Below are 130,072 nucleotides of genomic sequence, written 5' to 3' on the forward strand. Positions count from 1 at the left end.
TTCCCACAACCCTTATAAAGGTATCACTTCATTCTTTTTTTTTTTTTTAAGTTTGTTTATGCTCTAGTAATTTCTACACTAAAAGTGTGTGACTTTTGATCTCAGGGTCATGAGTGTGAGAGGGCTCACACTCATGACCCTGAGATCAAAAGTCACACACTCTTCTGGCTGAGCCAGCCAAGTGCTCCTAAGATATTTGTTTAAATTGGGATTCAAATAAGGTCCATATACCACACTGGCTTGTTCCTTAAATGTCTTTTAAAAATATCAGTTATTTTTTTAAGCTTTTATTCATTTACTTGACAGAGAGAGAGAGAGCACAAACAGGAGGAGCGGCAGGCAGAGGGAGAGGGAGAAGCAGGCTCCCCGCTGAGCAAGGAGCCCAACTCGGGGGGCTCCATCCTAGGTCCCTGAGATCATGGCTGAAGGCAGATGCTTAACTGACTGAGCCACTCAGGCCACCCCCAAAATATCAATTCTTTACTGTAGTCATTTGATTCAATATTTTAAAAATTGTTAATTGTGGTAAAATACATATCATGTAAAATTTACCACCTTAATCATTTTTAAGTGTACACTTCAGTAGTACTAAGTATTTCACATTGTTGCACAATCATCACCACTATCCATCTCCACCTGCATCTTGCAAAACTGAAACTCCATATTCATTAAATGATGACTTCCCAACCCCCTTTCCCTGAGCCACTGGTAACCTCCATTCTATTTTCTGTTTCTATGCGTTTGACTACTCTAGGAATCTCATGGGAGTGGAATCGCGCGGTATCCATCTTTTTGTGACTGGCTTATTTCAGTTAGCATCATGTATTCAAGGTTCATTCACGTCGTAGCTTCTTTCAGGACTTCCTTCCTTTTTAAGGCTGAATAATATGCCATCATAAGTATATACCACATTTTGTGTATTCATTTAGCCTTTGATGGACACTTGGGCTGTTTCAACTTTTTGGTTATTGTGAATAATGCTGCTATAAACATGGGGGTACAGACATCTCTTTGAGACTCTGTTTTTGATTCTTTGGGGTATATACCCAGACTTGGAATTGCTGAATCATATTTTTAGTCCAATTTTTAACTTTTTGAGGAATGACCACACTGTTTTCCATGGAGGCTGCACCATTTCCCATTCCCACTAACACTACACAAGGATTCCAGTTTCTCCATATCCTCAACATACTAGTTAAAAAAAAAAATCTGTTTTGTTTGTTTCTTGGTAATAGCCATCCTAATAGGCATGAGATAGTTACCTCATTGTGGTTTTAATTTGCGTTACCCTGATGATCAAACCATTCAAGGTATTTGCCCATTTTTTTTCACTGAGTTGTTTATTTTTTATTGTTGAATGGTAGGAATTTTTTTTTTTAAGATTTTATTTATTTATCTGTTAGAGAGAGAGAGAGAGCGCGAGCACAGGCAGAGTGGCAGGCAGAGGCAGAGGGAGAAGCAGGCTCCCTGCCGAGCAAGAAACCCGATGTGGGATTCGATCCCGGGACACCGGGATCATGACCTGAACTGAAGGCAGCCACTTAACCAACTGAGCCACCCAGGTGTCCCTGAAAAGGAGGAATTCTTTACATATTCTGGATGTTAGCCCATTATCAGATATATTATCTGAAAATATTTTCCCCTACTTCACAGGGTAACTTTTCACCGCTGTGTCCTTTGATGCACAGAATTTTTTAAAAAATTTTTATTTATTTATTTGAGAGAAAGAATGATAGAGAGAGAGCATGATAGGGGGAAGGGCAGAGGGAGAAAAGCAGACCCCCTGCTGAGCAGGGACCTCCCCCCCAACCCCAATGTGGGTCTCCATCCGGGAACTCTAGGATCATGACCTGAGCTGAAGGCAGTTGCTCAACCAACTGAACCACCCAGGCGCCCTGATGCACAGAATTTTTAATACAATTTGCCTATTTTTTTCCTATTTTTGCCTGTGTTTTTGGTATCATAGCTGGATTTTTTAAGATTAAGATACATTATATTGATAGTTTCCAAGTCAAATTCTGGACTAAAAGGTTTTTTTTTTTTTAAGAATTTATTTATTTGTCAGAGAGAAAGAGTACAAGCAGGGGAAGTGGCATACAATAAGTAAGATATTACTCATTTTTTGATAGCAGTATAGTACTCCAGTAAACTATAGTTTATTTGATCAGCCCTCTCTAGGCAGACTTTTTTTTTTTTAGCTAATACAAATGAATCACCTTGTGCAAACATCTATAATATTTTGCCATGTTTGATTAATATTTTTTGTGACTTAAAGAAAAATACAAGTATGTTGTCTTTTCCCAAAGTTGTTTAACATCTATCTGTAAAGAGATGACAATATCCTAAATGACTACCATACCACTCTCACACACAACATAAGGAAGAAAACAGTGGTGGCTTTTCAAGAGAGAGCAGGACGAGAGGATCACCGCTGTGGCGATAAGGATGACAACTAAGGCAGTGGTAGTGTGTAGGGAAAAGAGGAACCTGATTCCAGAGATGTTTAGAGAAGGCGGGGTATTATTTAGCAAGACTGGGTGATATAATGAGCACTCTTACTTGGGTTTTTAAAGATTACTTCAATTTACCTATGAGGGTCAATAAAATCTCTTTGAGAATGTGTGCACTTTCATTTTATTATAGCCCCTATGTTTCTTAATTTTAGAACATGTGCCTTGAGGAAAATGAACCCTTGAGGGAGCCAAAGGACAAGTAGAATAAGGAACAATCACCCTATTTGTCGTGGAGCCTCTGGTCATGCCAGAAAATTCAGGGGCAGAGCAAATCTGCAGTGAAGTTGGTTCTGCCTAATCAGCTCCTTCCTGAGCAAAGCAGAGTCCCTAGGGATCAGTGTAGGCACCCTAGCGATCCTCATGGCCAGAGGAGTCTGTAACTTCACAGATACATTCCATGTGCTTTATACTGGTATTTCGGGAAGCCTTTCCTTAAAATCTTGACCTTAGCAATAGAATGCCACACAAAGAAGACAAAATGTAGAACAATCTTCCAAAGTGGGCCAGTGAGACCTAGAAGTTAACATCTCGGTCATTCACTCACTCATTCACTCACTACATTTTCCACTCAAAAAATCCCGGTAAGTGTTGGTTGTCAGGGACTATGTCAGGTGCTGCAAGACCAAGATAGATAAGATGTGCTCTTTGCCAAAGAAGAACTCACAGACTAACTGGGGAAAAAAGCCACGTGAGAAAATACTCAGCATATAGGGTAGAGATATGTAGAAGGTACTAAAGAGACCAGAAATTAGTGGGCAACTCACTCAGTTCGGGGGATGGGGCGGGGAGATGGGCCACTTAGGATAGTCTTTACCGAGTAGTGGACATACGTAGGAGGGGGAACTGGACTATAGTATGGTCTAGAAGCTGTATCCCATAGACAGGAAAACAGGTTTGCAGTGTGGCTGCAGCGGTATCTGATTTGTATATGATAGAAATCACTTGATTCTGGAGTGGAGAAAAATAGACATGAAAAATCACACCAGGAAGCAGCTTAAAGAGTACGGATGAGGTCCTGAACTAAGAAGAAAAGAAAGATCAGGGGGAGTTTAGGATGTAGGATTAACAGGGCTTGGTGAGAAATTAGATGTAAGTGTAAGAGGGAAGGAGGAATCAGAAATTAACACGAGCTTCTAGCTTTAACAATGGGATGCTTATCTAGGACATAGGGTGTTGGAGGGAAAAGAGGTTTTGCAGGGAGGGAGAGGACATGATGCGCTGGCTTTGGGATGCACCAAACATTTGCCTCTGGGACATGTAGGTGGAGTAGGGAATAGGAGCAGTTGGATGAAGAGGGTAGAGAGGAGAGGTTTTCTGGGCCAGGTGGTACTACCCAGGGACATGTCTACTTTGAGCAAAGCGCCAAACACTGAGCCTGCATATAGCAAAATTTGGGCAAGGAAGAGGAACTGGAGAAGAATGAGAGAGACTTAGAATCAATAGTCAGCTGAAATACAAGAGAGGAGTCAGGATTGAGAAATTTAAGGTAAGCACCGGTAAGCATTTTAACATAGAATTAGACACTTTCGAAGCCGGCTCTCTTCGGCAATTGGGGCTGCTGTATCTGAACTCCACAGACTTGGTGGCTTACACAACAGCAGACATTTATTTCTCACAGTTCTGGAGGCTGGGATGGTCAAGATCAAGATGCTAGCAGATTCAGTGTCTGGTGAGGACCCTCTCCTTGGTTTACCTGTGGCTGTCCTGTTGTATCATCACACGGAGTGGGGAGAGAGAGATCTTGTCTCTCTTTCTCTTTTTCTAAGCATTAGTTCCATAATGAGGGCCCCACCCTCATGTCCTAATCTAACCCCAATCACATCCCAAAGGTCCCACCTCCAAAAACCATCACATTGGGAATTAGGGCTTCAACATATGAAGTGTGGTGGGAGGCAAACATTCAGGCCATAGAACATTTTCTTACTACATCATACTTTCTTAAGTTTTGCCAGTAGAAGAAGGGAAACAGTGTTAAGAGAATGGTTTTCTTCCTAGGATGGTAGAGTCTTGAGTTTATTTTTAGGCTTATGAGAAGGAGCCCAATGAAGGATAAAAGTGGATCAGTGACAGAGTAAAGTCCCCAGTGAGGTAGTGGGAACTCAAATACGCCTGGGTCTGTGTCAGAATAAGCAATTCCACAGGTTAGTATTTATTTATTTAATTTGCTGTTTTCTGGGGTCTTTCTCATGACACCATTATCAACCTTTCAGATCTCAGTAACCTTACCTTATTAATGTAAACAAGTAGTCCACTTTAGATCTCTCCAAGACCATGTTTGGTCCTAAACTTCTCTTTTTATAGCTTTTTTTCTGTAAAGTGGACCATCCCAGAACTGAAACGCTCTTTCTGAGTTATTGTACGTCTCTTTCCTTGCCTCCGGGCCAAATCTGCTGCAGATGTTTCTGCCTCTAGAAGGTAGCTACCAGACACAGCATTAAGACTTAGTTCAGCTCTGTTCAACTCTATTTAACTTTAGATTATGGAATATAAATCTTTGCCAAGAGACAGCTGGCCCCGTCTATGCACAGAAACACCATCTTAATCAACTGCTGGGCCTGAAGTAGTTGAATTCTTGGCAAAGAATTGCCTTTTGAGTTGTCGAAACTCAAGCGACTGGTTTGTGGGCTCCTTTCCTCTCATTCATTCTTTGCATTTGACATCCTTGTAAGGGACTCCACCCAGCAGGTGTTCAGAAAAGCTTAAAAAGCCAGTTTTTCACATCACGAGGAGGTTGAAAAATATATTGTTTATACCCGGAGCTTTGTCTGGCCACCAGAAATGCCCTGGGCGGCAGGAAGACAGTCACAGGTCACACTTGACAGGAACTACTGATGGTGGGGGAGGGGATTTGCTTCTTCCTGTCAGTTTTAAGCGTCTGCAGCAGTAAAAATTATGTCTATGGACACTTTTACTTATTAACTCCGGCTTTTGTGTGGCTTTCCCTGGAATGGTTTTATTTTTTTCCCCCCAATAGTGGCATTTGCTAGCTTTTCACAAAATTCTCTATGAACCCTTGGAAAATCTTTCCCAAAGGGAAACAATGTCATTTATTTTACATCTTCGGGAAAATCGCCTGACAAGCGTTGGTAGTCCGGTTTCCTTGCCGCTTCCTGACGGCTCATGGGAGAAGAATGAGGCACAAACAAGTCAGCTGCAAGAGAAAGGGAGTGGGGGACAACAGCAGAAAAGACTGTTGGCCTGAACAACTCCTCAGTCCCGTTTTTATTAGATATAGACAGTAATCAACAGAAGAGTCGAAGAAGGCTAAATGATCATAGGCCTTGTAGATAAACAAGAAGGAAGGCAACATATGTCTGGTCAAGCAGTGTAAAGTTTATAGTTGAGCAAGCACGTTCAAAGGACTTATCTAATTAGCCACAGGTGCTGGGGCAGGGGGTGGCAGGGAGATAACGGGAAAATGAAGCAGGAGGCGTTCAGCCCTGATTGGGTCGGGCATCCCCAGCTGCTGGGCTTCAGGGCCGTATATATACCGTCCTCTCCTCCAGTATGTGTTTTTCTTGAGACTGTATCTAAACATGCTTGGTAACTAGTAAAATTTCCCAGGGGTTATATTTTAAGTAATACATTGTTCTGAGGGACAGTTACATTCCCGAAGGATCGTTTCTCCATGCACCAGCAGCGGTTTCAGAGCGCACGAGAAGCTGGGGCAACTTGGAAGCCACAAATCCGATTGCTGCGTGGGAGAGCTCTCCAAGAGGGCCTACGACCAAATGCGTCTCCTTCCTTGGAGACAGAGGAGACCCTGCTTGTGATCCAGGTGGAGTCTCAGGTAAGCACCTCCCATCAGGATGTTGTTCCCTTGGGGTTGGGTGGAGAATGGCTCATTGGAGCACAGAAGTGTAGGTGACCAAGGTTTTCTCCCCGGGCATGTGCATGAGCACTCCACCTGACGCCTGGGCTCTTTTCTACTTCTGGGTGTGCGTGGGAGAGCATGAGCCACGGCGTGCCGCAGAAGGTAACCTCCTCTGGCTTCCCTCCACCGCCATCTCCACGAAGACCCTGCTTCACAGGGAAGATCGAGGCCACAGACTATGAGCTCTGTCGAGGTCTTCCTCTAACATCTCCCATCCCATTCCCAGCCATGCCCCCTCTCTCCTTCTTCGCTCTTCTCTCAGGGGATGTCGTCACCTTTGTGTTATTCAGAGTCAAACTGTTCTGATCTGGATCCTGACCCCTTCCACCTCCCCAGAGCCTTGCTTCCTTGGTCATTCCCTCTCTCCCGGATCTTCAAATGCCTGCATTCTTTAAAAAAAAAAAAAAAATAAAATAAATAAAAGAGCAAACAGCCACCCAGCTTTAACCAGGTATTCTCTTTCTACTTACAATCAAGTTCCAAGAACCATCTGGAATAATCACGTGGTACCTCTCTTCCTGCTGACCCCTCAATCCACTACAGCGGGTCTGCTGCCTCCATCTTGCCCTGAGATTGCTCTGAGGCAGAGGCCCCATCCTTATCAAACCCAATGTCCTTTCTCTGGCCTTTCTTGGCTTTTCTGAGGCATCTGCTGCCTCTGGCCACTCTGCTCTCCTTGAGACTCTCCCAGCTTTCATGTCACCAGGTTCTCCCATGTCCTTCTGTGATGGAAAGGTCAGCCTCACCTGTGTTCTTCTTTCTCTGCTGCCTCTTTTTTTTTTTTTTTTTTTTAAAGATTTTATTTATTTATTTGATAGATCACAAGCAGGCAGAGAGGCAGGCAGAGAGAGAGGAGGAAGCAGGCTCCCTGCTGAGCAGAGAGCCCGATGCGGGGCTCGATCCCAGGACTCCGAGATCATGACCTGAGCCGAAGGCAGCGGCTTAACCCACTGAGCCACCCAGGTGCCCCTCTCTGCTGCCTCTTGATTGGTGGTATTTGTTGAGATTCTTTCTTCCTTGCATTTCTTGAAGTCCATGCTCTCCCCAGATGTTGCCATCCACATCCGCTGCTTTTATTATTATCCATGCACCGATGACTCCAAAGCCCATCTCCAGTCCAGTCCTCTCTTCTGAGCTTCTGAGGTTGTCTGAATGTTTCAAAGTTACCTCAGACTCAGAATAGTCACAGCTTATTAGCTTCTTTCCTAAGCCGTCTCCTCTTCTTGTGGTCCCTCATTCACCCTCTCAAAGGAGACAGAGACTCGCAGGACCCTCCCTCCACTCACCAGCCTGGTCTTAATGTGTTTCAAGCACCAGCAAATTTAGCTCCTTTGTCATTTCATATCCAACTCCTTGTCTTTGTTACCCACCTCTTGTCTCGCAGGTTGTTATGAAAATTAAGTGACACACCACATAATGGATGTGCCTGGCACCAGATAAAAATCTTAATTGAATCCAAAACCAAGAAAGCAGCATTTCCAGGTGCTTCTATTGTTTGGTATATACAGACCACAGGGAACTAGCACTTCCTCTTTTAAGCCATTAAAATCCATGTGATTCACACGCTGCTTGGAAACACCAAGTCACTAAATAGTCTGTTGGCTTGAAAGATTTAGGCCACTGGGAGGTTCCAGAAATCAGGATTGTTCTGCCTTTGGAATCCTAAGGTGACTCCTGATGGGATTTAAGTTTCCAGGAAAAATAGTCAAAGTACCAGAAACGTATGAGTTTTGTTTGTTTCTAAAGAGCTACCACTGATTCAAAATGTCTTCTCCCTATGGCGTCTACCTTTCCTGTGACTTGTGTGCTGGACAGATGTACATTATCTTGCATGGTTTCCAGGTCTCTCTTGTGACCCTTTCCTTTCTGTGAGGAGGAGTGCGATTGTAAAGCCAAATTTATTTCAATGAGCATTCAACATGTGAAAAATGTAATAAGGTTTATTCGCTTTGGTATTCTCCAGTATGTTGCAAATTATCTAGACCTTTCACCTGTTTATCACACAGTGAACTTCGTGGCATTACTGTAACAGAAACACAAACACAACACTACTTGCTCAAAGAATGCAGTAAATTTAGTAGCTCATGTAACAGGCAGAATTTTCTTCTTTCAGTCTATTCAACCTTGCCCTCTGCCCTATGTCAGCAGCAATGATTGTGGTCTGGGGAACCCCACGTCCTGACTGCCTTAGCTCTGATTGGCTAAGCGTTAACTTTCAACTGGGAAAGACCACTGTGCCCAGGGGATGGCAGTGGAGCAGGGGATAATGGTGACTTTTCCTGAAGGATGGGTTGCCTAATAAAATGGTGGGCAGCCGAAAAGGAAAGACATCATTCTATTACTGGAGATATAGGCAGCCAACAAATATCCATTACATGAAGCAGAATGAAAGCAAAGGAAGTAGAAAGGGAATAAAGGATGAAGTAAAGGAGTTGCAAGAAGAATCTTTGGGGAAAAAAGGAAAAGAAGCAGAGATGGTGGCAACAGAGATCCTAGAAGGAAAAAAATGGAAGACAAAAGAAAAGAAAAACAAAGAAAGGTTTAATTGGGAAAGACAGAGTTTGAGGGGGGACAAGAAATTATCCTAGGGCATTTATTTCTTATCTGTTTTTAGTGAAGGATTTCCAACTTTTGATGTGTTTTGTTTAGCTCCTCCTTTCATAGTGAAACACTTGAAAAAGAAAGTTTTGCTAATGATTGCTGTGGCTTTGCCTTATTCTCAGTTGTAGGGTGACTATTGCTGGTTGAATGAGAACTGGATGTCTCCTCAGATTATAGACTGTGTATTATACTGCCACATCCCCTTTCCTTCTGTCTGCTTATTTGCCCTAGCCACTGCTGGTCAACCACTGTGAACGTCCAGCTTAAGTTCTGGAAGGTTCACCAGAATGAAGAACTACAGCAACTGGGCAGATTTTTTTCTTTCTTTTAATAGTCAACTGAGCAGCATAAGCAACACAGGACACAATCCCAGGACCCTGAGATCATGATCTGAGCCCAAGGCAGATGCCCAACCGACAGCCACCCAGTGCCCCACTTGGCTCTCTTTTTAAAGAAGCAAGTGTTTGACCTACCAAGTTTCTAGGGTTGGGTCAGTACCTGTCATGGACTTCGGTATTACCAAGGAAGGAGGAATTAGCCTCCATAGCTGACGGAGGCTGTGAAACATAACAACCACTCAGAGTCTAGCGTCCCACCTGACACGCCCTTAACAATGACTAATACTATCTCTTTGAACGTTTATTGTTTTCGTTAACATTTAGCACAACTTGATTAAAATGGTCTCTTGGGTTCTAAGAGTTTTAACGTCATTCTCTCACTTCACGCATCTGGTTTTCCATATTTCTACATTGGTCCTTCATAAACAGAGAGAAAAGGGAACTTTCCACTAATTCATAATGGTCTATTCCAACTGCTAAAGAGATCCAGGCTTCTAATAACTAACGGATGAACTGAAGAGATTTGAGGAGACAATAAACGAGTGTGCGGGCTGCTGAGGGAAGGAGTTCGGATTCCTGGCAGCGCTGAGCAGTGAACAGGCCACCACAGCAGGTCTCGCCAGTGAACAGGGCAGGCAGCCACCTGGTGATGTCGTTTGAAGAGCAATAAACTCTCTCTCTGCCCCAAATTTTATTCCCTTTTGGCTTTGCTGAGATGACAAAAATCTTGCATTGATCAAGATTTGGGGTTCAGAGTGAAGACTTATGAAATAAAAATATCATATAACTCTGTAGTTATGTTGCACAACTTCCACAAGGCTTTTATCAGAAAGGCTCCGCTTCATACGAAGCGGGTGAAAATACACTTGGAATCCAGAGGATGGTGTGCAGCCTTTCTTTAGTATGAAACCTTTACACAGAAATGTTTCTATTTTCAGGGGTCACCTCTCAGCGTTTCATTGATCTCTGATGGTCTTTCTTACCTTTTCCTTTCTGTCTCTTTCCTCCCTGTTAACCCAGATACTCCCCATTAATTCTTTGTGTCCAAGGTCAAGGAGACCCAATAGATCTTTGGCTGGGAATTACAGACCTGTGCTGTACATTAGAGTAGCTGCTAGCCACACAGGACTATTGAACACTTGAAGTGTGACTAGTGTGACCAAGGAAATGAATTTTTAATTTAATTTTAGTGCATTTAAATTTTAAAATTGAAACTATTAAACAATTCTAAGCACAGTTTTATTGTTTTGGTAGCACTACATTGTAATGGGGGCTTTGAAAATTTAGCATCAGATTGAGATGTGCTAAAAGTATAAAATACTACATAGTTTAAAGACATTTAGAAAGAGGATGTGATGTAAATGGTCTCAATAATTTTTATATTGGCCAAATGTTGAAATAGTAATATTTTGGATAGTCTATTTTTAAAAATTTTGGATAATTAGTCTAAATAAAGTATATTATTAAAATTAATGCTCCCTGCTCCTTTTTGCGTTTTAAAGTTTTTATTTATTTATTTGAGGTGTGGGGGGAGAAGCAGAGGGAGAGAAAGAGAATCTTTAGAAGGCTCCGCACTGAGCACAGAGCCTGATGCAGGGCTCGATCCCGCGACCCCATGTTCATGACCTGAGCTGAAATCAAGAGTTGGACACTCAACTGACTGAGCCACCAGGTGCCCCTCCTTTTGACTTTTTGAATGGGCCTATTAGAAAATTCATATATGTAGTTCTACTTCTAATAAACAACACTTTTTAGATTCTCCCCTTCTTCAGGATAGAGCACTTACTGAATACAGTAGTCTCTGTTTACCTGCAGTTTTGCTTTCCACAGTCAACCACAATCCGAAAGCTGATTATCCTCCCTCTGACTTCTGGTCAGAAGATCCACAGTAACCGAACTCTCCATCACGATGCCTACATCAGTGACCTCACTTCATCTCATCACATAGGCATTTTTTCATCTCCCATCATCACAGAAAGGTGAATATAGTACAGTAAGATATTTTGATAAAGAAATGCCCACATTTCTATAACTTTTATTATGTTATATTGTTGTAATAGTTTTGTTTTATTGTTATTGTTGTAAATCTCTTACTGTGCCTAATTTAAAAATGAAACTTTATCACATATAGGAAAAACATAGTACATATAGGGTTTAGTACTATCTGTGGCTTTAGGCATCCACTGGGGGTCTCAGAACATACCCCTTGTGGATAATGGGGGACTACCACTCAGTTTTCTCTCTTGGTTAAGTAGGTCACTTGCCCATACCACAAGTTCAATCCAAAGATTTGTCTCCCTCTCTAAGGTGAGGGGGGAAAAAAGGATGGAGAACGAGACTTATCCTGAAGCCATCACCGGTTCTAACATTCCACATCATTGAGAATATCAGATTTAGTCATCTTTAGGTGGGCAGGCAATGAAGACAGAGGGCCAAGGCAGTTGGATGGCTGGGTTGGAACAGAAAGGAGAGCAAGGTGTGGCCAGGTAACAGAATACTCCAGAGCATTTTCAAGAGGGCTAGATGGGTACTGATTTAAGAGGGAGGCCCTTAGACATGAGTATTTGGGGTTCCTGGAGGGGTGAATGTAGGGAAAGAGGAAACAGAACAGAAGATGAAAACATCCCAAAAAGAAGCTTTGGGATGGATGGTGGCAAACATTCTTCTGGAGGCATCAGTTTATAATACATGGCATTGTGATATCCCTTCTGATGTCAGGTAATATTCATCTTCTTGATTTGACTCCTGGTCTTCTGTGGAACTGGCTTGAAGTTCCTTCCATGGTTGTCACAGCTGCCTCAGTGACCCTAGTCAGTCCTTAGAACTGACCTTGATGTCCCTTGAACAGACAGCCGCATGGGTAGAAAACAAACCATTTCCTCAGAGTCTTCAAAATCCCAAAATGCAGAATTTCAGTCGTTTTTGGTGCCATTTAAACTCATTTATATAATTTAAGATACTTGTCATATTCAATTATGCCATTTTTTATACATGAGAGAGGCCATTAGTTAGGATCAGCTAAATCCACTAGAAATAGACCTGGGACTGTGTCTTCAGGGTCCTGAGTCCTAGCTGAGGTCTACCACGATCATATCACTTACACCAGTTCTAACTGAAGGGTCCACACTACTTGTAACTTGGAATTTCAGTTCTCTGCAGAGCACAGTAGATTCTGGACCGCATAGAGGTCACCTGTGTGTGCTGATGATTTGGTAAAGATTATTGTTTATTTAATCCAGTACATTTCGAAATTTAAGTATGTTCTGGTCACAGACAAAGCTTGCTTTGTAAGGTTTTTTTTTTTTTTGGAGAATAAAAATGACAGCAAAAATTCTAACTGAATAAGCTTTGGGGTAAGAAAGTATTTTCAAAAAACATTATTTACCTCTCATTTTGGAGGTTTCCTTAGCCTGACCATTGGCAATGTTTCATGAGAATAGGAAGACATTGGTTGATACTATCTAAAAATTACATGAATTAAAACTAAATGCTATTTATGGGGCTCCTGGGTGGCTCAGTGGGTTGAGCCTCTGCCTTCAGCTCAGGTCATGATCTCAGGGTCCTGGGATTGAGTCCCGCATTGGGCTCTCTGCTCAGCAGGAGCCTGTTTCCCCGCCTCTCTCTGCCTGCCTCTCTGCCTACTTGTGATGTCTGTCTGTCAAATAAATAAGATCTTTAATAAAACAAAAACAAAAAACTAAATATTATTTAAAAATATTTCAGAATTAGCATGCAAATAAACAGCCTTGCCTTGGTAAATTACAAATTATCAAGGGAGAGTAGTTTCAGGAGGCTGAAGTGATAAACCAAGCCAATATATGAGAGAAATCATATCCATAGTTATTAAAAAATATGGGAAAGTGTTATAAATGGCCCTGTTTCTATAGAGAATGCAATATTCAGTATCTAGAAATCATCTATAGTAATCTCTATATTGTATCATTTCATCTATTTTTTCCAATGAGAATAGATAAATACACCAACTGTGTAGTTGGTATGCTTTTTTTCCTAATACCATAAGTAAAAGAAATCAGGGGACTCTGTGAGGATGGACTATATGATGTGTGAATTCATGCATCTCTCTTATAAGGAGTTATTTGTATATGAAATTTTATGGACATAAGATTGAAAATGTATACCTTATCAGCAAATTAAAAAAAAAAACAGCTTTAAACCCTAGTGCCCTGCACTTCAAAGTTCTGGCTGATATATAAGCCTTTTACAACCCATGTTATTATTAAACGACTGGGAATTTCTATGGCTCTGTATGTTTAGATAATATTAACTCCTTAGCTGGCCATCCTGAGGCATTTTCCACACAATGCTTCATTTTTTCCGTCTGTATTTTTTCTCCTCTAGCTTTTTCAGAAATGTTACTCCTATTTCTGTCACATGGTCGCCTTTCAGTCTGTCTTGCAAGAATGTAACATCAGCAGCCAAATGAACCTAAGAAAGGGGAAAAAACCCAGGCCTGTGTCATTTAGGTTTAAGAAAAAAACTCTCTAAATTTTTCTCTATTTTCAGCTTTATTCAACCAGTGAGGGGCTGACTTTCCTTATGGAATGACAGAAAAGAGCTGGCTGTGTGGATGAAGGGCCCTTTCCTGCGTGTCCTCCAGGGATGATCGGGCCGTGTGTCATCTCTGTGGAGTGAGTCTGCAAAGAGAAGGGTGGGCCAGGCCAGGCCCAATCCAGACGATTCTGGGGCCAGCCCAGAGATACGGGCCCACTCCAGCACAGCTGAATTATGGGTCCATCTTCTCAAGAAGAACACAAATTCCTAACTCAAAGATAGGCTTGACCCAATGTGCCTTGTCAAGCAGAACTTCAAGGATAAATGGATTCTTAAACAATTTCTTTGCAACTGACTTGCATTCAGTCATTCTGTCATCAGCTAAATAACAGAATCACGTGTCCTAACAACACCAAGCAATCACTTAGGGCTTTGAGAGCTCTGAAAAAGCCTCAACTAAATAATTACAAACATAAAATTAAAGATTGAAATTACAGAGATGACTATTTGATGGCCAGCCCTTCTTTCCATTGTAAAGCATTTCCCACTTCCCATACATGGAAGTAATCCCACAGGGCTTACTTCTCTATTTATTAAAATGTATTCACATAAGAGCAGCATATGGCTGACCTACTACCCTCAGCAGAGTGTCCATTCAGCTATTTTAAGTCATTGGGATAAATAAGATAACCGAGCAAAAGTATCTGGTTGGTAAAAGAAGATAATAAGTGATAAAACCTGAGTCTAGTAGGCATTTGAAATATAGAAGCTATATTCATCCTCATTCCCCCCACCCCATGAGATCTTTTTTGTCTTTGTCAAAATTTAACAGAAGGCCCAGTAAGATATACCAGGAGGCTGCACTGAAGCTATTTCGATGTGTGTTTGAGGCCACATGAGGTCTCATACCTGTTTGTCATATGGCGCTAGAATCAAGTGCTATCCATGAAACCTGGAGAATTCTTTATCCTATTTTTTGCCTTTGTTTTATGGTTCATCCCTTTGCTTATAAACTCTCAGAATATTTCCCTTCCCCTTTCTTGATTACTGGATTATAGGGCAAACCTAAACATTTGGTAAGAGAGAAGCATGGAAGATCCATGTGAATAAAACATTATTTCAATTGTTTTACTCTTTTGGATTCCCTGTTATTATATCCTTCCTCTAATTATCACCAATAACTGAAAATTACATGAATGCCTCATTATTGGGTAGGTCAACACGTGTCTAGTCTTTGGCTACTCTCTGGTCCCACCACTTTCAATAGCTAAACTTGTAGAAAAACGAGATTGTGGACTATTACCTCTTTTTGAACTGCCCTTGGCTCGACAGTCTTGACAGATTGCCTTCTTCTTCCTTCACTTTCCCAAACCAGCTTTTACTGAGGTCCTTCCTGACTTTTCCATCCCTACGTGTTTTGACTATTTGTCAGGTCTTGTTTCACTTCGCGTCTCCGCTGTCCTTGCTCTTGTAAGCTCATGTAAGCATGGAGGTGGAGTTCTCTTAGCCTGGATCAAGTCTTCACCAAGACATCCCTGACCTTGGGCTGGACTACATGGAGATTAAGCTCTGAAAGGCTCCTAGAGCTACAGGCTCTTGCTTACACTCCCTCTTGAGATCCTCTCCTCCTTTGTTTCCAACTCCGTCCCGTCCTAGTGTTTTCCCACCTCTGATTCTTCCTTCTTGGTATCCTTTGCAGCCTTTGTATTCTCTCTCCAACTTACTTAGTCCATGTTATTGCTTCCTAGATCTCCACCTGTGACTCCTTTCCCTTCTTCCTCTACACACTGTGATGCATCTTTTGACAGTTCCAATGCCTCTTTGCTCCACATCTCTCTGTGGCTTTCAGACATGTGTAACAAATGCTTATTGGATATCGTCACTTGCCTGTGTGTGAGACACCTCAACTCCAGAACTCCCAAGCTGAACTCCTCATGTCATCTCTCCTAACCCCCACTGTACCTCTCCTTGGTTTGCTGAGAACCTGGAATAATTCCTGACTCTTTTCCCCAATCTTGTCTCTTTCAGTTAACTGACAACCTAGTCTTCAGTCTGATTACTAATCTCCTTCTTAATGTTGTTCAAATTTGTCTTTTCCCCTCCACTCCTATTGTCAGGACTTCAATCTTGTTTTTCTTGAGGTTACCATCCCACCTTCCCAACTGCCCTCTTCTTCCCTCCAGATTCGTACCCTCCTGTATGCTTTCAATTTGACAACAAAGGAATCAAATTCTTAAACCACAAATTTCAAAATATCACTCCCTGTTTATCAACCTATAATGGGTCTCTGCTGTATTCATCACAGAAGTCTAAATTTCCAAGCTTGGGTCATATGAATGCCCCCTACCACTTTTCAAAAATCAGGCCTCTGTAAAGAAGTGAAACTTCCTTTTTCATGACAATATTTCCCTCAATCTACCCATACTGACTGGAGATTCTCTGCTATGTCACCCATACTGAGTCATTCAAGTGCCTTCGTCCTTGAATGAAACTTTCTTCTTGCGCTTTTGGACACGCTCCTCCTTTTACTGGGAATATTATTTTCCCCTCACCCAAAGGCCTTGCTTTCCCTAACTTCTCTTTATCCTTCATGAGCCAACCCAGAGTTTCTCTAGGAAGTCGTCCCTGCCCCACCACCCAGCCCAACCCAGCTCCTCACATAGCCATTATCCACACTTCTTTACACATCTGACTTCTCTACTGGACAGAAACTCTTGAAGGGCAGTGACTACGTCTAACTCATCCTGTATGCCCAGTGCCTTTGAACAGATGCTGATCACTGCCTTTGTTAAGCCAATGAATAATCCAGGTGTGGAAGCCAGCCTCCCAAAAGACTCCAACAATCTCGCCTCCTGTAACTCACACCCACAGGTAGCACCTCCCACACTGCACCAGGGAAGACGGCACCTGTTGTGACTGGATCTATCTGAGGGCGTATGTGGCAAGGAATTTCATGAGGCCTCTAGCCAACAGCCAGCCGGGCACTGAGGCCATGTAAGCATGGAGGTGGGTTCTCTTAGCCTGGATCAAGTCTTCACCAAGGCATCCCTGACCAAGGGCTGGACTACATGGAGATTAAGCTCTGAAAGGCTCCTAGAGCTACAGGCTCTTAGCAAAACCCTTCCCAGATTTCAGCTTCTTAGAAACTGTGTGAGATAATAAGTGTTTGTTGTTTTCAGCAGTTGTATATTTTTTGGGGGGGGGTGTCATTTGTTACACAGCACTGGCTAACAAAGAAACTTGGCCCAATGAAATACGTGCTTTACCATTTCCACGGCACCTCTGATAATCCCACAGAGTAAATGGCAGTAGCACAGAAAGGATCGCCCGGCGGGGAGCTCCTCCACAGACTCCACCAGCGGATTCTTTTAGGATCAGGGAAAATTCAGTCCTGTTTAAGTTGTTACATGTCACACTTGGTGTAATCCCCAAGTACATCTTAAAGGCAACCTAATAAAGAGGAAAAAAAAATTCTACAAAACTTGGTCTAGAACAAGTATCTATTAGCCGAGCACCCAAATATTCTGTTCCAGGCAGGACAGCACGATGGTTAAGCATGTGGAGTTTGTAGTTGCGAAGTCTGGGCTCATACTCAGCTTTGAAATGTACTGACCCTGGGACCTGTACACGTCTTAAACCCTTTCATTTTTATGGAATATCCTAAGGGACCCATTTTCTGTTGAAACAATATGCTTTATGAAGCAGAGTTAAGCATTATTTCTCAAAAAATCATTTTCAAAAATAAATATTGTTCAGGAGGGTAAGAAATTAAGATATTAGTCATCGTTAGGGTTGAGGGTAGGGGTGGACGTGAGGTCAAGGGCAGAGATACTAATCGAGAGGTTGCTACGATCTCCTGGGAAGGAAACGATGAGGACCCTTCTCATTTTGTCTTTGATTCAAACTCAAATGTTCCCTAAACTTTTCCATCTAAATTTCAAATAGCCCAGATCCTAAAATTTGACTCAAATCTCTGACACTAGTCAGTTTAAGAGGATGCAAAATGAATCTTCCAGATCTTAAGGCAAAGCAGCAGATCTTAAGGACAAAGATCTTAAGGAAAAGCCATCATGAAACTCCCCGCCTAGAGACGCGCTTTGGCTCCCAGTGAACTGGCTGAAACCTCATTCTGCTCATGTTGATTCCTCTGGCTGGAAAATTCCTGGACTATTATTGCTGTGATTGAGAATCCAAGCTACGTGAAAATAATAGAAAATGGAAGCAGTGCCCTTTGAATCTACTCCGAGTCTCTGTGTTTTGGCCCAGGTTCCACGGCACTAAATCCACCAGTAGGAGGCATTATCTGGACACAGCTGGGAAACAGTCATTCCTGGGGAATGACATTGTTTCCTTATCTGGCTGAATTCAGTCTGAGAAGGAGGAATGTTTGTTTCTAATGAAGAAAGAGCTCCACCCCTGGCCACTGCCACAGCTGCTCCCCAGATAAATAAGCAAAGCCTTTCCCTTCGGTGTGCCTTCAGCATGGATGCTTTTCAAGGGATTTTAAAATTCTTCTTCAACCAGAAAACTGTTATTGGCTACAGCTTCATGGCTCTGCTGACCCTGGGGAGTGAGCGTCTCTTTTCGCTGGTGGCTTTTAAGTGTCCCTGCAGCACTGAGAACGTGGTCTATGGGCTGGTTTTCCTGTTTGCTCCTGCTTGGGTGTTGCTGATTCTGGGATTCTTTCTGAACAGCAAGTTTTGGAGGCTCTTCACAGGCTGCTGTGTGAATCCCAGGAAAATCTTCGCCAAAGGTCACAGTTGCCGCTTTGTCTATGTCCTCGGCCAGATCGCTCTGAGTTCATTGGTGGCTCCGACGATGTGGCTTTCTGTGGCTCTGCTCAACGGGACGTTTTATGAATGTGCCATGAGCGGGACCAAAAGTTCCAGACTCCTGGGACTGATTTGCAAAGACAAACCCCAAGAGTGCTGGGATGAACTTTACAAAGTCTCTTGTGGCAAAACCAGCATGACACCCGCGGACAACGAAGAAGTGAAGCTGTCCCTTCAAGCCCAGTCTCAGGTAAGGAAGGACAGACTCTCCTTTCTCTCCCAGCAGGAGCTTGAAGGACTCTCTCTTCTCCCGGGGACTCCTTTCAGGCAGAGCTGAGTCCGAATCCTGCTAGAACATTTTGAAACGAAAGGAAAATTGGAACACAGTGCAGCATGAAGACAATCTCAGGAAAAGCTTTTTAGGGGTTGGTGGTTTGGTAAAATTGCTGATGTGATGGTCTTTCCTATTTCCAAAAAGAAAATATCTTCTGGGTTATGCATATGTAAATCCTTAAGTGCTTTTAGAACAATCTCTCTGGGTTGACTTGGTAAATAATGCATGACACTAACTCATAATTGAGTGTTAATGACAGAGCTGTAATTAGAAATCACTGCCTCCTTTCAATTATTTATTTTCAAACTGGTTTCTCAGAAAAACACGTGCAGATAGCATTCATCTATTAAAATAGAGCTGAACCAAATGTTTTTCAAAGAGGCACGTAATATAATTAGTGTAGAGATCCCCTCAAATGATTTCTGGCGACTGTTATCTCTGTGTATAAATATTGTCAAGATTGAGAAAAATTTCCTGTGTTACATGGGCGTTGGCAGTCTTTAAATAGCCGTTAGTGAAAAGGGACCGTATTCTCCAGGGAGGTTCCGTCCTCTGCTCTTTTTACCCGCTACAGCTGAAAATGTTCTTACATTATTTGAGCAGCTCAAGTAATGCTTTATTTGGGACACTGTTTTATTGAACAGAGGGAAACCGTAGCTTTACCTAACTGACACCAGGAAGTAGCTTGTCATCCTTCCAGGTACCTGTGCACAAACCCAGATGGGACGCCTTCGCTGGCCTCAGGAAAAGGAGTTCCTCCTCGTGAGTCGTGAATCGTGGGGTTACATTCCCCAAACCACAACAGCTAATCAAAGTAGATAAACAGACCCACAATTTGTCAGGAATGCCATTTGTTTCAGGAAAAAAAAGTGCACTGAAAGGAGTATAATTTTTTACTTTTTCAACAAGGACTCGCCTTTTCAACAAGCCATCTGGGCAGTCTGGTTTTAAAATCGTACTTTCCAAAGCTGGTCAGCAGAAGAGTCACACGGTACTTTTTACACGAACAGATAAGCTTAAAAATGCCCCCAGACAAAAGCTTTTGTTTAATGCGTAAAGCACATCTGAGATAAAAACATGCCAGGATCCCAAACGTCTTCCTTCTTTTGTTGAAGGAAGGTATTAATTCTGAATGTTATGATACAATGAGTGATTTATGATTTATGTCCTCAGGCACAAGACTCTGTTCAGTTAGTGCCAGGTCCAAACACTTAGCACCGTGTGAGCTTTTGTTCTCTAAACACAGGCATAAGGAAATCAGGCACATCCTGTCATCGCTTAGTCCGGACACACCACCTGTTTACTTCTCAGCAGAACGAGAAGGACCTGGGGCTGATTTCTAGGGTAGGATGTGTGTGGGATGTGGACAAGGGGAGCGGTGCTAACAGCAGGTGCTGACCGCAGTGGTTCAGCCAGGAAGGAGTGACAAACAGTCCAGATCAATAGTTGGGTGTGTGGGTGGGGGTGGAAAAAGGGCCCCATCCGTGGTTGGGGCAAAGAAACAAGAAATCCAGCCGGGCAGCTCTCTATTTTAAGCAAGTTGAGAGGATGTAAGTACTTCATAGTACCTACTATGATGAATGGGTAGTGGCCAGAGGTTGGTCTTCGAGTTGGCCAGCTTGGGGTTTGAATCCTGAGTTCACCACTTACCACTCTGCGACCCCAAGCTCATGGTTTGACCCCTCTGAGCCCCTGTTTCCTCACAGTTGGGACGAATAACACCTACCTTGGGAGGTTGCTGGAAGGTGTGGAGATGACGGACATACATGGGCATAAAGCTGCTGGCACACAGTCCGAGTTCTAAATGAATGAGCAAACTGCCAGGGTTTGAGAGAGGGGAGTCATGCAGAATGGAACATGCAGAGGGCTGGGGCAGGAGCGTCCACCACGTCTGGCCAGAGTCTCCATACTTGAACTGGCGACGAACAAGAGGGCTCAGGGCTCAGCCCTCAGGTGAGAGCACGGTGACGCTGAGATCAGACCAAGATCTGTGGTCGATCAAATAGTATAACTCGAGCAGAACTGGCTCGGATACTGTGGTGAGATGGCCTGCTGGCCCATAGGAGGCCCGGCTGTGTGGAAAGTGGAAGGTAGAAGAGAAGAGACGGGGAAGATCACAAGTGATTCAAGGTAACTATGGGACTTTCACATGATAGGAGCGGTGCCTCATTCATAAATCATGCCACAGAGAACCATGAGTTCAGAAACGCTTTTAGGTAAATGTCAGTATGTTTGAAAAATAGCAGCACGTGATACCAGCTAATGCTTCCTGAATGCATATGTGTGTCTTCATTGTCTTATTTTAATCCCCCAAACTCCCCTCTGAGGTGGGGAACTGCCATTCTACAATTGAGGAAATGAGGCACCCATAGGAAATGAGAACACCTGTAGGGAGGGGAAGGTTGAGATTTAAACCTACCTAGTGCCCGTTCCAGAGTTGGCGTTCGTGGGAGTCTGGGCCTTCACAATGGTGCCACAGTGTGAGCCAGCGTGTGGGAACTCCGGATTTAAAGCATCAGGGCTTGTTGGTAGTTCTGTTATGGTCTGAATGGGTTCACTTGCAGATTATTGCTTCTATTTTCAAATAGGCCCATTTGCTGAGAAATACCAAGAGTCACTTAATGAAAATGTCAAGAGAGACTGTGAAAGGGCTCTGTTAGTTGTCCAAATAGGAGATTAATTCCAATTTTGACAAATATAATTAAGAACAACAAGAAAGTTTAGAAGGTCAGTTGAGCTATTTAGAGTTCTGCTCTTAAAATTCAGGAAAAAAAAAAAAAGGCAGGTTGAACTAGTTTGTACTCAGAAAGGAATTTTTTTTTTTCCCAATTACCAAAATTCAGAACCAACTATCCTGAAGGTTTAGAATGACTCTAATTTTTTTTTCCCCTTGGATTTTTTGAGGCCTTTCAATTCTTCTAGCTTCAGTTTCCCCATTGTATTATGTCTCTCTCACTTTATCATGGATGGTCACTCATGGGATTTCTCTCAGAGAGGATCTGTTTTTCTCTGCAAACAACATGGAAAAATCGGTCACTAGCCATGAACATGTACTTACCAATGCTGACAGCTCTGGGCTGAGGAAACGCTCATTTCCTCCAATGATCATATTCACTCATGCATGGAATTCTTTCCTTTAACAATTAATACTCTTTCAGGGGGTGGTGTAGCTGATTCTTGGATAATTTATATTTTTGCTCTTTTCCATTTGTCTGCCTCTGGTTATTTCTTTGCATACCAGCAGTGGTGGGTGGGATGAATGATAGGGATTAGGTAAACCTGCACTTCCCTTTGATCATTAAACAAGAATGATTAAAAAATGAATATGAAGGATTTCCACTGAGATAGCGGCAATGACTGTGGTATTAACTGGGTCGTACGCTGACCAGTAACACCATCTGTGCTCCCTGAGAAGTGGCTGTGCTTTTGCACGTCCTCAATATCTTTCTTTCTTAGATTCTAGGTTGGTTCATCATTTGTTCGGCATCTTTCTTCTCTCTGCTCACCACTTGTTGTGCTCGCTGCCGATCTAAAGTTAGCTACCTTCAGCTGAGTTTTTGGAAGACGTATACACAAAAGGAGAAGGAGCAGTTGGAAAATACATTCCTGGAGTATGCCAACAAGCTGAGTGAGAGAAACGTGAAATGCTTTTTTGAAAAAAAGAGGCCAGATGTCTTACCCATGCCAACCTTTGCAGCCTGGGAGGCGGCTTCCAAGCTCCATTCTTTCCACCAAAGCCAGCAGCATTACAGCACCCTGCATAGGGTGGTGGAGGACGGCCTGGACCTCGGCCCTGAGGACGATGAGACCACAATGGTGCTTGTGGGTACTGCCCACAGCGTGTAGCGCATCCACGGCCGTGGACTTGTGGCGTTCAGCGGTACACTCATTCTGACATTTTTGCTGCATCACTAGCGACCACTGTGTCTCTGTGTTTTCTCATGGTATTTCCTTGAGGACAAGAGCCCGAAAGGAAGAGATTTGCAGTTCCCAAGGGCAGGCAGTGTCTGGATGTGCTGAAACGGATGCAGAGTGTGTGGTCAAGGATGGTGAGGAAGGTGCTCTTCCACTGATGTGGCTTGGGGTTCAGTGGCTTCAGGTTCTTCTGTTGTTGTTGTTTTTTTTTTTTAAATAAATTTTGTTTATTCATTTGATAAAGATAGAGCATGCATGCAGTGGGGGGGAGGGGCAGAGGGGGAGAGGGAGAAGTAGACTCTTCATTGAGCGGGCCCAATGATGACTCGGGGCTTGATCCCAGGATGCCAGGATCATGACCTGAGCCAAAGGCAGATGCTTCATGGACTGAGCCACCCAGGCATCCCCAGTGGCTTCAAGTTCTAAGATTTTATGGTTTGACAGTGGGACTCATGCCAGAAGTTCGGCCACTTTATGTAAATATTGGTTGTGGCATCTGGGGGCAAAAGTGTTGTAACTTGGGACTAAGTACAAGACTCTTCACAGACGGCCGTAGACAGTGGGATCTGCGGTGTAGTCAGAGGAAATCCTTGTCCTGCAAATCTATTCTACTGCCTTTCAAGGACATATGAAATTCTACCATTTGGAATTCATTTCCTTGGAATCTGAAGTCAGCAGTTCTCAAGAATAACACATTGAAAGTATATGATGCCTAAAATTCAGAGCTTTTCACATGATTCCACTGTGCACTGAAAGTATGTCCCTACAGGCAGGGCCGTATTATGGCTTTGGGGGCCCTAGGCACTTGTGCCTTCATGGACCCCTTTCTACATTAAAACACGCACACATATTTATGAATGTGTTAATATAAAGACAAGTATATTAATAGTATATACTAAAACATTTTTCAACCCAAAAGTTCATTTATTTTCTTCTGATTTTAAAAGAAATTAAAAACACTTTCATGAGCCCCTAAAAGTATCACGGGCCCTAGGCATAGTACCTACTATGACGAATGGGTAAGTCGGCCCTGACCAGATGTTTGGGGAAACTGTCAAGGTAATGCTAGTGTAGAACTATTCTGCAGTTTTATGTTTATCAGAAATAATGCAAATTTTGTGTATTCTGTTATGTAATATACCCATGTTAGTTTAAATATAGATATATACACATATGTATGGACATATACATATATGTATGGGGGGTCCAAGGTTATATGTATATATACATATATGTATAGCTTAAATCTACACATATTTACTAACATATACATTAGTTTAAATCTATACATATATATGTATTTAATATATGTATATACTATACATATGTATATGTTTATATTTAAGTTCCCCCATATCTCTTAGCAGAACTAATGTGTAAGGAAGAGACACTATATCTTACGCTATGGCTCACACCTTATATCACAGAGAGTCCTGGCCCCCTAGCTGGTGAATCCAGGGAACGAACCTTTATGACCATGGACCTCATCCCCAGTTGAAGAAAGGACTGTAAACGTATTAAGACCCAGAATACATCCTTGGGAACTTAGAGCAGGCTCAGGTGTGTGTGTGTGTGTGTGTGTGTGTTTAGGTGGGACAGTGGAAGGTGGAGGATGGAAAGTGGCAATCTATTTGCAATCTATTTGGTATATTAATTGGATTTTAAACATGGTGTGTGATTAATATTTAACAACTGGCTCTTTAAAAAATCCCAGTTTGAACTGTTTGCCAATTTCTATGGCACAGATTCAAGTTACCCCGGTGAGATCACTGAAGGCAGAGTGAGGAAGAGATGCCAACCACAGGCTCCCTTGAGCCTTTCAAAGAAGCTCATAAAGCTAGCTTTTTTTTTTTTTTTCTCATTTACATTGATTCTAACCAACCAACTTCACTGCATCTTTGGTGCATCTGGGTTTCACTTTAATAAAACCTAACCATGGTAATGCAGCTCATCGGATCCAATGGAAAGATGGAGTCTTATCCTTTGCCCCTTGAATCTGGCCTTTCTCAACCAATAGCCTCTGGCAGAGTGAAGCCAGACTGTGCAAGTGTTGCAGCTTGTGCCTTGTCTCTGGCAATGCTCGGCCTGGCAGAAGCCAGCTGCCATCCAAGAAGTCCTATTACCCTGAAAGCTCCAAGTTCTGAAGAAGGCCAAGCTAACCAGGAAAGAGAGACAGAGAGAGAGAGGAGCCTGGTCAGCCCAGCTGTCCCAGTCATTCTAGCTTAGATGCCAGATGCATCAGTGAAGAAGTCATCCCAGCTGGTCTCAGTAGACATGACATAGAGAAGAACTAGAGAACAGAACCAATAGACAGAACAAAGATCACAGGTCTTTGTTCCTAGTGGAGCCCTTCCAACCATCCAGACTTTTGAGCTGCCCCTTCGGAGGCCGCAGACATTGCAGGGCACTGCCTTTGTCTGGATGATTTGGGGACACCAGGAATCAATAGATAGCCTAAACCTAATTCCGGAAAATCAGAATTTATTAAGGGAGAGAAAGTGGAGGTGAATCAAATTTAGACATAGATTTATACAAAGATTCTCTTCATGCATAAGCTTTTCCCTAATTTGTTCATCTAGATTCCATTTAACAGTATATTCTCAATGGCACAATTTAAAAGATGCCGGATAGGTGTCTCTCCAAAACCGTTCCACCAAAGCCTGAGATTAATTTTCAATTACTTCTGGCTGAATTTGTTGTGAGAGGAACACACTTCTGTGGGTTAAATTCTGTTTAAAATAAACATACCACTGAGAGAAGTAACATATGATTTGTCGTTAATACCTAGAACAAAACAGGAGCGGAGGGGACAGGATGAGTTGGCCTCGAGTGAACTAGAAACAGATTGTTCCTCTAGTCTCGCTCCTCCAAGTGTTGTCTCAGACCATCAGCACCATGAGGGAGGTGGCCAGCCAGGCAGAATCAGACCCCATCCCAGACCTGTTGAATCAGTCTTCACTCTGACAGGATCTTAGGTGATTCCTACACAACTTAAATTTTAGAAACGCTAGAGCCGTAGTTCTCAAACTTTTAGCTCGTGTCAGAATCCTCCAGAGGACTTGTTAACATGGAGACTGCTGAGACCAGAGTGTCTGATTTGGTAGGTCTGGGGTGAGGCAAGAGAATTTGCATTTGTAACCAAGTTCTCAGCGATGCTCATGCTCTTGGCCCAGAGACCACACCTTGAGGCTGCTCGAAAGCACAAAGAGGCCATGCTTGGGAAGGCAGGCTAGACGAGATTCAGAACCTTGGGTTCCCCCCCCCCCCAGAGCTCCTGAATTAGACACCTCGGTTATGATGTTATCAACCTGTCTGGGAACACGGGATGCCCTTCCATTTCTTTTCCATTTATTCAAAGCTACCCTTTGTCCTTCAGAAATAGTTTAAAGTTTTCCTCACACAAGTTTTGTAACTTTTCTGTATTTCTAGGCATTCTTCTTTTCTGCTCTTCTCCATGGTTTCTTCTTCCCATGGTATCTTCTAAGTCGTGCTTAGTCAAGTACATGAAAAAGCTATTTCTTTATGCATATCATGATTTGATTCTTTGTAGTGCTCTTCAGAATTAGAAAATAACCATTGTGCTACCCCTACGGACATAATGGACCTACGCAAGAAATAACGAATTCTCAGCTCCTAGGGGAAAGCACAGTGGGATACGGACCACACCACTTGAAGCCACTCATGTTTCTTAGCGTCGCTAAAAATGGGACGGCCAGAGGTTCCGTGCCTCCCTATGCTGCACAGTGCAAGAGCAAGTCCCCAGGATCACCTGTCAAATGTGTCCTGAAAAATTCGGTCTGAATCAAATCGAGTATTGAGACCCAATTACTGCTTTGTAGGAGATACAGGCCAAAGGGAACAAGTTAATGAGGAAGCGACCAAGTAAATCGATGATACAGGACATTCTGTGTGACACATGACACAGTCTTCTATAGACCGATGGCATGAAAAAGGGGGAAAAAAAGAGACGGGAGAGACATAACAATAGAAGCAACACATGAGCCGTGTGTTTGAACTGTTTCACATAGCCAGCTCTAACAGGATAGCTTTGTGATATTTAGGGGAAGATGAATGAGTATTAAATAGGTGTTAGATGATTTCAGGGTATTATTTATAATAATATTATAAATTAAACACATGTATAGAAAATATATACCATATTATGTATAATAGTGGCATGGCAGTTTATATTTTTTAAAAAGTCCCTTCCAGTTACAGATGCATATTGTTTCTGTGTAAATTAACGTATTGTTTAGAATCTTCTTTAAGGATGCCTGGGTGGCTCAGTCCGTTAAACATCTGCCTTCAGCTCAGGTCATGATCTCAGGGTCCTGGGATCAGAGTCCCACATCAGGATCCTCGATAAAGTGGGAGTCTGCTTCTCCCTCTGCCCCTCCCCCTACTTGTGTGCAGTCTCTCTCTCTCTCTTTCAAATAAATAGATAAAATCTTAAAGAAAAAGAATTTTCTTTATAATATTTCAGCACAGAGGTGCCTGGGTGGCTCAGGCCATTAAGCATCTGCCTTTACCTCAGGTCCTGGGATCAAGCCCCAGGTTGGGCTCCCTGCTCAGTGAGGAGTCTGCTTCTCCCTTGGCCCCTCCCCCTCACTTGTGCGCGCACTCTCTCTCTCTTTCTCTCTGATATAAAGAAATAAAATCTTAAAAAAATAAAATATTTCAGCACAAAAAAGGGGGGTAGCTGAAAGATGACACGAAAAATGGCAAAAGATGGATACTTATTGAACCTGGGTAGGTAGTACGTGGGATTTATAAAACGTGCTCTTTACATTTGTGTATGCTTGAAAATTTTCATGAGAGTTATGCGATGAAATAAATGGTATGCTCACCTCAGTTCTTCTGCTGAAGTGTTGTCAGTCAGCTCCTGCTTGCCTGGTTGGATCCTCTAGTATCATTCTCAGCAAAGGTTCTCAGGAATACTATTCCCTGAACTCTTAGTCACATGTTGGCATGTTCTCTACTTGAAGGACAGCTTAGCTGGTTTACACTTTCTCTACTTGAGTGTATTTTACGTGTTAGTCCGTTTTCTGTTGTTACTGGATGTTGCTGAGGAAAAATCCAATGCCATCCTGATTTATTTCAAACATAATGTTTTTGCTTGTATTTTCACTTTCTTTTTTTTTTTTTTAATATTATTTATTTGAGAGAGAGAGAAAGTGCAAGAGAGCATGAGCGGGAGTGGGGGAGTTGGGGGGAGGGGCAAAGGGAGAAGGAGAAGCAGACTGACCCCTAGTGCTAGGCTCTATCCCAGGACCTTGAGATCAAGTGTGTCAAGGCAGGCACACTTAACCAACTGAGCCACCCAGGCAACCTGTAGTTTCACATCTTTAAAGTATTTAAAGTCCAATACTGTTACTAGATTGGCCTTCAGGTAGGTCTCTTGGATCACCTTTCCCTGCTCCAAGTTACATTCTTTCATTGTAGAGAAACATTTTCTCTTGTTTTAAGAAACTGGGATTTGTAAATTTCCTCTTCTTCTCCTTGTTGCATCATATGATTTTCAAGAAACTTCACGGTTTTGGATTCAGAGCTAAGCCACTGCTGTGCTCTTACTGGAATTTCATTAATTTAAAATTTTTTAAAAAACTAAATTAATCTTGTGGTCTTGATTCTTATTTCATCTATTCCTACCTTCTCCCTTCCCTCTGCCTGCCTCTAGAACCAGAAGAGTCACTACTTTTTGACATTTGTAGCCCCTGACCTATGAGGTAAATAGCAAAGAGCAGGGGACCCACATATGGACCTTGTCTATGGTAGCTGCAAGGGTGAAGACTTCCCTTTGTGTGTGGTTGTGGTCTTGATTGTTATCGTATATTTAACCCAATCCTATCATTGCCTGAAGTTCCCAAGGGAGCCTAGACTGCCTTGAGGTGCTGACGAAAGAAATGATCTGGCTCTGGTTCTAATCATTATAGCCGTGGTTTCTGACTAAACCTTAATGAAGCCCAAAATGTGTCCTGGGACACAGCGAGATTTTCAGAGAGACAAAGAACAAGCTGAGCTACGGAAGCTGGAGCCTGAGCATGGAGGGAAGCCCCAGAAAGAAGCCTTCAAGCAAGAGGAGTAGTGGGGCTTTGCACTGACACCTATTTGAGCAGGATTTTGATCAAGAGCATTGACTTAGTTTAATCCCTTTCAGAATTGGAACATGTTTATTACAAATATAAAATGTCCTATTTGAGTCTGGAAGGAAATCTATTTTTAGGCAGCTTCAATAATATTTTCTTTTTCTTTTCTTTTTTTTTTTTAAAAGATTTTATTTATTATTTATTTGACAGAGAGAGAGAGCACAGAGGCAGAAGCCACCCCCCACCCCCAATGTGGGACTTGATTCCAGGACCCTGAGGTCATGACCTGAGCAGAAGGCAGACACTTAACAGAATGAGGCCCCCCTCAAATAATATTTTCACTGTTCAGTTGGTTAAGGTTGAGTTATGCAGAAAGAACACTTAGCAGCTGTAAGAGAGATCATATTCTAAATTTTGCTCTTCCACTAAAGAGGGAAGGCAGAATTAATGTTTATTGATGACCTATTATGTGACAGATACTTTACATCTGGTTTATATTTAAAATTTCTCAAACATACTCGGGAGGAGGGATTATTGTTTCTATTTTTATGAAGAACACTGAAGTTCAAACAGGTTGAGGTTAAGCTGTAGGTAAGAGAATAGAGTCTAAATTTGGACCTGGGTTCGTCTGATCTCTTAACTTCCACCCCAGAAATGTTGTCTCATGTTGGTGTCTTCTCAAGTAATTATTCAACTTTTAACATGTTTCCTCGTTGTTAAAATCGGAGCGTTGGATGAGGACATCTCCAAGTTTCAACTCTGTTGTCCTAAATCTTATATCAGTAGCACATGAGTTCCATCATGAGCTTCTTGGGGCACTCCTGGGAATTAATGGCCAGCTTGAGGGTTCCTGGCCTCTTTCCCATTCGGCACAGCTTTTCCACCTTGGGTTTCTAAATTATTTGCAATAATTGTGCTCAAACTATGCTTCCAGTTCCCTGTATCAATAAGGTCAACTTCCCAATATTTTCTTTAATAAAAATTATACTTGATAAAGAAGGGATTTCAGCACTGGGAAGTTCACAAAAGATCTGGAGTAGTCTCTAGACTTTAATTTTTATACTGTTCGAGCCCATCTTTCTGTCTGTGCATATGACAAACCACCTTTTTACAGTTTCAGATTTCCGGACCCTACAGCCACACCCATGCTAGAGAAAAATCTTTAACAGTTTTACATTGTAATGAAAACTGAGATGAAAATGGGAGGAAATGAATTAATTATTTTGCGTAATCACATTCTCTAGATCATCTACAGGAAAAGGATTAAGTAAGGAAACTATGAACTCTGGTGATATGAGTAATTCTGCTTAAGAATGATACTTCAAAATAAATACATCTCTGGGCAGAGTACATAGCCCACGAAATAGTTACTAGTTGCACTATAACAACACTTTATTCCTATATATATTTTTAAAGATTTTATTTATTTGAGAGAGAGAGAGAAAGAGAGAGCACTAGACAGGGAGAGGGTCAGAGGGAGACGCAGACTCCATGCTGAGCAGGGAGCCCAATGTGGAACTGGATTCTGGGACTCCAGGATCATGACCTGAGCCAAAGGCAGTCGCTTAACCAACTGAGCCCTATTCCTAGATTTTAACACGAATGGATGTGTGTCAGCATTAATAATGATCGCTGTTGGTATCAACAGAACAAGCTTCTTTCTCCCAGGGTTTTTGTTTTGTTTTGTTTTGTTTTATGGCATTTGAATTGTGGGAGGAAACATGAGGGAAAGTAATTAGTTTTTAAAAAAACTTGTTTCCCTAAACACCTGGCTAACTATGAATGGGTCTCACTGACCCTGTGTAGGAAATAAGCAGTTAAAATATAGATATATATTTTAACTCCATATATATATATATATATATATATAGTCACAAACCTGTGTTTGATCATTTTCCACCTACTTTGGAGTGATGTCCTAGAACACCCAGCTTCTTTTCCTACCTCCATCCCAAGAGGTAAGCTAGTCATCCCAACCACTGGTGGGGTGGGCTTTGTTTCAGTCAAGACTGTCCATTTTTTTTTTCCAGTGACATTTTATTTTATTTGAAACACTTAAAGAGACAAAAGGAGAGGCAGCTCTGGAAGGATTGGGGCTGAGAGTCTGGAGAGGAGCAGCCTTCACGTAGTGCCCCTGCCTTTCCAGCAATCACCCTGAAACACCAACCCAGGTACGCAGTTTGCAAACTCTTGTTTTAAAGCAGAGGGGCCCACGAAGATCGCTTGGGAGCATTTTATTTATTTTATTTTATTTTTTAAAGATTTCATTTATTTATTTGACAGACAGAGATCACAAGTAGGCAGAGAGCAGGCAGAGAGAGAGCAGGGGGAAGCAGGCTCCCTGCTGAGCAGAGAGCCAGATGTGGGGCTTGATCCCAGGACCCTGGGATCATGACCTGAGCCGAAGGCAGAGGCTTTAACCCACTGAGCCACCCAGGCGCCCATGCTTGAGAGCATTTTAAAAGTTGTGATGCCTGGGTCTTATTTCCAGAGACCATCACTCAGCAGGGCAAAGGTAGGGCCTGGGCATCTGGATTTTTTTTTTTTTTTTTTAAAGCTCTAAGTGATTCTATGGAATAGTAAGAATTGAGAACCATTACCCTGGAGCATCACAGAGAGGTCAGGGCAAGTTTGAACAAAATCTGCCGACATGCATTAAGAATACTGAGCAGGGAGGCCCCAGAGCGTCTGTCTTCCTGATGTGTCTCTGAAACCTTAGGCCCAGATGTACCTCTTCAGCCTTTGGGCTTTGATTCTCCCAGAGTATTCCCTCGGCCGTATTCATCTCCTGGGAAGGAATTCCCTTGTAAATAGTTACAGCAACGAGATGCTCCCAACCTTATTACTGTTTTCAATGCACACACTTCAGTTTGTTTTTAACTCAGGCTCTCATGAATTTCAACCAAATGAGTTAAGAGATAGAAAGACAGCTGAGACTCTCCAACGGAAAGTTAGCACAGCCCAGATTGTCATGGGCTGGCATATCTGCAGCATTGAGGCATCCTTGGTAACGGCGCCAAGGAGATAAGACGCCTAGAAAAAGCCAGATGTGCCAGGACACCTGATGATACACAGAAAACTGGAAGAGGGACCTGCGTAGGAAAGGGGTGGGACGAGTTGCAGAATGTACTGACAACTGAACCTTGAGAGACACTTTTCTGAGACTAAAGGGAAAATAATATGACACAAGTGTCGTCCTAATAAAAGCTTACGGGGTAATTTTCCCCCAGGTGCCTCGCTTCGATTTGGGAGCTCTGCCGTGAGTAACTGGTGTGCGCTGCTGGGTTAGGCCTAAGCAGTCAGCAGAGTCCCCGGACCTTGTGGCTGGCTGTGTGCACACGCTTTCCCACAGAAGAAATCTTCCTACGCTCTCTTCTCTCACCCCTCCCAGAGGTACAAAGGGGAATAGATCAAGTGGGTGTGGGTGTTTATAGCGCTTGCCCACTCAGTTGGGGGGGGGGGATTAAGCCTAAAAGGTTATATTCCTTTAAACAAGTTTCTTACTTTTAATAATCCATCTGCTATATTTCTGGCCCCAAGGGGAAGATTTCTGAATATACTCGATGAGTTCCTTTTGCTGTTAATATTCATCATTTTTTAAATATGGAGAATTTTAGAACTATAAAGGTTTTTCTTTCCATTTAATTTTTTCCACTCCCTTCTTCCCTGCTCAGAAATGTTACTAAATAGGAAAATGTCCTGACATTCAGTGAGCTGTATGGCTGGGCTTCTCTGGAATGCTGTGTGGTGCTGGGCCGTGACTTGCATGGAATTCAATCCCTGTTTATCAAGGGCTCGCATTTATTTTAATATCATCTGTTGGAAAAGTGGAAAAAGTAAAGCAATTCAATAGGCCCTCGAAGCTGCTGCATTGTGTGTTAGCCTTTGAAAAACAGTAATTAGGGGCTCCTGAATGACTCAGTCGTTAAGTGTCTGCCTTTGGCTTGGATCATGGTCCCAGGGTCCTGGGATCCAGCCCTGCCTCAGGCTCCCTGCTCAGCGGGAAGTCTGCTTCTCCCTCTCCCACTCCCCCTGCTTGTGTTCCCTCTCTGGCTGTCTCTCTGTCAAATAAATAAATTAAAAAAGAAAAGAAAAGAAAAGAAAAGAAAAATAGTAACTAATAGCAAAAGAAGATATTCTGCCTGGGCTTAATGTGATTAGCTTCCATGGTTGGGGAAGGGAAGAAAGGAAGCGTAATTCTAGGATGGCTGAGGGTGAGGCCCGGACAGTGCCCTCCCCTGGGATCCAGCCCTACCTGCTCCGTGGGGCAGGGTGGAGGAGGAGGGGTAGGAGCTCTCTGGGACCTGGTCTCTCCAGTTGTACCCTGTCCCCTGTGAACATTCACGTGCCACTTCCGTCTGGACCCTTTGGATTGATGGGTCAGGCTTTCACTGGTTTTCTCCCCACCCACCCATTCAGCTCCCCACGCAGGTCACGTGATGGGGAATGTCCGGGGCCCAAACCCATCCCCGGCTCTGAGGACCCTGCTGTTCTAATACCTCCGTTTCCCACTCCAGTCTTCTGGATGCGGGTGGGAGGCACATACAATGAAGGCCACATTCTCAAACATCTATTTACAGTCTATTCTGGCAAAAGACAGTGGCAGGACACCTAAACATTTGGGGATGGCGGTGTGTAGGGTGGGTCTTTGAACCGACAGTCCCAACTGCTGGCCGATGTGGTTGAGGTGAGTGGTTAGCCATCCTGTACCCATCCCTGCTTCTCACCCGAATTACCTGCATTGCCTGAGTGGAAGTTTCCCTCCATTAGCATCTGCGTGGGGAGCACCCAGCCTCCTCTCCGCGTCCTGGAAGGCAGAAGGCTGAGCCAGGGCGTATCATCTGATGATGCTGATGGCGGGGCAGAGGCAGTGAGGGGCTCCCCGCCCTGAAGGGATCCTCACCATCGGACAGGATCATCAGCCAAGACCAGACCTCCGCCATCAGTGGGAGATTTTAACAAAGGGCAGCTGTTGCCTGGTAATAAAAAGCTTCCAGGTTTCCCTCTATTCTGTGCCACTCAGGTCACATTTCTCAGTTCATCCCTTCAAATAAATTGTGTGCAAGGAGGAGGAGGGTGTGTGCATGGATGGGTGGGGCGGGGGAGGATGGGGGTGGTGGGTTGGAATGGAGGCAACTTTAGAATGGAGATTTAAATTTTCGTCCTGGTTAAAGCAAGAATATTCAAAGGACAGAAAAGAGTCTCTCAATTTTGTGCAAAGAATTAGGATGTGGACACAATTCAAGGGTTGTGAGTTGTGCTGGGTGCATTACACTTAAGTTTACACCCAGAATTGTGAGATATGGTGTCTCTTAGGAAAAGCCTTCCTTTTAAACATGTACAACATTTAGGAAATGAGGGAAGACAAATATAATCAGAAAAAAAGAAAGGAGGGGCACTTGAGTGGCTCAGTGGGTTAAGCGTCTGACTTGATTTTCGCCTCAGGTCATGATCTCAGGGTTGGGAGATGGGGTTCTGTGCTCAGTGAGGAGTCTGCTTGGAATTCTCTCTTTCCCTCTGCAGCCCCCTCCCTCCATGCACACACACTCTCTCTCTTTCTAAAATAAATCCTTCAAAAATTTAAAAAAAAGAAAGGAGGGAAAGTAAAATAGAGAAACAAAAGGAACAAAACCTGTTTTGTTTTTTTTTTTAAGGGAAAGAAAGAAACCTAAGATAGGCTGATGTCTCTGTGTTGAATGGTTTGGTTCAAGTTCATGTCACCTGGGCAGTTCTATTCACATAAAAAATCAGGTCATCTCTGGTAACACTCTTTGAAAAATAAACCAGAAACAGAGAATGCCAAGAAAAGGGACTGAAAAAGATTTAGAAAAAGAAACAAATGCAAAAGCCCCATGGGATTAGAGGACCAGAATAAACTGTTATGATTGGTTCCTCTATAAGAAATTCAAAAGAAAACCTAATACTATGTGTTGTAGCACAGCATCGTTTTTCTCAGGACAATCTGGCTACCTCCCTTCCATCGAAGCACCCCTCTGAATTTACTGTTCTGAGAAATGTCTGCCCCACCCTTAGCTAGTGGTCTAAAACACTTATTTCCAACAAATAATGTGGTTTGGCTTGGATTGCCTCCTGTGGGGGGGAGGGCTTTTTTTTTTTTTAAAGTTTTCTTAGTTGATTATTACCTGCAAAACACATGGCAAGGATATTTCTCCTGATTTCCATATCCTACAGTTAACATGCTACCTGGAGCCTGCTACACTCTTCTACACAGGAATGCTACCCTCTGGAACAAAGGAAAACCCGCACCAGCCTCGGTAAGACAAAGAACATGAGCAGAGGTTTCATAAGGTAAGGAAGATCATAAATAGTTTCCTAGACAGGAAGGACGAGGTCTTTTCCAATTGCTTTGCCTCATTCTGGGGGGTCTCAGAATGCTTGTCATGCCCGAGTCCCCTTCTTGGGGGGCTCCCTGTGATGACCAGGCTCTGCGTCTCACTCCACTGCCATTCTGGCCACAGGTCATGGGCGAGGATGGGCATGTGAGAGCCTGGGCAGCCAGTCCACAGCTTGGCCACAGGCCGGAAGACGTGTGGCATGGGAGCGTTACCCACAGAGGGCAAGTGATTGACTGGACAGGTTAGAGGCTCTTTTTGGGACGTTGACTATGAGACGCAGAGAGTCACAGAAGACAAGACACCAGAGAGAGGAGAGTAAAGGAGAGTAAGCAGAAGTCCTGAGGCAGCAGAGTCACAGGGGCCGAGAGAAGATACAGAATAGGAGACGTCAGCAGGTGGTTGCAAGAGCAAAATAAACAGAGAATAGTTGAGTCACCAAAACGACCAGGACTGAAGCAAGGAACCACAGATGGCCACTCCTGACACGACCAGGATGACTGAGGGACTCCCTGATTCTGCTCTGCCATGAGGCCTAGCTCTTGTGTCCCAGAACATCCTTAGATCAACTAGACGACCTCACGTCACCCAGCAGCAAGTGGTGTAAAGGAGTCTAACCCAACCCAATTTGGCTCTATGCTGAATTTTAGAAAACATTTCAAATATTTTCTATAATACATGGAAATGATTTACTTAAATGATCAATTTTATCTTTAATTAGCTTCTCTTCATCATGAAATCTTACCGTACGTGGTTTTGGAAGGTGCAAAATATGTTTTTGTGCAACTAAGGAGATGATTTTTAGCTCTTGGACTAGACAAAGGTATAATCGTATTTTCTATCTGCCCTTATATAAACTGGAAGTGATCAATGCCTGTTGAGAAGTGAAATGTCGTAGCTAATGATTCGATTATCTATTTAATGCTTGCATTTTGTAGTCGCGATTGACTTCAGGGTAGCAAGGCCGAATCTTCCTCCTCTCCTAGAACTCGCTACACTCATATAAATAGTGGTGAAAAAAACCCGAGTGTTTCAATAAAATTACCAAGATGAGTTCAGTGTCCATTATTTAATAAGAATCAGCTCTTTTCCTGTCCGGGATCCCATTTCGGTTCAATCGTGTTATTGGAGATGGGCTGTTGCGAGCCAACAGACACGTTTGTAGCGCTGGATTTTCAATGTAATAAGCACCGCTTGAAATAAGAGAGTTTCTGCAGGTGGTGGGAGCCAGGACGGGAGGGGTAGGCAGGCTTTAATTTGAAGATGAATGTAGACCACTGCCCTCTGCTGGACAGAAGAGGAGGAGCAACAGCCCGTCCTTGAGGGAAAAGACCTACAAATATTTTCCAAAATTTTTGTTCTGGCTTGCCATGGCCCTGTGGGCCAAACCCCAAGAATGTTTGACATTATCCCTCCTTTTGAAAAGCTTACAGATGGGACAGGGCAATGAAATTTCTCAGAAATGAAAGATAACTTCACTCCGGGGTCAAATTAAAGAAACTCAAGAAAATTCTGTAGTATTTCCCTTCTTTGTATCATACTTTGGTTGTAGTTAGTTAGATGGAGGGTAGAAATATATTCAAAAAAAAAGAAAGAAAGAAAGAAAGAAAGAAAGCAAGCAAGCAAGCAAAGAAAAAAGCTGGTCAACTGCAAATTCTTGAAAGATCAGCAGGCCCCAAACCCAGTAAAATTCTATTCACAGACTAACACATTAAGCTAAAATGCAGACTCGCATTACTCTTTTTTTCACAATAAAAATGTTCTCAGTAAGGGTAATAATCATGGGTTCCCTCATGTTTCTGAAGTTGTTCGGTCACGTTTGCTTACTCACGGACACGTCAACTCCTGCCTCCTACAAAGAACACTAAGTTTCACCCTTCGGCACATTTCAGAAAACAGACCTGGTCCATTTCAAGCGTAGGAGCCCCTACCCCAGATGGTGAGTCTAGGCCCCGCTCTACCTTTCACGGGTCGGCCGCTGAGGAGCTAATGTACCTCGGTGCCTTCCTCTAGCTCCTTTGGACTCCAGGGAAGAGAGCACAGGTGGTGAGCCAGTCCTGTTCTGAGGTTCGCGGCCCATGACATCACTTAATGGCACTTTGGACAGTAATAAAAGAGAGGAGAGATTTAATAGTCATGGGAGACAGAAGAGATTTGGTTAGAGAGAAATCTGGGAAGAGGCAGTGGTTGGATTTAACAAATATCAGCGTGTAACAGGCACTTTTTACGTCAGAAGTTTGCAGATTGTTGGTAAGGACTCGACAGCACCCTGCTAAGAGAAGAATGCAGCCTTCTTCCTCTCACCTCGCATCCTCCAGGCAGTGTGAGCAGACCACGCTGAGAGGTGAGAGTAGTTCCTGGACCCAGCAGTATGGACAGGGTCAAACACGAGACCACTGAAGTCAAAAAAATGGCCACGGAAATGTTCGTGACAATCACACTGACACAGGCCTTCTAAGCTGGGTGTCCGATGTTCGCCCCTCGGCTCCAAACCTACTCTTCCTTGCCTTGCTAGTGAGGCCGGTCGTAGATCTTGCACACATTTCTCCTTGGGCAGTAGAGGGTTCTGTGGGGATACGGCAGGAGGACAGACTCCTCTTCCTGGCCCTGGAGTGCCTTTTCCTGGCTGACTTCCTGCTGGAAATGGTGACTGGCTGGGCCTGGGACACTCAGTGGCACTCCTCCCTTTCGAGTTCGGGCTCCCTTCCCATGGTTCCCTCATGGCCAGCCTCAGCCCACTTACACCCCTGTGGGGGGTTGCTGTTTACCATTTTGATCCATAATTCCCTATCCCCCATCTCAGCCTGACAACCCAGAGTCCCTCTCCAGCACCAGTGAGCTGCAATCCCATGTCTCTGAACCCCAACCGTGGGAAGAGGGTCCCTCTTCAAACTATGGTATTTCTTTGGGTACTTTCTCTCAGCACGAGGAAATTCTTTAGCATTTCCCCCCCTTTCTTAGTAGCTAGTCCCATATAAATAATTAATCATGCTTTCTATTAAATTTCTCAATTGAAATGATCATGTGGTTTCTTTCTCTTGATGGGACCCTCCCTGGTCTACCTTCCAAGCCATGGCACACTCCTCTGAAAACGTCTAATAAAGTCAGACTTGAATGTTCTTGCAGAAGCATAAAATCAGAGCTCTGGGTACAAATCTGTATTGGAGATTGTAATTCTGTGGCTCTGCAGCTGCCACAATTCTGAAATGACTCGGGAGTTTTATGTTTCGAAATATTCAAATTATCCACATCAATCCAGCCATGGTAGTTTAGTGTGTTCAGATTGGAAGAAGACAAAGGAAGAAATAAGGCCAGCAGGATTTGCTGGAATCCTGCTGTGTAGCCGCAACTCTAATTTTAAATGGACCAATTTATTGAAATAAAAATGGTCATCCCATTAAAAAATAACCCTTCTGCCATTCAAGTTCCTCTTTGGATAATACTCCTAAATCTTTTACCCTCGAGTTTATGCTTCTGACATTCACCATTTAGATGTCCTCCCTGCTTTAGGCATCCTTGCTTATATGGCCTCCTACGAATACTTCCTTTCAGTTATTTCATTGATTTTATATCACTCACCAAAAAAAAAAAAAAAATCATTGCTCCTATTATATAACTAAGGCAAAATTTCAGTTTATGCTGGAAAAGATTGCATTTTTGCTTTTCAGAATTTCCAGGGACAATATATCGGGGTCCAATTTTTTTTAACCTAAAGATGGAATTTCAAGTTTTACTAGTCCTTTTCTGTTTTTCACGTGTCATATATTTTTCCTCTAAAAATTTCATCTTACTGGGACAACACCCCGATGTGATGTTTATACTGAAAAATCATACATTCCTTCTAACCCTTATAGTGACATCATGATGACATTGACCTAATAGTAAAAAGCTTTCCCAGCTTTGATGAGCAGAATTTGCGCTAAGCCCAGCAGTTGTAAGTGGCACCAGTACCTGGACGGTATGGATGCTCTGCGGGAGGCTTGGGAAACTTCACACATCACACTCAGCTCTGTGTGATTATAGTTCCACGTCCGCATTCTGCCTAGGGAAAGCAAAGCCTTAAACTCACAAGACTACCGCTGAAGGAGGTGCCACCTGACAGACAGGGAAACTGAGGTTCAGACAGGCTTAAGGACTTGCTCAGGGGCACATGATGGGAATGAGGCTGAGTAGGAAGTGGACTCTTCTCTTCATCTCGACTGCACTGGACTTGGCTAGATGATCACTTATTTGATGAGGGTCAGAGCTTCTTGCGTTTTAATTACTTTTAAAAGACAGAGGTATAATATCTCTTGTCAAGCCTACCCTTTGTGGTCATCTTGATTTTAAAGGATGATGTTGATCTCTAATTAGCTTCTCTTCATAATAAAACATTTATCATGGATGTGTTTGGAAACCGTGAAATATATTTTTGTGTAAATAAGGAGGTGTGCATGTAGACCTCAGACCAGAGTGAGGCACAATTGTATTTTCAACTCGTTTTTATAATAAACTGAAAGATTTATGTTTTAGATTACATTTAAACTCTCCAGTGTTTCATTACTACAGTGACTGTACTGCAAATTCCACATTTTCAATTTTCTCAGAACAGTGATCATAACAGGAGAAAATCTTTAAAAGTACATATTTTAACATCCTTTTTAAAAAAGACTTTACTTATTTGACAGAGAGAGAGAGCACACACAAGTAGGGGGAGTGCAGGCAGAGGGAGAGGGAGAAGCAGGCTCCCCACTCAGCAGAGAGCCTGAGACATGGGGCTCAATCCCAGGACCCCGGGATCATGACCTGAGTAGAAGGCAGACGCTTAACCGACTGAATCACGCAAAGTGTAAAGTCACGCAAGTGTAAGGTGTAAAGTGTAAAGTGTAAGTAGCCCACAGGTACCTTTTAAAAAAACAATTAATTTGGGAAAAGCACGGGAGTAAGATCAGAAAAATTAAATTCTCAGCGGGCTTTTTGGACTATATGGTGACATATCCTAAGACTCAATTATGTCATCAGTAAAATGAGGCTAATGATGGCTATCGTTTTTACTTCACAAGAATCTTGAAAGGGAAAAAAAATAATAGGTGGCAATTACTTTGAGCTCTTCTAAGGAAAGTTGCTGTATTACTAACAGTTTTTTAACATCATTATAATGCTGTTGACAACCTTTATAAATTATACATCTTAAAGTTTGAAATACAAAAATAGACTTGTACGTGATTAAACCGTATTTTTTAAATGGATACATTTTAACGTTGCCAGAATATGGCTTTAGAATCAACCTGTCGTCTCTTTTTTATACGAAATGTAAGGCCTGATGACGAACTTTTTTGGAACAGGTTTGGCCTCTGTCATGGGATTTCTCTTCCCACCACTAGATGGCGCCATCTGAAGTCTAAAGCTCGTCAAAATGCTGATACGCAAGCATGAGGGCGGTGCTCTGCTTGAGGGCATGGTCTGAGGGGTCAGCCACACAAAAGTCACAAGGTTTAGGTACTATTCCTGACCTTGCTATGCTCCACCGGCAGCACGTGACTATGGCAAATTTCCTCCGACCTTGCTCCACTCCCCTCTAAAACTGACTCTAACATTTGACACCTGCCTCCGCTCAGGAGCGTTCACAAGGATGAATGAGATGCTGCTGCTGACGGCCAGACCTTCTAATGAAACCTGCCAGTTATGAAAACCAGTTACCAGTAGGCGAGTATATAACTAAGGTCTGCCCCTTCCTCTGTGTTAAAGTGCTTCTGACTTGGGTAACATCATTCCCACATGTAAAAGAACATCCTGCTGGAGAAATGAAAATGACAAAGAGGGAGGAAATGGGACCTCTGAAGGAGAGTGCAAAGGCCGGAGACAACCCCTCTGCACAAGAGAAGGGTAAGGGTGACAAAATAGTCTCTTCGTTGCAAGAAGGAATCTTGTGAAGGAGTAGAACTTTCCCGGTTTGTTGAGGACAGGAGGAATAGCTAAGAATTTCCATGACATGAGAAAAATAAAAAAGAGGTAAAAAGTTTAGAGGAGAGATATTTGGAAAGTGAATGTTCTTACTTTTATATCAAACAGACCTGTTTCTTTTAAGTTTTTTAAAAATTGGGATCAGAACACTTACCATGAGATCCACCCTCTATTTATTTAATTAATTAATTAATTAATTAATTAATTAATTTGACAGACAGAGATCCAGGTAGGCAGAGAGGCAAGCAGAGAGAGGAGGAAGCAGGCTCCCTGCTAAGCAGACAGCCCAATTCGGGGCTTGATCCCAGGACCCTGGGATCATGACCTGAGCCGAAGGTAGAGGCTTTAACCCACTGAGCCACCCAGGCGCCCCAAGATCCACCCTCTTAACACATTTATAAGTGTACAATATGTTATTGTTGATGACTGGTACAATGTTGTGCCACAGACCTCTAAAGCTCATTCATCTTGCTTGACTGAAACTTTATGCCCATTGGTTAATAACTCGCCATTTCCTCCTCCCTGAAGCCATCATTCTCCACTGTGGTTTTATAAATTTGAAAACTTTAGATACCTCATCTAGGAAGAATCCTGCAGTAATTGTCTTTCTGTGTCTGGGTTCAATCATGCTGTTTCACATTGCAGAATGTCCTTTTATTAAAAATATGCCATTGTAGGTATATACCACATTTTCCTAAATCTATTAATTGGTCAATGGCCTTTTATGTTGTTTCCACATCTTGGCTATTGTGCAAAGTGCTGCAATGAATATAGGGTGTTAACATCTCTTCAAGATCCTGATTTCAATTTTTTTGGATAAATACCCAGAAGTGGGAGTGGTAGGTCTTATGGTAATTCTATTTTTAATTTTTTAATGAACTTTCAAACTGTTTTCCATAGTGGCTGTACCATTTTGAATTCCTGCTAATAATATGCAAGGGTTCCAATATCTCCACATCTTCACCAAAACTTGTGTGTGTGTGTGTGTGTGTGTGTGCGTGCGTGCGCACATGTCCCTAAGATTATGACCTGAGCTGGAACCAGGAGTCAGATGCTTAACTAACTGAGCCACCCACACACCTGTTCTGGGAGTTTTACAGTTTGGTGACTTGTGTTTACATTTTAATCCATTTGAGTTCATTTTTGTATATGGGGTGAGAGTCTAATTCTATTCCTTTGTATGTGGACAGCCAGTTTCCCCAGAACCATTTACTGAAAAGATAGTCCTTTCCTCATTGCCATACTCAATGGTAACAAAATGGAAAACTTTTTCTCTAAGATCAAGAATAAGAAGGATGCTTCCTCTCACCGTTTCTACTCAACATAGTACTAGAAGTCCTAGCTAGAGTAGTTAGTCAAGAAAAAGGATTAAAAGGCATATACACTGGGAAGAAAAAAATAAAATTATCTCTTTTTACAGATGGAACAATCTTTTATGTGGAAAACCCCTAAATACTCTAAATACTCCACAAAAATCTCATTAGAACTAAGAATAGATTTCAGTAAAGTTGCAGGATACAAAATCCATTGTGTTTCTATACACTAACAACAAATGATCCAGAAAAGAAATTAAGAAAACAATCCTATTCACAATAACAGTGAAAAAGGTTAAAATGCAAGGAATAAACTGAAGCAAGAAGGTTAAAAACTTGTATACTAAAAATTGCAAAACACTGATGAAAGAAATTAAACAAAACACAAACGAATGGAATGACACCCTATGTTCATAGATTGACAGATTTAATATTGTTAAAATGTCCATACTACCCAAAGTGATCTATTAACTCAATGGAATTAGTACCCATCAAACCCCAATGGCATTTTTACAGAAACAGAATACAACCATCTACATTTATATATTTCAAATATTTCCCATTAAAACACCTAGTATTTTTCTAGCATTGCCCATAAACTTGGCTTAGTGAAAAACTATTTTACTTTTCAAATTACTGCTTCATTATTTCAGTTATATTCAGCAAATAGGGGAAGAGAATTTTTTTAATCAGTTTAGTTTTGTGGTAAACTCACTACACTGAGACTAGATGACCTGGATTTCAATTTCAACCACATTATTCAGGAAATAATGAGAAATGAAATGAAATAACGAGAGTAATCATAACAAGGATTGGGAAAATCTTTCATTTGGATTGTGTTTTTGAGTGCATACTTTTTTTGATATGTTAGTATTCAATTTTTATCATATTTTTTCTGGGACTCAGTTTTCTTATCTGGAAAATGGGAACAACTCCTACTCTGCTTACTTCACAGGGATACTGGAAGGGTAAAAGACAGAAGAATATGTAAAACTGCATTTGGAGTCACAAAACACTATGTAGAATGGTTATTGCTGCTCATGTGAAGAGTCAGTATGGAAATAATAATATTAAGGGTCAGTAGAGAAAAGAAGAATGAGACCAACTTAATAGGTCTGTTGTGAGAATCTGGAGACAATATACTTGAGCCTTATACATATCTGATACCCATGTATATTTTCCAAGTCTCCCCCAAATGAACAACACAAGGTTAATAATCATAGACCCGCAGATTAAAGGGATTCTGGCTAAGGATGCATTTCCTGCCTCATCTTCTACCTAGAATGTTTGAGCTGGTCTCAGATGATTCCAAGTTGTCTCTCGTATATCAGGACTGTGAAAGTTCTTAGAGCATGTACTTTTACAGGAAGCTTTATTTTTTCCTTGGGGAGACGTTGCTCTGGGAATAAAAAGGCCACAACAATATTCTCTGAGACAGCCAAAGACCACCTCCTCCATGTGCTAAAGTGATTATACAAAGAAACCGGTTTGAGCATCAGGTTATGACGTTGCCCTTATTACCCTCCCTTTCAGTTTACTGTCTCAAAACATTTTTCACAGTGTGGGACATACACTCCACACATACACTGTGTGGTCAGAAAAATCTATAGATGCTTAAGTACCTAAAAGCACTTATCTCTGTTCACAACAGCTTTATTCCTGGGCTGAAATAAAATGCTTTTCAATCAGAATCTCTTAGCACCTGCTAACGGATACAGATAGAACCTACCCAATCAGAGCAGAAAGCCATAGAACTGAGGACAAATCAAAGATTTTCAAAACATTTTGAAAGAGCTAAAAATGCATTTACCTGGGCAATTGTGTCTGTAATTTCTGATTAACTATGGCATCTTCTTACACAAGATCAAGCCAAAAAGTCTTCCACCAGCCGTGTCCCAATGAGGTATCCCCGGTGATGAAGGAAAGAGTATGGTCTAAAAATAATATTTGAGTAGGGAACTCTGTCAGTGTTTAAGAATGGAGTCCTCTGTTTAGCACTGGCGTGGATTACAAACTAAAGCAAATTTGACAAGTTCAATCAATGGCTATTTGGCAGTGAGCTCTTTATTTGTCTTACAGACACAGAAGCAGAGAGCAATTATCCAGGAAATAGTAACTAGTTTCCTATGAGCAGAGAAGCCTGAGGAGGTAAGGCTGGCCCAAATCTGGCAGTGTGTGTTAAAGCTAAGGGAGGTTGGTATTTGTAGCCTAATGTATCTTATTGGCAACTAACTTTGTCATCAGCAGCTGTTGATGGAAACTGAATGGGGCTCTAGCTACCTTGTCTGCTGTAGGTGTGGCCCTTGGGTGCTCATTCTTCCCTTAGCATAGTTATCATGGTAAGAGGAGAGACATGTCCAGGATGGGCTCCAGCAGGAAAGGAAGAAGGGAAAAGAAAACCTTTTTTTGTTGCCAGTGTAGGTTTCTGCAGTTAGAACTCTGAAGTTTAGTGAAAAGAAAAAAAAAAGCGACATTCAGAAAATTCATTTTTCATTCTAGGGGAACTGAATCTAGGGGACTTGGGAGAAAGTACTTGCATTATCTGTTGGCCCCACCCTCCCGCAAATGGGCTGAGTGGTACCTGAAGCACAAAGCTGAAGGCATTGGAGATGTCACAACACAGCAGAGTATGAGGCTGAGAGGGCTGTGCAGACACTTCCAACAACACAGAGCTAAGAACTTTCCATCTAGTGGAGCAAATACGACCTCCGTGGCGGGAATAAAAAGGAAGAAGACTGCTTTTGCTGAACAACTGGCACGACTTTGGTCTTTTGATTTCACAAGCACATGTACATAGACAAACGAAATGCTGTGAATGGAGCAACAGAAGGCCCACCGAGATAAAGACACCACCATGCGTAAAGGGAACGTCTGTCCCGTGGGGCCTAAAAGGGGGGGAGATACTTGGTGGCTGGGTGGTTGGGGGAGACGGGTTTGATGTCAGAATGCTCATTACTTCACTACATCTATGAGTTATTCTATTGCTATTTCGGAGTAGGTAGAGATATTCGGTTTGGCTTACTTGCCTTCTGAGGAAACTATTTTGTGAGTCCAGCTAGAAAGTTCACACTGGAAAAAAAACTTTTGAACAACAGAATGTATGCCTTGTGGAAATAGTTGTACCAGGATTTTAAAAATGTTGCCAGTGTTTCCTACTTTTAATGTATTTCTACAGTCGTGGACAGTGGGCAGTGATAGAAAGCCAGAATGCTGGGGGACCTGGGTGGCTCATTTGGTTAAGTGGTTTGCCATAGGCTCAGATCATGATCCTGGGGTCCTGGGATCTAGCCCCATATCAAGCTTCCTGTTCAATTGGGGAGCCTGTTTCTCCCTCTCTCTGCCCCTCCTCCCTCACTCATGTGTGCTCTCTCTCCTGCTCTGCTGTCTCTTAAATAAATGAACAAAAACTTAAAAAAAAGAAAGAGAGAGAGAAAGCCAGAATGTTATGGTCAGTGCAGCGTGTGTGTGTGCACACACACATATACACAGCACACACATATACACAGCACACACACGTACACACATATTTTGCTTTGGTTAAAGGGTCTGTTTGTGTAAAGTAGATAGTTTATACATCAGATTAAAAATGCAAGATGTTGGGGCTCCTGGGTGGCTCAGTGCGTTAAAGCTTATGCCTTCGGCTCAGGTCATGGTCCCAGGGTCCTGGGATTGAGCCCCACATTGGGCTCTCTGCTCAGCAGGGAGCCTGCTTCCTCCCCTCTCTCTTTGCCCGTTTCTCTGACTGCTTGTGATCTCTGTCTGTCGAATAAATAAATAAAATCTTTATAAATAAAAATAAATAAATAAATAAATAAAATGCAAGATGTTTTTAGTAGAAGGTATTAAAGAAATCCAAATGTAAATTATTGCTTTTCTCAAGGCAAGGTCTTTCAGTAGCCTCTCAAAATTTATTCTTTAATATTTCATTCTTATTTGTTAAAACGTGCACCCAAGTAGCTAACCAAGGTATTTTTCTTCAGTCAAATAAATAAGTTTCTTCATTTTCTACAGCTGTTCCACAAAACAATGCAAATTTAACATAAGCTACATAAAATGATGTGTATTCTGGAAATGCTGTATCACATGTTTAAGGATGATCTAAGGGTGAAACAGGTTAAGCAGCTCCCACTATTAAAAACACTTTACCTTAACAAGTACTCAATGAAAAAAAAAGTTACATGGACCAAAATAAACACAGAACAATGAAAAAGAACTTCCTAGTGGAAAAAGAAGAAGCTTAGAAAGAGAGGAAACCAGGATTCAAAAAAAAAAAAAAAAAAACCTTTCAATAAATGGTGCTGGGGAAATTTGACGGCTATATGTAGAAGAATGAAACTCGACCATTCTCTTACACCATATACAAAGATAAACTCAAAATGGATAAAAGACCTCAACTCAAGGCAGGAATCCATCAGAATCCTAGAGGAGAACATAGGCAGCAAACTCTTCGACATTGGCCACAGCAACTTCTTTCAAGATATGTCTCCAAAGGCAAAGGAAACAAAAGCGAAAATGAACTTTTGGGACTTCATCAAGATCAAAAGCTTCTGCACAGCAAAGTAAATAGTCAACAAAACAAAGAGGCAACCCAAGGAATGGGACAAGATATTTGCAAATGACAGTACAGACAAAGAGCTGATATCCAAGATCTATGAAGAACTCCTCAAACTCAACACACACAAAACCGATAATCATGTCAAAAAATGGGCAGAAGACATGAACAGACACTTCTCCAATGAAGACATACAAATGGCTAAAAGACACATGAAAAAATGTTCATCATCATTAGCCATCAGGGAGATTCAAATCAAAACCACATTGAGATACCACCTTACACCAGTTAGAATGGCCAAAACTAACAAGACAGAAAACAACAAGTGTTGGAGAGGATGTGGAGAAAGGGGAATCCTCTTACACTGCTGGTGGGAACGCAAGTTGATGCAGTCACTTTGGAAAACAGTGTGGAGATTCCTTAAGAAAGTAAAAATAGAGTTTCCCTATGACCCTGCAATTGCACTACTGGGTATTTACCCCAAAGATACAGATGTAGTGAAAAGAAGGGCCTTCTTTCATAGCAGCAATGGCCACGGTCGCCAAACTGTGGAAAGAACGAGGATGCCCTTCAACAGATGAATGGATAAAGAAGATGTGGTCCATATATACAATGGAGTATTATGCCTCCATCAGAAAGGATTAATACCCAACTTTTGTATCAACATGGATGGGACTGGAGGAGATTATGCTGAGTGAAGTAAGTCAAGCAGAGAGAGTCAATTATCATATGGTTTCACTTACTTGTGGAGCATAAGGAATAACACAGAGGACATGGGGAAATGGAAAGGAGAAGGGAGCTGGAGGAAATTGGATGGGGAGATGAACCATGAGATACTGGGGACTCGGAGGAACTAACTGAGGGTTTTGGAGGGGTGGGGGGTGAGGGGTTGGGTGAGCCTGTTGGAGGGTATTAAACATAAACAATAAACCCTGGAACACTGAAAAGAAATTTAAAAAATAAAAAATTAAAAAAACCCAACCTTTCAAGCTTTCCTTTATGTTGTCTTTTTTCTGTTTTCCAACTAAAAACACAATGAACCATTTTTAAAAGCTCTAAAATGCTCCTGTAGGCTAAATTTCCCCTTCAACCTTTCTAACTAAATTTCCTAATTAGTACAGGCTTTCTAGTCATTGCCCTGCTAGATTCCTTTTCAGGATCCATAATTAAGAGGCTCCAAAAAATGTTGACAGATATTTTATTATTGTGCAATAATCTGATGTTGTATAATTATTCTGAGAAAATTTAAGGTTGAATTTGTGCAGGAGGAATCTCCATTAATAAAGACAAGGAGAATGAACTTTATTTTAAAAGGAAGGGGTGGGTTTCTTCCATATATATATATATATATATATATTTTAAATTTCTTTTTAGCATAACAGAATTCATTGTTTTTGCACCACACCCAGTACTCCATGCAATACGTGCCCTCCTTAATACCCACCACCTGGATCCCCCAACCTCCCACCCCCCACCCCCTTTTAAATAAAGCATAGCAATGGTAAAAGCATTCAAACAATAAAAACACTACATAAGAAAAAGTAAATCTGTCTTCTACATGTCATCCCCTGTATCCAAGTTCTCTCAGGCAGCTGTCATTAGTAATTCTTTGTATATCCTTCCCAGATGGTCTGTACTTAGGTAAGCATATGTTTATTTTAGAAGGAATTATATTAGAACAAAAGACTTCTGAAAATAATCAAATTTGATGATCCATCACATTTGTTAAAGGAAAAATCTCTTTTTGCCATCCTTTTGCTTATAAGTGACCGGCAAAGAGATGAGTTCTACCTAAAAAAAAATATGCTCCATGCTTGATTTTCATAGAAAAAACTTTCCTTCCTCTTACTTTATACTTATGACAACCCAAATGACAGTTGTCAGAAATGATGTTCGTTTGAAAATGTGATTTATCGAAGTAATAGAAAAGCTCGTGAAGTGAAACGAAGTCATTAGAGGTGGACAAAATTCAGGGATGTTAACGAACAATATACATTCCATGAGAATAAAAAATTCTACTTACATTTTATCTAAGTATTTGTTCACATCTTCATCTTTTTCATAATCTTTACACAGTTGGGCAGCCAGAACTCCATAGGTGGGGACAAAGAGATCTTTGTTCTAGAGAAAAGAAGGTTAAAAGGTTGGTTTTACTTTATAGGCAAAGCTATGGACAACGTGCTACACTATTTTTTTAAACAAAAATTTCCAATTGTAATTCCAATTCCAATTGCCTTTGAGATCATCTGCTCATTTTTTTCCCACCCTTTTACTAATTATTGCAACAATTTTGACTTTTAAGAACATGTTGTAGCCATATTTGGATCCATCGCTGATGAGCAAAGAGCTGTGCAATGAAATTAGGAGTTAGGGTGTGGGTGTGAGGTGGGCTCCCTGGGCGGCTGAGTAGAGGGCGGGTGTGGCCGGCATTGGGAGGCGACCAACGGGGCTGCACGTGCAACCCGCCCTTTAGAGCGCTTTCCTGTAGGCTTCGGGGGACAGCACGCGGGACCCCAGGCCAGGCCTAGGCAGCTCCCTCAAGGCCCCCTCCGCCCGAAGCGAGTTCATCCGGGCTTTCTGGCCAATTCTCCTGAGCTTTCTGCCTAAATTGACATGATTTGGGCAGAAAGCTCAGGAGAATTGGCCAGCCTTGTGCAGCGATTCAGGCCACACTCGCGCCTGCTGTTGAGAGCACTTTCTGGCCAGATGTGTTGCAAACATCTGGGAACTCTGGCTGGGGACACCCAGTTTCATGGGTGGTGAAGTCAGAAGGAGAATGTTTGGGAATTCTGGATAGAGGCATGCTGGTGGCTTCTAGGGGCTTGGTGTCAGGAACCCTGGGGTGAATTTCGTGCCTGACTGTGTGACTCAGGTTGTCCCACAGGTTTCCCATTTCCTCCTTAGGAAATTGCTGGCAAGGAATGTTCTGCTTAAAGCAGAACCTACCTGCATTGTCGGTGGGCATGCGGGCTGTTGTAGTCACTCTGGGAGAGTATGGTGCTTCCTCCAAAAGCTAAAAACTGAACAATCCTAGCATCCAGCAATTGCACTCCTAGGTATTTGCTGAAAGGACACAAAAATGCACATTCAGTGGGGGGTACAAGCACCGTGATGTTTATAGAAGCATTATCAACAATAGCAAAATGATGGAGGGAGTCCCAATGTCCATTCACTGAAGAATGGAGAAAGAAGATGTGGGAGATTTATATCTATATCTATATTGATATCTACACCTGTGTCTACACACAATGGAATAGGTCCCAGCTTCAAAAAGAATGAAATCTTACCATCTGTCAGGATGTGGATAGATCTAGAGTGGATTCAGCCAAGCAAAATCAGTAGGATAAGACCAATAGCCTATGACTTGACTCCTTTGGAATTTCAGAAAGAAAACAGATGAACATGGTGAGGGCAGAAAGGCCAATGAGGAAACAGACTCCACCTCAGAGCAGAAACCAAGGGTTGTTAGAGGGCAGGGGTGTGGGGGGAGGGTTCAATGGGTGATGGCTGTTAGGGAGTGCACCTGTTGTGATGAGCTCTGGGTGTTCCATGCAGGTGAGGAATTGAGAAATCCTACCCCTGAAGCAAAGGACTTACCACTGCATGGAAACAATTTGCAATTGAAGTCAATGAAGGAAAGAAGAAGACCATGTTGTGCTTCGTGAAGAGTGAGGTAAAGATGGAGTGATTTTCACTCTCCTCTTCTGTAGATGATCATTTCAAACACACTGCGGTAGCGTACACTAGTTTCTGCTGCACAAGGAGCCCTCAGAAAGCTGCCATGAAAGAGTCAGATCTCAGAGCATGTACATGTCCCATTGATCTGTTCCTTCCAGTTGGCCTACCTTCGGTGCCCCACCGGGCCACCAACATGGAGCCTGAACCTCGGCCTGACCCCCTCCCTCAACTCTGGCCCTGGAAAGCTCCCCTCAGCTGTGGCCCTCTGGGGAGTCGAGTGGGTCCGTCCTGAGTTCCCAGATGGTCGCAACACGCACGTATGGAGAAAGCGCTCTAAACAGCAGGCACGAGCGCGGCCCGAATCACTGCACAATTGCGGCCAATTCTCACGAGGTTTCTACCCAAGTCGATATGATTTGGACAGAATGTTACGAGATTTGGCTGGAAACCCTCGGCCAACTCGCTTCTGGCTGCGTGGACCTTCAGGGAGGCTGCCTGGGCCTGGCTGGAGGTCCCAAGTGGTTGTGGCCCGAACCCTGTGAGAAAATGCTCTAAAAGCCAGAGCACCGGTGGCCAAACCCTCCCTGTACTCAGCCCCCGCGGGTTTCCTTCTCAGCGCTGGCAGATGGGGCCTCCCATGACCCTAGGCCCTATCCTGAACCCTAGGTTTAGTTTTCAGGCTTCCGCCCCCAGGGGTCTGTCCCCCAGCCCTCCAGAATCGGGACCCCAGAGCCACACCCCAGGAGTCCTTTTGCCACCCACATTGAAACTGTGCCTTTTGGAGCTGCGCAGAACCCTTCAGAGCCTGAGAAATCTGCATGGCCCCTGAGGACACCCCCCACCTTCTGCAGCTCCCTGGCTACAAACCCGCAGCCTGACACGCCTCCTGACCCCGCCCACAACTCAGCACCCCAGGGAACCCACCTCAGCCCTGGCAGGTCGGGCCTGCCATGCCCTTAGCTCAGCTCACCTCAGGGACCCCGTCAGCTCTAGGCAGACCTGGAACTCCCATCTGCCGTGAAGCTCTGGGGGGGCATGCTGGTTTCTCCCACTCTGAGGGCTTTGCGCATCTCAAAATGGCACGGTATCCTCCTGGTGGCAGGCAGAGTCCTAGGTTGTGGTTCAGAGGTCCCCACTCTGGAGAGCTTAGGGGACAGGCCCCTGGGGACAGAAGGCTGAATACCCAACCTAGGGCTCTGGTTAGGGCCTAGGGGCATGTGAGGCCGGATCTGCCAGCGCTGAGGGGGGTGCGCAGGGGGCTGCGTAGGCGGAGTGTTTGGCCACGTGTGGGCGTGGCTTTTAGAGCACCTCGTCGCAGGGTTCGTGCTGGGCGCCAGGCAGTGGAGGCTCCCCTGAAGTCCCAGACAGCCGGAAGTGAGTTCGCTGGGGGTTTCTGGACGATTCTCACAAGCTTTCTACCCAAATCCATGTCAATTTGGGCAGAAAACACTTTTGAATTGGAGGGGGTTGGGCGGCGATTCGGGCCACGTGCCTGCCCCGTACTGGGAGCTCTTTCTCGCTAGGTGCATGTTGGGGCCTTGCGGAACTGCGAGCCAGTCCCCTGCTGCTCCCTGAGGGCCCCCGTGGAGCCGAGCTCTCTGGGGGCAGAGTTGAGGGAGAGGGTGAGACAGCATCAGCCTCTGGGTTTCTGGCCCGTGAGGCCCTGAAGTTTGGGGTGGCCTGTGGGGGCATGCAGGCCTCTCCAGCTCTGAGGGTTTTAGGCAGCTCCCAAAGGCACTGGTTTCCTGCTGGGGGGCAGGCCAAGTTCTGGGGTGTGGCTCAGGGGTACCCAATCTGGAAGGCTCGGGATGGCCAGGCCCTTGGGGATGGAAGACTGAGAACACAACCCAGGGTTAGGGTTAGGACCTAGGGGCATGGCAGGCCCCATCAAAAGGCCCTGAGGCGGGCTCCCCTGGGGACAGATGAGGGCGGTTTGGCCGGTGTTCAGAGGCAATCCAGGCCACCTGTGCTCCCGGCCTGTAGAGGGCTTTATCGTAATCTTCAGGGTGAGACCGCCTGGGACCTCTGGCTGGGCCCAGGTGGCTCCGCGGAAGGCCTTTGCCGAGAGAAGCAGGTTTGCCGGGATTTCCTGGAGAATTCTCACCAGCTTTCTGCCGAAATTGACATCGTTTTGGGCAGAAAGCTGGTGAGAATTGGCCGGCATTATGCGGCGATTCGGCCACGCCCCCTCCCGGTATTGGGAGGCTTTTATTGCTAGGTGCCTGTAGGGGCCATGCGGGACCGTGGGATGTTCCCACGGTTCCCCTTAGGGCAACTGCAGAGGCGTGTTCCCCAGGGTTAGAGTTGACAGAGTGGCTGAGACTGTCAGGCTCTGGGTTTCTGGCCCGGGGAGCCCCGAAGTTTGGGGTGGCCTGAGGGGGTATGCAGGTTTCTCTACCTCTGAGGGTTTTGTGCATCTCCCAATGGCACGGATTCCTCCTGGCTGGCAGGCAGAGTCCTGGTGTTGGATCAGGGTTCCCTAATCCAGAGGATTAGGGGAGCCAGACTGCTGGAGATGGAAGTCTGACAACCCAAAATAGAGTTAGGGTTCATGGCTATGGGCATGGCAGGCCCAATCTGCCGGTGCTGAGGCAGGATCGCCAGGGACTGAGTGGAGGGAGTGTTCAGATGGGGTGTCAGGCTTTGGGTTTGTCACCAGGGAGACCCTCAAAGCTGGGGGTGGCCCCAGGGGTACATGCAGGTTTCTCCTTCTCTAAGGGTTCTGAGCATCTGCATGGGCCACGGTTTCCTCCTGGGGTCAGGCAGACTGCTGGGGTGTGGCTCAGGGGTTCCCAATCTGGAGGGCTTGGGGGCCAGGCCTCTTGGGTGAAAGCCTATGAAACCAACCCAGGGTTAGGGTTAAGGCCTAGGGTCATGGCAGACCCCAACTTCCAGCTATTAGGCAGGCTCCCCAGAGGGCAGAGTAGAGGACGCGCTTGGCCTGCACTCAGAGGCCATCTGCACCGCAATTGCACCCGGCGTTTAGAGGGTTTCTCACAAGATTTGGCCCGCGACCACACGGGACCCAGGGATGGGCCTACGTGGCCCCCCTGAAGGCCCCTGCCACCATAACCTAGTTTGCGTGGGTACCCAACCAATTCTCACAAGCTTTCTGTACAAAGCGGCATTCATTTGGGTAGAAAACTGGGGAGAATTGGCTGTCATTGTGAGGCGATACTGGCCACGTGCCTACCCAGTATTGGGAGCGCTTTCTCGCTAGGTGCGTCTTGGGGACATGTAGGACCCAGGTCCTGGTCCAGGTGGCTTCCCTGTCGGCCACCAGGGAGGCAGGCTCCCCAGAGGCAGAGCTGGGGGAGGGGGAGGGAAGGCTGAGTGTTGGGCTTTTGGTTTGCAGTACAGGGTTGCGCAGAAGGTGGGGGTGGCCTGAGGGAGGCATGCTGGTTTCTCCCAGTCTAAGGGTTTTGTGCAGGTCCCAATGGCACAATCTCCTCCTGGATGGCAGGCAGAGTCCTGGAATGTGGCTCAGGGGTCCCCAATGTGGAGGGATTGGGGAGCCAAGCCTCTGGGGATGGAAGACTGACAACGCAGAGTCAGGGTTCGGGTCTCAGTGCATGGCAGGCCGTATCTGCTGGGGCTGAGGTGGGATCGCTGAGGGGCTGAATGGAGAGCGTGGTTCAAATGGGGTGTCAGATCTGGGATTGTGGCCTAGGGGGCTGCCGAGTATGGGGTTGGCCTCTGGGGTACATGCAGGATTTTCCCACTCTGAGGGTTCTCTGCTGTTCCAAAGGGCATGGTTAGCTCCTATATGGCAGGCAAACTCCTGGGGTATAGCTTAGGAGTCTCCTAGCATGAGGGCTTGGGGGCCAGGTCTCTGGGGACAGAAGCCTGAGAACCAAACCTAGGCTTGGGGTGAGGGCCTGGGGGCATGGTAGGCCCATTGCCAGTGCTGAGGTGGGATCCACGGAGGACTGACTAGAAGAAAGCCTTGATCAGAATTTGGACCCTCCTGAGGGTCCCCTGTCATGGCACTTGTCACACAAGGCTGTCATTTGCTGTCTCTCGGTCTGTCCTTTCTGCTTGGAGTAGATCTCTCTCTTGGATGCCTGGCTGGATGAATGGCTTCAGGATCTTTGGTACTGGAACAGAAGGCGTCCCTCAAAACCCTGAAGGCAGGGGAAGTCTCTGTCCCTCTGTGTGTCCCCAGCCTCGGTGGAACCTAGTGTCCAGGACAAGGGACTTGGGAGTCCTCCCAGATGAAGTTTGTTCTGTGAAGGTGGCTTCCTTCTGAGGTCACTATGCAATCACAGTGTGTGGCCGTTCCTGTGGGACAGAAAGCATGCTACTCTACTGTAGTCTCCTTGCACACTGTGGCAAAGGGGAAACACACGCTCACCCTCACAACTTCACACTTACGCCTCCGTTTCTGAGCATCACTACCACGGAAATGACAGGGAGTCCCCGTTGGGCTGCGGACCTGTGGACGTGCCGTTCAAGGTGCCAGTAGAGGAGGATGGAGATGGAGTTCTGGCTAAAAGGATGGAAGTCCTTGCCTCTGGGGTTGAAGAAATTAGATCGGACCCAGAAGGCGCTATGTTCTACTCAATGAAGGGACATGATCCTAGGATCTTTGAGACCAGGGATCAGCACAGACTCTTCTGGGAAGTCTTCTGTAAAGGTTTTCTGTTAGGTGTTGCCATCCATGTGGCGTCTCCAGCAATGACTCCACTCTTGCACTGTGGCTTGAAAGCAGCCACAGACTGTCCATAACTCATGTTCCCGACATACTGGATTGAGAGAATATGGGGCATGTCCATTTGGCCCAAGGTGGGTAGTTTCCCCGCACCGCAGATCTGCAACATGATGGATGATGGGGGAGAGGGCTCTTCTTTTCCAGTGGCAGAGTGGGAAGACACTGGAATCTATCCTGCCTGACCCTGGCCCCTGCACGCGTGAGAAAAAAAAGATGATAGTGCGACTGGCCAACAACGAAGGCCTCAGGAATTCCCTCTCCCTGCCCCCACTCCTGCACATTTCTCTGTGGGACTCCAGCTTCCCACAACACGTTTGCCTGTGGCTGAATCCCATGTGGGTATTTTTGGCTGAGTCAGTCCCCATTGCCTGGCGGGTGTATCTTGTGGGTTCTATACCACACAGATGCTTGTCTTGTTCAGGCCAAGACCATGAACACATTTGGGGTTCTCTTGAGTTAGTGGAGGATCTAGCATGTGTGGGCTTCAGGACGAGGCTAATTCATGCCTCAGCAATGTTATGGAGCACCTGGCTTCCTGGGCCCTCTGTGGCACTGGTCTGGCCTAGGTCATTTGTGCCATCATGATGGAGAAGCCTAGCTTTATCCATCTTCCTCTACTCTCTGTCAGCATGTGGGTTTCCTACCAACCATATCTTTGCAGACAAACTCTGAGATGGCCTATGGCTTGGGAAAACATTGAAATCCCAGAGTTTCTTTATAACCAGGGTCAGGCTTCTGGGGCCCTGACATGAACTTACTTCCCAGAATATGCCCCATGAAGAGTCCTATGAGAGTCTGGAAGTCCAGGAAAGATCAATGGGTGATTGTGGCTCTAGCTAAAGCCAGTCTGGGGGATCATGCTGGAGGACATCTCCCATCTCAGTCTGGCTCTTTTGCTCATGACCAATATGACCTAGGAGAGTCTCTTCATCATAGCATGAGGCTCATGCTTTCTAAAAGGAGGAAATGGTTTTAGATGAACTGGTTCATGCAAGACAATGGAATGAACTCCTAGGAAGTTCTGGGCAGTCTCTGTGATGGATTCTATCTCGGGAGTTCGGACTCCTATAGTCCCCGCTCCCATGGAGTTCCCCCATTGGACACAATGGCTGTTCCACGGAGATTCCCCACGGCAACACTGGACTAGCCAGTGTCTTCAGGGTGTGCCCCCAGGCCATCTGATGTGGCTGAGGGGCCATGAGCCATCCTGAACCCAAACCAAGGTTTTGGCTGTGCTGCCTGACTTGCACACAAATAGCGGTGGCTGGTCCCTTCTACATGCATGGGAGAAAACCCAAGAGGAAGGAGAAACAGAGACCAGAGAGGAACTCTGCTTTAAAAAAAAAAAAAAATAGCAGTGGCTGGGTCAGGCCATCACTGCAACCACTGAGCCAGCTTAGTGAGGACCTTGCCCAGGACACTAGCTCCATGACACTGTGAGGGCACAGCGAAGTCAGACAATGCGACAAGAGATTCTCCATCAGGGTACATGATGCAAGGTCTCGTTTCACAGAAATCATGACAAAAAAACATGTAAATGACAGAAGAATAAGTATTTCATCACATTCTGTATGATAGAAGTGGTGGGAAAAGTGAAGGATGGGGTCAGAAAGGGGAGTGGGAGTTCCAAGAAGCAGGTTGGAGTCATCAGGGGGTGGGGGTGTCTCATGGAGGAAGGGACCAGGAGGCTCGTCATGGATTCCAACAGGGGGCGGTGTCAGGGTGTGTGCTCTGCCTGACCCATGACCCCCGGAGGCACTGGGGACATTCTAGCTCCAGAGGATCTACAGAAATGCCAATTGGCCTGAGCACAGCCTTCCTGGTACCTCTTCTTTCTTCCTGGGTGTGGCTCTTTCTGTGCTTCGGGAGCTGTTGATTCTGTTTTCCTCCAAGCTGCACCATTTTACACTGTTTCACTGGTGTGGATTCAGGGCTGTTAGTTGACACAAGTTCTTCCTGAAGAGAAGTGAAATAGAAGCCATCCTTGTTTCCTAAGTAGACCCGGATAGGTTCCATAGTCTTAGTCCTTTCCCAGGCCCCTGGGCCTTCACGTGCTCTCCAAGGCCAAGATTTTAGAAAACATCTTCAATTCTTAACAGGGTGAAAGAATTAGTTCGGTTTTTAAACAATTCAACAACATTGCTCTTTTCATCATCTAAGCAATGACCTGCAAGCATTGAATGAACAAGTCTTGGCAGGATGAAGGAGGAATGGGCTTTGCAGTGGGGTTTGGGGCACTGTTGACTCCCTGTTGCCCCCGTGTGGCCACTCTCCAGATAGCATGTGGCCGAATGAGTTCCCGTTTGCAGTATTCAAGGGAGAAGAAGACCAAAGGAGGTGGGTCCCTGAATTCCTTAGTTCCTAAAAACCATCCCCTAATTTACAAGCAATATTCTAAATAGAGTATATCTTAACTAGATATTAGGCTCAGGGTCAGAGTCAAGTTACATACATTAACTATGGATAGCTTTGTGTATGTCGATCTTCCTTGTCTAAGGTGTTTTTAAAAAATACAGTGGGAGGGCACCTGGGTTAAGCCTCTGCCTTCGGCTCAGGTCATGATCTCAGGGTTCTGGGATCAAGCCCCGCATCGGGCTCTCTGCTCGGGGGGAGCCTCCTTCCTCCTCTCTCTCTCTCTGCCTGCCCCTCTGCCTACTTGTGATCTCTCTCTCTGTCAAATAAATAAATGAAATCTTTAAAAAAAAAATACAGTGGGAGAGGATATATAGTCACCACAGCACTGAGCACATGACCTGTCCCTGGAAATAGGTCACTACACATAATGATTGTTTCATCTTAGCTGAGGACCAGGAGCTGGTCTTCTAGGGACTTGGCAGGTAGCCTCCGTGGCCAGCCAGCTATCTCCCCACAACAGCCACACCCAGCTCAGCCCATCCTCTGCTCTGCTCAAGGGCAGCAACCACACGCACCAGGTGCGGGTGGGACTCCCTCCTGTCAGGCATGGCTCGCTTCCTACAGGCAGAGAAGTGGGCCTGCTCACATGCACTTGATGTGTTCTCTTGGTTCTTTGTTGTCGGCCACCCCTTTCTTTCCTGCTGGTCCTGAGCCATTAGCTCCCGTGAGAACTTGAGTTTGTAGATTTCTGTGGACATTTTGAAGTGTAGATGTGTGATGTCTTTGTTTCCTGTCCTGGGGTCAGAGATGAAGGTGGGAAAAGTCATCCTGCTCTGAAAGCAGCCAAAAGAAATACCGAATGTGCTCTGTCCCAGCATCTCAGGTTTGAAAGGCATGGCCCATTACAGACTTCATGTTTTACACAATCAGCTTTAGGGACTCATGGACGCATGTGACATGAAATCGTACTGAAAGAAATCTCATTACTGAATTTTGCCTTGAAGAAGACAGTTTAAGGACACCGCCCCTCGCCCGCGCTGTCATTTCCAGTCTGGCCAATGCCCAGTCACACGGACACATGTAGCCACCCAAGGGCACAGCTGTGACTTCCTCCTGGAGCACTGCTGGTCCCCCTAGCCCCCTGGTCTGTCCAACCCTGCACACCCCCAGTCCTCCTGAGTATCCACCATCGAACATAGCTGTGATTGCCCTCCTGGAGTGTTCCCTGTCCTCCTACCCCCACATCTGGTCAACCCTACACACCCTCAGTCCTCCTGAGTGTCCTCTGTTGTGGCACTTGTCACACAAGGCTGCATTTGCTGTCTCTCAGTCTGTCCTTTCTGCTTGGAGTAGATCTCTCTCACAGATGCCTGGCTGGATGATAGGCAGATGAATGGTTTTGGGATCTTTGGTACTGGAACAGCAGACGTCCCTCAAAACCCTGAAGGGCAGGGGGAGTCTCTGTCCCTCTGTGTGCCCCCAGCTTCAGTGGAACCAGGTGTCCAGGATAAGGGATTTGGGGAGTCCTCCCAGATGAAGTCTGTTCTGTGAAGGTAGCTTCCTTCTGAGATGACTGTGTAACCAGTGTGTGGCCGTTCCTGTGGGACAGAAAGCATGCTACTCTACTGTATTCTCCCTGCACACTGTGGCTACCAAAGGGGAAACACACGCTCACCCTCACAACTTCACACTTACGCCTCCGTTTCTGAGCATCACTACCACGGAAATGACAGGGAATCCCCGTTGGGCTGCGGACCTGTGGATGAGCCACTCAAGGCGTCAATAGAGGATGATGGAAATGGGGTTCTGGCTAAAAGGATGGAAGTCCTTGCCTCTGGGGTTGAAGAAATTAGATCGGACCCAGAAGGCGCTATGTTCTATTCAAAGAAGGGACATGATCCTAGGATCTTTGAGACCAGGGATCGGCACAGACTCTTCTGGGAAGTCTTCTGTAAAGGTTTTCTGTTAGGTGTTGCTGTCCACATGGTGTCTCTGGTAATGACTCCACTCTTGCATTGTGGCCTGAAAGCGGCCACAAACCATCCATAACTCATGTTCTGGAACACACTGGATTGCAAGAATCCAATTTGGCCCATGGGTGGTAGTTTCAAATGGGGAGGTCCATTTGGCCCATGGGTGGTAGTTTCCCACACCCCAGATCTGCAACATGATGGATGATGGGGAAGAGGGCTCTTCTTTACCAGTGGCAGAGTGGGAAGACACTGGGATCTATCTTGCCTGAACCTGGCCCCTGCACGTGAGAGGAAAAAAAGATGATAGTGCAATTGGCCAACAATGAAGGCCTCAGGAATTCCCTCTCCCCACTCCCCCTGCCCATTTCTCTATGGGCCTCGAGCTTCCCACAACACGTTTGCCTGTGGCTGAATCCCATGACTGGCTGAGTCAGTCCCCTTTGCCTGGCGGGTGTATCTTGTGTGTTCTACACCACACAGATGCTTGTCTTGTTCAGGCCAAGACCACGAGCACATTTGGGGTTCTCCTGAGTTAGTGGAGGATCTAGTGTGTGTGGGCTTCAGAATGAGTCTGATTCAGCCCTCAGCAATGTTATGGAGCACCTGGCTTCCTGGGCCCTCTGTGGCACTGGCATGGGCCTGGCCTAGGCAACTGGTGCAGTCGAGACGGATAAGTCCTTGTCCTGGGTGGTCCACCTCATGATTAGCTCTATAGGCTGAGACTTAAAGTTCCTCCCTCCTTATTGGCTGGGACCAGGTCACATGCCCATTTATGAGCCAATCCCCGGAGCCAGGAGTGGAGACGTGTAATTTGGCAGTTTGTTAGGACCTCTGTTGTAATGACTTTTCTATTGGCCGTGGTGGCAAGATCTTCTGTGATGCTTCTGTTAGTAAAACAAATATCAATTTCCGATAGTAAGTGGTTGAAGGTGCGGTCTTAGCACCTAGCACCTCAGTCCCAGGACCTCAGTACTACTGTACTACTCTGCAGAGACAATGGCTGAGAATGAACAAGGTGGATGGAAACTCATCTGGAGGGTACAAGGGAAGGGTGTGTGTGTGTGTGTGTGTGTGTGTGTGTGTGTGTGTGTGTAGGGGGCTGGGGATAATAGCGCTGGCCAAGCTGTAGCTCCAGCTTATCTAGGTTCAAGAGTCATGGTGTTTCAGCATCCATCATTTTGTAAATGGAGAATATACCTTTTGTGTGGAGTATGAGAAGGCTTGTTCCAAGCATTCTGTAGGTGGTACGGAAGTCATGGAGAGCAGCAACCTCCATCTACTAGAATAGGCGTGAGAGGTTGAGTGCTCTCAAGAAGGTGTCTGGCTTTCACAGGGTTCCCTATGTGCCTGCACACAAGACTGATGAGGACAGTCATACTTTTGTTCTGAGGATGGAGTCTTGGAAGAATGCAGTGTCCCTTGTGATCCTGGAGTCCACTGTAGAGCTACTTCATGGGAGTGGTTTCAGCATCTGCTTCATGAGATGTCTGTCCTCTGTTGAGTTCTGGGTGTAGTTTCTGTGGCTGTGTCCTCATGGCTGGGATTTCCAAGGGGTGGGATTTTTTGGCTTCATTGTAAGAGTTGGTCCACTGGGAGTGGGCAAGTCCTGTTCTGCTGCTGAGAAGTGTGTCTCTAGCGGTTGGAGTGTGTATTACAAGCCTAGAGGCCAATGGTGAGGTGGTTACAGTGGTCAGCAGGCTATTGTTATTGATGATTTTTATGGATGAATTCCATAGGATGAGATGTTAGATTTTGTGTTTAGGGATCCTCACTAAGTGCCCATCAAGGGTGTTTTTTCTGAGCTTTATATTCAATATCTTTTTATTGCTTCTAATAGCCTACCTTGTACTTGGTATTCCAATGAGCAGTGCATTATAACACTGCCTGCATTTTACTCTTGTGTTGATGAGGATTCGAGAAAGGAAAATGTTGTCAGTGCTTCTGCAGATTGTACATTGGAACAGCCAAATAATAAAATTTTATTTTTGACACAAAGTAGGATGTATCCTGCCATGATTCTTAGTTTAAAGTAGGGGAGGGGGCTCTCTTTAAATATTGGTAATGAGTACCATAGGCCTTTCTAGGAATATTATCGGATTCTATTGGAGACTTGGTCTTTGTAGAAGAATCAGGAGTTGACCAATTATTTGTTACCTGCTTCATTTTCCATGAACAGTTCCACAATATTTGGGTTCACACCTCTACCATCGTGAAATCATCCCAACTTTGGCAACCGCTTGCCCTTGTCTGCCAAGGGTATGCTTGAGCCAAGACAAAAGCAAATTCTCAGTGACTGGGAGGCCCTAGAATCAGGATGCTCTTGGTGAGGAGTTACTGAGATCTTAAATTCTAAATGAGCTCCTGCACCCAGTTGAAATGCATTTCAGATTTAGAAAGTTCAGATAGAAATTTTGTGTGCACGATGACAATTGAAGAAAATGTGTCATTTCTAAACCTAACCTTAACCTCTAAAAGTGAAACCAAACCTGACCTTAAAGCCCAAACTGGAACCCCGAATCCCAAACCTGAAATTGAACCCGAAGCTTAAACTCTGAGCTTGAGCCCTGGATCCAAGCCCTGAACCATGAACCCAAACCCTAAACCAGAACTCTGAGCCATGAACCCTGAACCCAAATCCCAGGATGAACCCAAACCCCAAATTTGACCTTGAACTTTATCCCAGAAGCCCTGAGTCTTAAACCCTAAATTATAAACCTAAAGCCCTAAACTCTAACTGTTCCCTTGCCCCTCACTCTAAATCTTCACCCTGATGCTTTCCCCAAAACCTGATCTAGAACTCTGGCTCAAACCTGAACCTCAACCCAATTGAAATCCTTCACCACACTTTGTTTATTCATTCACCACTGATGGATATTTGCAGTTTCTACCTTTTGATTCTTGTGGACACTGTTTGGGTAGGGGGCTAGGGTGAGGGTCTTAAATTGGGGTCAGGGCTAGGATTGAGAGCAAGTTAAGGTCAGAGTGTGGGTCTGCGTCAGGGCCAGGGTCATGTTCGGTGCCACCGTTTGGGTCAGGGACTGTTGTCATTCCATATTTTTTTCCAATTCATTTTTCCTTACCTATTTTTGGAGAATTTGGGGGATATTGGGCTCCATGCAGCTTGAATTTCCAGAATGAAATGGCTCCACCTGGACCCTGGGAGGGACAGGTGCTTCTGTTGAAGGGTGAGCTCCCCTAGTACTGCACTGCTCCCCACTGCCTGCAGAGGGCACAGGACCCCAGCTCCCGCCCTAAGCCAGGCCTGTGCAGCTGCAGTTGGGACAGGAGTCGGGCCTCTTCAGGACCCGCTGTGGAGACTTCTGGAGGACGTGGGCTGCTCCCTTGCTGACAGGACAAGCTGGCGAGGATATGCGCCCACATCCACACTGACAGACAGGACCCACTGTGGAGGCTGGGGCCATGTCCACACTGACAGCAGTCTCGCCCCCTCAGGACTGGCCGCTGGAGAAGGTGAGGAGAACCCGCCTGAGTGGGGACTGGTGAGGGGGTGCGTGGTCTCAGGACCCCAAAGAGGAAGGGTGCGCTGTGTAGACACTGGGGCTTCTGTGGTTTTGTGTGTGGTGACTTGGCCTCCGTCTGTGCTGTTTGTGGGGCTATGGGGTCCCGCCTTTCTGGGCTTGGATGTGCGCCCCAGTCCCGCGTCTGTGTTTATGTGCGGATTCAGTTCCTGAGGCTCCTGAGACAGTCTGTAGTCAGAGAGCCGCCGCCCGCCTCGGTGCTTGTGTTCCCCCTGCCTCGTCCCCGCAAGGTCCTTCCCGTGTCCACACCCACATCAGGGTTGGTCCAGAGTCTGGAAGTTCCAGAGTGACAGCGCAGGCTGTGTAGGTGGCTGTGGGGAGAGGAGGTATTTTCCCAGTGTCGGTTCTTCCCTGAGCACAGGGTGTCTTCCCGTCTCCGTGTGTCTCCCTCCCTGTGTGTCATCAGTGTCCCATGGCTGTCGGAGGACAGGTCTGTCACCCCCTTGGTTCAGGGGACTCCTAGGTATCTTGTTCTTTTGGATGCAGTAGTAAATGAGGTTTTTCTCCGTAGTCTCTTTCCGATGGTTCCTTTGGAGCATGTAGAAATGCAATTGATTTGTGTATATCGGTTTTGTTCCTTGCAAGTTTCTCGAATTTATTAGTTCTGTTTGCCTTAAACTCAAACTTCCAGTTATTTGGCCAGTAGAATGGGTTTATTTGGGAATAGCAGAGGATGGCAACCTGGGATGAGCAATCTACAGGCACATCACAGGCAAGTGCAAGAAACAAAGGAGAGGAAAGTTATTTCATGGAGAAGGAGGAAGAAGTTGGGAGGGTTGCTTGGAAGGAAAGTCCCCTGGAGCAAGGCGGGGGTTCGGGGGGATGGAGGATTCTCACTGGCTGAGCTGTGGGGATGGTGGATTTCTTGTAGGAGATGAACCCCCCAGCTTCCCCTGTGGGGCCTGGAATGGATGAGTCTCTCCCATGGGGGATTGTAATGTGGGGGTCTGTAATGGGCACTGAGCGCCAGGCACCCCCTTCCAGCATCCCATTCTGGGTGTCCCCAGTCCACTTTCCGGAGGCTTCCCTTCATGCTTTCTTACAGTTCTAACCACGTTGTGGTGGAGCATCGTGGAGAATTGGAATTCCAAATCCCACTGCTTCTACTGCACCCAAGACATGGGAGCACCCAATTAATCCTCCCACGAGTCTCTTGCTAACATGTGGCCTCCTCCAAGGGAAAGTGGCCTCTCCACCGTGGGTAAACTGGATCCGTGAGGGCTTGGCCTCCGTCCTGAAGTTGGCTTCTGTCCTCTCTGCTTCTGTGACGTGGTGCTAATGTGGATGTTTGAAAGAGTCATTTACTCTGCGGTGATTTCAAATCTGCAGTAACTTGTCACAGCAGCACAAATATGCTTTATTTCCACACTCAGACTCCCCAGCTGTTGTTTCTTTACCACGTTTGCCACTTGACACAGGCTACTTTGGTGCATTTTATCCCAAACAGGGACAGTGTCCCGTGGAACCACCACGTAACCCCCAGTGAGGAAATCATGATGGTTCCCACATTTGAACCCAGACCACGGGCCCACTTCAGCTGTCACCACCTGCCTGATGGTCTGAAATGTCTTCTCCATTTGGATCCAGTTTTCTTCTTCTGAAACTTTTTCCAGGACTTTCCTTATTAGGGTAACCTTGATGGACTTAATTAAGGAGCACAGATGGCTCCCATCTGAGTGGTATTTCTATATGACTTAAGTCACTGGGGCTGTTTTCAGTGTCCATCCACATTGTGACATGCATTGGTCCTTCATTCATTTTTTTCATGGTGACTGAACATAAGAACATTGACCCCTTAAAACATTTCAGGTGCACAATTCTCTGGCCTTCACTGAGTTCCCACGGTCGTATATCATTCCCCAGAATTTTCTCATTCTCCATGAGGGAGCCTGTATGCATGAAACACCAACTCCCCGTTGTCCTTTCCCCTCGGTCCCCTGCAGCCACATCCAGCTTTGGGTCCCAGACATCTCATCCAAGTGGTATCATACAGTATCTGTCCTTCTGTGACTGGCTGATTTCACTCAGTGTAATGACTTCCACGTTCAACCTGTGTTGTAGCCTATGTCAGAACTCCCTTCGTTTTTAAGGCTGAATCATGTTCCATGGTGTATAAACCACATTTTGTTTATCTATTTATCTGTCAGTGGACACTTGGGCAGCTTTCACCTTTTGGCCGTTGTGAGAAATGCTGCTCTCAATATGGGTAGTTCTACTTTCAATATTGGGGGGCATATAGGCTGCAGTGGAATTCTGTGTTTAATATTTTAATGATTTTATTTGTTTATTTGACAGACAGAGATCACAAATAGGCAGAGAGAGAGGAGGAAGGAGGATCCCCGCTGAGCAGAGAGCCGGATGCGGGGCTCGATCCCAGGACCCTGGGATCATGACCTGAGCTGCAGACAGAGGCTTTAACCCACTGAGCCACCCAGGCACCCCTGTGTTTAATATTTTAAGGAACCACCATATTTTCCCCCCACAAATGAACCATTTTACTTCATTCCTTCATAGGCAGAACAAGATAACCATTTCCGGGTCTACCTCATTTTGTTTATCCTTTTCCTCATGGATGGACATTTGCATATGTCATTTGCAAAAGGACATCATTTTCCCCATGGATGGACATTGCTGGTTTTTGCCTGTTGTGAACACGGCTGCTATGAATATTCCTGTACATTTTTGTTTGTTTGTTTGAACCAGTGTTGTCAATTGGGGGGGTATATATCTAGGAGTACAATTGTTAAACCTTATGGTAATTCTGCTTGGATCTATTTGAGTAAATGTCAAACTATTTTATATGTAGACTTCACCATTTTTCACAAGCAATGTTTAAGGGTTTCAGTTTCTCAACATCCTTTTGTTATTTCTTGTTTTCTTGATCATAGTGATTTTACTTGTGCAAAAGGACATCTAACTGGTTTAAATCTTCATTTCCATAAAGACTAATGATGTTTAACATCTATTCATGTGTTTTTCACCATTTGTATGATTTCTCTGGAGAAGGGTCTATCCAAGTCCTTTGTCCATTTTAAAAATGGAGTTGTCTTTTTGTTGAGTTGTAAAAGCTCTTTACATATTCTGGGCAACAGACTCTTATTAGATGAATAATGTACAAATATTTCCTTCCATTCTGGGGGCTGTCTTTTCACTTTCTGAATAGAATCTTCTGATGTACAAATATTTTAAAATTTTTTACATTTCTTTTTTAAGACTGAGTGGGAGAGAGTAAGCAAGTGGATAGGGGCAGAGGGAGAAGGAAAGAGAATCTTAAGCATGCCCCACACTGAGTGGGGCTCAATCTCATGACCTTGAGATCATGATCTGAGCCAAAATTAAGAGTCAGATGGTTAACCAACTGAGCCACCCAGGCACCCGGGACAGATTTTTAATTTTGAGGATATTTATCTGTTTTTTTTTTTTCCTCTCCCTTCTTATGCTTTGGTGTCAGATCTAAAAGCATTGCTAAATCCAAGGTTATAAAGGTTTATCCCCATTTATTTCTTCTAGGGTTTATAATTTTACCTCTTACATTTAAGGCTTTAACTTATTTTGAGTTAATGTGTATATGTGGTGTGAGGAAAGGGTCCAGTTCCATTCCTCCGTACATGGATAGCTGATTGTCTAGCACCCTTTGCTGAAAAGACCATTCTGTTTCCCCAGTGTAATGTCCACCCTTGTCAAAATTCAGTGGACCATAAATGAAGGCTTTTATTTCTGGGCTCTCAGTTAAATCCCACTGATCTGTATGCATACTTTTAAAAAGAAATTTATTTTATTTATTTAAAACTTTTTTGTAAATTTAAAAATCAATTAACATATAATATATTATTTCTTTCAGGTTGTACGCATGCCTTTACGACAGTATCATAATGTTTTATTTACTGTTGCTCTGTATTAAGATTTGAACTTTGGAAGTATGACCTTTCACCTTTGATTTTCTTTTTCAAGATGGTTTTGGCTATCTTGTGGTCTCTTAAAATTCCATATGACTGTTAAGATTAGCTTGTGCATTTCTTCCCAAAGGCCTTTGTGAAATTTCTTGGGAACATATTGAATTTCCACATTGCTTTGTTACTGTTGCCATCTTATCAATAGTATGTCTTTTTATCACCATGGGGTATCCTCAGATTTATTTAGGTTTCCCTTACTTTCTGTCAGCAATGTTTTGTAATTTTTGGTGTATAAGACATATACCTTGATTACATCTATTTCTAAGTATTTTGTCCATGTTGATATTCCCTAAAGTGGAATTGATTTTTAAATTCCTTTTTGGATGATTCATTGCTAGTGTATACAGATAAAGAGAGATTTTTGTGTATTGATATTTTATCCTGTAACTTTGCAGAATTAGGGGACTGGTTGTGGTCATTTTTTGTTAATCCTTCAGGAAGCTCTCTATGTAAGATGATGTCATCTCTGGTCTCTGAATAGACCTAGTTCTACCGTTTCCTTTCACATGTGGGTTCCTTATTTCTTGCCTTATTGTTCTGGGTAGAACTTTCAATAATACTGAGCAAGGGGTGAAAGCCAGCATGAAGGACTTGTTTGTGATCTCAGAGTAGAGCTGTCAGTCCTCAAAATTGAACACAGTGTTTGATTGGGGTTAGGGTGGGGTTAGGGTTAGGGCTTATTTAACCTGCGGGGTTAGGGTCTCCCTGCCCTCCACTGTACAGAGCCCATTCTTCTCCGGTAATCAGCAGAGTGATCTTTTCAGCACATAACCTTTGAATCTCTCTGGGATCCGCTCCCCAGCTGCCTGTCCTCTCCAGCCTTTTCTCTCCCACCGTATCCTCCCAACCCCCCTTGGGGCTTCCAGGTGTGTGGCCTCACTCCAGGCCTTTACGTTCTCTCTGCCCTCTGCCAGGAGCACTCTTCTCTCCCTGCACTTCATGTCTGGCTTGTTCCCCTGTTGGCTAGACCTGGACTTACCCCTCACGTCTGTCAGTTGGGTGTGGCCTTGTCCCCTATTTAAATGTAGTGCCCACTTTCCCTGTGTGAGCGATTTACTAAGCTGCCAGGTATGGGGCAGGCACTGGGAAGTAGCCTTGGTGCCTGTGTGAAAAAATCGGTCTCAGGGCGCCTGGGTAGCTCAGTCATTAAGCATCTGCCTTCAGCTCTGGTCGTGATCCCGGGGTCCTGGGATCGAATGCCGCCATGTTGGGCTTCCTGCTCAGCGGGGAGCATGATTCTCCCTCTCCCACTGCCCCTGCTTGTGTTCCCTCTCTACCTGTCTCTTTCTCTGTCAAACAAATAAATAGAACCTTAACAAAAATCCATCTCAGAGGGCTCACCACCCTTGCTGATAATGGGGGAGCTGCTGTCCCCACAGGTAGTCCCCTCAGAGAGACAAGACTTCCAACTTCTTGGGGCCCGGGAGATGTAGACCTGAAGCTGGAAGCTTCCACTCTTGGATTCTTGGCTGAGGCCTAAGCAAGCCCCCTCTTCTTCCAGCAGTCCTCTTTCCCCTTCCCTGCCCACAGGCTGGACCTGATTCCTGATCTGCGGGAGTTTGAGGCTCCTAGGAATAGCAGCAGTTGACTGATGGACCTTGTCAGCTAGAAGCCCAGTAACCTTCAAGGGAGGACCCTATGGGGGTGGAGACAGCTCTGTGGGGGGCTGCAACAGCCCCCTCAAAGCAAAGTGGGGCAGGAGGCCAGCCCTGCTGATTCTAGCCAGTCTGTAGGCCATAGAAAGGAGGGGTGTGCCCAAAGGTGCTCCACTCCTGGCAGGTAAGGACAGAACCTGCAGGGTTTGCCTGGGAACTCGGCACAGGGGGAGCATTCCTGGCTCCAGCGTGCTGACTGCAGGGCTGGCTTCCCGCCTCTGAAGACTCAGGCTCCCTTTGTATGATGGGATGCTGATGGCCTCCATCTCTGGGAGCAGAAGGTAGGGAGGCCCCACAAGCAGACTTGCTTAGGATAGGCTGGGAGAGTGGCTGTAGCTTAAAGCAGCCCAGGGCCTGCCCCCTTGAAGAAGGTGCACACGTCTATGGCCCCCAGCTCTGGGTTCCTGCCGCCAGCCTCTGACACTGACCCCCCTCCCGCTTGTCCCTCATCCCTGTAGATAGATGGTCCTCCTGGAGCTCTCCCTGCCGAGGGCAGAGAAGCCCATCATGGTGGGACACAGGTTCACCTACTAGGTCGTCACCAACCAGTGGGCTACCAGGCCTGGGTGCCTTGCTGGGAAGGCTGGAGGGTGGTGGTCCTCGAGGTCCCTGGCACCCTGCACTGGCAGGATGTGTCCATGCAGCACATGGCCAAGGTCAGCTGCTTCTGTGAGCAGCGCTTCCTCCGTGAGGTGGACGACCTGGCGTGTGCAGATGTGGACAGAAAGTTCTGTGACCATGTGGGCATGGAGATCCTGTCCTCCCTCTTTGGCACCTTGCACCCCAGTTTCTACTGGGTGTCCCATGAAGACTTCAGCTACCAGCGCTGGCCAGTCGTTGTTTACAATGTGGCTATTTAGTTCTCAAAGCCCAGAACTAATATGAGTGTTTCCAGTGACTGAAGGGGTGGGATACTTTATTATCTATCATACTTACAATAAGTCTAGCATTATGTGGCTGATTTTATGCAATTTATCGGATAGGGAGATGATCGTGAGTGAAAGTGATGTACTCTCGCTCCAACACTCACTTTGTCCCAGAGCTAAAGTGTGGTCACTGAAAAAAAAAAAAAAATCACTCATTTTTTTTCCTCCTCTGCAAATCTGAAGGTACCACTGCTTGGAAATAGGATTCTCTGTAGAATTTACGGGTTGCTAAGAGGTTCCATAGCTGGAGGAAGAGCATTCCTCTGCTTCTACTTCCAGAGCCTGAGAACGTGCGTTAAAAGTGGGTATTAAGGAGGGCACGTATTGCATGGAGCACTGGGAGTGGTGCAAAAAACAATGAATTCTGTTATGCTGAAAAGAGAAAATAAAAAGTTGGCCACAGGCCCATATGCTTCTCCTACCCTTGCAAAGATACAGGACTTGAAGCTACGTGCCTGCAAAAAGAAGGGAGAATTGCCTATAAATTATCTCACCAAACTTGATTCTGATGGCGGTAAAATTCACCAAGTGCCCCAAAAGAATCCAGTTAACTTGTCACACCCATAGGCGCACGTGTCTCTGTCTAGTGGTTTTCAAGCATCGAAAACCTTCCTTGCCCGCCAGCGCCCCGCCCCCTCCCAGAGATCCGGACCCAGGCGGCTGCAGGGGCCCCGGCGCGATTCCGTCTGAGGCCGCCTCCCCTGGCCGCGCTGCTCAGCACCTCCGCTCCGCCCCTCTGCTCTGCCGGCGGCTCTGCCTGGGGCTCGATCCTCGGCCGCTTCCTCTGCCTCTCCCGGCTCGGTCCGCGCTGCTCTCTCGCCTCTGCGCACGGGTAAGAAGGGAAGTGGGCGGCGCCGAGCGGCTTCTCCGGGACAGAGGTCCAGTCCCTCTCGGCGGGCGACAGGCTCCCGCGCAGCCCGGCCGGCCGCCCCGAGCGCGCTCTGCTTCCCGGCGGGCGGTTCCTTCGGAAGCCGCTCGGCGCCTCGCCTGGACCTGCCCCGGCTCGGGGTCGCGATGGAGCCCACGGCCGCCACCACGCTCACGGGGCGCTCGCGGCTCCTGCGCCCGCTGTTTCTCCTGCGGCTGCTGCGCGGGATCACGGCGGCGCCGGCCGGGTGGGTCGCGGGCGCGACGCGCGGCGGAGCGGAGACCGGTGAGTCCCGGGAACTGGGGAACCTTGTCGCCGGCTTGGGCCGCCACCCCCCACCCACCCCCGCCGAGTCGCCGCCGCCCGCGGGCTCCTTGCCCGCTCCGCGGACTCCGCCGGGACTTTGCCGCCCTGTGGAGAAGAGGAACCTGGGCGACCACGGACGGCCAGGTCTGGGCGCTGGAGCCGGGGGGAGGGGAGAGGCCGCGGCGGGGAGTCCGCTGTCGCCCCCGCCCCCGCCTGCCCCCTCGGGGAGCGGGAGGCCAGCCCTGGAGCCCCGGGCTGCGTACAGGACCGGGCGATCGCGCAGGGCCTGGACCCAGCACACCCCCGCGACTCTGGCACTGAAGCAACTTCTCCAGGAGTCACCACCCCCGCCCCTCCAGAGCTCCCCCTGGATATATTTTGTGGACCTTTTAGGGTTTTTCTGTTTGGGGAGTTTTTCGTTTGATTTGCTTCTATTTTATATCATTCTGACTTATGCATTTCTCTGAGCCTTGTGATCCCTTCCTCTGGTCTCTGCTCAGGAAATTCTTGATAATCTCAGTGCAACAGGGGACAGGCCTTTCTTCACTTTACCTGGACTCATCCTTGGAGCCCATTAGGGCCATCTTCTGGGCCCTATGGAATCCTGTGACCATGGTCTTGAACTCTCCCTTCTCTGACTTTGGATTCTATCCTCACTGCCCCTACCCTGCCCCAGCTCCTCAGGAGCAGCCCCCGCCCTGCCTCTCATCTTCCTACAGGACACTGGCCTGCGTCCTGACAGTTCTGTGACATGCAGGCATCCTCTGCTATGGCCTGGCTGGCCTGTGTGTGCATTGGGTAGAGTGACTGATGCAGCCTTTGGCCTGGTAGGTGCGGGTTCCCATCTGGGGATATGTGGCTTCCTGCCAGGCAGAGGTATCCTGATCCTATCCCAAAAGGGGAAGGACGCCAGCCTCTACACTAGGGGTAGCCGCTGTGCAGGGACAGTCCTTGCTCTGTCTTGCACACATTCTATTGCTGTCACCTGGATGGCAGCGGGTGCCTGCTGCTCTTTTTCTTTCAGCACCAACCTCCACCTGTGTTTTTCCTTCCCAGACGCTCTCTTGCTTTCCTACAATTTCTCCATCACATCTCAGGCCAGGCCCGGACAACCGTGGTGTGAGATTCAAGGCCAGGTCAATGGAAACGAGTTTCTTTATTATGCCTGTGGGAGCAGGTGGGTCATACCCATTGGTCCTTGGGGGATGAAGCTGAAGGACAGCATTTTGGGACACACAGATGGATCCTCTGGAAGACCTGGGGGAAGAGCTCAGAAAGAAACTGCTGGACATCAAAGCGGAGTTTGTCACTGAGAGCGGTGAGTCCGAAGGCCCAGGGCAGAAGGAGAACACATTGGCAGGGCTGGGGAGCTGTGGTGTTCATGTAAAACTTCGAGGTGGGTCCCAGCAGCCAGGGCAGACAAGGAGGCCAGAGCAGGACCAGGAGGGCAGTAGGGGAGCTGAGGCATGCACAGCGGGTGGGGCAGAGGATTGGTCAAGACCAGAGGCTGACCTGCTTCCCCTGGTGGGGCCGGGGGCGGATTCTCTCACCCTGCAGGGCTGGCTCATGTGTGAGCGTGGGGCCGACGGACACAGCAGAGGATCCTGGCGGTTTGTCTTCAATGAGCAGTTAACCTGCCTTTTTGACCCGGAGAACAGAAAGTGGATAGAGATTCCTCTTGGAGACCGACAGGTTAAGGACATGTTGGACGGTGACAGAGAGCTGACCGAGCACCTCATGAAGATCGCGAATGGAGACTGTAAGAGATGGTTCCAGAAACTGCGGGAGCACAGCCATGAGACGCAGGAGACCACAGGGAACTAGAAGACCGGATGGAGTGCTGGTTCTCTTGAAGAGATTGGCCGACCCCACCATAGTGTGTGTGTGTGTGTGTGTGTTTGTAATGATGCATACATGATGAGTTGTTCTTGGCAGTACAAGGGCCACTAGTGTGTTCTAGTATCCTTCTTTTCCCTTCTCACCTACTGGCATCTCTCCCTACTGCACATACCTTTAGTTCTCTCTCTCTGGATTTCTTCCTGGCCCCAACCTGAAGGCATCATTCTGTTTCCAGAGATTTACTTCTTACTGTTCCCTTTTCTGAGCCTCATTGTTGTTTTTTGTCTCCCCTGGTCTCTTTCTCAAAATCCTTCAGTGCCAGGTGCAATGTCAGTTCCTGACAAGATGTCTCTGTCAACAATCCATACGTGTCCCCTTCTCTTCTGTCACAGCAGGAGTGACTGTCTATATGGAAAGCCTTGCTTCCCCCATTAGCTATATGATCTGCATGAACCGCCCCCTCTTCCATCCCTAGGACCAGTCACAGCGGCTGCCACAAACATGGTAGAAGGAGGACATCTGGGCTGTAGGATTACGTGGGGCAGCAGCTAAAGATTCATGCCCCCAGTTTGGGGCCCCTAATCAGGGCTCTCACTACTGTGTTTCCATTTCAGGAGCACTGGCCACAACACTGCGTGTAGTCCGGGTCAAATGCACAGCCATCAGGCCGATCACTTCCGTCCTCCTTGTGGTCCTCACGCACTCAGTCTTCCTTGTTGTCCAATGCATAGTCCTTTGAGTAACAGGTACTGTGAGTAGAACTGAGTCAGAAGTGAGAGGCAGATGGCCCGAGGTGAGCACAGAGAAAGGCAAATAGCCAGCCCTTGTCCTATAGCCTGAACCTGCTCACCTGAACTTGAGACCAGATATGTTGGGCTATATTAGCTTCTCCCAAGAAAGAGACTCATTGGGAGCTGTTGATGTAGAGGTTGAAGTAGATAATTATTATAAGGGATTGGCTCATGACTAGGGGGTCTGTGAGCTGGAGAACCAGGGAAGCCGGTGGTGGGGTTTCCAGCGCAACTCCGAAGGCCCGAGAATCAGGACATCTGTGGTGTAAGTCTAGGTCCTGGTCCAAAGAACCAAACACCAGGAGTGCTAATGACTAACACTGAGGGCAGGAGGAGGATGGCCCAGCCAAACTGAGAGCAAAGTCACCTTTCCTCCGCCATTTGTTCCATTCAGGCCCTCGTGGATTTGATGAGGACAGTCTCCTTTACTCAGTCTACTGATTCAAATGCTCATGTCTTCCAGAAACACTCTCTAGACAGACCCAGAAAGAATGTTTTCCCAGCTATTGGGGGGTGTCCCTTGGCCCGTCAAGTTGACCTACAAAAGGAGCCGGGACCAAGTTCTCACATGCTTGATAGCTGTTACCTGGGCAAGCTTGGCCTTGAGCTCTGATCGCGCCTTGCTAAGCCTGGTGGGAAAGCACAGGGCTCCCCGACCCCAAACTTTACATCCTGTTTTTGCTAGAGGGATTGAGCAAAATCAGGCCTGGTTCAGACCAGCTTTTCACCTCGGGTGGCGCCCAAGTAAGGGGTGGTGTGCAGACAATAGGAGCAACGGGCATGGACAACACTCTGGTTTGGGGGAGAGCAGCAGGTGGCTGCACATGATGTGTCTTAGGGATGGGGGACCTCTCCATGCTGCGTCCAGGAGAGGGGCCCGTGTCTGAACCAACGAAGAGGGGTGGGAAGGCCGTTGCCCACCCAACCAAAGGCTGGCTTGCAGGGCTCTGCTCCCATGCTCCTCGGCTTGGGTGGTGGCAGCTAACCAGAGGGCCCATGGGAGAGACTCTCCAGGGTGAGATTCGAAGGCCAGAGCTCCAGGGTCCCCTGGATACTTGGCTCAGCCCTGGTGCTCACAGAACTTGGCAGCTAGGCTCCTGCAGAGCCCAGATATCCAGCCCGCTGAACTGCCCCTGCCTTGAGCAGAGGTGCCTCAGAGTGCCTCAGGAGGGGGCACTGAGCTGCTGTTAGAATGGGATGCTGTCACCTGACCGCACCAGGAAAGGGTGTGGCAGGGCAAGGACAGTCACACTCAGACCTTGTGTTCAGCTACCAAGGGGAGGAGAGGCTGATGACAAGGGAAGATGGATCTTTGCCTGTAACCTTCCCCGAGGCTACAGGAACCAGGATCTAGTTCCCTTTCTGGGTAGGGCTCCCAGCCACTCTCTTAGGCCTTCTCACCTGGCCAGAGGGGGGCCAGGATCTATGTCATGGGAACAGATGAATCATTGGTGGCTTTAGTCCTGAGCCTAGGTGTTCAGTAGTAGGGCGTGGATCTGACTGTTTTGTGGTAACGAGGGAAGAGTTTGGTCAGGCTGCTGGACCCAGGGGTTGGGTGTCCCAGGGTTGGGGGAGGGGCGGCTAGTGTATGGTGATACTTGACTCTCAGTGTGAGCTGGGCTTTGAGCCAGGCAGTAACTCGGGAGGGAGAAGCCCAAGAAGACTGACCCAAGATTTTCTCAGCCACTGGAACAAGCTCCTGTTTCTCTTTTAGAGGCTGAAGTTGCTACAGGAAGGCCTGAGGATCTGCTCTCCTGCACCCGCTCTCCCTTCTGATGAGTGGCTTTTACCTGCTGTCCATGTCCACCGATGGGGCCTTCGATCCCTGTGGCGAAGGCGGAATCCTCCAGTCCTCCAGGAGATCGTGATTATGGTGGAGATGAAGTATTTCCCTGCCTTCATTCTCGGTCATGATGACCCACCTCTGCACGTTTTCATAACACGGATGCTCTGGTGATTGTAAGGACCTATTTAGCCAGAGAGACTCCATCTTGGGTAAACAACCATTTTGTTGTTTCTGCAATAAAACTTAAATTGACCCTGTCCCCCCCAAGAGAAACTTACTTAGAAACAAGTCTGGGAAACCAGTGAAATGTAGTCGGCTAGTTCCTGATAACAGAGCCCAGAATACAAGGACAAGTCAGGCCAGATGGAGACATCTAATCAGTACGAAGTACTGTTTGTAACAGTGAGAAGGTCTTGCCCAAACCTAAATGACTCCATCTTGGGAAGGACGACGATCTTATTATTCACACTGAGTATGTTAACTGACTAAGCCTTCCCAGAAAGTACTGTTTGTAACAGTCCTAGTATGGAGTAATCTTGAATAACACGTCACCAGACCGGATGAAACTAGCCAATCAGCAAGAGACACACAAACCCAATAGGTTGAGATACCAAAATATGGATTACTGTTTTACCCAATAAAAGGTAGCTTGTAAGATTGGAGGGGTCACTTTCTTCGGAGACAGCCCTGGCCAGTCAGTCTGACTTCTAATGCTTATCATAAATAAGCTTTAAGTAGCTTTCACTTTGTTTCAGTCTTGTTTCATTTGATAACAGACCTAACAGTGATAAACGTTGAGATTCCTGTACTTGGCCTTCTAACTGCCTGAACAAGAATTCTGAACAAAGAGAATATTTCCCAAGTTCTCCTTCGGTGTTGGAAATCAGACACATGGACAGGACTGGAGGAGATTATGCTGAGTGAAATAAGTCAAGCGGAGAAAGTCAATTATCATATAGTTTCCCTTACCTATGGAACGTAAGGAGTAATATGGAGAATATTAGGAGAAGGAGGGGAAAATGAAGAGGGTGGAAATCAGAGGGGGAGATGAACCATAGAGACTGTGGACTCAAGAAACTGAGAGTTTTAGAGGGGGAGGGTGGGAAGGATGGGTGAGCCTGGTGGTGGGTATTAAGGAGGGCACGTATCACGTGGAGCACTGGGTGATAAATGCATACAGTGAATCATGGAACACTACATCAAAAACTAATGATGTGCTGTATGGTGCCTAATATAACAATACAAAATAGTAATAATAAAAAAATTGTTTTATCATGGACAAAGGATCAGTATCCAGAATATATAAAGAGCTCCTACAACCATTGGAACAAGTCTGGTTCTCCAAAGCTGCAGTACATGGCAAATAAGCCTATGAAAGGATTGAAAATCTCACAAATAATCAAGAAAACTCTACTTGGAAGGACAGTGGGAATGGAAAAAGGTGGTAAAAGATACAAACTTGCAGGTATGAGACTCATAAATTCTGGGGATTAATGTGCAGCATAGTGACAATAGTTAATATTACAGAACTGTGTATTCTTTATCTTTTTTTGAAACACAAATATGTATTACTTTAATATATTAAAAATTCAAATTCTATACAGCCAACTTAAAATATTATATTATATAACCAGAGCACATGAAAGGGGGAAAAAAGCCACTGATTGGAAACTGAATCTTACCCAGAAAATTCAAAAGGAAACTTTTTATACATTCATGTAATTCCAAGATTAACTAAGTCCTGCCAGAACTATTTCCTAAAATAAGCCATCTTTTATTACGACAAATCTTTAATGTCACATTGCTTAAAATTTTCATTAAACTTTTACTTATCAAATTTAGCCTAAAATTGGAAACCAGTTCCTCTCACATTTACATAATTCAGGTCAATTAGTGGCTTAATAAATAGGTTATCTTGTTTACTGACTGGTATGAGAAAATCTGATTTTTTTATTGGAAGCCATTATTGGGGCACCTGGGTGGCTCAGTCCAGTAAGTATCTGCCTGCTGCTCAGGTGAGGATCCTGGGATGCTGAGATGCAAGGCTCCCCTCGGCCTCTGCCAGCCTTGCTCTCAGTGCTGAGGGTCCAGCCTGCTCCCTGCTCTTCCTCTGTCACACTCCCCATCACCCCTACCCTATCATTCTCTCTCTCCTGCTCTCTCTCAAATAAAAAAAATGGAACAGTCATTGAGTTTCTCTGAGTTGCTAGGTCCAGTAACACTGGTATAAAAGCCATGTGCTCCTGGGTCGGGACAAAGCCTAGGACCACCCATAGGCAGCAACATGCTCAGCTCTCCCTCGAGGAGGCAGAGCACACAGCTCTTCTTGGGTGGTGGCAGCTAACCAGAGGACCCATGGGAGAGACTCTCCAGGATGAGATTTGGAGGCCAGAGCTCCAGGGTCCCCTGGGATACCTGGCTCAGCCCTGGTGCTCTCACCTGGCAGCTAGGCTCCTGCAGAGCCCAGAGCCCCAGCCCGCTGAACTGCCCCCGCCTTGAGCAGAGGTGCCTCAGAGTGCCTCAGGAGGGGACATTGAGCTGCTGTTAGAATGGGATGCTGTCACCTGACCGGAAAGGGAAAGGGTGTGGCAGGGCAAGGACAGTCACACTCAGGCCTTGTGTTCAGCTACCAAGGTGAGGAGAGGCTGAAGACAAGGGAAGATGGATTTGTGTCTAAAAGCCTCCCCAAGGCTACAGGAACCAGGATCCAGGTCCCTCTCTTTGGGTAGGCCTCCCAGATACTCCTTTATGGCTTTGATCCAAAGGGTGGATCAAGATCTAATTAAAGGGAACAGATGATTCATTCCTAGTTTTAGTCTTTTTTTTAAGATTTTACTTATTTATTTGACATAGGCACAGCAAAAGAGGGAACACAAGCAGGGGGAGTGGGAGAGGGAGAAGCAGGCTTCCCACTGAGCAGAGAGCCCAATGAGATGCAGGGCTCGATACCAGGACCCTGGGATCATGACCTGAGGAGAAAGTAGACACTTAAGGACTGAGCCACCCAGACGCCCCCCGCCCCCGCCCCGGTTTTAGTCTTGAGCCCCACTTTTTGGTAGGGAGTCTGGAGCTGACTCTGTGTTGTGCTAATGAGGGAAGAATGTGTTCAGGCTCTGGATCCAAGGTTGGGGAGTTGTGGGGGAGGGGGATGCTGGGCCATCAGTGAGGACAGGTCTTTGAGAAAGGGAGTGACTGGGTGGTGGGGGGGCAGTAGGACTGACCCAGGATTTCCTCAACCACTTGAACAAGCTCCTGTCTATCTTTCAGAGGCTGAGGTTGCTACAAGGAGCCCCTGGGATGTGCTCTCCTGCACCCACTGTCCCTCCTGCGGGGTGGTCTTTCCACCATCCGCTGTTCACCTTAACCAACGGGAGCTTTGATCCCTAGGGTGAAGGGAGAACCCTCCAGATCACCATGATTATGGAGGAGATGGAACATTTCATTGCCTTCCTTCTTGGTCATGATAATCCACCTCCACACTCTTTCATAACATTAACACTGTTTTCTGTTGGTGCTGACTGCTGGAATCCCAACAGTTTGCCTTCTAACTGCTTGAACAAGAATTTTGTAGGAAGAGAATATTGTGCAACTTCTCCTTTGCTAGTGAAAGTGAGATACTTGTCAGCATCATGATCCTGTTCATTGTTAAAAAAAATATATTATGTGACATTAGAGAACCTCAGAGTTTCTTTCTCTTCTGTAATTCAACCTCAAGTCCTTTAATAAAACAAGGTTAGAGAGGAGAGTTAAGGTGGTAGAGTAGTGGGAGGACCAAGGCTTCCGTCATCCCTCAAACACAGCTAGATAAACATCAAATCATCCTGAACACCCAAGACAGCGATCTGAGGATGGACAGAACAAACTACACAATGAGGGGGAGAAAAGAGACCACGTCATCATGGAAGGTAGGGGTTGCGGAGGTGTGATTTGGGGGAGAAGGGTACTGCAGGTGCTGCAGAGGGGAAGGGGACCTGGTCATGGAGAGAAGCAATAGAAAGACAGAGGGAGAGAGGAGTGCACAGTGGATCGCACAAGGCAAACACTTCCCCAAAGCCACTGACTGGGAAAATGAGATGGGTTGATGAGAGTTTTGACAACAACCAGCAGAGCTCAAAGACTGCAGTTTCAGAAGTCTGCGGTGTGGGCTGTGTGGAGTCTGGCAGGCATAGCAGCGGTCCTGTGGAGAAGGAGGGCAGACGGCCTGGGAGCTGAGAGCCTGATCTGAGGTTCCCTTGGGACGCGCTGGGAAAGAGGGTTCTTGCTTCTTAGCGAGCATCTGGGAGAGGTGGCATTGCTTCTGAGGGGACAGAAGAACCAGTGGGCCCCATCGTGTTCCCCCTCCCCCAGCCCCTTAGCATAGTGGCAGAGACACCTTCTGAGGGTGGCTAACCTTGATGCTGGCTTTTGGCTGCACTCTACTCCAAACTCCAAGCTCCTTTTCCTTGGTGTGGCTTCTCTCTAGGAGAAAGCTTCATCAGTCCCAACATGGGAGACCTTCCCCCAAAGGATCAGTAGGGGTCCTGGCCACACCAGTTTCCTAAAGTTTGTAGACTTGGAACACAGCCAGTGTGCCTGGCATAGACCAGGGGGAGGCATTGCGGGGGAGGGCGGTGGAGGGGGGTGGGTGGCAGATGGCCTGGACACAGGGTGAAGGCAGGGATCTGAAGCGAGTACCGGGTGTGATATTCTTACTCTGGACTCTCTTGTGAGGCCCCACAGAAGGGGAGAGAGGATGCTTAATTTAGCCTAAGGATGTGGAATGGTTAATTTTGCCTGTCCACTTGGAGAATATTTTGGATAAAATTGACATTAAATGGGTGAGCTTCAAGGAAAGGAGAATGTCCTTCAGAACACTGCCGGGCCTTGTCAAATCAGTGGAAGGCCTGAAAAGAACAAGAATGACCTCCCGCAAAGAACGGGGAGCTCTCCCACAGACTGCCTTCAGACTCCGTCTGCACCGCTGAGTCTCAGGATGGCTTCAGGATGTGGAGTTGACGGCTTCCACAGGTGCATGAGTAAATCTCTCACTATCCCTCTGCCTATCTGCACATCATACTGTTTCTATTTTCTGGGGAAGTCTGACTGAAACAGGTGGGTGAGGAAGACTTAACAACAGGTGATATTTGTGCCCAATGTTCACAGGACATAGGCTGTTGGCCCATGTGATCCAAACTACCTGACACAGGAAGGTTCTAGAACAGAAAGCCTGGAGGCTGATGGTGAGAACCTTAGGGTTTTGGAGAAGAAGAGATTTCAGGAGGTGAGTAGGGCCAGGGAGGTTGTGTGGGAAATACCTTAGCAGCCATGAGTTTCAAGCAGAAAAATCATTGGGAACACACTGTCCACAGAAGGCTCAGAGGGTATCTAATCTCCAAAGAGCTGATTCAGGTGCCTGCCCTCTCCTACACCAAAGTGAGGGTCATGTTCTCTAGAGACTAAGGGTGCGTGCCTCCCAATTCCAGTCCTCAGCTGCTCTCCTCTCTCGAAAGGCCTGGGGTGACCTTGCTGATGAGAGACAGGAGGGAGAGGCTGCCCAAGGCTGGAGCACAGAGAGGGAGAAGGGAACAAAGAGGGAGGACCTGACTTAAAAAAATGACCAGGAGCTGTTTGGAGCCATTTAACTTGTCATGTCAAATTCTGAAACTGATGTATTTCTTGTGTCCTCATTTTTCAGAACCATACACATTTTTGAAACAAGACTAAACTTCTTAAGACGTTGTGAGTCTTGCACAGAACACCTTTTTTCCTGAACCATATGACAGAGGTGTCACACTGATGTCCTCCCAGTTTTTGTGGTGTCCTGATGCCAACCGTTTAGCATATAGTTTCCCCACACTGGGACATTCTCCTGGGACACCACAGGATCATCTCCTAGTAGGTCTCATGGTACCTGAGGGCCTTCTCATTCTCAGACTCTGCTTCAAGTTGTTCCAGCAAAGTCCAATATGGCCAAAGAGATCGATGGACTTGGACGTTTTCCATTTCCTGGATGTGCTGAAGATGAGGGTTAGAGTGTTTTATTTGCCTTGTTGGTGGATTGGTTTAATCTGTAAATGTAAGTGAAGAGATTCAGATGTAGGAGGCCACTGGGACTGTATGTTGTACAGAAGCTCTCAATGTATATTTGAAAGCTTTGTTCAGCTGGTGTTTTAACACAATTTTGTGTCATTTTTTTAGAGTAGTTCAGATTATTTAGTCTTAGAGAGAAACAGAAATCTCCTAACACACTGTATATATTGTACATCAGTTGGATATCCTATGGCTGATTTTTTGCTATGACAGCACTGCGGTAAACAATCCTACATCTCTCTTGCTTTTTGGTCCCCATGTGTTTCCAGCCTTGAATTAACACTGGGATTGCCATGCAGTGGGATGAAAACACCAACTACCGTCTGGATAGGGTGAACTATAGGGCAAAAGAGTGATTCCATTTAAACTCCTACCAACACACACGAGAACACTTGTTATTCCATTTCCTGTCCACCACTTGTTGTAACCCTCTTTAAAATGTCAGTTTGATGCACGTATAAAGCGAGCCCATTGTTCTTCATGTTATCTTGATTACTTGGGAAGTGTTCTGCGATTTCATAGGCTGATTCACTGTCCGTGACTTGCTTTAAGCATTTGCACAGATCTCAGGAGAACCATATTTATACTTATTTATTTGCAGGAGCTCTTTGTATATTCTGGATACCAATCCTTTGCTCATGAGGAAATAAATCAACTGTTAGAATCAGTTCTGTTTCTGCTGTGAAGGCTCACTGTGCACTGAAGGAGGATGACAAGAAAATCAGTGCTGTAGGTAAGGGACCTAGGGAAATCAGGAAGATTCTCTACTGCTTCATTCCCAGAATGTCTGTTAAATTCCAAAGTATCAGGATCATGCCTGAGGCTGATAGATGACTGCCTGAAAGTTGATTTCCGAGTCATCCTTAAATTGTGTCTTCACAAAAAATCTAGCAGAATCGCAATTATTTTTACCCAATACAGTAGAGGAAGAAAAAAATTCCCCGAGTACTTGCGGGATATAAAACAAATTCCAGATTAATTAATCTTTTATAAGGGATATGCTTCTTTCAATATATGTAGATGGAAATAAATTGCTGAAGAAAATAATCACATTATATATATTTCTTAAAGATTTTTTGTTGTTGTTTACTCATTTTTGAGAGAGAGAGAAAGCATGCCTGAGCAAGAGCAGCAGAAGGGCAGAGGGGGAAACAAACGCCCTGCTGAGCAGGCAGCTAGATGCAGGACTCCCCCCAGGACCCGAAGATCAAGTCCTGAGCTGAAAGCAGATGCCCCAGCAAGTTAGCCACCCAGGCCCGGGAAATTAATCACATTATAAGATATTCCATTTAGAAGTCAATGAGGTTAATGGGTTGATTTTAAGGAAAGTAAAATACACTTAATAAAGTTGTTAGAAAAGATTAAAAAAAAAAAAGTCAGTGAGGACACAGAAAATGTCCCTGAAGTTCTAGAGCTTCAAACAGTATCTTTTTGGCAATACTGTCTGCAAGGACATGGTCCTCTTACAGAGAAGGATCCAATATTGCACAACCAGAGGACAACACGGAAAATGTTGTCTTTGTTGAGATTCTTTAGTCCAGCATTTATACATTTCAGTGCAGGAATTCCATCACTGAGCACCGAGAGAAAACGGCATAGAATATGCCAGTGGAAAGTGCTGAATAGGAGAGGCTCGAAATCAAGAAGGGACATGGGAGGTTCCCTGTCCTGCCCCAGGTGGTCGGACTGAGGTTCTGGATTTGTAAATTTGGAAGTGCTGCTGGTCTAATGATGAACAGCAGCTCATCCAAAGGCAGCTGGCCCAGAGGTAGAGTCACTGCGCTGGTCCCCACACTGAGGGGCTTCTTGGTGGACTTGGCAGCCTAAGAACAGAACAGGTGTTTGTGGCTGAGGAAATCCTGGGTCCCCTGTCCTGGGACTGCCCTTCACCAGCACTCCCCACCCCAGAGCCCAGCCCTCGCCCAGCCCTCGCCCAGGGGCATGCATTTCCCCCAGCCATGTCCCCAGCCCTGGGCCCAGCCACCTTTACAAACCTCTTCCCTCCTGAACCAAATCATGGAGTCAGCCCCAGGCCCTGTTACCAATGGTCTGGGCTCAGGACCAAAGTGAGTAAAACCAATATGCTCACGTGACTTGTGTTCCCATGCTCCCTCTCATGGCAGATCCTAAAGGACCTGCTGGGGGATGTGACAGATGACTGGGGCCTGCATTTGACACCTCTAACCTTGGGGAACCCTGTGGAAAAGTCCTTCTTTTCCCTTCCCTTCCAGCCTCCTGGAGAGTAGAACACAGATCTCTTAGTCTGATGATCCTTCCCCCATCCCATCCATTCCTGGTCCAGCTCAGCTGGGAGCTCACAGGGGAGTTCAGTTTGCCCATCCCCCAGGTCAGCTCTGCTCAAAGCAGGCTGCTCAGGGGTTCAGGATCTGAGGTCTGCAGGAAGCTGGCTGCCAGGCATGGCACCAGCCTCAGCCAGGGTTCCCACGGTTGCACGGAGAACTGGCCTCCTTCTAGTCCCATCATGCAGGGTCTCTACTGTCGACCTGCTGCCTCACATGAAGACCCAAGTCACATTCTGGGGGAACATGGCCCTACTGTCCAGTCCTTTGAGTTGGTCTTCAGAGGCTTTCCTACTCCCTTTACCTAAGATGAGACCCTGGCCCCTGTCCTTGTAACTGCCCAGATGGAGTCCCCTTCTCCTTGAGATGCCCCATGGAGCTGCCAAGCTGTTGTCTCTCAAAAGGGAGTACAGCCCATGCTGTGTGTCCCCACTTTCCCTACCCCACCCACCCTGGGCCCAAATTGACTCTCTCCAATGAAGAACCAGGTCAGAGACAGGCCTGACTTCCCTCAATCTGTTTAGCACCAACAGGCCTTAAGTTGTGGTGTGGGCCCCTCCCCTTTCCCAGAGGCCTTAACAGTGAGTGAGGCCATATCAGAGCTCAGCGCTGAGCCTGTCCAAGCTGTTGCCAACATGTGATATAAGATCTCACTCATCTGTTCCCACTGCCCTGTGAGAAGGTTCAGACAGTGGATAGGGGTGAGGCTGGGAATTCACTATTCCCTGTGCTCACACCAGGCCATTTGCCCCTTCTTTCCCCCTCAAACTGCTCCCACTACCTGTCCTTCTAAAGAAGTTCCACACAGAGTGTCAATTTTTTATGATTATGCAAATTATGATGACAAGGATGACAACAAAGTGACGATAACGATGACGTCAGGGCTCACAATGAACATCCAGATGTTCCTGGTCTGGGCCACATCTTGCTGCATTGTTGGTGGTGCTGAAATGAAACCCCAGGAATCAGAGCCCCACTTGGGACCCCAAACTGGGGAAGGCTTCCTCAGATCCTACTGGCCCAGGTCCATCCTACCAGGCAGACGGTGTCTGTCACTGTCCTTGTGGCAGCTGCTGTGACAAGTCCTGATGTTGGGAAGCGAGGAGGGGATGTGCCCTGTCCCCTAGGGGCTCCTCCAGCCGAAAGAGGAAGCAGGGTTTGCAATGTAAGCAGTTGCTCCTGCTGTGACAGACAGGAGGTGATGCAGGATAAGGATGGTGACAGCGACTACCTCTCAGGGGCTGACAGTCCAGATGGCACTGAGGGAAAGATTCCCATCAATACACCAGTTGACATGGAAAAGACAATTATTCTCAGAAACGGGGTCAGTAAGAACACCATCTCTGGAAACAGACTGATGTTCCCCTGATTGGGGCAGCAAGAAATCCAAAAACTACCTGAACACAAGGTGTGTGCAGTGATGAAAAAATCCAGGAGGTGGGAAGGGAAAGGAAGGATTCTAGAACATTCCCATGGCCATTAAAATTCCAGAAAGAATTTGCCATGGATGGATGAATTTCTCTCTCTCCCTCAGACTTGCATACACAAAGACACACACACACACACACACACACACACACACACACACACCACACTGTGGGGTAGGTCGAGGTCATTTCAAGAGAACCAGCACTCCATCCAGTCTTCTGAGTTACCTGTGGTCTCCTGCGTTTCATCCCAGGGCTCCCACACTTGCTGGAGCCAGCTCTTACAGTCTCCCTTTGACGGCCCCGCAAGGGGCTTGGTCAGCTCTTCATCATTGTCCAACGTGCCTCGGAACTGTTGGCCTCCCGGAGGAACCGCTGTCCACTTTCTGTTCTCCGGGTCAAAGAAGTGAGTTAACTGCTCATTGAAGGCAAACCGCCAGGATCCTCTGGTGTGTCCGTCGGCCCCACGTTCACACATGAGCCTGCCCTGCAGGGTGAGAGAATCCGCCCCCGCCCGCACCAGGGGAAGCAGGTCAGCCTCTGGTCCTGACCAATCCTTTGCCCCACCCGCTGCGCACGCCTCAGCTCCCCTTCTGCCTTCCTGGTCCTGCTCTGGCCTCCTTGTCTGTCCGCGCTACAGGGCTGCATGTGTGGGACCCACGTCGAACTTTTACAAGAACACAATAGCTCCCCAGTCCTGCCAACGTGTTCTCCTTCTGCCCTGGGCCTTCAGACTCACCGCTCTTAGTGAAAATGTCCAGCAGTTTCTTTCTGAGCTCTTCCCCCAGGTCTTTCAGAGGTTCCCTCTGTGTCCCCCAAAACGCCGTGTCCTTCAGCTTCATCCCCAGAGGACCAACAGGTTTGACCTCCTTGCTCCCACAGGCATAGGAAAGAAACTTGTTTCCATTCACTTGGCCTTGAATCTCACACCATGATGGTCCAGCCTGGGCTGAGATGTGATGGAGAAATTGTAGGAAAGTGAGAGAGCAGCTGTGAAGGGAAAACAGTAGAAGCAGAGGTTGGGGCTGGAAGAAAAAGAGCAGCAGGCACCCCTCTGCCATCCAGGTGACAGCAGTGGCATCCCTGTAGGGCTGTGCTGGCAGAGCAAGGACTGTCCCTGCACAGCCCCTCTCCCCAGCAGTAGAGGCTGCTGCTCTTCCCCTGTTGGGATAGGATCAGGATGTCTCTGCCTGGCAGGAGGCCACATAGCCATTGAAATGTCCCCTGTGTCTATCAGGCTGATACCCAGCCTCTCAGCCTTTGACAGAACAGATACAGCAGGAAATGCCAAACACGAAACTAAACACATGTCCTCCAACTGTGCTCATGGACAGGTCTGGAGAACTCTTTACAGCAAAGTCATAAAGACTGCACTGGGAGAAGGGCACCAGCATTGTCAAGAAAGTCGGTGACATCTGTCTGATGGACAGCCTTGGCTGAAGGAGGTGGTGATAGAGAAACAGTAGTAATGGGTGACAAGTCCCAAAGTAAGAGATTTGAGGTGCAGGCGCCCAACTGTCCAAAGCAGGGATGGGGCAAAGACTAAAATGATCCTGAGGCTGGAATGCCAGCCAGGCCTGCCCCACAGAAAACTCTCCGTCCCTTGGGCTCACAGAACATGGTGATCCTAAAGGCAAGATCACCAGATGGCCAACCCAGAAGCTGCTAGATTTAAACAATTAAATCAATGACCAAGTCCCAGGATGGACGGAGAGGAACCTGAAAGCAAACACCCAAGAGGAGTCTGGATCCTCTGCCTGGGTTCCAGGCCTGAGCTCCTCCTCAGAGCTGGGACCCTGTAGTAGAAGCAGAAGCAGAAGCAGACGCAAGCTATCCATCAGAAAGGACCCTTCAGGTCAACAGCAAGTACAGTGCTTCCTGCTGGCCTTCCGCAAAGGGTCATCGGTCACTCACAGGGGTGGGTAGACACTGGGGAGCAGAGACCGTGCAGACATTGTCAGGGGACCTAGTGTGTGAGTTGACATCGTCCTCAGGGATCCTAGTGTTATCAGGGCCCCTGTCATTGAAATGGCTCTTATTGCAGATAAGGAGAAGTCACTTGCCGCAGGTCCTGTTCACAGTGACACCATTGGCTCAGGTACCTGCGTAGAGGTCCTTTCCCATTCCCCACATTTGTTACAGGAGTGAAAACTGTTTGTAGTTGAATTACCTGTGGGTTGGGGGCTGAGTGGCAGGGACATTCAAGTCCAATATTCTCATACTGTCTACTCTTTTCTCCAAACACAATGTTAAAAAAGTATTTTAGAGGCGCCTGGGTGGCTCAGTCATGCGGCATCTCCCTCTGCTCAGGTCATGATATGGGGGGCCTGGCATGGAGTCCCCCATCAGGCTCCCTGCTCAGTGGGAAGCCTGCTTCTCCCTCTTCCACTCCTCCTGCTTGTGCTCCCTCTCTCGCTTTCTCTCTCTCTCGGTGTCAAATAAATAAATAAATTCATTAAAAATAAATAAATAAATAAATAAATAAGTGAATAAATAAATAAATAAAATACAAAAGTATCTTATCCTGGATGGAAGGACAGAGATGAATACAAACTTTAAAGCCTCTCTCAGGATCCAAGGACATGAGGAACGCTATTCGATTTTCATTGAAATGCCAGCCTGGTGCAAAGATTTTCTGTGTTACTGAATATTGCATAGGACTCTACTGTAACCACTCAATGTGCTGTTGTAGCCGACAAGCAGCCACAGACAATCCATGGATGAAGGTGCCACTGGACCTCCTCCTTGGGCCCCAGGACCCTTAGAATCCACATCACAGAGCCCTGTGGGAAAAGGGGCTCTGTGCCCTTTGTGACATCCTGATCTGAATATCAGGAAGAGAGCCCTAGTGTTCTGGGGAGCAATGGCACTCACAGGAGGGAAAGTCACACCCTGTAAAAGAGGCTGCTGTGGGCATGTATGCTCCTGGGACCAGGAGCGAAGAGGTCTCTGGCCAGAGGACATCAGAGCTGTGCACCCTGAGCTGGGAGGTGCAGGTGAAGGAGCCTCTGGCGTCCCACGGGGAGGGGGAGGGGGTAATCCGGGGCCGGAGCCTGCGGACACGTCCATCCCACTGGGACTGGTTGACCACAGTGGGCACCGTGACTCCGGCAGGGAGAACAGGGGACAGGCTTCGAGGCACGTGGTCGTGTGGCGGCCCCCTCCCTGGGAAAGCCCCGGGTCCTGCCTAGAGTCAGGGGCTCCGGGCTTATGCTGGGCTCGGAGAGGAGGCTCCAGGGACTGTGAAGGACCGCGGATCTCCAGCGGGGCCCTCTGTCCTCCGCTGTGCTCCCCGCCCCAGAGCCTGGCCGAACTTTGGGAGATCTCCTCTTCCATCTTTGTGCTTTGGTTGCCCACAACCGCCCGGACACCCTCCAGGCAGAAAGCGGCCGCGGAGAATAACTGAGGAGCCGCGTCGTCGGGGAGAAGGCTCCAGAACCGCTCCGCGGACACCTTTCGGCTCCCGGTCTTACCGCTCACGCCCCAACACCCCGCTCCCACCCCGGGCTCGGCCTCTGAGCTCGCGGCCGCAGCCTGCTGTAGCACAGACCGGCAGGAAAACCCGGAGCAGGAGGCCAAGACGGACGCCGGAGACCCCAGTCCACCCCATTCGCCCTGGGAAGCTCCTCGGGGCTCTACTGCACTGTGATCTGAGGTTTCTACAGAAAATTTTTCACTTCGCGCTTGACTCCGCCCTGGGACTCGCCACCTCCTACCGTATATTCTAGAATATATCAGTCCTTTCTGGTGAGGCTGGTCTGCTCCTCTTTCACCCATTGTCCTAACTTTTCCATCTTCATTTCCACCATCAGTATCTTCCCTTCTCGTGGCCAACAGGTATAAGCTTCCAGTTATGAATTTAAAAGTCATGTATGTGGGTGGGTGGGGGGCGCCTGGGCGGCTCAGTGGGTTAAGCCTCTGCCTTTGGCTCAGGTCATGATCTCAGCAGGGTCCTGAGGTCAGCAAGGAGCCTGCTTCCCCCCCTCTCTCTCTACCTGCTGCTCTGCCTACTGGTGATCTCTCTCTCTCTCTGTCAAATAAATAAAATCTTTATGAGGCACGTGGGTGGCTCAGTGAGTTAAAGCCTCTGCCTTCGGCTCATGTCATGGTCCCAGGGTGCTGGGATCCAGCCCCACATCAGGCTCTCTGCTCAGCAAGGAGCCTGCCTCCTCCTTTCTCTCTGCCTGTCTCTCTGCCTACTTGTGATCTTTGTCTGTCAAATAAATAAATAAAATTTTTAAATAAATAAATAAAATCTTCAAAAAAAAAGTCATGTGGATATAGTGTACAGCATGTTCACTGTAGTTAATGATACTGTGTTGTATATTTCAAAGTCATTGAGAGAGTGGATCTCCAAACGAGACTTATTGTGCTGACCACTTCACAATATACACGAATATCCAACCATTACCTTGTACATCCTAACCTAATATAATGCTGTGTATCAATTATATCTCAATAAAAAATAAATTCAAAAAGAAAAAATAATACGAAACGCGATTTTCTTCCCTTCCTGTTCTGAAGGCTGCAATATAGAGAGCAAGGCGTCTGCAGAGTCATGTTCTGTCTCTCGGCTTCTGGATGTTTCCTGACATGCTTGACATTCTTGGGTTCTAGTCGGCTGCCCTCTGATGTCTGTCTCTGTTGTCACAGGGCCGGCTTCCCTCTCTGCCTCTGTGTATCCACCTGACTTCCCCCCTGTTTGTCTCTGGTCCCTTCTTACAGGGACAACAGTCCTACTCGATGGTGTTTCACCCTAATGACCTCATTTTCATGTGGATATAGCTGCAAAGACCCTATTTCCAAATAAAATCACCTTCCCAAGACTAGGAGTTAGGACTTCAGCATAACTTTTGGGGGATCACAATTCAACCCATAACAAAAGGCATAGACTCTATCACCCCACCGCTATTCCACCAAAAAAGAATCATTCCTTCTTTTCATTTACCTTTAAAGTTTCTTATTGAGATATTACTGACATATAACATATTATTTTGAGGTGTACAAGAGTCAGTATTTGTATGTATATTATTAACTATTGTTATGCACCTTATTAAATATTACATCTCATGACTTGTTTATTTTATAACTGGAAGTTTATACTTTCTGACCACAAGAAGGGATGATTTGGAAAGTGGGAATGAAGACAGAAAAGAGAGGTTGGGAGGAGAATGGCGTGAAGAAGGAAAGAAGGGCAAAGAGAGAAGATTGATGTATTTCAGGAAATATGGCCTGGCAGGAGTAAGCAAGTGGTTTGATGCTGGCTGGGGTCCCAGAATGATTGTGACAAAGTTTCTTCACAGCCTCCTCAAATTGCTGAGGAAATTGTCTACCACACTCCTTCTGGGAGTGGTTAAGGAGAAATAGGAAGGGGGAGAGGGGATGGGGGTAAGACTGGGGCAAAAAACCATATGGGAGCAGTGAAAAAACCCTGTGTTGGCTACTGCCCTCTTATCAATCAGTCTTCCCCAGGCTCACTTCTTTCTCAGGTGTTTTTGTTTTGTTTTGTTTTGTTTTGTTTTGTTTTGTTTTCAGTGACTTTGGGCTCTGGGGAAAAGGAAGATGGAACAGATTTTTTCAACTTGAAAAAAATACTGCCAGGAGATGGGAGTCAGAGGGCAAGAGTGGGAGAGAGTGCCTGATGGGAAGCAAGGCTTAAGACTTCTCCATGCTGGAGAGTTTTAGAAAAGTCAGTCTGACACCGCACAGATTATTTGCCAGGTCAGGGGGGTCGGGGGGGGGGGGGCAGAGGGCAGGCACACCTGTGGCTGACATTACTCCCATTTGGGTGAGAACCACACAGGCTCCCAGAGAGATGCCAACTGGAAGAGGAATCCATCCAGGAACTAAGAGGAGAGAGTCCAGGGTTTAATCCCAGGGAAAGGAGCTGCACTCACAGCATACACAGCCTTCTTTCTGGATGACTTGGCCTCACCCCTGTAACACATTACCACCTAGCCAGCACTGCGACTGTCCACCAGTCTGCCAAACCAGCTGCTTCCGAAGGATGGGGAACATGGGAAGGCCAGTAAGTCCATGAGCAATGGGCCCACTGACACATTCCTGTTTTTGTGAAGTGAGTTCCTTGATCAGAGCAACAGGGTAGGGAAGACAGTGAGGGTGGGGTAAAGAATTATGTGGATCCACCAATGGTAGTTTTTGGCAAAATCATTGCAGGTAAAGAAGACAAACCAATATCTGCGGTAAGTGTCTATTTCAAAAAAGAGGAATGCTGTGGATACTTGATGAAAGTGGTCCAGGGTCATGAACCTGTCAGCGAGCTGATCACCCTGGGGATCGGTGCCATATCAGGGCACAGCATTGGTCTCTGTGGCTGGCAGGCTGGGCCCTCAGCAGTGGGGAAGGCCCGCTGAGCCTTGGTAAATACAGGTCTGTGCTGCTAAGCCCGTGCCTGACATTAATTCCTGCCCCTTTATTCCTGAGGCCACTGGGCAATGAGGGCTGTCCCGGGAAACAGACTGACTGATAGCCCCAGAATGGTCATCCTAGTGACTTGATTCTTAAAATCGTCCTCTTCTGAGGTCACCCTTTGGGGAACATTCCCATGGGACACAATTATCCTTTCATTCTCAGAGAATTCTATCCACATACCTCTCCCCCAATTTTCTATGTCACCAAGTTTCCATTTGGATTTTCCAAGTCCCTGGCCATCCAGCCAAACCATTGAAATGGGCATCAAATTGCATATGTGTGCATTTCTCCTTCCCCAGCAAAGTGTACCACCTGGGGGTACTGCCCAGCGTTGTGCCCACTGAGAACATTTCCCTCACCCACTGTCCTTTGGGAATAGTCTGGAGAAGGGCTATAATGCTGAAGCTCTTCCCTTTCAGGCGGGACCTGTGGATCATACAGAAGCATCTGGAAACCAGGCCCCTGTCCTCTATTCCCTTGTCACTGATAGCTGGGGGCTTCCCAGGAGGCCGTAGATATAGACTGAGAGAGAGGAAGCTGTGGGGTAGGAGTGGGGACCACAAGCATTCAGGCAACTTCTTCAGGGAACTTGCTTGTGCCCTGAGGCCTGTCAGGCCAGATCATGTACCTATGGCTTCCATTTGATGGAGGGCTGCTGTGCTTACCACTCTCAGGCTGATGGGCCAGAAAGCACCCAGCTCATGAGGGGCAGATCAGGTCACCTGGTGACTCGGTGGCCCAGGTCAGTGTTCTGTCCCCATGAAGGCCCCAGGCAGGCCAAGACTGGTTTTTCAAAAAGGGAGTAGCTATATGTAGGTGATGGCAGGGACTTGCTCCCCATCCTAAGAGGCCTACACTGTGCCTTACCCCTAGAGGCTTGCCAAAGGCTCCAGTATCATCTTTACTTGGAATAAGGTGTACATTGTATCCATGTCAATATCCTGGGTGTGATATTGCACTACAGTATTTGTAATTTGTTTCCCTTGGAAGAAATGAGAAAAAGAATACCTGGGACATCTCTGTATTATTTGTAAGAGCTGTCTATGAATTCATTGTATAGTTATCTCAAACTAAAAATTTAATTGAAAAACTTTCAATCTAAATAAAACCTATTCCAATGTGAAAAATGAAAAAAAAATCTGTAGAAACCAATAGCATCCGGATCTACCATTGACACTTTAGGCACCATTAAATCTGCTGGAATGTATGCTGATGGCAGAGCGGCTCATACAACACCTTGGATCTGTCACGGAGCTGTCTCTGAGTCTGCACCTAAAATGCTCAGAATGCTACAAACTACCCCTTTTGTGCTTGGGGTGAGGAGAGAGAAAATATATATTAGGAAATGCAGAAATGGATGGATGGATGGATGGATGGATGATGGGCAGATAGATTATTGGTGGGATGTCTTGTGGATTTTCTCTGTGCAGCATCTATGACTCCAGATATTTCCATCCTGCTCTCCTGACACCTCTTTTTGCTATAAGATCTTCTTCCACAATGACTCATGGTCCAGTCATACTGATCTCATTCAAGATTTTTGACTCAGAGATGCCTGTAAGCTCTTTAGTTTGTCTTCATTCTTTCCCCAGAGATCACTTTGCCCGTTTTCCCACCTGGCTAAATTTTATATTCCCATTCCCATAATTTCCATAATTCCCATCAGTTCCCAGGATTTATCTCCCATATAGTCTTCACTTTCCCCCTGGAGAGAATAAAGCATGGCTTCTTTTGTGTTTTACTGACTCTGACCAGTGTGGTTTCACAATTGGTACTGTCTCCCTCAATAGAAATATTAGTTCATTTAGGTTTTGGAGAATCAAGTATATCCTATTAAAATAAAGTAAATGTATTCATTTTAGGTGTTTTGTTTTGTTTTGTTTTGAAGAAAAATATATAGGGTCAAACACACTGATTGCCACGAGGAGAGGCTTGTGATATGGAATTGCACTGAGACTGTGAGTTGTGGCATTCTCTAACTCTGAAAATGGGGGAAGGTCTGAGGTGTGCAGAGACTGGGCAGAATCTAGCCCCAAGTGGAGTTTCCCTAGGTCCTTCAACAAATGCAGGTTTCTCTCCTGAAGACCTAAGGATCATGTGAAGACCAGAGAATTCAGCTCAGCTCAGTAATAATCAAAACAATAGTCAGACAGGTACCTGGGTGGCTCAGTGGGTTAAGCATCTCCCTTTGGCTCAGGTCATGATCCTGGAGTCCCAGGATCGAGTCCTGCATCAGGCTACCTGTTCGGTAGGGAGTTTCCTTCTCCCTCTGCCCTTCACCCCACTTGTGCTCTCTCTTTCAAATTAATAAATAAAAGCTTAAAACCATGGACAGTCATTCTTTCATTTTTTTCTTCTCTCCTGGACAACAGGGAGCTGCCTCGTAGCTGGGACCCTGGGAATTGCCAGATCTTTTCTATTGAAGGCACGCATGCTCTATTGATCCCCTATATTATCCTACTGGGTACATGGAAGAATTATTTCCTTATATTAATTCAATTATATTATTTTACATTTCTTTATATGTTTATATTTCCCCAAAAGTTAGTGGCTTAGAACACCAATAACCATTTATTATCTCCTGTAGTTTCTGTGGGTCAAGAATTCAGGAGCAGGACCACAGGCAGATTCTGGCTCAGAGTCCTCCGTGAGGCTGCAGTCAAGTGTTAACTGAGGTCACTCTCATCAGAGGGTTTGACTGGGGCTACAGGTGGGCCTATAGGGCATACAGGTTGGATGGTGCTTCTAAGCTGGATCCCTTCTATGGCTGTTGGCAGGAGACCTCAGCTTCTCATGACAAGGAATTCCCTATAGGGCTACTTGAAGAAAATGACAGTTGGGGGCCCCTGGGTGCCTCAGTCAGTTAACCATCTGCCATAGGCTCAGGCCAAGTTCCCAAGAGCCCTGTGTCAGGCTCTCTGCTCAGCATGGAGTCTGCTTCTCCTTCTCCCTCTGCCCCTCCCCCTGCTGGTGCTCTATCATTCTCTCTCTTGCTGTCTCTCTCAAATAAATAAAATCTTAAAACAAAACAAAACAAAACAAAACAAAAAGTCATGACACTTGGCTTTCACCAGAGTGAGAGAACCTAGAGAGAAATGTGGAAACCTCAATGTCTTTTGTGACTTGACTTGAAAGTCATGTTTTAGTATTTGCATTCTATCCTGACAGCTGCATCCATCATCCCTGTTCATTGTGGCTGGGGATTACACAGGGCATGAGTATCAGGAGGCCAGAATCACTGAGAGCCATTTTGTAGGTAGGCTGTCACCACTCTTTTACTTGAGTCATCCTTGTCTTCACAGGGCTGCCCCTGTGAACAGAGGAGGACAGTACACAACAGGAGTGGGAGTCAGAATCCAGAAGGAATGCCTCCAACAGGACTCATTTGGATGGCACTGGGATTGAGGAAAACACAAGGAAATATTTCTTCCATGTACCTGGAACTAGTAAGATAAGACAGGGAATAAAAGGAGAGTGCCTTCAATATTCACTGTAAGAGCTGGCAATGGCCAGGGCTGTAGCTAAGAGACAGCTCCCTGTGGTCCAGCAGAGAAACAAAGTGAAACAATGACTGCCCATTTTTTTAAGCTTTCATTTATTAATGTGAGAGAAAGAGGGCAAGTTGGGGGAAGGGCAGAGGGAGAAGCCGACTCCCTGTTGAGCAAGGAGCCTGATGCGGGACTTAGTCTCCGGATCCAGGATCATAACCTGAGCCAAAAGTAGATGCTTAATCCACTGAGCCACCCAGGAACCCATCTGCTCATTGTTTTGATTATTACTGAGCTGAGCTGAGCTGAACTCTCTTGTCTTCACATGATCCTCAGGTCTTCAGGTGAGAAACCTGCATTTGTTGAAGGACCTAGGGAAACTCCACTTGGGGCTAGGCTCTCCCCAGTCTCTGCACACCTCACACCTTCCCCCATTTTCAGAGTTAGAGAATGCTACTCTTCACAGTTGTAGTGCAATTCAATATCATAATTCACAGAGTTTTGTACTTGGAAGTGGAGCTAACTGTGGGGGTGGCTTTGCAAATGGAAAGTAGGTGCATACTGGGAGCACATTAATATAAGAATCAGGGAAAGCCTGAAGAGCTTTGAAGAAACTGTCGCATCTGAGGAAGCTACCAGTAGGGACTCCAAGGAAAAGTGAAATACCAGTGCTCTTCTCTCCCCTTCAGAGCCAAGGTTGTCCAAGACATGAAATTTCAGAGGAAAGAGTGGGAGCTCTTGTATACCTAGTTAGTTATAGATCAAGAGGAGACTCAGTAAGGAAGGGTGAGCAGGGGAGCGGGTGTTCAGGAGAACAGAGACATGCTTAGGGCCATGGATTGTAGGCTTGAGAGACATCCAGTGAAGGCTTTTGTCAGCTCCCTAACACCAAGGAGAGTCTATCCTTGGCACCTGCTACATCCAAAGTAATTCAATACATCAATTCCTTAAACATTCACTGAACATCTAGAATGTTTAAGATCTTCTCCTAGGGAGTCAAGGCAACAAGAATTTTTCATTTTCTCTGAGGAAGAGAAGGAAGAGAAATAATGAACCCAGGGTGAGAGCCACCTAGATGTCCATGCACTCAGAACACTGGTTGGTATTCTTACAGTAGTCAGAACTCTTAGAACATAGAAGAGAGGAAATTAATTCCATCAGAAATGGTTGGGAAAATGCAGGTGACACTATCTGAGCCCTACAGGAATCTTACCACTTGTTCAGACAGAAAAAATAATAAAATAATCTAGACAAGAGATGAGCCAGAGTCAGTACAAAGATGAGCACGAGGGTGGAATCAGCAAGTAGACCACACTGGAAGGCCTGGGTATACAGTGCAAGTGTGTTCATGTGCTGTTCTCCCCTGGCTTACCCTTCCCCTTCTCTGTGGGATACAGATGTCTGGCCTTGCTCCACACAAATTCCCTCCCAAAGTTTGAGAAGCCAACAGTAGGGGATTACATCTACACAGAAACACTGTGAACATCAAATTAGAAGGATCCCAGTAAACTTGGAATGCAATAGACTAGCATTATCTAATATTTTATTAAGATGAGTATGTCATAGTTCCTTGTTAATATTAATGATTTATGACAACCTGGCTATCGTAAGATTCACTAATTCCTTTTGGTCACATTCAGAGGCAGACAAGAACTTTAGTTTTGGACATGCATGTTAAAGCACTTGGGACCAACTTTTTAATGTTTTCCACTTTGAGATGCATCAAAAAGAGGATACTTTGAAGGAAGAAGGGAAGAATGACTGGGTGGATATTTTGTGATAAAGCATGTATAGTGCAATGTTAACTGTAGCATCTTAGGGGATCGGTATACTGGTGTTCCCTATAAAATTCTAGCAATTTCTCTGGATGTTTACAAATTATCTTATAAATGTTGAGGGGAAATATACTCCTAAAATTATTCTGGTAACAACACAACATAATTCCCTTAGAGCTCTGAAGGAACAAGGTAATTTCTGCTAAATAAAGCACAGACACCCATAACAAACAGGGTAACTTTTGGAAGGAAGTTATGCAGAAACTTATCATGGATGTTAGTATGAAAGAGAACCCGACTACATCTGTACATACCACTTGTGAAAGCAAAAGTGTACTAGATGCCATTGAACAGACCAGGAAGACTTTACTGAAGGCTGTTGTAATAGGGGAGGGAGGCGTGTACTCAGCCTGAACTCCACTCCACTGAAACAAGGGGCAGGGGGTGTTTAAGAGGTGGGGAATCTAGTGGGAAAGTCCTGGAGGTTGAGCAACAGGATGTGTTGAGCACATGGAGTTATTTCCTGAGCTTTTAAATGTACTTCTCTGTAATTAGACCACTCTGTAATTAGTGGCTCCCGTCAAACTTAGTCCCTGTTATGGACTCCACTGTGTCCCCCCAAGAGTCGTAGTTTGAAGCCCTAACCCTCAGGGTAACTGTATTTGGAGATAGGGTCTGTAAGGGGGTAAGTAAGGATGAATGAGGTCATATGGGTGGGGTCCTGATCCAGTTGGACTGGTGCCTTCTGAGAAGGGTAAGAAACATCAGAAGTGGGTGCACACAGAGGAAAGGCCATGTGAGGACACAGCAGGAAGGACTCCATGTGGGAGCCCAGGAGAGAGGTTTCAGGAGAACCAACCTGCCTGCATCTTGTTCATGGATGTCCATTCTCTAGAACGGGGAGAAAATGTTCGTTTTGGTCGTGGCAGAGAATAGTGTTTTCCTGTTCCTTAAAATGGCTTTTGAGACAAACAATGGTATTCTAGCCTGGTAGAGTCAGCTATGTCATATAGATTGACTCTATCTAGGAAGAGTTGCTTTGATCATGTGAAGAGCCTTCTCAGATGTATGTAATTTTTAGTTTCCATTAATGAGAGCTATATGTTTTTTGGAATTTCTATGCACAAACCAATGAAAATGCAGTTACAAACACGCACAGGTACACAGCCTTGGCATACAAGTGTATACACATTGACATGACTGAAAAAAGTTGATTTAAACATAATATTATTTCTTCTTAAGATTGAGGCTAAGAGAGAGAGGTAGTTTCAAAATTATCATCAGATAAAAATCTGCATTATCATTATTGAATTAACAACTGATTTTTTCTTTTAGCCCCCTTTTTGTTTTCAAGTAGTTCTGATATATTAGCTAATCCTACTAGACTTGGCCCCACACACTGGCAATGTAGACCTCAAGTATTTGATGGTTTTAGTTAAAAAAGATGAAGGTGGCTTCCAGAGTGGCCCAAAACTTTGCTGCTTGTGTGCAAACATTAAGCAAAACCACCAGATTTATCAGTTCTGTCCAGCTCTGCTGAATGGGGCTGGACTCATGTGTATCCAGACAGGAAAGGGAGCCACAGAAATACACATACACCAATGCTGCTCATCCTCCAATGGAAAGTGCATTAATCAACTTGCAGCTACTCCTGCTAGAACTCACCTCTGGTTAGATGTCTACTAGTTTCAGGAGTCTGTCATTTGCAGTGCTCGTATTGGTTTAGAACAGAGGATTTTAAGATCATACAACCCTGTACTAAAACTTTTCAATAAAATCATGCTACTTCTTTCAAAAAAAAAAAGAGGAAGTAGAAAATGTTTCTGTTGCTTCAGCCTCCCAGTTGATGGTCTTCTTATCAAACAAAGTCTCCTTCCCTCCTGTAGAGACTGGGAGGTGAGGACCCTAGCTCCTTTGATGTTCACATTTGAAAAAGATGGCTCCCCAGGCCTTAAGAAAGATAGTCATACATTATAAAGCTGTTAAGAGGAGAAAGAATTTATAGTTACTAAGTTTTTCAGAAAAGCTTTCTAGGGGCTCCTGGGTGGTTCACTCTTGGTAAAGCTATGCATCTGACTCCTGATAGCAGCTCAGGACTTGATCTCAGGGTCATGAGTTTAAGCCTTGTGTTGCACTCCATGCTGGGCATGGGGCCTACTTAAAAGGTAAAAGGAAAAAAAAAATATTCTAAGAAAAGGGAAATCAGGAGCCTGGAGTCAGGAAGGAGATTATTTTAAGTTTAGTCCAGCTGGAAACTAGAACATTAAGGTGGTCTTTTCATGGCCACCATTGGACTGAGAGCTTAAAATACAGACTGAGGCAACCTCACAGCCTCATGCATAATGAAGTGGAGGTTTTGTTCAGCCCGGGTAAAAGAAAGCCAGGTGAGTTAGTCCCAAGCCAGTCTCCAGAATTTCAACAGATACAAAGACTCACAAATATGAAGATGAAGATGGTGACAAAAGCTGAGTTTAGTTGTGTCACATTTGCATGTTAAACATGTGGTTGGAGGGGCCCTGGGAAGCTCTGTCCATTAAGCATCTGACTCGTGGTCTTGGCTCAGGTCCTGATCTCAGGGTTGTGGGATGGAGCCCCTTGAGTCAGGCTCTGTGCTCACTGGGGAGTCTGTGTCTCTCCCTCTCTCTCTGACCCTCCTGCTACTCACTGAGGTGAGCATGTGTGCTCTGTCTCTAAAATAAATGAATAAATTTTTTAAAATGTAGGCCAAAATTTATTCTCTATGTGAATATCCTGTTCCCCAAAAACCATTCAGCCCATGATTTTTGCATCTATTGATGATGTTGGACAGATACCTTTCTCATTAAGAGCAGAAAAGGGACATTTACTGAATATACATTTGTTTAATAAGTGTCTACTAGGCAGTGTGGTAGGGCTGAGGATGGGGATCTGGGGAGGCAGGGAAAACTGGCAGCCCTTACTGACCTAATCTCTTCATTCAATGTGGCCTCAGGCTCTGTGCCAAATACAGTTCCTCATATGAACCACAGGTCACAGGAACCAACCTCAGTGAGAATTTCATCCCTGCTGACAGAGGACACAGAACAGGAACCTGATTAAATGCATAGGTGAGCATTTATTCATGATATAGAATGGATTCATGACATAGGATAGATTCATTACATACCAGGGTTTTCTCAATGAATTAGACTGATGAAGTAAGGGGGAAAGGGAATCAGTCTCCTTAAGAAAGTATTTTCCAATTGCAGGGTCATAGGGAAGCTATACCCCAAAGATACAGATGTAGTGAAAAGAAGGGCCATCTGTACCCCAATGTTTATAGCAGCAATGGCCACGGTCGCCAAACTGTGGAAAGAACCAAGATGCCCTGCAGCGGACGAATGGATAAGGAAGATGTGGTCCATATACACTACGGAGTATTATGCCTCCATCAGAAAGGGTGAATACCCAACTTTTGTAGCAACATGGACAGGACTGGAAGAGATTATGCTGAGTGGAATAAGTCAATCAGAGAGAGTCAATTATCATACGGTTTCACTTATTTGTGGAGCATAACAAATAGCATGGAGGACAAGGGGAGATGGAGAGGAGAAGGGAGTTGGGGGAAATTGGAAGGGGAGGTGAACCATGAGAGACTATGGACTCTGAAAAGCAATCTGAGGGTTTTGAAGGGGCGGGGGGTGGGAGGTTGGGGGAACCAGGTGGTGGGTATTGGAGAGGGCACGGATTGCATGGAGCACTGGGTGTGGTGCAAAAACAAGGAATACTGTTATGCTGAAAAAAAATTAAAAAAAAAGAAAGTATTTTCCTAGTGTTCAGTGCAGACCATATGATATTCTGTGCAACTGTTAAAAAAAAAAAAAAGGAGATGTGTGTGGGACAGGGAAGGAGATCCATGATTCACTGGTGAGTGAACCAAAGTACTGAAGAGCAGGATAGCCTATGTGCAATTACTAAAATGGAAAACCAAGTCGGGTCTGTTAAATGACAAATTGGGGAAAGAGTTTGCCCCTGGACAGTGAAAGTAAGAGAAAACAGTGGGTGAGCAACGCTGAATGTTGTGTTCCTGCTCATTTTTCAATCTGCATTTGCCTCCTTGGCAGTTGAGAACCCTGCAGAGAAAGGCTGGCCCTTGGATCCTGTAGGGCAACAGACAACCCTGGAGTCCCAAACTGCCCAGAAACAGTTCAAGGGGCTGCATGTGACTGGCTGGGGGGAGGGCCTTTGTCATCCAGAACTGTTAAATTCCGGGTCCCTGGTGTCACCATGGAAGTCCACACAAGCTGTGGACAATACATGATGGAGGTGAGTCCTGAGCCCAGAATCCCCTTTCCCTCCTGCTTCTGCTGCTGGGGGTCCCATCTCCCAATGAGGAGCAAGACCTCAAGGGTCAGGAGGAGGGAACGGCTTCAGGCCTGGTGTCACACAATGCCTGTCTCCGACCCCTAGGTGATACACATTCTTTTTTTTTAGATTCTTTTTTTTTTTTTTTTTAGTAGGCCTCTAACAAAGGGCTGGAACTCACAACTCTAAGATCCAGACCTGAGCTGACCCTGACAGTCAGCTTAACCCACTGCTTAACCCACTGAGCCACCCGGGTGTCCCAGGATGACATCCTTGCTATTGCTCTGGCTTGGAAACACGGCTGTGGGTTAGTTCTTGGAGCGCACAGTCTCTTCTCTCTCACTGAATTCATCATGGTCATGCTCTGCTATGTCCCGTTGGTCCTGCTGGGAACATTTCTGTCGGGGTGAAGGAAGACATGCAGGAACTTTCCATCCTTTTTTAATGTTGGGAACCAAATGCATAGGGCTTTGCCTCTTTCTCCATTCAGGCGTGTCTGTCTGTCTGTCCTCAACATGTGTTTTAGTGGGAATTGTGGATTCCCAGGCCAGTGACCAGGGAATCCATTCCCACTCAGGTCCTGGAGAGCCCAGCCTACTCTCTACTTTTGACTCTTGTCCCCCCAAAGTGGCAATCCTTCCTCACACTGCTCCCCTCACTCTCTGGACATTCTGGAAAGCGGAGCCTTGATTTAGGACTCCTCCTTCGAATCCTCCCACTCTTCACCCCTCCGTTGCTAAGTCCTGACATCTTCACAGAAGGCCTCTGACCAGGACATGTCCCGTATTCATTGACCACAAGCCCCGAAGCATTGCCTGTTGGCTTTCTGCTAACAACCATCCTGTGGGTCCGGCTAGACTGTAAGGCCCTGGAGGGCAGAAACTGTCTTGAGCTCTTGCAGTTCACCCTCTACCCAGCCCCATGCTCTGCTCACAGTATTTTGAGCCCCAGAAATGCTTGTCAAATGAACACACCCAGCAGCAGTGGACACACTCCATGGTCTGGAGAATTTGCTATTGTCCCTAAACCTCAGACAGTTGGAGAGGGGATCGGGTTGAGGATCCAGAGCTGATGATAGAGGGATGGAGAAGGGACGCTCCTCCCTCTCGCAGCCCAACCGTTATCAGGGTTCCTTCTGGTGTCACAGAGTTGGGGGACCTAAAAGGATCTTTTCTCCCCATCCGGCCCCCACCTGTTTCCTCAGCCGTGCTCACTCTCTTTGCTCCATTCCATGCTCATGACTCAGTTCAGATCTGGACAGCCTGGTTTCATTTTATGCTCCACCTTCTTATTTTTTTCCTGGTACTTAATGTGTTGAAGAAACAAGATGGTCTTATAGAATTTTCATATCTTGGACTTGGCTGCTTGAATCCCTGTGCCTATTTCTATTGTTCTGCTGACAATATTTTCTATAAACCGGATGTTAGATCTGGAGACTTGATTAGTTTTCAATTCGATTTTGGTTTTGCAAAGTTACTTCTTTTTGGTATTGTAAATCCATATCCCATTATATTACATCAAAAGATCGGGCTGGACCTTCAGGTGGGTCCCTAGTACACATGAGAACTTGTGCACCTGTGGACAAAGGACTGTGAGGAACTATTCAGCTGCGATGATGCAGACGGTGTCCCCTTCCCGGACATTGTGGTGCTCTTGAGAAGCAGGAAGCTCAGGACCATCTTCCACGGGAACTGAGAAATTTACGCAAGAACAGGTCTACCAAAGAATCTTGAACTTTGTTTATTAATAGTTTTACCTCCCTACACCTTTCAAATAAGAGTTGGTGCTTTCTACCTCCTTATGGATTCCTGTGCCAACTGAAACAAAGCTTCAGAATTAGCCAGAAGATGTGAAACTTTTTTTCAAGGTTTGACAAATGAATAACATTTTGATGCGATTTCTATTTTCCAGAGCTATGACTGAACAAATAATGTCATTTTATAGCATTGCCAAAGCATTTAAAGCATTTCATAAAATGAAAACCAATTCAATAAGTTGAATTTACAGAAGAATTTAAGAGCCCCAATGACTAAATAATGCAGCTTATCACTTCTGATGTTTAGAGGAAATGTGCAATGTTAGCGGTTATCAGAACTTGAAATATAATGACATAGAGTTTCAGGCAATAAGTCCATCTGATGGTCAGTCTTAAGAAACAGAAACCTTGATAGGATTAACATGCAGGGATGTCAGTGGGTGAAGCCCCCATGAGAATAATGGTGGAAGTCTGGGGGTTCTTCGAGACCATTCAGATCAAAGTGGTTCAGACTCCAAGTGCAGGAGGGGCAGAGTTTGTGTGATGGCATCGTGTACTGCCATCTAGCCTAGGGAAAGTCCCTCAAGGTCTCAGGACAGTCCCTAAGGAGAAGTGGGCCATCAGCGGAGTCCTGTGTCTCCCAGGAAGAGGCCTGCCTTAGAGCCCTGTCAGGCTGGGAGCAGCCCTAGGGAGAGTGACTTTGGTGCATCCACAGCAATGAGCTTCAGAGTGTGGCCTGGGGCCCATGGTCAAGTGAGTGCCCTGTAGTTGAAGATCTGAGGGCCACGTTCTCATGGCCACCATGGCACAAGCCAGATAAACCCTCAGTTTGGGAATGGAAGGTTTTTTTTTTAATATTGGTATTGCAGGGGAGGATAAATAATTTTCACTCTACCCTTCTGAGTTCTTGGCCAAGATCCCTGTCATAAGACAGATTAACAAAAGAGAAAGAAACATAAGTTTTTGTACACCTCATGTGCACATGGGAGAGGCCCAGGGAAAAAATAACTTCTGAGGCCACTTAAAGTTATCTTAAGTACCATCTTAATAGAGCAAGGGGAGCAGGGATACAGGCCTCTTAATGAAATGGAAACAATGATCCTAGGGAAACATACAGTAAACAAATCAGGAGAGATAGGAAACTGAAAGAAAGAGAGAGAGAGAAAGAGAGAGGGAGAATATAAACAGCCAGGTGAAGAGAACACAGCAATGAGTATCTCCTGGGTGTATTTTGGCCTTTTTGTTAGAAGAAACTACATCCCAACATTGTAAAGGGAGAAAAACTTACATATGTACAAATATAATAGTGCATACTATGAAGGATAAAATGTAATGGAAAATATGAAAATCAAGGAAGAGTTTAAAAAAATAGACTATAAATAGACAGATGAAGAGAACAGAGCCATACACTAGATTCTGTGTGTATTTTGGTCTGTTAGAAGAAACTGCATCCCCAAATTGCAAAGAAACATACAAAGAAAGGATAGAATGTAACTGTAAAAATGAAAAAGAAAGGGTTGATAAAATAAGACATTGGTTGAAAGGAAAAGAAAAAATAAATTAAATTAGAAAGACTAAGGCATCATGAGAAAAAAAAAAACCCATGAATTCTATACACTATTTTCCCCTAGCACTGGAGTTCTGTGGTTCTCATTGATCAGTAAACTTGGTCTTGGCTGGATGTTCTTGAATTTCTGGGGGAGGGGTCTGTTGCATTGATTCTCGAGTGTCTTTTCCCAGGGCAGAATTATACTGCCCTTGCTAGGGGACCACCCTAAGTCTCTGCTCCGGATTGCTCTCTGTGGCTTTTGTTCTCTGAAGGGTCTCCTTGCTGCTTTAGAAGATGAAAATGAACATAGCAGCCCCCCAAACTGAGTCTCCTTTCCTCTCTGCACCCTCAGGGAGAAGCAATCAATCACTCCCATCTCCCTGGTCTCTGTCATCTGCATTCCTCTCTGCTTTACCAGCCTGTGCTGGAGTGTTTCTTTCTCAGGCACACAACCCCATTTTGAGTCTCTGAACCCTGCAGACCCATGCAGTGTGCTCCTGCCCCACTCTTCATGGGGAGAAAGGGTGGTCTCACATAGTTCTGCACCTGATGGGCTCCTGCTTGGAGAGCAGATGTCAGACTATGCCATGGTTTATGGTTTGAGGTATATGGCAACATGTGTCTGAGAGGCCACTCCTGAGCTTGCTGACTGCAGCTGGCTTCTCTGCTGCGCTGCTTGAGAGCTCTGCCACACTCAGGCACCCCCCCTTCCTTCTGTGACCTGGGGGATCTTGAGACCATACTGTCCCAACTAGAATTCTGCCCCACTTCAGAAACTGAGTGCCTTTCAGGGAGAGAAGTCCCTCACCAGAATAGACTCTAAAAGTTCAAACTGTGCTCTGCTGCTCTCTCACTTTCTTTCTTTTTTTTTTTTTTTAGATTTTATTTATTTATTTGACAGAGAGAGATCACAAGTAGACAGAGAAGCAGGCAGAGAGAGAGAGGGAAGCAGACTCCCTGCTGAGCAGGGAGCCCGATGCGGGACTCGATCCCAGGACCCTGAGATCATGACCTGAGCCGAAGGCAGCGGCTTAACCCACTGAGCCACCCAGGCGCCCTCTCTCACTTTCTAATAGCTGACTTCTGGAGGCCCTCCCCAGCCCCCCAGTGGCTTATCTTTCCATATATCGCCCGGGATTCACTTCTCCACACCTCTTGCCTTGCAGAAAGCAGTTGCTTTTCTATTTGTAGAATTGTAGCAGTTCTTTTCTTAGATCACTGGGTGAGTTCCTAAGTGTTCAGAATGATAGGATAGCTATCTAGCAGAATTCCAGGGACCAGACAAATCTAAGGCCTCCTAACTCTCTGCCATCTTGGACTCTTCCCCTCCCAAAGGGAAGATTAATCCCTATAATATTTGTCTCTGAAAACCAGATAGACTGGATTCTGTAAGCTGGTATAACCAGTGAGACTTGGAGCCTGGACGTTTAGAATTCAGTTGGCTTGGGCCACCTGGGTGGCTCAGTTGGTTAAGCATCTGGCTCTTGATTTTGTCTGAGTTCATGAGCTAATTGTCCTGAGATCGAGTCCTGCATATGGCTCCGTGCACAGCAGATCCTGCTTGTCCCTCTCCGTCTGGTCTTCCTCCTCTTCTCTTTCTCTCAAATAAATGAATAAAATCTTAAGAAAAAAATCTGCTGACCTAGCACAAGGCGAGCCAGGAGCACGTGAGTGCAAATGATAGCTAGTTTGACACTGTTTAAAGGACAGGAGCCCATGCAGAGAGGCAACAAGAAAACGGCAACTTAATAATGATGGAGTTCTAAGGGGAACAGATCTGTTCATACGGATTTTGGAGTGGGTTCGGGGACTTCTTCAAAAATGAGGGAGGGCCATTTTCTTCCTACATCCCCAGCATAAACATGAGGCCATCTTGGTGTTGGGGTTACACAGAAACTTGCTACCTAACCAGCTGGTTGTGTGCCACATCCTTGATTTATGATGGCTCACCCACTCTGTGCTTGCTGGCCTTGGCCCTGGGCTCAGGCCAAATGTTGTTAAAGCAGTGGGTGTGCACAGGCATATCTTGCCCAGCAGCCAAGGCACCATGCTGCCTTGCGCCACCCCCAGTTATAGCTCTGTGCTGAGTCACCATCCCCATGCTGCTAGGCAGCAGCATGATCTCACTTGCTGTCTCCCATCAGGCCCAGCCATGCCCAGTTATCACCAAGCACTGTGCCCAGGCATAGACACATACACATCACATCCAGTCTCAGCCCTCAACTGCCCTGGCTCACAGCCCCCAGCTGCTGCTGTCCTCCAGGGGATCAGGCATAGGATGCATAGCCCAAAGCAAATTTTGCTAACACCACTGCCCCACTCCCAAGTTCCCTGGTGGATGTGCTTCATCAGAACCGGTGTGTCTGGGTTGCACTAACACCATGGAGAGCAAGCATAGGCCACAACAGGCAGAGAGTCTGTGCAGGTGGCCCCAAAACAATAGCAAGTCATAAGCAATACACACAGGATAAACTCCTAATGTGCTAGGTTCTGATGAACAGGGGATATTATTGCACTGTAGGGCTCTCCAGCAACTCTTTTTCATAAAGTCAGTACTTTTAAGTGCAGAAGACACAGCAGACTTTCTTGACACACAGAAACAAACACAGAGGGGCAGACAAAATGAGGACACAAACTTATCCCAAATGAAAGAGCAGGATGAGGACACAGCTAGAGATCCAAGCAAAACAGATACAAGTAACATGCCTGATAGAGAATTTAAAGCAATGATCATAAGGATACTGGACTTGAGAAGAGTGGAAGTTAAGATCGAGACACTGAACAGAGAGATAAGGAATAACACGGCAGAGATAGAGGACACAATAAAAGAAGTGAAAAACACACCTGATGGAATAAACAGCAGGATGGAAGAGGAGAGGAATGAGTTAGTGACCAAGAAGAGAGAGTAATGGAAAGTAGCCAAATTGAACAAAAGAGAGAAAAAACCAATTATGCAAAATGAGAAAAGACTTAGGAAACTAAGAGACTCCATCAAACATGATAGCATTCTTATTAGGATAGTCCTAGAAGAAGAAAAGAAAAGGGGGCAGAGAGTTTCTTGGAAGAAATAATAGCTGAAAACTTCCCTAAAACCTGGGGATGGAAACAGATATCCAGGTCCAGGAGGAACAGGGAATCTCCCCCCAAATTAACAAAAGCAATCAAAATTAACAAAATTAATCAAAATTAACCAAATATACTTTAATTATGAAGACCTATCATAATTAAATTGGCAAAATATAGTGATAAAGAAAAAAAATTTAAAAGCAACAAGACAAAAGAAGACAAGAGAAAACCTATAAAGCTAGGAAAACATTTTTCAATGGAAACTTTACAAGCCAGAAGGGAATGGCATGATATATTCAAAGTGGGAAATGGGAAGAATCTGTAGTCAAGAATACTCTAATCAGCAAGGTTGTCATTCAGAACAGAAGGGGAGAGGAAGGGTTTCCCAGGTAAACAAAAGCTAAAGGAGATCATGACCACCAAACCAGACCTGCAAGAAAAGATAAAGGGGACTCTTTGAGTGGAGAGGAGAGACCAAAAGTGACAGTATAAAGGTAGGAAAATGTGAAGAGGAGAAGAGTAAAGAATGGATTCATTAATTCATTTTTTAGAATTTTTGAGAAAGATTTATTTATTTATTTCTAGAGAATGTGCACGAGCAGGAGGAGGGGCAGAAGGAGAGGGAGAGAGAATCTGAAGCAGACTCCTCGCTGAGTGTGGATCCCAATGCAGGGCTTGGTCTCACCACCCTAAGATCATAACCTGGCCAAAATCAAGAATTGGGTGCTAAACAGACTGAGCCATCCAGGTGTCACTAAATGACCTTCAACTTTATCTAGACTGCTCTATGCAGAAGAGGTCATATAGAATCCTAATGGTACTCATATATCAAAACCCACTAACAAATATGCAAATAAAAAAGAAAAAGAGATCCAAATATATCACTAAAGAAAATCAGAAAAAGTGAAAGAGAAAGAATCAGAGAAAATCATCAGAAACAACAATAAACAAATAATAAAATGACATTAAATGCATATCTAACAATAATTACTCTGAATGTAAATGGACTAAACACTCCAATCAAAAGACATATGGTGATGGAATGGATAAAAAACAGCACCCATCTGTATGATGTTTGCAGGAGACTCATTTTAGACCTAAAGACACCTTCAGATTGAAAACGAGGGAAAGAAAGACATCTATCATGCAATGCATTGTCAAAAGAAAACCAGAGTAGCCATAGTTACTTTGGACAAAGTGGACTTCTATTTTATTTGTTTTTTATTTTTTAAAATATTTTTCTTTTCAATAATCTCTACACCCAATATTGGGCTTGATCCTACAATCCTGAGATCAAGAGTCCCATGCTCTACAAACTGAGCCAGCCAGGCACCCCCAAAGTAGACTTTTAAAAATTTTATTCATTCATTCATTCATTCATTCATTCATTTAAGATTTTATTTATTTATTTGAGAGAGAGAGAGAAAAAGAGAGAGGGAGAGAGGCAGAAGGAGAGGCAGACTCCCCATTGAGCAGGGAGCCCAATATGGGGCTCAATCCCAGGATCCTGAGATCATGACCTGAGCTGAGGGCAGATGCTTAACTGACTGAGCAACCCAGGTGCACCACCAAAGTAGACTTTTAAAATAAAGACTGTAACAAGAGACAAAGAAGGATACTACATAAAAATAAAGGGGACAATCCAACAAGAAGATAGAGCAATTATAAATATTTATGCACCCAACATGGGAGCAACCAAATACATCAAACAGTTAATAACAAACATAAAGGAACTAATACATAATAATACAATAATAGTAGGTGGCCCTAATATCCTACTCACATCAATGGACAGATAATCTAAAGAGAAAACTGATCAAGAAAGAATGGCTTTGAATGACACATGGGAACAGATGGACTTAATAGATATATTTAGAACATTCCATCCTAAAACAGCAGAATACACCTTCTTTTCAAGTACATGTAGAACATTCTCCAGAAAAGGTCACATATTAGCCCACTAAACCAGCCTCAACAAATTCAACAAGATTGAAGTCATACCATGCATCTTTTCTGTCCACAATGCTATGAAATTAGAAGTCAACCACAAGGAAAAAATCTGGAGATAGCAGAAATACATGGAGGTTAAGTATTACACTATCATAGAATGATTGGGTAACCATGAAATAAAAGAAGAAATAAAAATTACATGAAAACGAAAACACTACGGTCCAAAACCTTTGGGATGTAGCAAAAGCAGTTCTAAGAGGGGGAGTTTATAGCACTACAGGCAGACCTCAAGAAGCAAGAAAAATCTTGGGATGCCTGGGTGGCTCAGTTGATTAAGCATCTGACTCTTGATCTCAGTTCAGGTGTTCATTTTAGTGTTGTGAATTCAAGCCCCATGTTGGACTCCATGCTGGGTGTGGGGCCTACCTTAAAAAAAAAGAAGCAAGAAAAAGTTATCAAAAAACAACCAAACTTACACCCAAGGAAGCTAGAAAAAGGAAAGCAAATAAAACCAAAAACCAGGAGAAGGAAGGAAATAATAAGTATTAGGAGTGGTACATGGTTGCAATGGGATATTATTCAGCCATAAAAAGAAAGAGTTATTAAAAAGAGTTATAAAGAGTTATTAAGAAGTTCTTAAAAGTTATTAAGAAGTTATTTAAAAGAGTTATTATAAAAAGAAATGTTATTGTCATTTGCAATAACATGGATGGACCTGGAGGTTACAGTGCTAAGCAAAATCAGTCAGAGAAAGACAAGTACCATATGAATTCACTCAAATGTGAAATTTAAGAAACAAAACAAACTAGGGGCACCTGGGTAGCTCAGTTAACCTCCTGACTCTTGGTTTCAGCTCGGGTCATGATGTCAGGGTCCTGAGATGGAGGCCATGTTCAATGGGCATAGGAGCCCATGTTCAATGCAGAAACCCCACTCTGTCTCTCTTTCTCTCATAAATAAATAAAATCTAGAAAGAAAGAAAGAAACAAACAAACAAACAAACAAACAGGGGCTCCTGGGTGGCTCAGTCGATTAAGCGTCTGCCTTCACCTCAGGTCATGATCCTGTGGCCCTGGAATGGAGCCCCGCATCAGGGTCCCTGCTCAGTGGAGAATCTGCTTCTCCCTCTCTCTCTGTCCTTCCCCCCATGTTCTCTCTTTCTCTCTCTGCTCTCTCTCTTTCAAATAGATAAAATCTTAAAACAAACCCCAAAGGAGCAAATGGGAGGGGGGGGGAAGAGAGCAAAACCTAGGAAGAAACTCTTAATTATAAAGAACAACTGATGGTTACCAAAGGGAAAGTGCTGGGGGTGGTGGGGGAAATAGGTCATGGGGATTAAGGAGCACACTTGTGATGAGCACTGGGTGATGTATGGAAATGCTGAATCACTGTATTGTACACCTGAAACTAATATAACCTTGCATGTTAACTAACTGGAATTTAAATAAAAACCTAGAGGTTTGCCTGGCTCAGTCAGTTAAGCCACTGAATCTTGATTTCAGGTCAGGTCATAGACGGAAGGTTGTAAGATCTAGTCCCACTTTTCACTCAGCCATGGTACCTGCTTAAGATTCTCTCCTTCTACCTCTGCCCCCATCCCCCTCCTTGTGCCTGGTTCTTCTTATAAAAATAAAATAAAAACTTCAAAAAAAAAAAAGTCTGAAAGCCCTAGTGGAGATGAGGAGAGGTTGTGGGGCCAGGGGGTGGGATGGAGGAAGAGTGGAGAGGGGCAGGAGAAGGAGGCAGATGAAAATGTTTGAGGCCTGAGCTTTGACTTAGGAGGACCATGGGGAGGGGGTCTCTTAGACATTCCCCTAAACAGAAAAGCCTCCACGTCCTGTGGCATGGCTGTTGGAACCAAGTTCAGCCTCATCTTCCTTCTGTAGCCACACATTCTGCGCTGGGCAATGTCAGTCCAGGCATCCAGGGGTGCATCGCATTGGAGGTTCCCTGAAGGCATTGGGCATTGGGGAATCTTCTAGCTAGAGGCATGGTAAGGGCTGTGCTGGCTCTTTTCTGGCTGGGCAGCGTGGGTGGGGCTGGTTTGGTCCCTGGGTGAGGAGCCAGGCAGGGACAGGTGGGATGGTTATCGTAGAGAATAAAATGGGTATAGAGGAAGGTAGGAGGCCAGCAGGAAATCCCCAAATGCTTCTGGCCCCTGTGTGCTCCTCAGGGAGAGGGAGCCCGAGGCCCTTGGACCTGGGGCATGGTGGGACAGAGGTCTATTTTGCAGTGCTCGGACCCCAGACAACTAGCACCTCTGCTCTGCTCACAGGGGTCTCCCCCACAAGCCGGTGACCCGTCTGCTTTCCTCCTTGAACTTCCCAGTGCAGAAGATCACTGCACCTGCCACGCCACGTGCTCCCATCATCAGCCACATCCTAACTGCCTCCCCTCGGGAGTCACTGCCCCTCAGCCCCACGTCACAACCTCCCTCCGAATTTGGGACAACCAGCAGCAGATCTTTGTATACGGGATGGTCCACTCACCCTAGAGGGTGGGATGATTTGTCAACCCAAATCTAGTGGACATAGTTGCAGTTCCTGGCAGTTCAACCTCAGGGGATGGCTATCCCTGCTCTTTGAAAAACAGAAAGTGAGATCCTACCGTGCAGCTGGTTTATACCCATGGGTTTTGTGACAGCTGCTCTGATAGGTCCTGGGGTTGGAAGTCCAGAGGAGCTGGGTCTTGCAGCCAAGGGATCACACAGCTGGTGGGGGAAGCAAGGGTAACAAGTATGACCAGTCACTCCCACTGTGACGGAAGTGGAGGAGGGGACACATGGGGAGGCTGTACTGAGGCTGTACTCAGAAGCTGGCAGTCGAGGTGGCACTGAAGGATTTCCAGCAAGACACCAGATGACATGAAAAAGAACAATGATTCTCAGAAAAAATAACAGAAAGAAGATAATCTCTGGAAACAGATGCTGCCCTCAGGTTTGGGGGCCAGCAAAAAACCAGGGTGAGAGGACCAAAGGTACATGCATTGAGGGAGAGATGCCAGGAGGCGACAAGGGAAAAGACGGATGTTAAACATATCTGTGGCCTTTATTCTCCCAAGAAGCTGTACTTGATCTATCACTTACATACAAACATCCCACACTACACTACACACACACACACACACACACACACACACACACACTCTGTCAGGTAGGTCAAACTCATTTCAAGAGAGCCAGCACTCCATCCAGTCTTCTGAGTTACCTGTGGTCTCCTGCATCTCATCCCAGTGCTCCCACATGTGCTGGAGGCAGCTCTTACAGTCTCCGTTTGAGATCCATGAGGAACTCGGTCACTTCTCTATCATTTTCCATGTCTCTTAAGTCAGCCTCCAGGATGAATCACTGTCCTGTTTCTGTTCTCTGAGTCACAGAGATGAGATAGCTCTTGAAGCCAAATAGCCAGGACCCACTGGTGCTTTCACTGGGTGTCTCAGTTGGTTAAGCTTCTATCTGCCTTCAGCTCAGGTCATGATCCCAGGGTTCTGGGATCGAGTCCCGCATTGGGCTCCTTGCTCAGCGGAGTGTCTGCTTCTCCCGCTGCCTGCAGCTTCCCCGGCTTGTGCTCTCTCTCTGACAAATAAATAAAATCTTTTAAATAAAAAGAACCCTGGCTTCAAAGGAATACATGGTCCTGTCCTGACCAGTGAGAGGGTCTGCCCCATCCCACTTTCCCCTCAGGAAAGAGGTCGGCCTCTGGTTTTGTCATAATTAGTCCCTTCCCCAACATCCATCCCACTCCTTCCTTTCCTATCTCCTAGTCCTGCTCTGTCTTCTATGTCCTGCCCTGGCTTCTGGGCTCTTGGGTGGATCCGCTTCCAATTTTTACAAAAACCCAGTTGTTCCTTAAATCTTGAACACTAGATTCTTTTTATTAAAAGATTTTATTTATTTATTTGATAGAGATCACAAGTAGGCAGAGAAGCAGGCAGAGAGAGAGAGGGGGAAGCAGGTTCCCTCCTGAGCAGAGAGCCCAATGCAGGGCTCGATCCCAGGACCCTGGGATCATGACCTGAGCTGACAGCAGAGGCTTTAACCCACTGAGACACCCAGGCAGCCTGAACACTAGCTTTATTATGTGATATAGCACAGTGATCAAAAATAGCTGGGCAGCCAATCCAGAGACTGCTAGATTTACACAATAAAAACCAAGACAAGACCCCAGGATAGATGAGGAGGCAGATGAAAGCAGCTACTCAACAGAAAGTCTGAATCCTTTGCCTGGGTTCCAGACCTGAGACAATTCTCTGATCTGGGACCCGGATCTAGAAAGAGAGGCCAGGTTCCAGTGAGGAGGAAGCCTTCAAGTGGACAACAAATGCAATGATTCCTGCTGGCCTTTTCCAAGAGCTACATGGCCGTTTACTAGGGTAAGTATTTGCAGAAAGCCAGAATCCACCCAGACATTCATGTGGTACAAGTAAGCGAGTGACATCATCCCTGGAGAACTGAAGGATCATCATGGCCCTTTTGTTGAAGGAGTGAATGGCGGGGAGGTGAGAGCAGGGATCAGGTAACAATGTCCAGGTCCCATTCATAGCAGTGTTGTGTGGCTCAGGAAACCTTCACAGTGGCCACTTCACATTCCTGGGATTTGTAACAGGAATGACCAATCTTGGCAGTAGTGAACTTCTTGTGGGTTGGGGGCTGTATAATAGGGAAATTCGAGATAATCTTACACTGCCTTCCTGACTTTACCGGGAGAGAGAGAGAGTTATAGCTGAAGGCACTTTAATCAAGGTGCATGGCCAGTGCCAGAGTTTGTTTTCCCGCTGGTTACTCTGATAAATGCAGATGACATCCTGTCGGAGTTAGTAAGCCAGGGAGCAGGGTGTGAGTGCCTGTTCACTAATAAAACTTTTTATTAGGGCTGGTAGCATTTATTAGACCACTTAGCAGCTGGTTTGGGGTAACTGTTTTCTGTAGGCAGTCTTGTACTTCCTGAGCTGGTCCACGTTCTGAGCTCCCCACAGATGCACAGAGTGGAAGCAGGACCCTCCAAGGAGGGGCCTGGTGAGGGTATCTCCAGGACAAATGACTCTTCTCACATATCCCTCTGCTGGTGGCCAACATCTCTTCTGGCAGGCTTGATGGCCTCATTCGTGAGTCTGGTTACCAAGGAGTACCAGATGTCATCGTCAGAGGAACTGTCAGAGATAGGAGACAGATTCAGGCTTACCAAAATACTATCCGTCTCAGAATTCAAACTGATTTTTCACACTTTCCTGGTAGATGTGAAAGGCCTTCCAGATGTATGACCTCGGAAGCCCTGGGATGCCATCTGCTTCAGAAGCTCTGGGCTTCTGCCTTCAACCCTCTCCTTAAAAGCTCTTCTATGAAGTTGGCTACATCCATGTCAACTTCATCCCACCACTGTGGCAGCTTCCACGGGAAAGCCAAAGCTCCTGGGAAGGGAATCCAACTTCTTAGGGTCATCTCCTTCATGGAGAATACTGATACTTCAGACATCATGGGTATGAGACACTTGTTGGTCCAGAAGCCAGGTCCATCCTTAATCACAATGGTGACCTTGCCCTGCTTGGAAGGAGTGCTACAGTAGAAGCGTTGTGTCCTTAGATGTTTGGGGGGGCTGTGATCATCTCCAGCAGCTGCATCTTGTCCACAGGAGAGAAGTCATGTCTGCCAATCACCTGCTCAGGTCTTTGACAGTGGCAACTTCACTGATTGGGAGAGATGATGTGTTACTGGCAAAAACACAGTGATCTGGAATCATCCCTTCTACTTTCTTTAGCATCTGTGCTTCAGACTAAGGTCCTCAAAACCGGCTTTGATCACCTTTGGCCTTCAACTGGCCTTTTCAAAGGTCTAGGAATTGAGCTGCCTGATCAGTTGCTGAATGGAGTCTCCTTGAGATGATGTTAGGATTTTCTTCTTCACTTTATCCTTCAGTCCTTTGAACACTTGTTGCTGTCCTTAGCCCAGCCCACCTAGTGAAGCATCATTATATACAGTCTTTAGGCCCCAATCCTTGGGGATTTGGGCCATGCAGTCTCCCATCAGCCCTGCACCAAGAATGGCTTGATGCTTAACCTCCTTCTGTGGTGCTCCATGTTGATTCTTCTTGCACAGGACCTGACCGTGGTAAAGTCCCATCAAGGCCTTTGATTCTTTGGTCTTTGCAAGCTCTTCAAATTTCTGAGATTCAGAGATAGTCAGTGTCCTTCCCTTGCTCGGTTCTAGTCTTTACCACACTGGTTATCTTTAGACATGCAGGATAAAGAACTTTGGTTTGCTTTCCTACCCTTTCATCCTTCTTTTGTAAATCTGTTGCCTGACAAATGGAATGCTCATGGCTTGTGATGGTACTTTTCGTACCAACCTCTTGCGTGTTTTTGGAGAGATTTTCTTATCAGCTAGTCGTTTGGCAAAAGTAGTTGCAACTTCTTCTAGATATTCAACTGTCTGTTTATATTTATTTTAGAGAGATAGGCTTAAAAATATTTGCCACTGGGTGGGTGAAAGTATCTCATTGTCTTTTTCTTTCTCTCTCCTTCAGTTTTTTTTTATTTTATTTATTTTTAAGGATTTTATTTATTTATTTGAGATAGTGAAAGAGTGAGAGTGAGAGCACGAGCCAGGAGACTGAGGGAGAGAGAGAAGCAGACTCTCCACTGAATAAGGAGCCCGACGTGGAGCTCCATCCCAGGACTCTGGGGTCATGACCTGAGCCGAGGGCAGATGCTTAACTGACTGAACCACTCAGGCGCCCCTCTCCTTCAGTTTTTAAATGCACACTCACATACACAAACACACACACAGAATTGGCATGTAATATTGTATTCATTTTAGGTGCACAACACAATCATTATAAATACCTTGAAATGATCACCACAATACGTTTAGTAAACATCCATCACCTTAATAGTTACAATTTTTTTCTTGAAATAAGAAATTTTAAGATCTAGTGTCTTAGCAACTTTCAAATATACAATTCAGTAGTATTAACTATTGTCACCATGCTGTAACGTTAATCCCCAGAATTTATTAATCTCATAGCTGAAAGTTTGTACCTTGTGACCACCTTCACCCATTCTCAGTGTCCTTCCAATTAGAGTTTTCTTGATTATTGTGAGATTTTCAGTCTTTTCCTAGGGTTATTTGCCATGTATTAACTCCTCATATCATTTTCCCTGCTTCTTTGGAGAACCAGACCTGTCCCAATCTATTTGCAGGAGGTGATTCTATTGTCTGAATACGATCCCTTGTACATGGGGAAATAAGGCACCTTTTAGAAGGAGATATTTCTTCTGCAAAGATTCACTGTGCCCTGAAGGAGGTGAGTCAGTGGGTAGGGATGACAGGAGAGTGAGGGCTGGAGGTGGAGGTTCAGGGGAAATGAGAAAGATTCTCCTTCTTGGAATAGTTGTTTGTGTGCTGGCTCTCAGGATCATGTCTGACAGCTGATGATCATCACAGTACATGCCCTCTTGAATCCCCATCACCCTTTTTGCCCATCCCCCAACCACCTGCCCTTCAGCAACCCTCATTTTGTTTGTTCTGTATAGTTAAAAGGCTATTTAATGGTTTGCCTCTTTCCCCCACTATGTTCATCTGTTTCATTTCTTAAATTCCATACAGTAGTGAAATCATATAATATTTGTCATTCTCTGACTTATTTCTTGCTAAGCAACATGCACTGGCTCTATCCATGTCCTTGTAAATGGCAAGATTTCATTCTTTTTTTTTTTTAAGATTTATTTATTTATTTTAGAGAGAGAAACAGTGAGAGCAGGAGGGAGAGAAGAGAAAGTCTCAAGCAAATTCTGTGCCAGGCACGGAGCCCAGTGCAGGGCTCGATCTCACAATCCTGAGGTCAGGGCATTAAGATCACCACCTGAGCTGAAACCAAGAGTCGGATGCTTAACTGACTGTGTCCTCCAGGTGTCCCAAGATTTCATTTTTTTAATGGTTGAATAATAGTCCATTGTGTATATACACCACAACTTTTTTATCCATTCATCTGTTGTTGGACATTTGAGTTCTTTCCATAATTTGGCTATTGTCGATAGTCGTGCTGCAAACATTGGGGTGCATGTGTCCCTTCAAATCAGTATTTTTGTATCCTTTGGGTAAATACCTAGTAGTGCAATTGCTGGATTGTAGGATAGCTCTATTTTTAACTTTTTGAGGAACCTGCATACTTTCTTCTATGGAGGCTGCACTGGCTTACGTTCCCACCGACAGTGCATGAGGGTTCCTCTTTCTCAAATCCTCACCAACACCTGTCATTTCCCGTGTTGTTAATTTTAGCCATTCTGAAAGGTGGAGGTGATATCTCATTTTAGTTTTGATTTGTATTTCCCTGCGGTGAGTGATGTCAAGCATCTTTTCATGTGTCTGTTAGCCATCTGAATGCTTTCCTTGGAAAAATGTCTATTCATGTCTTCTGTCCATTTCTTTCCTGGGTTATTTGGTTTTTGGCCATTGAATTTTATAAGTTCCTTATGGATTTTGGATACTAACCACTTATCACATGTCATTTGCAAATATCTTCTCCCATTCTGTGGGTTGACTTTTAGTTTTATTGATTATTTCCTTCACTGACAGATGCTTTTTATCTTGAGGTAGTCCCAATTGTTCATTTTTGCTTTTGTTTCCCTTGTCTCCAGAGATATGTATAGTAAGAAGTTGCTATGGCGATGTCAGAGGTTGCTGCTTCTATTCTCCTCTAGGACTGAAATTGATTCCTGTCTCACATTTAGTCTTTCACCCATTTTGAATTTACTTTTGTGTATGGTATAAGGAAGTGTCCAGTTTCATTCCTTTGCATGTTGCTGTCCTGTTTTCCCAACACCATTAGTTGAAGAGACTCTCTTTTTTCCATTGGATATTCCTTCCTGCTTTGTTGAAGATTTATTGATCATGTAGTTTGGGGGTTTACTTCTGGGTTTTCTATTCTGTTGCATCAATTTGTGTATCTGCTTTTGTGCTAGTAATGATCACTTTTGTGCTGATATGATCACTACAGCTTTGTAATATAACTCAAAGTCCAAAATTGTCATGCCTCCAGCTTTGCTTTTCTTTCTCAAGATTCCTCTGGCTATTCAGGGTCATTTCTGGTTCCATACAAATTTTAGGATTGTTTTAGCTCTAGGAAAAATGCTGGTGGTATTTTGATAAGGATTGCATTAAATGTGTAGATTGCTTTGGTAGTATAGACATTCTAACAATATTTATTCTTCCAAACCATGAGCATGGAATGTCTTTCCATTTCTTTGCATCATCTTCAATTTCTTTCTTAAGTGTTCAATAGTTTTTAGGGTGCAAATCTTTTCCCTCTCTGGTTAGGATTATTATGTGCCACAAATTCCTAGGTCTCTCCTTATTTTGGGTGCAATTGTAAATGGGATTGTTTTCTTAATTTCTATTTCTGCCGCTTCATTATTAGTGTAAAGAAATGCAACAGATTCCTGTATGTTGATTTTTGTATCCTGTGACTTTACTGAATTTGTGTATCAGTTCTCGCAATTTTTTTGTGGAGTCTTTTGGGTTTTCTACATAGAATATCATGCTGTCTGTGAAGAGTGAAAGTTTGAATTCTTCCTTGCCAATTTGGATGCCTTTTATTTCTTTTTGTTGTCTGATTACTGTGGCTAGGACTTCCAGTCCTATGTTGAATAATAATGATGAGAGTAGACATCCCTGCCTTGTTCCTGACCATAGAGGAAAACCTGTCAGGTTTTTTTTCCCACTGAGGATGATATTAACTGTAGGTCTTTTGTATGTAGCCTCTATGACGTTGCAGTATGTGCTGCCTTCGATTTCTACTTTGTTGAGGGTTTCTATCAAGACAGATGTTGCACTTTGTCAAATGCTTGTTCTGTGTCTACTGAGAGAATGATATGGTTTTTACCTTTCTTTTATTAATATGGTATATCACATTGATTGATTTGTGAGTATTGAACCACCCTTGCAGCCCAGGAATAAATCCCCCTTGATCATGGTGAATGATTCATTCAATGGATTTGATTTGCTAGGATTTCGTTGAGAATCCATGCATCCATGTTCATCAGGGATATTGGCCTGTAATTCTCTTTTGTAGTAGGGTCTTTGTCAGGTTTGGAATTGAGGTAGTGCTGGCTTCATAGAATGAGTTTGGAAGTATTCCTTCCATTTCCAGTTGTTGAAACAGTTTGAGAAAATAAGTATTAACTCATCTTGAAATATTTGGTAGAAATTTACCTGGGAAGTCTTAGGCCCTGGACTCTTTTGGGAGATTTTTGATTCCTTCTTCAATTTCCTTGCTGGTTATTGGTCTGTTCAGGTTTTCTATTTCTTCCTGTTTCAGTTTTGGTAGTTTATACATCTCTAAGAATGCACCCATTTCTTCCAGATTGCCTTATTTATATAGCTGCTCCTAATATGCTCTTACCATTGTATTTCTGTCCATTGCTGTGAGTGGGGTGTTGAAGTCCCCTACTATTATTGTATTATTGTCAATGCATTTCTTTAATTTTGTTATTAATTGGTTTATATAATTGGCTGCTGTCATGTTAGGGCATATATATTTACAATTGATAGATCATCTTCTTGGACAGACCATTTAAGTATGATACAGTGTTCTTCCTCATCTCTCTTTTTTTAAAGATTTTGTTTTTAATGTCTATACTGCCTAGAGCAATCTATGCTTTTAATGCTATTCCGATCAAAATTCCACTGATATTTTTCGAAGAGCTGGAGCAAATAATCCTAAAATTTGTATGGAATGAGAAGAGGCCCTGAATCACTAAGGAAATGTTGAAAAACAAAAATAAAACTGGCGGCATCACATTACCTGATTTCAAGCTTTACTATAAAGCTGTGATAACCAAGACAGCGTGTTACTGGCATAAAAACAGACACATAGACAGTGGAACAAAGTAAAGAGCCCAGATATGGGCCCTCAACTCTATGGTCAATAATCTTTGACAAAACAGGAAAAAATATACAGTGGAAAAAAGACAGTCTCTTCAATAAATAGCGCTGGGAAAACTGGACAGTATATGTAGAAGAATGAAACTTGACCATTCTCTTACACTGTACACAAAGATAAACTCGAAAAAGAAACGAACCCTGCTGACACTTGGATCTTGAACTTCCAGCCTCCAGAACAGTGAGAACGTTCTGTTGGTGAAGCCGTCCAGCCCGGGCTAGTTTGTTATGGCAGCCCCAGCTGACCCATGCAGACTTTTTCCACCTCCTCCAACTAAAGTGGTTAAGCCAGGAAATCCTCCTATCTAGGAAGGATCCTGACAGAGTTAATAAGAAGCCACTTGCCTCACAACTCAAGGTAACCTGTGTTGCTCCCTCAATTCCATTTCTGGGTATTTCTTTAAAGGAAACAAAACTCTAACTTGAAAAGATACATGCACTCCCCCACGTTCACTGAAGCATTGTTCACAACAGCCAGGATAAAGAAACAAACTGAATGTCCACTAAGGGGTGACTGGATAAAGAAAAATGGGGTGTATATAGACATACTCAGCCATCAGAGGGAATTTTGCCATTTGTGACAACATGGATGGATCCTGAGGGCATCACGCTGAGTGAAATAGCTCAGAGAGAGAAAAACAAACCATACGATCTCACTTAGACATGGGATCTAAGCAAAGACCTTGAGCTCATACATACAGAGAATAGATGGGCAGTTGGAGGAGGCAGGGTGGGAGGTGTGGGTGAAATTGGTGAAGTGGGTCAAAAGGTACAAAGTTCCAGTCATAAAATAAATAAGTCATGGGATGTACTGTACAGCACGGTGACTATCGTTAATAACACTGTACTGTGTATTTGAACGTCACTGAGAGTAAATCTTTACAAAAAAGTTTTCAAAGCCTTCCTCAAACAAAAAAGAAAAAAAAGTTCTGATCCCAAGAAACGTGTTACTCTGTGAGGTAACAGATGTTAACGAGGCTTATTGTGGTGATCATCCCACAATATGTATAGATGTGCAGTCATTATGTTGTTCTTCTGGAACTAATATAATGCTTTTTATAGCTCAATTAAAAACAAACAAACAAACAAACAAAAAACAACCCAGAAAGACTCCTGGACATAGGCCACCAAGGGGAGAGTGAATCATTCCCATCTGAAGCAACTCCAGATCATCCCACATAAGCCTGAGGAAAACCAGTGGGGAGCCCCTAAACAGGCACACTTCCCCTCACTTGCTAATGCAGTTACCTCAATGCAGGCCTCATTGCTGGGTGAGGTGGTTGCTTTCTGGAGCAAGTGAAGAATTCGTATATTCTATTGTTATTTTCCTCTTTATATTCCTTCGTATTTTTAAAATTTTCTACCTGCGCCTTGAGCTAAGAAAAGAAATAAAAAATTTAAAAAATAATCTGAGTCATTAAAAGAAAGTCCGACTCATTTCCCCTGAGCTGTTTTGCCAAAAAAAGCAGCAAGAACAAGACTAAGCTTCAAAACAAAGGATCAGAATCACTGTTTGCTCAGTCAGAAAGTAAATTCATATAATAATCCACTTTTTCAACCATCACTCTTGCACGTTCTTCTTACACCTCTTCCGCCAGCTTACAGATATTTTGGGAACAGGAGTAGAAAAACATTATGAGAGATTTCCTCATTGAAATATTTGTGGTCGTTCAAGTGACATCACGAAGTACCTTCATGTCCACTGACGGGTCACCCTGCAACAGTGTCCACTCATACTGGACAATGGCGTGGTCATCCGTGCTCTCAAGGCCGTCCAAAACCGCTCCATCTGCAGGTAGTGGCAAGATCACATCCTGCCCGGCCTTGCTAAGTGGGGGGTTATCCTTTTCTGTGAAAGAAAATCAATAGTTCACAAGAGAGACGATCCCCTATTTTTTAAATAGTTTATTTAAAGAAGTATCATGTTGGCTAGTATAGATGCAGTCCAGTGAACAACTACTAAGAGAATGCATAGAAACTAAAAGTCATTTTCTTGCTGGCTTTCATCAGATTCTCTTTTCATAATGAACAATCAAATAGTGACATAGTAGGAATATGGACTTTAACTATAACAGGTGGAGAAGACACGGTATGGAGTATCAGCTGGTGGCAGTAGCTAGAACAAGGTGGTGGATACAAGACCAGTACTAGGCTCTCCAATCTGGAGTACTTTTATTCTCTAGAGTCAGATTTTCATTTAATTCATAAATAATTTAAGTTCAAAGTTCTATTAAATGAATTTATCAAGAAAAGACTTCTGAAACACATCTTTTTTTTTAAATCCTCCTCTGATACAGATTTTATTTTTTTCTTATCCTCAAGTTTTTAAAATAGAAGTGATATAAAGTGTTCAATGCATAGAAAATGAAGTTTGGAAAGTTAAGGCAAATTCTTGGATTCACACAACATAAAATTCACTTAGAAAGTTTCTAGAATATAATTTTTCATTTTGGAACATAGAAAACATTCACAGGTTCTAACAACTAACTGTTATTTGTTTATTTTTTAGTTCCTTTTTTAAAAGATCTTATATATTTATTTACTTGACAGAGAGAGAGAGAGAGAGAGAGAGAGAGAACACAAGCAGGGGAAGTGGCAGGCAGAGGGAGAAGCAGGCTCCCCGGGAGCAGGCTCCCTGGACAACTAATTTTTATAACAGAAGCTGGACAGAGTTTCTGTATGGCAGCAAAAGAAGTATGTATTTACCTTCGATCTGGAATGGTACTAAATAATTCAAGGCTAACTTGAAGTAGTGTCTGCTAACCACTAATCTTTAACCAATCGCTGCTTTAGTGCTGATGGATAGGAGAAGCTGCATACAGAAAACATATCTAAGAGCAGAGTTGTGAATATTTTATTGATTTAGGCTTATTAGTAGTAAACTTTCCCAAATGCGCTTATAGCTTAAAGAAATTTAGTAATTTAGTAACTGGGAGGGAAATCTATAGGTTCTTGTAATATATCCTATTTGGCATCCACTATTTCCTCTCTCCTCCAGTGCTGAACCTCTGCCCAGATTCTGGCCGGGATTTGTTCTTCCGAAATTTCTCTGAATGACATTGCTGAGACACTGCTCTCTTCCTCCAGAGCCCCAGCTGCTTCCCAAACAATCACCTAAGGGCCAACCCAGAAATCCCAGCACCTGAGGCCAGCAGCAATCCTATTTGCTTCTCACTAGGCCACAAATACATCACTGTGGACTCACTACAGCTAAAATGACTTCTCTGAGATTCTAATCTGATTGGGTCATTTCCCTGCTAAAGAAAAACCCTTCAACAAATTACCATGACCTTTCAGATGTTTAGAGACCTGATGGTCCAGCCCGATCTTCTCATCCACTGATCCTCCCAATACCCAGACACAGAGATTTTCTCTAAGGGGCCAGCAGCTCTTAGAGCTGTGGCTTTTCTGAGTCAGAATGCTGCTGGTAGCCTCAAAAAGAGATGGCTTTTTTATGAGCCCATTTACAGGGAATAAGCACAATTGCTACTGCCCATGGTGACATTTGTCTACTGAGAAGATGAGTCCCATTCTTTGTTGGTATTGTTTTTGTTTGTTTTTTGTTTTTTAATATTTTATTTATTTATTTGAGATAGACAGACACAGTGAGAGAGGGAACACAAGCAGGGCGAGTAAGAGAGGAAGAAGCAGGCTTCCCACTGAGCAGGGTGCCTGAGCAGGGATCATGACCTGAGCTGAAGGCAGACACTTAATGACCAAGCCACCCAGACTCCCTGGTGTTTTTTTTTTTTTTAAAGATTTATTTATTTATTTGAGAAAGGGAGTGGGGGAGGTTGGTTGGGGGAAGGACAGAGGGAGAGGAAGAGAATTTTTAAGCAGACAGGGCACTGAGAGCAGCTGGATGGAGCTGGACATAGGGCATGACCCTGAGATCACCACCTGAGCTGAAATGAAGAGTCAGATGCCTAACTGACTGCACCACCCAGGCACTCCAAGACAAGTCCCATCCTTAGAGTCATTTAAAACAATGAGGACTCATAACTCAGATTTAAATAAGCCACACAAGCAACCTTTGCCTAAGAAGAAATTTGTTTTGCCTTTTCCATCTCAGAGCAAAGACCTAGTGTCTGAGGTCTTTATTCTGCTTCTCCCAGGTAAGGAAAGAGGTGACAATTTCACTACTAATAGGCCATTATACAGAGTGTTACAGAGAACTTTCTTTTGGCTCTGGAAGTTTCATTGCTTTCCACACAATGGTTTACCACTTTATAATTCTGGAAATCATCTTATAATCTGCAGTAATACATTATAGTTAGCAACTATTTGCATGAAAATTTATTTTAAAATACTTTTTGTAAGTAAACAAACTAAAATATACCTGTATGATATAAACAACAATGAATGCTATATTTTTAAGCTCTTAAAGATGTAACCCCAAAGTCTTATATTGGAAAAATTAGGTAAGTTCTGGAATGTCCCACATAATTACAAAACTAATTCATCCTGCCTCTCCTGGAAGAAGTAGAAAAAAAAAATCACTGTTTTACTTGTTTGCTTTTCTTTAGGTAAGCTTTAAGATATGATTTATCAGCATAGCAAAACCCTCATATCTTCCACACTGTTGCAACCAAAGCAAGAGAGATACATTCCTTCCTCAGTTCAAGTCCAGGCAAATTATGCTGCGTAATGTATTCTGAAATAAGTCAGAGCTTAAGTACCCAGGAACACGTCTTAAAAACAAACAATGATCAGAAGAGGAAAGGAGTGTGCTATCATTTAAAAGTATTTGACTTGCTGGGACACCTGGCTGGCTCAGTCGGTGGAGAGAGGGACTCCTGATCTCAGGGTTGTGAGCTTGAGCTCCATGATGGGTGTGGAGATTACTTAAAATCTTGAAGGGCTACCTGGGTGGCTCAGTCGATTAAGCGTATGACCCTCGATACTGGCTCAGACATGATCTCAGGGTCCTGAGATGGAGACCGGCATGGGACTCTGCACAGGGCATGGAGGTTGCTTGAGATTCTCTCTCTCTGCCTCTTCCCCCACCCCTACTCTCCATGTCTCCACAAAAAAAAAAAAAAAAAAAAAAAAAAAAAATCTTTAAAAACACTTGACTTGGTGATAAAGAACAAGATAAAGGTAAATTTGAATTTTCATTCAAGCTTCAATAAATCAGTGTTAAGTACTATAGAAACACTTATTTCTTTTGAAAATTAAACACACTTTGTCAGAGGCAAAATAAGACTCAGACCATTTTTGAAGCATATCAAGTTCAGACATTTTCTAGTGATAAGAATATTATTAAGTAATCTGATTTACAACACGCTGCTGTGAACGGAGCCTTAATAACAAGGAGGTTTTGCAATCTAGATCTGTACTGTGTGGACACAAATGATGCAGTGGAGGTTGAGAAATTAACAGAGACTCCTGAAGTCAGGACCAAGAGTGGGGCCAGGCTAAGGGAAAAGGCTTAGATACTATGTGTCAAAATCCATGTGGTTGATTGGCTTCTGTGATTTTCTTTTTTCATTGTCTCCTCTTTCTAACTTTTCCTCTTCAGGAAAAGATTATTCACAACTCCAGTACGACTATCATTATTTTGGGTGTGTATCGTTATGGTCTTTCTCTGTATGAGCTGTTGATAATAAGTAGGAGGTGCCATTTATTGGGTGATTTCTTTGTACCAGGCTTCAGGCACCATGCTCATGAGTCCTAATGTCACTCAGCTTAATGTCACAAATATCTGGGGTAGGTATTATCATCTGCATCAGACTCATGAGGAAATGAGAATCAGAGGCTTTGTTGCTCAAGATGATACAAATGATAAATTTGTCAGTTTGGATGTCAGCCCAGATCTTTCTAAATATACTTTGGGGGTTCCCAAAGTATATCCAGTTATAGGAAATATAAATTTATATCCTCAATTAGTCTACGAACTTATCAATATGTTCTACTTATTGATATTTATTAATATATTTTAGTAATATTAAAACAATAAATATTACTATTAATAAATAACAATAAATAATTACATTTACTTATCTATTCTAGTAACATATCTAGTTATGTTACCACATAAACTTCACAGTTGCCACTTTAATTTTTATCTCTGCTATCGGACATATACTTTATCAATTTTTTCACCATTATAAATAATGGCACAATAAATTTTCTGGCTCCTACTCTTTCTTTAGTATGGATCACTTTCCCATAAAAATATCCCAGAAGAACAAATGGCCATTTTAACGGTGTCTGCTATGTATTTCTCCGAGACACTTGGACACGGCTCCATGACTCATGTGTGGCAGGGCCCTTTAGGGCAGATTGCTTCCTCTCACAGAATCTTCCAGTACACTGGGGATTATAACGGAACCCAGATCTTTGGCTGTTGTGAGGAGAGTGAGTTCATGTGTCTAAGGACCTTATATGCCTAGCACCAAAATCAGCAGCCACAACAAACATGGCTGATGGGTTCAGCCATAAATTTGTGCCATTTCATTCCACGTGCCCCCATCATTCCATGATGTTTTTATTCATCTCAAATGGCCCCCTGAAAAATTCTCTGTAAGAGCTTTTGTCAACGATATTCATGCTCAGTTAGCTTCCAACTCTGCATACTCACAAGAGTTGGAAAAAGAGGCAGTTCTAGAAGGAAAAATATACAAGTTTCAGAACCATAAAGAGCTTCAAAAGGTTAAGCATCTAGGCAAGGCAAACACAGGGCTTGTGGGTAGACAATCTTTGACCTAGCTGCAAATGAGGGCACCTGGGGACCTGAGCTACACTCTTCTAGTAACATGTTGCTGGGGATCTGAAGTGTATGACAATGTTTTCCAGAATGAGGACCAAGCCCTGGGATCACACATTTTTATTCCTGACATCTACATAATTGAATTCCAGACAAACACCCCCTAGGGAAGAGAAGGGGAAAGAAGGAAGAGGAAGAAAAGTGACTCAGAAACTCCTACTAGTAAACTTTTTTTTTTTTAATTTCATGAGCATATTCTTCCCTTGCTTCTTATCCTTTTGATTTCCCCTTAGCTTATAAGAAAGATCCTTTGGTGAGGTTGGTTTCTTCCAGATGTGCAGTGAGAACAAGAAAAAGGGATTTTGTTTCTTCGATGCTGGGAATTTTTTAGTCCATGTTTGAGCAAGGAGGAAGGATGTGTGTGTAATAGCCCCAGGGCAGGCTCAGGGATGTTGGTGGAGGTCCAAGTGAACGTGCCTTTTGCTTTTGCTTCAAGGAGAAAACATTGGGCTTCTTTCCAATGTCTGCCTCAGGACTGAGCAGTCACAGGGTGGCTTTTGATGTCTGCTCCCCTGACAAGGGTCCTGAGCTTTCTCTCAGGTGGAGGTGAGTAAGGAGATGGGCCCTTGTTGGTATGGTTTCCCAGACCCTTCTCTTTGGACCTTGAGGTCCTAGAGACTCCAGATTTCCCAAGTGGCTGAGGGTCCCCCCACCATCCCCAATGTCGCTATATCATTTTTATGTTATCATAACTCAAAGAGCAGAATGCAATCAAACACACAGCCAACCACATGTGGACCCAATCGAGGTTTTATTCCCTCAGTGGCTTTAATCTCCAACTACCACATTTTTGTGTGTGTGTGTGTGCCTCCTGTATGGGCCTTGACTATCATTCAGAGCATCTGCCAGAAGTAAAACCACAGAATAAAAAAAAAAACCCTTCATTATTAACTTTTTAAAAAAGAAACATGCCTTCAACTTCCTCTTTTCAATTAAAGTCAAGTCCCTTCCTATCCCTTTCATGATTCACGGGAATCAGTTGGACCCACTTCAAAATTTCAGACACCAAGTTTCCCTTCTCATTTTTGTCTGATGAAAACCACTGCACATGGAATCATGAGTCGTGAGAGCCAAGCCAAGAAATGGGTGTGCCATGAGCAATCTGGCATCTAATTAAATTTTGTTCCTGAGATTACTCAGCACAAACCACGACTTATAAAAATCTGAGCCTAGAGGCTCCTGGGTGGCTCAGTAGATTGAGCCTTTGGCTCAGGTCATGATCTCAGGGTCCTAGGATGGAGCCCTGCATTGGGCTCTGCTCAGTGGGGAGCCTGCTCCCTTCTCTCTCTCTGCCTGCCTCTCTGCCTACTTGTGATCTTGCTTGTCAAATAAATAAATACAATCTTTAATAAAAAAAATAGCCTAAAATAAACTTATTTTTTTCTTAGAGCTTTTCTCCTCTTTTAAATAGAATTTCTGTGAATCCTTTCAGATTAGCCTCAGGCTAGAAAATCCAGAAGCAGGCCATGGTGTCCTCCCTGCCCACCCTTCTGGGTTTCTCAGAAACCATCTATAAAACAGGAGTCAAAGCCATTCCTCTGGATGGCCCCGAACTAAAATCCCTTGGAACGGGGATGCTTCATCTCTCACTTGGCTCTACTGCCCAAGTGGTCACCCGGGGGCCGCCACCCAACAGGTGCCAGGGCAGCAGGACCCGCAGGTCTGGCCCGGCCTCCTCCCGCGGAGTGCTCCCCAGTGCGCGGCGAGGCTCCCAGGTCCCCCGCCGGCGACAAGGACGCGGCTGAGGCTGCAGCTGCTGTAGCCGCCGGGCAGCGCGAACTTGCAGAGCTGCGGCCGCCGGCGGTGCAGTTGCAGAGGCAGCAGCCGAGCACCGCGGCGGGGGGCGCGGGCCGCCGGGCAGCTCCACCACGGCCACCGAGCAGCGAGGCTCCGAGCTGCAGGCCGCCGCGAACGGCCGCCAGTCCCGCACGGTCGCCGGCGCGCTCAGGAAGCTGGCGCCGGCCGCCAGGGAGTCCTTGGTGCGGATGATGTCGTCCGGCGTGGCGCTGTAGCCTCCGCCGCCCAGGCCCGGGCAGCCCTCCTCGGAGCCAGACGCCCGCGCGCAGCTCCAGCTCCCGCTCCTCCTGCGGCCGCTCGTGCTGCAGCAGCCGGCGGAACTCCTCCAGCAGCTGCTCCACTCCCCAGAGCTGCGCGTGCAGCTCGGGCGGCGGCGCGGACGGCGGGACGGCCCCACGGCCGCTCGGGAGCCACGGGCAGAGCAGCCGCAGCCGGTGCAGCTCAGGGTTCCGCGGAGACCGCCCGCGCCCGCGCTCGCGCTTTCCCGGGCGGTGAGGGCCACGGCGGCCGGCAGCTGAGGCAGCGGGCCTAGGAGGGGCGGCAGAGCGCGAGGAAGGCGGGAGAGCGCGGGGCCCTGTGCCCCTCCGGTGTGGCCGCGGCGGCCGCTACGCCCCGCGCCTCACAGCGCGGCCATCTCGGTGCCCGGTTGCGCCCCCGGAGTCGCGGGCGCGCGGTCGCCAGCGGGAACCGCCACGAGAGGCACAACCGGCCCCGCCTGGCACTGCCGCTCGTGCTTGGGGAGGCTTCCGGGAACGCCCGCGCCTCTCGGCGGGGACCCCGGCGCTCTCTGAAGAGAGGGCGTTGGCGCGAATCAGCACCGGTTCTGTGAACAGCGGCTCCAACGTGATCGGAGGCGCGCCAAGCCCCGCCCAGCTCCCCCTCCCTCCTCCCGCGTGCGGGCCCGCCCCCGCCTCCCACCAGCCCCGCCTCCCACCAGCCCCGCCTCCCACCA

At 45.4% G+C, this 130,072-nt stretch overlaps 2 protein-coding genes and 3 pseudogenes across 2 annotated transcripts; 2 read left to right on the forward strand and 3 right to left on the reverse strand.

The window, feature by feature from the left end:
* Nucleotides 1–13,652: 13,652 nt before the first annotated feature.
* On the reverse strand, nucleotides 13,653–50,058 carry LOC116862849 (annotated as a pseudogene).
* On the forward strand, nucleotides 18,243–23,050 carry LOC116862848 (calcium homeostasis modulator protein 5). The gene is made up of 2 exons (XM_032850274.1): nucleotides 18,243–18,860; nucleotides 22,401–23,050. Exons 1-2 carry the CDS (start codon nucleotides 18,321–18,323, stop codon nucleotides 22,788–22,790), a joined length of 930 nt encoding a protein of 309 aa, XP_032706165.1. The 5' UTR covers nucleotides 18,243–18,320; the 3' UTR covers nucleotides 22,791–23,050.
* A 13,185-nt stretch (nucleotides 50,059–63,243) lies between the features above and the next one.
* Nucleotides 63,244–72,894, forward strand: LOC116862845. The gene is given in 7 exon segments (XM_032850272.1): nucleotides 63,244–63,294; nucleotides 69,429–69,803; nucleotides 70,801–70,888; nucleotides 70,891–71,049; nucleotides 72,127–72,289; nucleotides 72,291–72,387; nucleotides 72,604–72,894. Coding segments are annotated over 7 exon segments (1,224 nt in total).
* Nucleotides 72,895–83,247: 10,353 nt separating this feature from the next.
* Nucleotides 83,248–89,702, reverse strand: LOC116862846 (annotated as a pseudogene).
* A 24,768-nt stretch (nucleotides 89,703–114,470) lies between these two features.
* LOC116862847 lies at nucleotides 114,471–124,051 on the reverse strand (annotated as a pseudogene).
* Nucleotides 124,052–130,072: the final 6,021 nt, after the last annotated feature.

This window comes from Lontra canadensis, unplaced genomic scaffold, assembly GCF_010015895.1.
Source record: "Lontra canadensis isolate GAN:19392208 unplaced genomic scaffold, GSC_riverotter_1.0 scaffold355, whole genome shotgun sequence".
NCBI lineage: Eukaryota > Metazoa > Chordata > Mammalia > Carnivora > Mustelidae > Lontra > Lontra canadensis.

What these genes read in the sequence shown, in the direction of transcription:
- LOC116862848 (XM_032850274.1), top strand. Translation starts at nt 18,321, where the DNA reads ATGGATGCTTTTCAAGGGATTTTAAAATTCTTCTTCAACCAGAAAACT. An exon ending in CCCTTCAAGCCCAGTCTCAG is followed by an intron (nt 18,861 to 22,400) that starts GTAAGGAAGGAC and finishes TTTCTTTCTTAG; the next exon opens with ATTCTAGGTTGGTTCATCAT.